The sequence below is a fragment of the Pleurodeles waltl genome, chromosome 4_2 (assembly GCF_031143425.1).
Source record: "Pleurodeles waltl isolate 20211129_DDA chromosome 4_2, aPleWal1.hap1.20221129, whole genome shotgun sequence".
Classification (NCBI taxonomy): domain Eukaryota; kingdom Metazoa; phylum Chordata; class Amphibia; order Caudata; family Salamandridae; genus Pleurodeles; species Pleurodeles waltl.
In genome coordinates this window covers 102,036,122-102,180,300 of record NC_090443.1, presented here as the reverse complement: position 1 = coordinate 102,180,300, position 144,179 = coordinate 102,036,122, and positions in this window count along the sequence as shown.

Here is a 144,179-nt window from a genome sequence, read left to right as displayed (position 1 = left end):
TGAATAAACAGACGTGAGTCAAGGACACACAGACAGTAGGCAGAAACACACAGACAAGAGGCAATGACAGACAGACAGTAGACATGAAAACACAGACATGGGGCAAGAACACATACATGAGGGCACAGACAAGATGACGGAACACACAGACTGGAGGCATCAGGACACAGTAAACAGGAACACAGACAGTAGGCAGGAACACACAGACAGTAGACACAGACAGGGGGCAAGAATACATAGACGTGGGCAAGAACACACACACGGCTTCACCCCAATTATTTTTAGAGAGAAAAATGGAAGTACTCCTGAGGCTGGGCTTACATCTTCCGCCTGCCAAACAAAAGCAACATAATGGGGAGCCGCGGCCAATGGCCAACATGTCAAGGGAGCCGTGGATAAAAAAAGTTTGGGAACCACTGCCTTAGTTGAACTATAGTCGGGTATATTAATGGATGGACCATTGGAAAAGTGGATCTTTGAGTGAGTGTATGACAGTCTGAGTGCATCTGTAAATTGCTGCATCACTGTGAGTGACTGTTACTGCATAACTAACTGTCTGACTAACTCTCTTAATGTGTGTATAACTATGTATCTGGCTGTCTGAATGTGTGTGTAAGTGTCTGAGTGGGTCTTTCAGTTGATATATTAGCGTCACTAGCTCTGTGTCTGATGCATAAGTGTGTCACTGAGTTTTTGTATGGGTACATGAGTGACTGTATAGGTTTCTCAGTTGATGTACAAGTGTATGTCTGGGTCTCTAAATGGATCTGTGAGTGTCTGAGAAGTTCTGTGAGTGGGTGTGAGAGTGTGAGTGGGTCTGTGAGTAGGTGTTTCAGTATCTGAATCAGTCTCTGAATTGGACTATAAGGGGCATATTTATACTGTGTTTGCGCCGGATTGGCATCTTTTTTTTTTTACACAAATCTGGCGCAAACTTAACTCCACATTCATATTTTGGCTCTAGACATGTCTAGCGCCAAAATATTGGAGTTAACGTCATTTTTTGCATGCGGAAAACTACCTTGCGTCAATGAGATGGAAGGTAGGCGTTCCCGAGCAAAAAATAACTTAAAGGCCCTAGCGCAGAAATCACGCACAGGAGGAGGAGGGCCTTAAATAATGGCGCTAAGCCTCCTGAGTACAATTATTTACCACCTGGGTCAGGGCCGGCATTAGGGGACCTGTGGGCCATTTTCCAGGGACTATTGAAACAGCCCACAGGTGCCCTTCCCTGCCCCCAGGGACAACCCCACCCACCCGCACTCACACCTGGAGGACACCTACGGATGGGGGAACCCATCCTAGGTAAGTCCTGCTAAGTATTTTTGATTTTTTTTTAAAGTGCCATGGGGGGCCTAACTTGGGACCCTCTACATGGCACTGTGCCCAATGACCATGTTATAAGTCCCCTGGGCATGGCCATTGGGCTGGGGGACATGACTCCTGTCTTTACTAAGGCAGGAGTCATGTCCATGGGGGTTGTGTGTCAAAAGAATGACGCTAGTCAGGTTAGAGTCATTTTTTTTACTCTAACCTGACTAGTGCCATTCCTTTCCGCACAACTTCCAGTTTTACCCACGCCTCCCATGCCCGGTTAGCGTCATGTATTTTGACTCTAACCAGCCTAAGCGCTGGCTTGCGCCATTCCTTAAGTACCTGTGCTAATGCAGGTTTGCGTCAAAAAGTATAAATATGGGCCTAAGTGTCTGAGTGTTTCTCTGAGCGACTGTACAAGTGTCTGTGTGGGTCTGTGAGTGGGTGTGTGAGTATCTGTCACTGGGTCTGTGAGTGGGTGTCTGAGGGTCTCAGTGGGTGTGTGAGTAGGTGCATGAGGGTCTGAGTAGGTCTGTGAGTGGGTGTATGAGAGTTTGAGTGGCTCTCTGAGTGGGTGTATAACTCTCTATGGGTCTGTGAGTGGGTGCATGAGTATCTGACTGGGTCTGTCAGTGGGTGCATGAATGTCACTGGGTCTGCATGTTGCTGCTTGAGGATCTGAGTGGGTCTGTGAGTGGGCGCATACAAATCTGAGTGGGTCTGTGAGTGGATGTATAAGTGTTAGTGGGTCTGTGAGTAAATGTATGAGTGTGTGGGTATCTGAGTGGGTCTGTGAATGGGTAGCTGAGTGTCTGAGTGCTTCTGCGAGTGTGTGTGTGAGTGTCTGACTGGGTCTGTCAGTGTGTATCTGAGTATGTGACTGGGTCTGTGAGTGAGTATCTAAGTGTCTGAGTAAGTGAGTGTCTGAGTAGGTGTCTAAGTATCTGAGTAGGTCTGTGAGTGGCTGAATCAGTGTCAATCGGGCCTGCGAGTAGGTATTTGAATGTGTGAGTGGGCCTGTGAGTAGGTGCATAAGAGTTGAAGTGCGGCTGTGAGTGGGTGTATAACTCTTAGTGGGTGAGTGAGTGGGTGCATGAGTGTCTGACTGGGTCTGTCATTAGATATCTAAGTGTGCGACTGGGTCTGTGAGTGGGTATCTGAGTGGGTCTGTGAGTGTGTGTGAGTGTCTGACTGGGTCTGTGAGTGGGTGTGTGAGTATTTGTGTGGTTTGTGAGTGGGGTTTTTGAGTGTCACTAGGTCTGCAAGTGGGTGTTTGAAGAACGGTGAGTAGGTGCATAAGAGTCTGACTGGGTATGAGAATGGGGGTATAAGTGTCAGTGGCTCAGTGAGTGAGTGCATGAGTCTGTGACTGGGCCTGTGAGTATGTATGTGAGTGTCTGAGTGTGTGTGTGTGAGTGTGTGTGTGTGAGTGTGTGTGAGTGTGTGTGTGTGAATGTGTCTGTGAGTGTTGAGTTGCATCTGCAGGCATGCTGGTGCCTCTGCCACAGTTTATAGTACCTGTAAAAATGTTCAGAGCAGCTAGATGAATAAAGATCCAGGGCACTCCTCGCAGGTTAAACAAGCATTTACAATGCATCGGGTCTCGCGTTTGCTCGTGTTAGAGCCGATCGCGTTGTAAACTCCTAACCCGACTTTTCACCTATCGGGCAAAAGTGCATTTATGCACATAACCCGAAAAAGTGAAATCAAGTAGGTAAAGCGCTCGACTTCTGCCAAGCGAGATCGGGCTCGTAAATTAGTTTAAAAAAAGTCCACGAGCCCGATGGAAAACAGCGAGCCTCGCATGTTTTCTGTACTTGGTCGCTGCGCTCGAGGAGGACTAGCCACCGGAAAAGGCATGACGTATGCGTGCCTTCGACTAATGAAAGCAAGCTGATTTAATTAGGGAAGCCCACAAACCAATAAAAAGCACTGACGTGAAGTTGACAGGGCTCGGAGCCCTTTTCTAAATACTAAAGAGTCTCCCTGCTATACGCATGCGCGAGCGCATGCAAAGCAGGCTCGACCCTAAAAATTATTTTAATGATCTATATTTCAGCTATATGTATATATATATTTTTTTTCACTGAAAAAAACAAAGGTTACAGGGACAGTATACTTAGGGAAACATTTTAAATGTATAAAACCATAGAAATTCACCGGTTATAGTTATAGTTAGCTCAACTAACTATAACTTGTGACCTAAGGTAATTATAACTTGCACCCTTGCCATGCACAGTTTTTTCATCAAAAATGTTGCTGCGAACATCAAAGATGTCATTAGTGCTGTAATTTGTGGGGTAATTAGAAGTGCATGGTAAGGGTGCGAGATATAGTTACCTTCAGGCACCAGTTACTTGAGCTAACTATAACTATAACTGGTGAATTTCTATGGTTTTGTATGTTTAAAATGTGTCCCTAACTATAACTTCCCTGTAACATTTGTTTTTTCAAGTGAATTTCTTTTTTTGTCTGTGCGCAGCGGGAGCTGGCTGCGGCCTCTCTGGGTGTCAGAATAGGTGTGAGCGGGGGTATCTGGGGGTTAAAGTGGCTGTGAAAGAGGGTACATCAGTGTTTTTGTTGGTGCGTCAGTGTGTGGGCGGGTCTGTGAATTGGTGCATGAGGGTATAAGTGGGTCTGTGAGTGTGTGTGTGTAAGTGTCTGAGTGGGTGTGTGAGTGGGAGAAAGATTGAAAGAGAGAGAGAGACAAAGAGAGTGCGAGGGAGAGTAATAGAGACTTTCATAGGCTTTGCTGTATGATATACTTAGAATGAGATATTTCTGCACAATTTGAAAACAAAAATGTATTTGTCATTTAAAATGCGTAAGATCACTTTTCATATAAGCCGCAAACATTTCTACTTAAAAAAAAAGGAGGGAAACCAATCCAGCTGGACTCAAATTCTCAATGCTCACTGTGAAGGTCTGTGACCTATTCTTAATAAGTATTTATAAAACATTTTTTTTAGCCCTTTATGGTCTATCTGGGACTTTGAGGAAGCCCACGGGGCTACAGGGGGTCAGAAACAGACCCCCTTCACTTTTTCATCTTTGCCCCGGGGAGGTGTAGTACCTGTGGCTGGGGGGGGGGGGGGTGCGGGCCCCCCACTTTAATTCGAGAAGCCACAGGGAGGTGGCGGGCCCCAGGGCCCCAGCATGTTAATTACAGGGTGGTGGTCCCTGAGGCTGGGGGGAAGCCGTCAGCCCTCTCCCACTTTAACAAAGAATTTTGACCTGGTAGGTGGTGGTCCCCGGGACGCGGGGCGCACGGGCCCCCCACCCATTTTACAAAATCACCCCAGGGGGGTGGTGATCCCTGCCCAAGGAGGAGTGCCCATGCGCCCCCCTTCTCTATTAGGCCCCAAATGCTCTTGGGACCTGGCCCACCAGGGGGCAAAAAAAAATAGAAAGCGCAGGGGACTACTTTTTTTGGTTAAAAAAACTTGGAAAAATCAGCAGATCCATTTGTATTTTTCTGATGTTTGAAAAAAAATGCTTTTTAGCCCTGGCGGGGTCTTAAAGTTATTGACAAAACAAAAATGCTCCGTCTAAGGAAACGAGGTCCTAACTTTAACTACCTAGTGGAAACCTCCATTAGGTAGCACATATACATATATATATATATATATATATATATATATATATATACACATATAGATGTATAAATATATACACACACACACATATATTATAAGTACACTGAAAACAACAAAAAACAAAGGGTATAGTTAGGAAATAAAATAAAAAACCCTTTGAAATTCACTGAAAAAGCCAAATATTACAGGGATATTATAGTTAAGCTGACGTTTTACCCATACAAAACCATAGAAATTCAGCAGTGATAGCTACCACAGCTAACTATAACTTACACCCCACCACGCACTGCTTATGACCTCACATGTTACTTCACTCATGACATGGTCAGTGACATCACTGATGACATCACTGATGACATCTCAAATTACATCACTGATAGTGTTTTTTCAGTGAATTTCTATGGGTTTTTGAATTATATTTCCTAACTATAACCTCTCTGTAATGTCTATTTTTTCAGAAAATTTATAGAGTTACTTTTAGTAGAAGGTGTACTACAATTTCATTTTCATATTTAATTTAGTTATGCTTTTTTAACTCTAGAATTGTTTTTTCTAATAAATATACTCTATATATTTTATTTATTTATTTGAGTTCATTCGGTCTAGAAATCTAGACCATTTAGAGTAACAAAGATAACAATCATACATGATAAATAATATTTGTTAAAAAACGTAATAGCAATATAAAAAACAATAATAATCAGGACAGTATAACAATAAAATCAACAGGACTAAGTTTTTGATCATAGATAAAAAGTACAATAAATAAGACATGGCTAAAAATGGTAAGAGAAAAAAGATAAAAGCTAGGATATAAAATTTTGTCTAACATACCAATGTGTGCAGCTATTTTCCCGTAAGACCTGGCCCTCGTCAATCCAAAAAACAAATAGAGTTCCCATTTAGAAATAGGATACTTTATCACGAAGCCTATCAGATTTCAGCTATAAAAATGGCTCTATGAGCTTATACAATCTCTATTGTTCATATAGAGGGCAACAAGTTCCTGCTAAAAATTCCTACTGATACTACTAGAAAATAACAGTTGAGACTCCTTCTGTGGACTAATGTCAGGATGGGTCACATGCCCTTTGATACAATACTCTATATATGTTTAAAAGTTAGAAATCACAAATGTACTTAATGTAAAATATCTAATGTTTTTGTAAATGTAATAAAACAATTTAAAAAATATATACATTTTATGGTTTTGTGGTTTCAAAAACAAAGAAGAACTTAGAAATTAGGTTTCTAATTCCGATCAAGTGATAGGAACAAATCTGTGAATTCAGATTTGTGGACTCATAAAATATTCAAAAAATTATTTCATTTATGGATGTCCCTCTATTTGCATGAATGACATCAGTGTGAACATATTTATATGTATATATATTGCACCCTATATCTGATTTTTGAGATACTTACTTATTTTACCAGTTTCGCGCATCTACGTTCTACATCTGTGGATTTGCTATATGACACACCGAAACCTCAGCGTCCTATTGGATACATTTTCAAAGAAAACCACACCCCAAATCAGTTATTTCTCTTTCACCTGTCCACAGAGAAGATATGCTTCTGTATGTTTTAGAATTTTTACATACAAAGGAAGACACAATGGCTGCAGGAATGTCTTCACCAGAACATTAAGATCATGCACTTGGTGTGGAAGAGGAGGAAGAGATGCCAGGAAAGTGATGAGTGGAAGCATTTCACCATAGCTTCTGTTGAAAGAAGATCACTGCTCGATACGTCCAGTGCAACATCTGTGGAAAGCAGCTGTCCAGAGGGAGTGCAAAAAAAATCAAATGGGACAAGTTCCATGTGGAACAATATCAAGACTACCCATGAGAGAACACATAACAGAATGATGCAGGAGAAGACAGCTGGAGCAAGACCGTCAACATCATCTGCAACCATGCCACAACCTTCTGCAGCCGATGTCATCACGGTACCAGCTGGTGTGAGAACCTCAACAACATGATCACATAGGGGGTGATTCTGACCCCGGCGGTCAAGGACCGCCGGGGCCGGCGGGAGCACCGCCAACAGGCTGGCGGTGCTCCGCAGGGCATTCTGACCGCAGCGGTTTTGCTGCGGTCAGAAAGGGAAACCCGGCGGTCTCCCGCCGGTTTTCCACTGCCCAAAGGGAACCTCCATGGCGGCGCAGCTTGCTGCGCCGCCATGGGGATTCCGACACCCCATACCGCCATCCTGTTCCTGGCGGTTCTCCCGCCAGGAACAGGATGGCGGTATGGGGTGTCGTGGGGCCCCTGGGGGCCCCTGCAGTGCCCATGCCAATGGCATGGGCACTGCAGGGGCCCCCGTAAGAGGGCCCCACAAAGAATTTCAGTGTCTGCTTAGCAGACACTGAAATTCGCGACGGGTGCAACTGCACCCGTCGCACCCTCCCCACTCCGCCGGCTCCATTCGGAGCCGGCATCCTCGTGGGGAGGGGTTTCCCGCTGGGCTGGCGGGCGGCCTTATGGCGGTCGCCCGCCAGCCCAGCGGGAAACACAGAATCACCGCGGCGGTCTTCTGACCGCGGAGCGGTGTTCTGGAGGGGGGAACTCTGGCGGGCGGCCTCCGCCGCCCGTCAGAGTTGGAATGACCCCCATAGTGTTTAAAATGCCACGTGCCTGTGGTTTAAATATGACATTGGTGGCTGCATAATTTGATGCTGTTAGGAATCACCATTGCTACATTTTTTTTATCCCAGTTACAGGTTCATCTTTTCCGGAATCTGAAGCCAGTTGCTTCTTCCTAATACTCTTCTGTTATCCCCTTTTATACGTTGTTTATTTTTCTATTTTAAAAAACAACAACAAATATAAAACTAATATAAAAACCTTCCAAAAAATGTTCATTTTAGAACCACTACATCCGGTCAAAGAAAGAGCTAACTATGGCCCTCATTCTGACCCTGGCGGTCGGTGATAATGCGGCGGCCAACCCGCCAACAGGCCGGCGGTCCAAAATATGCAATTCTGACCCTGGCGGGAACCGCCAACACAGCCCGCCGCATTAACACTCCGCCCGCCACGGCGGCACAAACAAACAGCGCAGCGGTCCCCGCCAACAGCCAGGCGGCAGACAATGTACCGCCCACCCTATCACGACCCACCAATCCGCCACCTTTTCCGGGGCGGGAGCACCGCCGATAAAAACACGGCGGAAACAGACTACGAACGGGAAAACGCTCACCTCTACGCACTCCACGCGAGATTCCGGCAGTATGGAACCCGAGTTGCAGGTCATCCCCGCACTCCTATACCTGCTCATGTACCAGGAGCACGCCCGGCGGCGCGGACGACATCGGTGAGTACTGCACCTACGACACAGGGGAGGGAAAAGATTACCGGCACACACCCACCCACCCATACCCACTACAACACACACATCAATGCATTCCCACAGATCACTGTCACAACCCACAAACCCCCCCCCCCCGAAATAATGCAAAGACCAAAAGAAGAGATCATAAACGGGCAGATATATTGAAATATGGACACCAGTAATCCCAATAAATAAATAAACTATGTACAAAATATATACAGCTACTAAATGTAGTCCAACCACTGTCCGTGGACCACAGGGGTCCTGTGCAAAGGGGCAAGGCCCAGTCCCACGACAAGAACTCCACGGAGAGAACACTGCAGGGGCATCAGAAAGAAAATAGGACAGGCACCTCAGGGGGAAGGGAAGGGGGGGCACCTCAGCCACTTGAGTACACGACGCCAGATCCACGAGGGGACTCCATGACCACTGGGCCATCCTGGGGAGTGCAAAGCCACAGTCCATACAGTCCATACAGTGGGTGGCCTGCCCACTGGGCCATCCTGGGGAGTGCAAAGCCACAGTCCAGACAGTCCATACAGTGGGTGGCCTGCCCACTGGGCCATCCTGGGGAGAGCAAAGCCACAGTCCATACAGTCCATACAGTGGGTGGCCTGCCCACTGGGCCATCCTGGGGAGAGCAAAGCCACAGTCCATACAGTCCATACAGTGGGTGGCCTGCCCACTGGGCCATCCTGGGGAGAGCAAAGCCACAGTCCATACAGTCCATACAGTGGGTGGCCTGCCCACTGGGCCATCCTGGGGAGTGCAAAGCCACAGTCCATACAGTGGGTGGCCTGCCCACTGGGCCATCCTGGGGAGAGCAAAGCCACAGTCCATACAGTCCATACAGTGGGTGGCCTGCCCACTGGGCCATCCCGGGGAGAGCAAAGCCACAGTCCATACAGTCCATACAGTGGGTGGCCTGCCCACTGGGCCATCCTGGGGAGTGCAAAGCCACAGTCCATACAGTGGGTGGCCTGCCCACTGGGCCATCCTGGGGAGTGCAAAGCCACAGTCCAAACAGTCCATAACAGACCCCACTGCCACTGGAGGAGGCATGTTGGCCAGAGGACATCCTGCAGCCCTGCCCAAGACAGATCCTGCCCTGCCACGTCTGCCAAAGGGCCAGCGGTTCTTGCCTTGAAGGGCCCAGTTCAGCAGGTCTTGCCTTGAAGGGCCCAGTTCAGCGTTTCTTGAGACGGCGGGGCCCAGCGGAGCGGTGCTGGAGACGGCGGGGCCCAGTTCAGCGGTTCTTGAGACGGCGGGGCCCAGTTCAGCGGTGCTTGAGACGGCGGGGCCCAGCGGAGCGGTGCTTGAGACGGCGGGGCCCAGTTCAGCGGTTCTTGAGACGGCGGGGCCCAGTGGAGCGGTGCTTGAGACGGCGGGGCCCAGTTCAGCGGTTCTTGAGACGGCGGGGCCCAGTTCAGCGGTGCTTGAGACGGCGGGGCCCAGTTCAGCGGTTCTTGAGACGGCGGGGCCCAGTTCAGCGGTGCTTGAGACGGCGGGGCCCAGTTCAGCGGTGCTTGAGACGGCGGGGCCCAGTTCAGCGGTTCTTGAGACGGCGGGGCCCAGCGGAGCGGTGCTGGAGACGGCGGGGCCCAGTTCAGCGGTTCTTGAGACGGCGGGGCCCAGTTCAGCGGTGCTTGAGACGGCGGGGCCCAGCGGAGCGGTGCTTGAGACGGCGGGGCCCAGTTCAGCGGTTCTTGAGACGGCGGGGCCCAGCGGAGCGGTGCTTGAGACGGCGGGGCCCATTTCAGCGGTTCTTGAGACAGCGGGGCCCAGTTCAGCGGTGCTTGAGACGGCGGGGCCCAGTTCAGCGGTTCTTGAGACGGCGGGGCCCAGTTCAGCGGTGCTTGAGACGGCGGGGCCCAGTTCAGCGGTGCTTGAGACGGCGGGGCCCAGTTCAGCGGTTCTTGAGACGGCGGGGCCCAGCGGAGCGGTGCTGGAGACGGCGGGGCCCAGTTCAGCGGTTCTTGAGACGGCGGGGCCCAGTTCAGCGGTTCTTGAGACGGCGGGGCCCAGCGGAGCGGTGCTGGAGACGGCGGGGCCCAGTTCAGCGGTGCTTGAGACGGCGGGGCCCAGCGGAGCGGTGCTTGAGACGGCGGGGCCCAGTTCAGCGGTTCTTGAGACGGCGGGGCCCAGCGGAGCGGTGCTGGAGACGGCGGGGCCCAGTTCAGCGGTGCTTGAGACGGCGGGGCCCAGCGGAGCGGTGTTTGAGACGGCGGGGCCCAGTTCAGCGGGGCTTGAGATGGTGGCCGGTCTATGGCCAACTGCTCATTGCCTGGTGGTGCCCTCCTGGGCAGCGGGGATGTTGCTCCTTCAATGCCCACCTGGGCTGTGGGTGGTGGGGCCCTCCTGGCCAGCTGGGCTGGGTCCTCCCTGGGCAGCGGCTATGGGGGTGGTGGGCTCCTCCTGGGCAGCAGGCCTGCAGCCTGACCTCTCCGACTTGCTGCCCTTGCCCTCCTTAGTCGGGAGTCTGTGGCCCTTTCCTCCCTTTGGAGCTGTGGCTGGTGACTGTCTCTGGGTGGTGTCCGGGGGGGATGTAGAAGCCGGGCTCCTGCGGCGCCCCTTCCGCCTTCTGCTCCTCTTCCCAGGGGGTGGGCTGGCTGTCCCCTTGCTGCTGGGCGAAGATCCAGACATGCGGGCTGGTGGGCTCCAATACCCCTGCACCCTTGTCAAGGGGGCTGCAGGGCTGGTGGTGGCTGAGGTGCTCTTCTTACCCCGACGAGAAGGAGGGGGGGGCTCAGGGTCAGGAAAGAAGTTAGCAGTGGCGAGGAAGAGTTTCTTGGGACAATGGAGAGTGGTAGGTACAGTGGGAATGGGAGTGGAGGGAGAGGATGTGGTTGTAGGTGAGTCACGTTTGCTGTCTTTGGGTGCAGGTGCAGGAGGGATAGGCTGTCGTGAGGTGGATGGCTGTTGGGTGGGTGGGTGGCTGCGTTTGTGTGGTGTGGAAGAGGGGGTGACAGACACAGTGGGAGAGGACACAGGGGACGTGTAAATGGCAGTGGGGGTGGTGACTGCACGTGTGCGGACTGGAGTGGAGGGTGTGCTGGTGATGGAAACACTGGCTGATGGTGAGGTGAATGGAGGTGTGAGTGTAGACGTCACAGGGAGGGAGGAGGGAGACGAGGAGGTGGGGGTCACAGAGGTGGTAGTGACTGTTGGCATGTCTGCATCGGAATGTTGCGTGTGTGAATGTCTGCGTGATCTGTGGTGCTTATGTTTGGATGAGCTTCTCTTGGGTGTTGAGGTGTGTGCAGGCTGGTCTGATGGTGTGGGTGGGACATGCAGAGGAACAGGAGACTGGGAGGAGGGAGTTAGTAGAGGGAGGCAGGAGACAGGGACAATGGCTGCCGTCAGTGCTGAGGCCAGAGCCTGGAACGATCGCTGATGGGCAGCCTGACCCGAATGAATGCCCTCCAGGTACGCATTGCTGCGATGAACCTCCCTCTCCACCCCCTGGATGGCATTCAAAAGGGTAGTCTGCCCAACAATGAGCGTTCGGAGGAGGTCAATGACCTCCTCACTGAGGGCAGCGGGGGTAACAGGGGCAGGGCCTGAGGTGCCTGGGGCGAAGGAGATGCCCGGCTTCCTGGCAGAGCGGGCACGGGGCGAACGCTGAGGGGCTGCTGGGAGGGCGGAGATGGTGCGCTGGGTGGCGGCTGTACCTGTAATGGCGGGGGGCACGGATGGTGCCACCCCCGCAAGGGAGCTCCCTTCCGAGGACGTGTCCGTGTCGCTGCAGGGTCCAGTCGTCCCCGTTGTGGAGCTCCCCTCGCCCTCCGTCTCACTGGTCCAGTCTGACTCTGTGGCATGGCCCTCCTGGGCCATGTGAGATGCAGCTCCCTCCTGCCCCGATGCCACTTCTCCTCCGCCTGATGATGCTGATGCACACAAGCACAGAAAGACAAACAAAAAGGGGGGGGGAGAGAGAAATAAAGGGATATTGAGTACATGGATCTCCGGTACAGTTAGCGGACATGACAGACACAGATGCCCCCTGCACTAAGTTGCGCACTTGGGGTCCGCTACGCATTCCGTGGAACATGCCCTACACGCCTAGAGTTGACAACTGCACCCATGGATGACACGGCCCAGGGATGGCTGTACTGACAAACTACTGAGGGTGGTGGCTGTGGACCCAGGGGCTTACGGGGGTGCCCAGCCTACAGATATCGCCCTGGCCTAGGGGGACCCACAGCCCTCCTCCCCCACCCAGACACCTCCACTGCGCGACAACAGAGTAGATAATGCTTGTACTCACCCCCTTGTGTCTGCTGTGCTGCCCTCACGCGCCCATCCAAATCAGGGTAGGCCACCGCCAGGATCCGGAACATCAGGGGGGTCAGTTGACGGCAGGCACCCCGCCTACGTTGGGAGGCCATCCCCAGCAGAGACTCGGCGGTCTTCTTGGTCCCGCGGCGGATGTCCTCCCACCTCTTGCGGCAGTGGGTGCCCCGTCGATGGTGGACCCCCAGGGTCCGGACTTCCTTGGCGATGGCACGCCAAATCCCGATCTTCTCATGGGCGCGGACCTATGTGACACGTACAGGGAGGGAGAAATACCACGTTCAAGTTTGTCTGCATTTTCTTGCCACTGGCCCAACATGCCCCCCATCCCCGCCAGGCCCCCTGCCAGCCCCAACATGCCCCCCCATCCCCGCCAGGCCCCCCGCCATGCCCCCCGCCAGGCCCAACATGCCCCCCATCCCCGCCAGGCCCCCCGCCATGCCCCCCACCAGGCCCAACATGCCCCCCCATCCCAGCCAGGCCCCCCGCCAGCCCCAACATGCCCCCCCATCCCCGCCAGGCCCCCCGCCAGGCCCCCAAGCCAGGCCCAATGCCCCCCATCCCCGCCAGGCCCCCCGCCATGCCCCCCACCAGGCCCAACATGCCCCCCATCCCCGCCAGGCCCCCCGCCAGGCCCCCAAGCCAGCCAGTGGCCCCAAATCCAGATTGAATTAAACTCACTTGTTGGTCTGGAGGACCGTAGAGTAGCGCATACTGGGGGAGGACCCCATCCACAAGTTTCTCCAACTCCTCTCCAGTGAAGGCAGGGGCCCTTTCCCCAGGCGCAGCAGCCATTGTCCCTTCCAGACCGAGGTCACAGCAACACTTGCAGTATAGGTCCTCTCCTGTGAAAGTTCAAGTCGCAAGTGGATAAGTAGATAGAAAATGGCGGTCACGTCCGCGGCGGTGCGTACCGCCACCGCCGGCGCCCTTCGCCATTGGCTCCTGAAACCCATAGGCTTCAATGTTAACCAATGCGGCTTCGCGCCGCGGTCTTCGCCCGCCGCCCGCCGCGGTGTGCCACGCCAGCGCATTGACCTCACATCCCATTGTCACACTTCACAGGTCAGGCAGCCGCCATTTCCAGGGCCCACATGGCTCAATTTCAACTGCGTCACACAGGCCTAGGCCTTGCATAGCCACTCAGACACGCCATTCACTGCATAGAGAATCGTTTACTGTGCTAGCTGTGAGTACGTACCTGTGGGTTGCTTGACTGTGTGCTCCATGTTGTCCTTCCTAGGCACCGTCCGCTGGGTTTGGCGAGGAGACGGATGAATCCTCCCGTGTACCGACCGCTGGTGGACCTGTCGACAATGGAAGAACGCCACATTATCCTGACCTACCGTCTTAACCGTGCCACTATACATGAACTGTGTGCCCAGCTGGAGCCCGACCTGATGTCCCCCATCCGCCAACCCACAGGGATTCCCCCTCTGGTGCAGGTCATGTCAGTACTCCATTTCTTGGCAAGTGGTTCATTTCAGACAACAGTGGGAATTGCTTCTAGGATGTCTCAGCCCATGTTTTCGAAGGTGTTATCCAGAGTGTTGTCTGCCCTGATGAAATACGTGAGGAGCTACATCATTTTCCCTGAGGTGGGCGAATTGGCTGCAGTGAAGGGTGATTTCTACACCCTTGGACATATTCCCAACGTCATTGGTGCCATTGATGGGACCCATGTGGCTTTGGTTCCCCCAAGAGACAGGGAGCAGGTGTACAGGAACAGAAAAAGTTACCATTCAATGAACATCCAGGTGGTGTGTTTGGCTGACCAGTACATCTCGCATGTAAATGCCAAATTCTCTGGGTCAGTGCATGACGCCTACATCCTGAGGAATAGCAGCATCCCTTACGTGATGGAACAGCTAGAGAGACACCGTGTATGGCTATTGGGGGACTCTGGGTACCCCAACCTGTCGTGGCTACTGACCCCAGTAAGGAATCCCCGGACCAGGGCAGAGGAACGGTACAATGAGGCCCATGGGCGTACTAGGAGGGTGATCGAACGCACCTTTGGCCTCCTAAAGGCCAGGTTTCGGTGCCTGCATATGACAGGTGGATCCCTAATGTACTCACCTAAGAAGGTGTGTCACATCATCGTGGCCTGCTGCATGCTTCACAACCTGGCTTTGCGCCGCCAGGTGCCTTTCCTGCAGGAGGATGGTCGAGACGGTGGTGTTGTGGCAGCGGTGGAACCTGAGGAGAGTGACGAGGAGGAAGACGACGGGGCTGAAACAGACAACAGGGACAGAATCATTGAACAGTACTTCCAATAGGACACAGGTAACAATTCAAAGATAATTTAGTAAATGTGAACTACTCTCCTGCATCTCTGCTGCCTGTCTATTTGCCCCAGTGTATGATGACTGAGTTGTGGCTTTTCCCTCCCTATTGCAGATCTGGGGTCCCCACTACGAGTCCTGTGCTTCGTTTCCCCATGGACTACAGCTTTGTGGCAGCTGTTTGTTGACTTCACTATGTACAAGGACATATTTGCACTGTCATGTCAATTACAATATATTGAAATCACAGCCAGACTCCAGATAGTTTTGTGCAAAATAGGTGTTTATTTAAGTGCTCAAAATGGGATGGGTGGTTTCAAGTGGGTGGGGGCTATGGTGAAGGAATGTCCATGGCAGAGTCCAGAGTAACAGTCACACAGGTGCATTGTCCAGAGGCCTGTGGAGAGATGGAGCATGGGCAGTTCAAGGATGGACAGGGTGACAATGTGGGACAGTGGGATGACATCAGGTGGTATCCATTGCTGGCGGGGGTCTTGACATCCTACTCTGTCTTCTTGCGAGATCTCAGGGCCCTCTTGCAGGGTGGTTCTTCTCCTGCAGGAGGTGGGGGTCTGGTGGGCTGCTGCTGTGCGGGGGCCTCCTGTCCACTAGCGCCGGCGGAGGTGGTTGGCTGTTCTTGGTCCAGGCTAGTGGCAGGGGCCCTTGGGTGTTGTTGAGTGTCCGTCCTGGTGTTGACGAGGTCCTGCAGCAGCCCTACCATGGTAACCAGGGTGGAGGTGAGGGCTCTGATGTCCTCCCTGTACCCCCGATAGTGTTCCTCCTGCAGTACCTGGATCTCCTGGAACCGGGCCAGTACCGTCGCCATCGTCTCCTGGGAGCGGTTGTATGCTCCCATGATGGTGGTGAGGGCCTCGTGGAGAGTGGGTTCCCTGGGCCCGTCCCCCCCCTGTCGCACAGCTGCCCTCCGAGTTGCCCTGTTTCCCTGGGCCTCTGCCCCCTGGCCGGTGTGCCCACTACCACTGCCCCCAGGTCCCTGTTGTTGTTGGGGTGGTGGGTTATCCTGGGTGCCCTGTAGTGGTAGACACACCGCAGATTGACGCGCCCTGGAGACAGAGGCATGGGCCCGCTGGGTGGGAGCTGTGCTGGTGTTCCCAGAGGGGTTTGGGTCTGTAGTGGCCTGGGCCTGTGTGAGGGGAACCGACTGTCCAGAGGTCCCCGATGGTCCGGGCTGGTCATCGGTGTCCAGGTCGACAGAGCTGCTGTCATCGCTGACGGCCTCTTGGGTGGGGGGTGTGGAGAATTCTGGGCCCTCCGCGGCGGTGTGTTGACGGTCGGGTCCTGCAGGGGTATAGAGGTATGGTTATAGTTTCAATGTGTGGCATATGGGTGTATCTGTGGGTTCCCGTGTCCCCAAGTGCTGGCATTCGTGTGTGGGGGCTTTGGTGAGGGTGGCTTGTGGGGGGGATGTGTATATGCATTGGGCATGCTTTGGTGATGGGTGTCCATGCTTAGTGGACGCATGCAGGCCTAGGTTTTGGGATGTGTGGGTTGTGATGGTGAGACATTGGCAGGGAATAGGTGTGCTGGGGGTGGGGGTGAGGATGGTGGTGGGGGTGAGGATGGTGGTGGGGGTGAGGGTGGGGGTGAGGATGGGGGTGGGGGTGAGGGTGGGGTTCGAGGATGGGGGTGAGGGTTGGGGTATGATTTGGCATGAAGGTGGGGGGGAAGCAGTAGTGAAGCTTCAACTTACCAGTATCCATTCCTCCGCCGACTCCTGCGAGGCCGTCAGGATGCAGGATGTTCAAGACTTCCTCCTCCCATGTTGTAAATTGTGGGGGTTGAGGTGGGGGTCCTCCGCCAGTCTTCTGCACGGCGATGTTGTGCCTGGATACCATGGAACGCACCTTCCCCCGTAGGTCGTTCCATCGCTTCCTGATGTCTTCCCGATTTCTGGGGTGCTGTCCCACAGCGTTGACCCTGTCGACAATCCTCTGCCATAGCTCCGTCCTCCGGGCAATGCTGGTGTATTGGATCTGTGTGCCGAACAGCTGGGGCTCTACCCGAACGATTTCCTCCACCATGACCCTGAGTTCTTCGTCTGAGAAGCGGGGGTGTCTTTGGGGTGCCATGGGGTGGTGTGTATGATGTGTGGGGTGGAGTATGTGTAGTTAAGTGTGTTGAGTGTGGAGGTGTGTGTTGTTTTGTGTGTGGATAGTGTGTGGGTGATGGTGTGGAGTGGCTGTGGCTGCTAGTTTGTGGATGGTGGTGTCTCGCTCTGGCCTTCTTTCAGAATTTTTTGGCGTAGGGGTTTGTGGGTGATGTGGGTGTGTGTTTTATATTGTATTGTGTGTGTGGGAGTGGTGTGTGTATGTGTATCAGGTGTGTGGTATTCAAATCGGCCAATGTGGCTGAGTTTTGTTCGTTTGTGTGTATTCTGACCGCGGCGGTGTGTCCCGCCAATGGAATACCGCGTTTGAAAGACCGCCGCGTGGATTCGTGGGTCGTAATGGCATGGGCGTATTTCTGTTGGCGTGACGGTGGAGGTTTTGTCACCTCCACTTTTCCGCCGACCGCTGGTCTGGCGGTCTGTTGTGGCTGTCGGATTTTCGGAGGTTTGCCTTCTGCGGGTCAGAATGACCGTGGCGGGTTTCCGCGACCGCGGCGGGATTATGGAGGATTTCTGACCGCGGTAGGCGCCTTTTACCGCCGAGGTCAGAATGACCACCTATGTGTTTTATGTTTTTGTTTATTCATCTGCTTAAGTATTTTGTGAGATTTTGTATGTGTATATATTATACACCCTGCATTACTGAAAAAGTTAAATTAAAATACTACATGTGACTACTTTAATGTTCACCAAGGGTAATGATCCTATAAAGTATTAAAGAAGGCAGTAGCAAATATTTTGCAATGGCATCTCTAATACTTAAATCTTAAATGAGAATGAATATGTCAATGCATGTATGTGTTAGTGAGTATGTCAGTGGCTACATGGTTGTAGGAGTGCGTCTGTAATTCTAAGTGACTCTCTGGATTTGTGGTAGTTCAGTTAGTAGATGTATCATTGTGCCGCCAGGTGTTTCAGTGGCAGTATAAGTGTGTAGCTTTCTGTGAGAGGCTAAATGGCTTTGTGAGTGGGTGTGTAACTTTCTATGTGTGTATGTGAATGAGTCTGTGAGTAGTATCAGTGTATAAGTGCCTGTTTTGCTGTAAAAAATGGTGTGTGGCTGAGTGTGTAAGTGGCTGTAAAGGTGTGTAACTGGGTGTGTTGGTGCCTGTGTTGCGGGTTCAGTTTAGAGCCTTGCTTGGGCATGCATATTTTAGCCCGGCCTGTGGCCTGTGCCCTTTTACCCAGATACATACTTTATTTTCACTTACTCATTATAATTCATTTTATCAGAACTGAATTTTAGCAGCAATGTTTTACTTTTCTAATTAGCTGCTATATTGTGAACACATTGTTATTGCTTTCAGTGCACAGCATTTCACAGTGTACCTCTGCTCAAGGTTGCCCAGTGCAGTACGTGATATTCTATTTAATGTTGCCGTCAAAAGAGTGCATAGCTAGCCTCGACACTTAGGCACATGCTCACGTCTGGCTTGTTTCTCAGAACATAAACACATTTTATTATAAAAACATCACCCTGACCTGAAGAAGGTTAGAGAGGTCACTCCAGTCAGGAGGCCAGCCAATGCTATATACCATTTCATTGCTGCGTTGCTGTCCTCAGCCGTTTCTACAGCCAACTGAGGAGACGGCGGGCAGACCCCTGCTTTTCAGATATGGGGCGGGTGCTCCTTCCATGGACTTTGGAGGGGCAGAGGAAAGGCCTATCACTGGGAAGCTCTCGAATAGATGCTAGAAAGTGTGGGGGGGGGTAGGGATTCTTAGACATATTATTTCAATATGCTAGGGTTTTTTATTTTATTTTCATTCATTTTAATAATCCTGACTGTGATATGTCCCGTCTTCCTATAATCACAGCTCATATATTTGATTAAAGATTGCAGTCATTTCAATAAACACATTGGAAACTGTCCTGCATCTTTTGTGTGCCTACATGTGTGTGAGACCTGTGATAATGAGAGAATGGGGTTGTTGGAAAGTGGATTATTGGTAAGGGCAGGTAAGTACCTACACTTAGCAATAGGCCACTAACCTCCAATTAGGTCCAGTTAGGTCTCAATAAATTAAACTCAGCTCTACCCTTGGTAGCTTGGCAACGAGCGACAAGGCTTAATTTAGGAGACAAGCATGTTAAGCATTCAAAAATCACAAAACAGTGAATAAGTAAGACACAAACACAATAAAAATCCAACACTCATTTATAAAAGTAGATTATACCTTTATCTTTACAATGACACCAAAATGAATAAAATCGGATAAGGGGGACCGGAGATATGAATTTTTTTTAAAATAGTGTTTTTTAGCACCTAGAAACAAAAAGCACCAATCTGGTCATCAGGTCGCACCTCGACCAGGGCAAAGTCAAAGTTTAAGGCCGACCGCGATGGAGCCCGTCTCGGCTACAGCACGCAGAAGTCAAAGTTTAAGGCCGACCGCGATGGAGCCCGTCTCGGCTACAGCACTCTGAAGGCTTCGGTCAAAAGTTTACCTTCGGACTTAGGCATTTTCTCGAAGATTTTCTTCAGAGGGATGAAGTCGCCAGTCTGACCTCCCTGGAGCCCTTCCTCAGATACGCGTAGCAGGAGACTCCACTAAGATTTCTATGTTCGGACTTAGATGATTTTTGGAGACGAAAATCATTCAACTGGGCCAAACCTGAATCTTGATCTGATGTCCCTAGAACCCTCTTAGGATACACTGTGCGGGAAGTCCCGGTCAACTTTCTACGTTTGAACGTAATCACTTTTTTGGAGATTTTCTTCAGCGGGACGAACCTGCAAGTTAGGCCGAGTCACATTTGAGGCAAGCCAGCTAGACTTACCATGGTGGGTCGGTCCCTCTATGGAGCTTTTTACAAAAAGTTCGCCAATCTTCTCCAAACATCTGGATCTTCTTCCAGAAGGTATTTGAAGGCCCTTTAGGAGTCCACAGCTCACCCCAAGTTTCCAGAAGCTTTGACTTGCCCCTTGAGGGTGCGGACTCCAACTCCCAGTATGCACCTGGGTCAAACTCCAAAATGGCCCCTGGACATTGGTCAGCTGGTTAGTTTCTTCAGGATTTCATGCAGGGGCTCTCTTTGGCTATTTTTCACCTGTAGCAAACAGGGAGTCCCTTCTTGAACCAGGTAAAGCCAGGCAAAGTCCTTCTTGTGGTGAAGCCCAAGTGTGCAGCTTGTACAGTCCTTCAGAGTGCAGTGTTCAGGTGCAGGTCAGGGGTCCAGCAAGGCAGTCCTTCTTTGATGTTCTTCCTTGTTGGGATCTGAGGTGTGGGGGCAGCTCTGCCATATTTATGCTTGCTCCTGGGTGGAAAGAAGAGGGGTCTATGGTAGCTAGTCACAAGCAGGCTCCCTCCTCCTTTGATGACCACTTCCTAAAAAGTGTGGCAAAAATCAATCCCAGGGAGCAACATTCCTCAAAAATCCAAAATGGCTGAAAGTGATTTTTGGAGGTTAGATCTGACTGAGCCCGTGCTGGGGGGCTCCAAATGTCCTTCCCTGCCTTTGATGACCAGTTTGATCGCCCTCCCCCCTTCCTGCTTCTCCATCTGCTCTCCGAGGCTCATCCTTGGTATTCAGCCCAGGCCACTTCACACCTCATTAAGGCAACCTGGCCAGGCTGCCAGAGGCTGGCCAATTAGAGAAGGGCACTACAGAGCTGAAGTTGGCAACTTTCAGGTGGAGTTTTAAAACTCTTTACCTGAACTAGTTATATTAAATCCAGCAATTGCTAGTGTAGGATTTATTATAACAATTAATTTGATACCAAACTCAATGTATCTGGCACTTAAGGGGACTTTGTTAATTAAAGTAAATTCTCCCCATGTTGGCCTACGGAGGCCATTCACTACAGTGAGGGAAAAACATATTTGGCTATTTGACCTCATGAGGGCTTATAATATTTTTTATAAGGTCTCTACTTATAGTTACATGGCACCCAACCCTAGGGGCACATAGGGCACGCCTTAGGGATGACTTATATGTAAAAATAAGGTAGTTTAGGACTTTGGAAGTACTTTTAATTCCAAAGTTGAATTTGCATATAACTTTAGTTTAAAAGCAGAAATCAAGGCCGACATGCCTTTCAAATGACACTGGGCACCTCAGCAGTGCACCTATGGGTGTACTTTCTATGCTGGGGTACCTAAACCTACATGCCCTACCATATACTAGGGACTTATAGTTAGGTTAACATAGCCAATTATAGTTAGCCTAATTTGCATATTCGTTTTACACAGAGCACAGGCCCGGGGACTGGTTAGCAGTACCCAGGGCACCATCATAGTCAGGAAAACACCAGCAAAAAGTGAAAAATGGGGGCAAAAAGTTAGTGGGCCTCTGCAATCAACCCTGTTTTCTCACAGGGGTAAGAGCTGTCAACTACAACGTCTGTGAGAAGTCACAGAGTGTCATGCATCAGGCTGCCACAAACTACCTTTACTTTCTAGGGTAGGGTGAGGTGATGCTAGCTAGCAGGAAGGGTTAGGGCAATAGTTACAAAATGGTGTGGGCTTGACTCAGACACCCAAATACAGTGGTGCTGCCTCCCGAAACCAGCAGTTTCGTCCCCATGACGAGAGTCCTACGACACCTGTATTGGTGTGTGCATGGGTGTTTGAGAGGTTTTTCCATTGTTTGTCTGGGTGTGTCAGTAACTGTATTGGGAAAAGCCTTGAGTCTCGATAAAATACCTGCGATCTTTACAAATCGAACCCCGATATCTGGGCCCCCTACTTGAACAAGGTTTGTAATGTAGGTGCTGCAGGAGCACGTATTCCTTCACATGGAGGGGAGCTGAAATAGTTCCCCTTTTTAAGAAAGGCAGTCCTTGCGACCTTTTTAATTATCGTCCAATAAGCCTACTCGACATCGTTCAAAAACTTTTTGCGAAGCAGATTTTGTTCCATTTAGAAGAGTGGATTACAGAGAGTGGGGCCATTTCTGATTTACAGGCAGGTTTTAGACCTGCGGTTAGTATAATAGACCAAGTCCTGAGGTTTTTGGCAACTAAATGGAGGACTGTGGACGTCAGAGTTGGAAACCTATATGTGGACTTCAGTGACCTTTGAGCGGCCTTTGACCTGGTACCCAGGAATAAATTATAGCTAACACTGACCAACATGGGCGTCCCTAAAGGTTTCCTGAAACGTATTGTCCGACTTCATGAAGGCACTTTTGCCCAAATCAGGTGTGGCAAAGATGGTGAATTAACAGACCCAGTTATTATTGAGAGAGGAGTAAGGCAAGGCTGTGTCCTTGCCCCTACCCTCTTTCTTTTATATATAAACAACTGTATTAAGTATTTAACTAATTGTAATAGTGATTCACCTAGGCTGGCAGGTAAGAAAATCCCAGGATTGCTTTACGCGGATGATACCATCATCTTGGCAAAATCACCCCTGGGATTGCAAAATCTGGTTGACCAATTTTGTTTAGTTTGTAGAGACTTTGGCCTGGAAGTCAATGTCGGGAAAACTATGTTTATGGTGTGCAGCTCGCGAAAGAAGAAAGTGAGAGCTAGGATAAATAATAAATTCTATTCCATTTGAAAGGGTCAATGAGTTTGATTATTTGGGAATTAGGCTGATGGACTCAGGTAGATGGGATGCACATATCAGAAAAGGAGCACATATTATATGCCAAAGAGGAGGGTCTCTGGGACGTAAAGCCAGAGCTGTAGTTAGCCCCGCATTGAATCCCATTGCAGAAATCTACAAAGTTCAGATCAGGGGCGCTGCCCTTTATGGTGCAGAGCTATGGGGCTTTCAAAGACAGCTGGATGCCCTACAAATTAAAGAGAATGAGTTTATCAGAAACATAGCCAGCACGGGGAAGGGTACCCCGATGATCCCCCTTAGACTTGATCTCTGGATGAATAGCATTAAAGATGTAGCAGGTTTGAGGCCTCTCTTATATTGGAAATGCCTTTGGAGAACAGAGGAACTGGAACCTTTTTGCGAGGCAATCAAAGACCTTATAAGGAATCAATGTAGCTGGAAAAAGGTCAATTGGCTGAGGGAGATGAAATCAGTCTGGGATGATTTGGGTTTCCCCCAATTTTGGGAGAGGCCCGAGTCGATCCCAGCTAACGCTATTTCACTAGTCAAAGTGAGATATTGGGAGAAGGCCAACGAGCAGATTCTCCATAGCAACGGGGTGGGCTATTTAACATCAGAATTTGTGCGTGCCAAACAGGAGCCATGGCCTGAGCACTTCCTTGATCTCCTAATACCTGCACGTCAATCAATAGTTTATTCGGTCCAGGTTTGGACCATTTGAGAAATTAAAAATGGTCATACATACAGAAGGATAGAAACCATAAACCATCGCATAAAAAAAAAGACATTAGCAATTAGTACAGTGCTTATATAAAAAAAGGTTCGTAAAACTACATAAAAAAGTTTCATAAATAATTAAGACAAGACTCTTAAAATAGTGTCTGAATCTTACCCTATACAAGACGCTAAATGCTAAAATAATACAAATCAATTGTTAAAAGCATATAAACTATTCTAAAACAGGTTTATACATAAAATAAGACATAAAAACTACATACAATAGCTCCTATTAGCAAAAGTTAGAAGTCAACCAGTGGAAAATGGAGCCCTAAGTTAGTCAGTTCTCTTAAATAAGTTGATCAAATAAATTGCATCTTGCCATTTATAAAATTATATATGCTGGGGAGCTATGAATCACTTCAATTGGGGAAACCCACTAGACAACATGCTCGGGGATACAGTCTTATATCCTCGATAGATCGCACTAATAGTTTTATTTAAAATCCCAGACTATTATGACAGGGTGCTAGTTCGCTAACTTCTAGACCGTTCTTCAACCGGTGGATTAAGATCTGTAATGATCCTACTGCGGATTTTCCATGCTGCTGCCAAATATTTAGAAACAGAACTCACTATCAGCATGGAAGTGTCATATTTACATATTCTATATACACTGTTTCGGTTTTGTGTTAACAGTGTTTTGCACAGAGGGATAATCCACTTCCCTCGAGGGCATTTGTACAGAGGACAGAAAAATAGGACATGCTCAGAAGTTTCCTTGCATAGATGGCAGTTTATGCATTTGTCAGATAAAGGACTATTGGTCGACCAGCAAGCTGTGAAGCTGTTGACTGCCAATGTTCCGTATCTGAACTGAAGTAGTAAAGAGCGAGTACGAGCTGGTATAGGGAGATCAAGGAAGCTTTCAGGCAGAGGTTCGTGCTTGACCAGCAGAAACTCTGCTGTCAGCCGACCTAACCCAATTGAGCCGAGGGATTCCTCATGGATTTTTTCCCAATAACGGTCTTTGATCAGGCGTTTAGCGTTACCAGGAATCATCTCGGGATTCTCCCAATAATGGGATAAATTCAGTTTGACCCAAGCCGCTTTCATCTCCCTTAGCCACCGTACTTTTTCCCATCCATAGCAAGGTGGCAATAGTTCTTTAACTGCTGACCTGAAGGGTTCGAGTTCTTCCGTTTTCCATAGTCTAACCCAGTACAGAAGTGGTCTTAAGTATGCTGTATCTTTAATACTATTTAGACCCAGGTCCAGTCTTAGGGGGAGCATCGGCGTGCCCTTACCTAGTCTGGATATGTGTCTAAGGAAATTATTTTCTTTGATTTGAAGAGTGTCCAGTTGTCTGTGAGATCCCCAAAGTTTCGCTCCATATAGGGCCGCGGCACGGATTTGGGCTTTGTAAATTTCAGAGATAAGGGTCAGAGGTGGGCTTATTGCAGTGCAAGCCTTACGTCCTATCACTCCACATCTTTGGCTGATTGTTAGTGCCCCTTTCCTTATAGCTGCATCCCAGCTGCCCTTATCAGATAGTCTGATGCCCAGGTAATCGTATTCCATTACCCTCTCCAGATGAATTGAATCCATCTTTATATTTGCTCTAAGCTTCTTGTTCGGGGCACTGTATATCATGAGTTTGGTTTTCTTAACATTTATATCTAACCCGTAATCTCTGCAGAATACACCGAACTGGTTAACCAGATTCTGGATTCCCATGGATGATTTAGACAGGAGGATAGTGTCATCTGCATAGAGTAGGCATGGAACTTTGGTCCCGGCCAGCTTTGGGGAATCATTAGTACAATTTACTAAATACTTAATACAATTATTTATGTATAGAAGAAAAAGGGTAGGGGCCAAAACACACCCGTCTGACTCCCCTCTCAATAGCCACTGCTTCTGTTAGATCACCATCCTTACCGCTCCTGATTTGTGCATAAGTATTCTCGTGTAGTCGGGCGATAAGTTTCAAGAGGCCGTGTGGGACACCCATATTGGCTAGTGTCAGCCATAGCTGGTTTCTGGGGACCAAATCAAACGCGGCTCTAAGATCAATAAAAACTACAAAAAGGTTGCCCCCTCCTTCTTCCACAGTCTTCCATTTTATTGTTAAAAATCTTAGCACCTGATCTATGGTACTAACTGCTGGCCTAAACCCTGCTTGCAGATCAGAAATGGCATTGGTTTCCAGAATCCATTCTTCTAGACGGGACAGAATTTGCTTTGCAAAAAGTTTTCGGAAGTTGTCAAGTAAGGAGATTGGGCGGTAGTTGACAGGGTTAGAGGGGTTACCTTTCTTAAAGATGGGAACTATCTCTGCTCCCATCCAGGAGCTCGGGACAGGTGATCCTGCAGTTACCGCATTGGAAATGAGGTTCAGATATGGGGCCCATATATCTGGGTTTGTCTTGTATAAATCGCCTGGTATTTTATCAAGGCCGGGGGCCTTTCCCCATTTCAGTGAAGCGATCGCAGCCTTGGTTTCTGCCAGGGTAAATTCAATTTTGGGGGTCTCAGTAATCATGGTATGGCTCAATTCCCTGGTAGTAATACCAGTGATCCCAGAATATAATCGGGAAAAGTGATCTGTCCACTCTACAGGGAGTATTGAGATACCAGGTGAACAATTAGGTTCTTCACTGGCATCAGCCACCAGTTTCCAAAATTTTGAGGTGTCATTTATTTTAGCAGACTCCAGGAGGGAAACCCATCTAGATTCATCCCATCTCCTACGGGCTCTACTTTGTTCCTGTTTATAATCTTTCCTGGCTTCCCTTATATGATCTGACTGGCCTCCTCTTAAAGCTCTCAGCAGTTTGTGCTGTGCTTCCCTGCATGCGGCGTTGAACCACCTTGCGTTGCACTTCTTTTTAACTTCTTTTGCAGACTCTTTAGTAAAAAGATTTTTTAGAGAATTAAAAAAATTGTGTGTGGGCTGCTATAAGCCCACCACTATCTTCTAAAGGCTGAGATATGCGATCCATATGATCAGCCAACTGCCTGTACACAGATGCCAAGGTGGCTGTGTCGGTGCTCAGGGATTCCCATCTAACATTTTGTCTATTGTTGGTCAGTGCGAGCTGTTGTTCGTGGGTCTTGAGACAGAAGACTTCAAGTAGGGGTAATAGGTTCCTAAGAAATAAAATCAATGGCTCATGGTCACTTTCCTCATGTTCTACAATGTTCATGTCAACCTTCTGTGTCCCGCGCCTAAATGTAGGGTGAAGATTAGGGTCCGAGCGGGAACGACCATTGCAGGCCCGCAGGCCATGTGCCAGTGTAATATCCACAACCTGATGTGTTAATCTATTTATTTTTGGTCTTTTGCTTGATACCAGTTGAGGGATACCCCAGTAGGCGTCTTCATCTTTGTATAGTTCCTGGGCCAGCAAGTAGGGTTCAAAAGTGACATTAAAATCTCCAGCAATAAGAATAAAGTGGGAATGTGATTTACAAGAGAGAAAGCTGTCCAAAATAGTCAATGTGTCGGACTCATATTTGCTACCCAGGCTCCTATTATAAATATTGATGATTAAAAGTGGTTTCTCACTAAGGGATGGTATTGATAAACCCATCAAATCGGGGCAGCCCAAGTCAATTGTTTCAATCCGACATTTAAGGGAACAGCTAAGCCATATAAGCAGCCCACCTGAGGGTCTCCCTGAATTAACCTTAGTTGCTGGGACCCAGTAACTTTTGTAACCAATTCTGTATTTGGGCTCCAGTGCCCATGTTTCTTGGAAAAGACATATTTTATGTTCGTCTATGAATTTTCCCCATTCAGGGTTGTTCATTTTATTCTCCAACCCTGCAATATTCCAACTAAGAATGGTATCTATGCCCTCTATTTTGTCTTGGGGAGCTTCAGCCGCAAGGTTCTCTCTTGCAAATGGAGTGCCGTGGGGAAGTTTTATACCCTTTTCAATCATATCTATACCAGCCACGTTTGGATTACCCACTACAGTATCGCCCAAGATATTTCTTGCCCCGTCTAGATCGGGGGGTGGCGTAAGCAGTTCGAGTATCTGAGATGGTGGTGAATATCCATGTTTACTGAGCTCTATTAAATCTGTGGCTAAATTGGTCTCAATCACCTTGCGCTCCTTATTTGCACCCCAAATACAAATTTCAGAACTCTGGACACAGGAGGAAAGCAAGATACTAATTTCCATCTTAGAAAGATCTGGTTGAGCAAGTGCGGAAATTGGCGTAGGGTCTCTGGTGTCTGCAGTAGGGGTTTGTTCGACCTCAGGATTACCTTGCCCTATTTCGTGTGTTTCAATATTTCTGACAGTAGGGTACTTCTTATCCCAATTTTTTGATCCTTGAGGCTGAAATGAACTGTACACAGTGCTGGCTTTTAGTCAATCAATTTCAGAAAGCGAGAGCGAAAAGGGGCTGCGTCTCAGCTGAGGGTCAGGCTGCATCTGCACACTAGTGGGACCTCTGGGTGGCATTGTTACCCCCTTAGTAGCTGGTACAGCTTTGTGAGGGTAGAAAGCCTGGAGCCTACATAGAGAGGTTACTCCCCCTAGAGGGTTAGAATAACACAATTCAAGGAAAGCTGTTGGACAAGGGAAGGCGCATCGAAGTTAATAACAATACAGTCCCCTGTACCAGGGTTTTTGAGTGGACCCACCCAACCCACCCTCCTCACCATTAGTATTGAGGGTATCATATAAAAAGCAAATCTAGCGTATCTATGTAGCCAGTGGATGACCTTATTTTTCAGTTCTGTAAATGATTCGGAAATGTTAGGCTTAAGCTTAGGAACATTCGTGATAACAAGCACATAAGGGCAAGCTTCCGGTGGTAGGTGTAAAGTTCTCATATTGTTTCCTAGATCCCTATGCATCTGGAGGGTGGGTCTGATCCTTGTGCAGTTTTGTGCCCGTATTCATGGAAGAAGCAATTTCATCAGTTCGCCTTGGGAAGAGGGGATCACTCTTTAAGTGCCAAGTTTTAGGGGGATTGGCCAGTCTAGCAGTAGAAGCCTTCACTGGTTGATGCGAAGAATCAGGGCAAAGTGATTGAAAATTGTGGACCGTGCTTGATGATAGAGGAAGGCTACTGGCACTGTTGACTGGAGGACATGGGGGAAAATGTTGTTGGGAATATTGTAAATCTGGTGAGGAAGAAATGGTCGGCTGATTAAGTTTAATGAGACCGTCAAGTTTCTCCTCAATAGCTGATAGGCGAGTTGTTATGGGGTATAGCTTTTTGGAGAGCTCGTCTTTTATAAAATCTATTATTAAGGCTATGTCTAGGCTGCCATTATTAGTAGCTTGGGCAGGTGTACAGTCCTTGGTCCGAGTAGGCACGGCATGATTGGGGGAGTTCAACACACGGGCCCGTTTATTCTTTAAGTTTACCTCCCCTCGTTTCCTTTTGCCCTTTGAGCTATGCCCTTGGGAGGGTGCAGGCCTATCTGGCATAGGCTGTGTAGTTTCTGGAGGATATATAACCTTATCCAGGTGCTCTGCAACAGACATTCGGGTGGTTTGGGTGGTTGGAGGTGGAGTTGCTGGGGCAGGCTGAAAAGCGGGTGGATGAAAAGGTTGTGGTGGAGTTTTCGGTGGAGCCTCCGTCGGTGGGGGGGCAGTCAGATGGCGCTCCACCAATTCAATTTCTTTTTCTAATGCCGCTACCGCTTTTTGGAGGAAACCATCTAGAGTCTTATTGTTGCCGGCTTTTTCCAAAGGCATCCCCCCTTCCGTCTACCCATCTTGCTTTAATAAGACACTTAAGTCCAGCCCCAAAGTTTGACAGTCTATTTACGTAGGTGCTCTTCCTCTCCTGTTCCCACCTTGTTTTTGCTCTACTGAGGCTTTATCAAAAAAAAGCTGAAACACCAGGAGGGCCTAAAGTACTGCTCACCTATATCCGGTGTCTGGGTGGCTAAAGTATGTTCGTCCGCTGGTCACCAACCTCGGAAGTCAGGATGAAAATGGTGTGGCCCAGGCACAGGACGGGCCCGCCCTGGCCCGGGCTTTGCCCGGGCGCCGCCCACGCGTCCCGCAGGGCGGGAGCGCTGATGCAAGTTTAAAGGGCTCCTGCCCAAAACGAGGGTTGCAGCCTCCTTCCCCCACCTTTCCGTGCGCGTCCCGCAGGGCGGGAGCGCTGATGCAAGTTTAAAGGGCTCCTGCCCAAAACGAGGGTTGCCGCCTCCTTCCCCTGCCTTTCCGTTCGCGTCCCGGAGGGCGGGAGCACTGATGCAAGTTTAAAGGGCTCCTGCCCAAAACGAGGGTTGCCGCCTCCTTCCCCCGCCTTTCCGTGCGCGTCCTGCACGTGCTCGAGCTCTACTCCTTCTGTTGAGATATGGTATTCTACTGGTTAACATTTTACTGCCCAATGATCGCAGAATAGTTCTGAGGCCAATAAATGCATAAATTGCAATTCATGCGTGGAGTCAACTGAACATGTGCTTTTCTTCTGTCCCCTATATAAGAGTCCAAGGGAAAAATGGATTATCCCGTTGTGCAAGGCTTTGTGTTTATACGACCGTGCCAATGCTCATAGAATTTGCAAATATGACCTGTCCACACTTGTAGTAAGTGCGGTTACTAAATATTTGTCAGCAGCTTGGTCCATTTGCCATAGGGCTATTACAGTACCAGGATTCAGTGTATAGCCCACATTATGGGTAAAGAACTATTTGACCATGTGGTTTGGACAGGGCTTTGGAACAGATTACCTTTAGACAATATATGGGTAATCATCCTGTGTTTATGCCATTTTATCACCAGTGTTAGTTGCAAAGAGTTATTATTATGCACTTGTTTGGTATGCGAGCCATTTTAACATGAATCCGATATCTGTTTTAAGTTATGATATAAGCTTTCTGCCACACTGTGCATGTGTCACTAATGATTTGATTGTCCTTATATTTTCTCATATGATTGTGCAGGTAGTAGGCTCCTTTTGTCAAAATATGTTATCTAAATTATTATGAAACTGTATCACTTAATAACATCAACCTAGTATTTAAAATCTTGGGTCTGACTGTTTGTTTTTATCTTGATGATGGTATTATCTGGGAAATTAGAATCTGTAACCACGTTTTACTGTTTTGTTAGCTTTTAACTACTTGTATTATTTTAACATTGAGATGCAGACGTTATAGAAACCTTGGCATCTAAATGTTAAGTTATGCACCTGGAATAATGGTGGACTATCGTAGGCTACGGCCTATGATTGACTTTTTTTTGCCAGTATTTGAAGGTTTTAGAGAAGCTATTTTTATTCTAAATTTTATTTTAAGCCAGTGTGAAAGCACAATGATAACGAATGCACTTTCTCTTTTTTACTATTTTATGTGTAACTTTGATGACCTATGGTCGAAAATAAAGTATGATTTGAGCTGTATCGGTTTGTGCCTGGGTGTATCAGTCTCTGTAACGATGTGTGCCTCGGTGTGTCACTGCCTCTATCGGTATGAGCCTGGGTGTATTCTGTGTCAGTTTATACCTAGGTGTGTCAGAGACTGTATCAGTGTGTGGCTAGATGTGTCAGTGGCTGTTTCAGTATGTATATGGCTGTTTGAGAGACTGTATCAGTGTTTGGGTGGGTGTGTAAGTGACAGTGTCAGTGTTTAGTTAGGTGTGCAAGTGGGTGTATTGGTGCGTGAGTGGCTGTGTGCTTAACTGTATCGGTGTGTGCCTGGGTGTTTCAGTGACTGAACTGGTGTGTGGTGTGATGCGTCAATGCCTGTACTGGTGTGTCCATGGGTGTTTGAGAGGCTGTATCGGTGTTTGGCTGGGTGTGTCAGTATCTGTGAGTAGCTGGGTGTGTTAGTGTCTGTTTTCGGTGTCTGCCTAGGTGTGTCAGTGTCTGTATCGGTGTGAAGGGGTGTGTAAGTGGCTATATCAAGATGTGCCTGGTTGTGTCAGAGGCTGTATCAGTGTATGGTCTCATGTGGCCGGGGGGGGGGGGGTATTCGTGTGTGCATGGGTGTTTGTGAGGTTGTGTCGGTGTTTGGGTTGCTGTGTAAATTAGTGTATAAGTGTTTGGCTGAGTACGTAAGTGGCTGTATTGGTGTGTGAGTGACTGTAAGATTGTCTGTATCAGTGTTTGGCTGGATGTGTCAGTGGCTCTATACAGTAGGTGTGTGCCTGGGTGTATCATTCTCTCTACCAGTGTGTGCCTAAGTGTGCCAGTGGCTGTATCTCTGTGTGCCAGTGTCTATATCGATGTGTGCCTGGGTATGTCAGAGGCTGTATTAGTATGTGGGTGGGTTAGTCAGTGGCTGTATCAGTGTGTGCATGGCTGTTTGTGAGGCTGTATCGGTGTTTGAGTGGGAATGTAATTGACTGTATAAGTATTTGGCTGGGTGTATAAGTGGCTGTATTTGTGTGTGAGTGGCTGTGTGATTCGCTATATAGGTGTGTGCTTGGGTGTGTCAGTGCCTGTATCGGTGTGTGCATGGGTGTTTGAGAGGCTGTATCAGTGTTTTTGGCTGGGTGTGTCAGTGGCTGTATCGATGAATAGCTGGATGTGTTAGTGCTGTATCCGTGTGTACCTGGATGTGTCAGTGGCTATATTGGTGTGTGCCTTGGCGTGTCAGTGTCTGTATCATTGTGTGTCTGGGTGTGTCAGTGGCTGTATCTGGGTGTGCCTGCGTGTGTCAGTGTCTGTATCGGTGTGTGTCAGTATGTGGCTGGCTGTGTCAGTGACTTTTATCAGTGTGTGCATGGCTGTCTGAGAGGCTGTATCGGTGTTTGGCTGGGTGTGTAAGTGAGTGTATCAATATTTGGCTGGGTGTGTACATTGCTGTATTGGTGTGCGATTAACTGTAATATTTTCTCTATTGGTGTTTGGCTGGGTGTGTCAGTGGCTATATTAGTGTGTGTCTGGGTGTGTCAGTCTCTGTACCAATGTGTGCTGGGTGTGTCAGTGGCTTTATTGGTGTGTGCCTGGGTGTGTCAATGTCTGTATCGGTCTGTGCCTGAGTATGTCAGAGGCTGTATCAGTGTGTGGCTGAGCATGTCAATTGCTGTATCAGTGTGTGCATTGCTGTTTTCTAGGCTGTATCAGTGTTTGGGTGGATTTGTAAATGACTGTATCAGTGTTTGGCTGGGTGTATATGTGGCTGTATTGGTTTGTGAGTGGCTGTGTGATTGGCTCTGTCTGTGTGTAATTGCATGTGTCAGTGCCTATATGGGCATGGCCATGGGTGTTTGAGAGGCTGTATCAGTGTTTTTGGCCGGGGTGTGTCAGTGGCTGTTTCGGTGTGTAGCTGGGTGTGTTAGTGGCTGTATTGGTGTGTGCCTGGGTATATCCGTGGCTGTATTGGTGTAGGCCTTGGTGTGGCAGTGTCTGTATCAATGTGTGCTTGGGTGTGTCGTTGGCTGTATTGGTGTGTGCCTCGGTGTGTCATCATCTGTACTGGTGTGCCTGGGTGTGTCAGCGGCTGTATCAGTATGTGGCTAGGTGTGTGAACAACTGTATCAGTGTGTGCATGGCTGTTTGAGAGGCTGTAGCAGTGTTTGGCTGGTTGCACAATGTGCTGTATTGGTGTGTGAGTGGCTGTCAGATATTCTGTATCTGTTTGGCTGGGTGTGTCAGTGGCTGTATCGGTGTGTATGTGGGTGTGTCAGTCTTTGTATCAGTGTGTGCCAGGTTGTGTCAGCGACTGTATTGCGGTGTGTGCCTGGGTATAGTGGCTGTATCGGTATGTGCCTGAGTGTGTCAGTCTTTGTATCAGTGTGTGCCAGAGTGTGACAGTGACTGTATTGGTGTGTGCCTGGGTGTGTCAGTATCTGTATCGGTATGTACCTGGGTGTATCACAGGCTGTATCAGTGTGTGACAGGTTGCATAAGTGGCTGTATTGGTGTGTGAGTGGCTGTGTGATTGGCTGCATCTGTATATGGATGGGTGTGTCAGTCCCTGTAACAGTGTGTGCATGGGTGTTTGAGAAGCTATATGTGTTTTTGGCTGTGTGTGTCAGTGGGTGTATTGGTATGTAGCTGTGTGTGTTATTGGCTGTATCAGTGCTTGCCTTGGTGCATCAGTGTCTGTATCAATATGCGCCTTGGTGTTTCAGTGGCTGAATCAGTGTGTGCCTAGCTGTGTCAGAGGCTGTATCAGTATGTGGCTGTCTGTGTCAGTGGCTGTATCAGTGTTTGGGTGGGTGTGTAAGTGACTATATTAGTGTTTGACTGTGTGTATAAGTGGCTGTATTGGTGTGTGATTGGCTGCATCGGTGTGTGATTGTGTGTGTCAGTGCTTGTATGGGCATGAGCATGGGTGTTTGAGAGGCTGTATCAGTGTTTTTGGCTTGGTGTGTCATTGGCTGTTTCAGTGTGTAGCTGGGTGTGTTAGTGGCTGTATCGGTGTGTGCCTGGGTATATTAGTGGCTGTATTGGTGTGTGCCTCTGTGTGTCAGTGTCTGTACCGGTGTGCCTGGGTGTGTCAGAGGCTGTATCAGTATGTGGCTAGGTGTGTCAACAACTGTATCAGTGTGTGCATGGCTGTTTGAGAGGCTGTATCAGTGTTTGCCTGGGTGCGAACGTTGCTGTATAGGTGTGTGTCTGGGTGTGTCAGTCTTTGTATCAGTGTGTGCCAGGGTGTGTCAGCGACTGTATTGGTGTGTGCCTGGGTGTGTCAATGTCTGTATCGGTTTGTGCCTGGGTGTATCACAGGCTGTATCAGTGTGTGACTGCTTGCATAAGTGACTGTATTGGTCTGTGAGTGGCTGTGTGATTGGCTGTATCTGTGTATGGTTGGGTATGTCAGTCCCCGTAACAGTGTGTGCATGGCTGTTTGAGAGGCTATATCAGTGTTTTTGGCTGTGTGTGTCAGTGGGTGTATTGGTATGTAGCTGTGTGTGTTAGTGGCTGTATCAGTGTGTGCCTGGGTGTGTCAGTGGCTATATTGGTGTGTGTCTTGGTGCGTCAGTGTCTGTATCAATGTCTGCCTGGGTGTGTCAGTGTCTGTACCTGTGTGTGCCTGTGTGTGTCAGAGGCTGTATCAGTATGTGGCTGTCTGTGGCAGTGGCTGTATCAGTGTTTGTGTGGGTGTGTTAGTGACTGTATTAGTGTTTGACTGGGTGTATAAGTGGCTATTTTAGTGTGTGAGATGCTGTGTGATTGGCTGCATCGGTGAGTGCCAGGTTGTCTCATTATCTGTATCTGTGTGTTCTTGGGTGGGTCTGTGTGAGCATATGTGTTTTGAGAGACTGTATCGGTGTTTGGGTGGGTGTGTGAGTCACTGTATCAGTGTTTGACTGCAAATGTAAGAGTCTGTATTGGTGCATGAGTGGCTGTTTCATGTGTAACTGGGTTTATCAGTGACTGTATCAGTGTGTGGCTGAGTGTGTCAGTGCCTGTATCGGTTTGTGCATGGGTGTTTGAGAGGCTGTATCAGAGTTTGGCAGGGTGTGTTAGTGGCTGTATTGATATGTGAGTGGTTGTGTGATTCACTGTATCGGTTTGTGCCTGTGTGGGTGTGTCAGTACCTGTTTCAGTGTGTGATTGGGTGTTTGAGAGGTTGTATCAGTGTTTGGCTGGGTTTGTCAGTGACTGTGTTGGTGTGTAATTGGGTGTATCAGTGGCTTTATGGGTGTGTGCCTGGGTATGTCAGTAGCTGTATCATGTGAAATGAATTGAAACAATCAAAATGTATAAAGTGCACAGTTACCACAAGTTGTCAAGTCCCTAGAGGGAGGGAACTGCATAGGAAAAAAAACAAAATATAACTCCTATCACAAGGAAGAAATACTAACCAATCACAAAGTGAAAAGCTAGGTCTTGAGTGCTTTCCTAAAGTATTCCTGTAAATCACTAATAGCTCATGGGGTTGAATTTCACAGTTTTGTTGCAGCCACAGAATAAACCCTGTCCCCCACCTGGTCTTCCTAAATTTGGGAATGGCTACAATATTGTAGCTAGCAGACCGAAGATGTGTAGTGGGGATATATCTTTGAAACATCCTGCTCTGGGTCCGATATTTTGCACTGCTGTATGAACAATGCATAAGGCCTTAAAGCTAATGTGTTTGTTCACCGGTAGCCAATGCAAGTTGGAGATCGCTGCTGAAACTGATTGGTGTTTAGGAATTTGAGGTATCAGTCTAGTGGCCACATTCCGTGCTGAGGGTAGTTTAGCCTGGGTGTGTCACTGTCTTTATCGGTGTGTGTCTGGGTGTGTCAGAAGCGGTATCATTCTGTATGTGTTGGTGGCTGTATCAATGTGTGCATGGCTGATTAAGAGGCTGTATTAGTGTTTGGGTGGGTGTATAAATGACTGTATCAGTGTTTGACTGGGTGTGTAAGTGGCTGTATTGACGTGTGTGTAGCTGTGTGATTGGCTGTATCGGTGTGTGCCTGAGTATGTGTCACTTACTGTATCGATCTGTGCCTGGGTGTGTCAGTGGGTGTATCAATGTGTGCATGTGTGTTTGATAGGCTGTATCAGTGTTTGGTGGGTGTGTGTGTGACTCTGTTGGTGTGTGTATGGCTGTGTGATTACCTGTATCAATGTTCAGCTGAGTGTGTTATTGGCTGTATTGGTGTGTGCCAGGGTATGTCAGTCTCTATTCTAGAGCATGCTTGGGTGTGTCAGTGACTGTATATGTGTGGGGCTGTATGTGTCAGAGGGTGTGTCAGTGTGTGCATGAGTGTTGAGAAGCTATATCGATGTTTGGGTGGATGTGTAAGTGAATGAATCAGTGTTTGGATGGGTGTGTCAGTGGCTGTATTGCTGTGAGCCTGAGTGTGTCAGTGTCTGTATCGGTGTGTACCTGGGTGTGTCAGAGGCTGTATTAGTGTGCGGCTGGGCGTGTCAATGGCTGTATTAGTGTGTGCATGGCTGTTTGCAAGGCTGTTTTGTTGTTTGAGGGGGTGTGTTTGTGACTGCATCAGAGTTTTGCTGAGTGTGTAAGTGGCTGTATTGGTGTGTGAGTGTCTCTGTGATTAATTGCATCAGTGTGATAGGGTACACCAGTATATGGAAGGCCTTATAGAGACATCACCCGTGGTAGGCCATATGATGTCATAAATACTCATAATGTATCTAGAATAAATATACTATATCACTTTTACAACTGTAGTCCTAATTAGAACTTCAATTGCAGAAAGAAAAGATTGGAATTTGGTAAGTTAAAAAGGCATTTTTTGCTTGAATTTGAGATTACAATCATTACATTCTGTTCATCTACATTTACTTTTTAGATAAACAGTGAAGTGACCAGATGTAACACTAACTCCTTCATGAAATATGATAGCAAAGGTACTATATGTTTTTCCAGAAAAATATATTTGTCCTGCTTTAAAGTTTGTAATCAATTTAATTGCCCCTTACTCATTGTAGCATTAAAATAATGCACTTGCCAATTCTTCGTACACGTATTGTTGACACAAGATCTTTTCGACAATTTGGGAGTGTTTTGTTTTGTGCAGCTTGTTTCAATAATCTATCAAAAGTCACAGTTTTGCAATCTGGTAATGTTAAATAAATGAATTGCTGCACATCTATGTCTGTAGTTGATATGAATGAGCAATCTTCACATTCATGGCTCAAAGAGTAAGTAAGTCCAAATAACTCATCCATATGTACTTCCTCTTCTAAAAGAGCAAACATCACCATTAAAAGCTCATTTGCATCTTCTTGAATGTTTTGTGTAAACTATACAGGTCCATTACATATTTGCAAGGTCTCGAATGTGTGATGCACAATGTGTTTTAGTCCTATCACTACATAAACGTTGAAACAAAACACACAGTGCAGAACACAATATCTTCTGTGGTTGCTGTGCATTTCCATATACCACATGAGGTCACATTTAATCACTAGGAACTCTACCTCATTCCTACTACGAAGGCTAATAAAACCAATAACTTTGCCTATTACACCACTAACTAATATTTCCAGAACATTTAAATTTTGGTGCAAAATGAGTCTTCAGTTCTTGTAAACATTTAAACATTTCTTCAATCCGGCAGTTCGTGAAACAGATGTTTCTAAAAACTCCAGTTTTGCTTGTAATTTTTCATTTTGGAATACTGTCAACCCTCGTGTTCCATTTTCTCTATTGCTGTAAGTTACAAAAGTTCCTCTTTCTCCAATTCTAGTAATTCTTTGTTGAAAGATGTGCACTCCTCAAGTATAGGCCTTAGACACGCAATTTGTTTCCATCTTGTATGAAAGTAAACATTACCTCTGCTGCTGTAATCTTTGGTGGAAACATTACAAACTCTAGTATCCTTCAGAATATTCTCATATTCAACGTCCAATGCTTGTTGCATATTCTGTATTCCTTGTATTGGAAGTTTAACCAAATATATACATTTTCAGTGCTTCCCAAAGAATTCAGAGGTTCATCCTGAAGAAGCGCTTTAAACACAGGCTGACCTTTGACAGTTGTAAGTTGCAGGAGATCTCCGAAAACAATCAGTTTTTTTTCCTCCATCTAGGGCATTGTAGTCTGTTCTTGGAATCTGTTACATTCTGAAATTGACAAAGGTAAGCATTAAATTTGGGACCATGTTCATCTCATCGAAGATTAAAAGCTTTCTCTTTTTTAACACTCTTGACACTTCACGGCAAGCTTCACCGGATAACGTTTGGTATTCCAGTTTGTTCTCATGTTGTACAGGCAGCACCAAAAATCAATGTAAATTAATTCCTATAATATTGTTTGCAGCTCATCCAGTGGGTGCTGTAACTATACATGCCAAATTTCTCTCTGTAGTGTTCTGTAGCAAAGCAGTGAGAACTTGTGTCATAAAGCTTTTACCTGAACAAGCTTGACTGCTGACATACAACAGTATAGGCTCTAATGATGTGCTTGCACGCTGCTTTTTCGTATGGAGCAATCCATGCTCAACTCTGGCTTTCGGCTCCATGAGTATTTCTTTTTGCTTGTCATTTAGTTGTCCAACTAAGGGCCTGATTTAGATATTGGTGGATGCATTTCTTTGTCACAATGGTGACGGATATCCTATCCACTAAAATCTAAATCCCATAGGATATAATGGGTTTTTAATTTCAGAGGGCGGTACATCCATCCCTGTGTGATGGAGTAACTCATCCGTCAATATGTAAATTAGGCCCCAAGACTCCAAATCAATTGTTTCCTTTCTTGTTCCATTGCAGTCTCTACCTCATTCATTGTGATAGTAGCCTAATTTTCAAATATTGGCTGTTGTTGGACCTGGCCTTTTTTGCAGGATCATCCCCAAACTTTTTGCCTCCTTCCTTCTATTTTTTCTGACCTGTTTTGGCTTTAGGACAATTTACCACAGTTAACCAGTGCTAAAGTGCATATGCTTTCTGTATAAATTGTATCGGTGACTAGTTTATCCATGATTGGCATATTTGATTTACTAGTAAGTCCCTAGTAAAGTGCACTAGAGGTGCCCAGGGCCTGTAAATCAAATGTTACTCATAGGCTTGCAGAACTGATTGTGCCACCCACATGAGTAGCCCTGTAAACATGGCTCAGACCTGCCACTGCAGTGTCTGTGTGTGCAGTTATGAACTGCAAATTTGACCTGGCAAGTGTACCCACTTGCCTGGCCCAAACCTTCTGTTTTCTGTACATGTAAGGCACCCCTGAGGTAGGCCCTAGGTAGCGCCATGGGCAGGGTGCAGTGTATGTTAAAGATGGGACTTGTACTGATCTGTTTTACATGCCCTAACAGTGAAATACTGCTTAATTTGTTTTTCACTGTTGTAAGGCCTATCTCTCTCATAGGGTAACATGGGGGCTGCTTTAAAATAACTTCTAACTTCTAAGTGTAGTTTCCCTTTGGGAGCAGATATGGAGTTTGGGATCTCTGAACTCACAATTTAAAAATACATATTTTGATAAAAGTGCTTTTTAAATTGTCAGTTTGAAAATGCCACTTCTAGAAAGTAGGCATTTTATTGCTTAAACCATTCTGTGACTCTACCTGCTTGTGTATTCCCTGCCTGGGTCAGACTGACAGTTGAGCTGTTTGTGAATGTCCACTAGACAGTGACACAAAGGGAGCTGGAGTGTAGCCTGCATATCCTGATGGGCCATCTTGGCTATAGTGGAGGGAGAAGTGCCCACTTACACATGAATAGGCTGCGCCTGATCTCACACAATGCACTCTCCAACCCCCTGGTGTGTGTCTGGGGCCAGGGCTGGGCAAAGCAGGATCTTGTAAACAACAGAGACTTTCCTACGTCAAAGGCAGAAAGGGGTGTAAGTAGTGGACCCAAAACCCCAGATTTTCAGATTACTTCTGGAATCAAAATGAACCTCTGCCAAGGAGAAGAGCTGAAGAGAAGAGAAGAAATACTGCCCATGCATGTGACTGTGCTTTGTTGGGCTATCCTGCAGATGCTGCTTCTGCCTGACAGGGGACAAATACTGGAATGTGTGGCATATTCCTGCTTGATACGTTTCTCCAAGGGCTTGGACTAAGCTTGACTCCTGTTTTAAAGTCTCTGGGCCATTAAAGACTTCCTCTGTCAGCACATGGACTCTCTGCTGAGACTCCTGCCCTGCCAAGTGGTGCCCTATCCAATCCCTGGGCCCTTGAAAGGTGAAGCTGGCAGAACAAGGACTGAAATCCACGCACAGGAAACCTTGCGGGGAAAATGTTGACACAACACCTGCAACACTGCTGTAAAAACAGCGCACCAACCGCCTCGTGGCTGAAATCGATGCACCACCTGCATCGCTGCTGGGAAATGGATGCATCACATGCATCGCAGCTAGAGAAACGATTCGACACCCACTTGCAGCTGCTGAAAACAACACAACCTCCCCCCAATGTGGTTTTCCATCACCGTGTGACTAGATTTCACACGCATCATCGCTGGGCATCAAAACCATTGTGCACCTGCGTGGATTCGAGATGCCCCATCCGGAAATCTACGCATCGCTCTCTTGCAGGAGAGAAAAACGATGCATCGCCTACCTGACCCGAGAAGAAACATCACACAGCTACACTTGTGAGTGAGGCATTGATGCATCGCTGAATTTTCCGACACACGCTTGCCTGTGCAGGTTTATTTTTGACACAAACCAGGTACTTTGTGTAACAACAAGGTTTCTATTGTTTTCTATGGAGTAAGTCTCTTTTTACTGTGAAAATTCATACCTTGATTTGTGTATGTTTGATTTTTGTCATTTTTGGTCTTGTTTGATTTAGATAAATATTGGCTATTTTTTTTAAACTGGTGTGGTGTCCATTTCATTTTGTAGCATTTCTTTTTTTTTTTTTTTTTTTTTATTGTAACCCAAGGGAATAAGAGAATAAATACAAAAGGTGAGTAGCAATATATACTATACATATTTGCCCAGAATCATACACTTTTAGTCTCTGTCGCTATTTTCTTCCATATTTCCGGCTGTTTAGATCTGATCCATTCACACAGTGCTCCCCAAATGATTTGCCCCTTCCGTCTTGCTTCCTTCCCTTTCTGTTTGTACAATGAGTGTTCAAACTGATATACAGAAAGGAGCCTTTCTAGCCAATATTGAAATACTGGAGGTTGCTGATTCAACCATGCAGAGGTGATACAAAGCCAATACACAGCCATTGAAACAAAGACAAACTTAGAGATCTGAGGCCCAACTACATCAGATACACCTAAAATTACAATCTCAGGAGTTAATTCCCCATCTTGTTTGACTACTTCTCTTAAAATTTTCCTGATATCCCTTCTCAGAGCTTCTAATTTTGTGCATGTAGCAAACATATGGGTTAAATCTGTACCAAGTAACTGACATTTTGGACAATGTATCCCCTCTGTCCTACCCCACTTAGCTATTTTCTCTGGGGTAAAATATAGATCGAAAATTGTTTTATAGTGTTGTGCCTGGAGTGCTGCTGAGATCAAAATGCTGCGCCCCAGTCCGAGAGATTCGTAAAATTCTGCATCTCTAATATTTAGTTGGGCTTCCCACTTCGTACAATACTTCTCCAGATCCTCTGGCTGCTCTTCATTCAATCTAGCATATACTAACCTTACAGTAATCCTTGCCCCTGTTGCCATCATCTCCATCAAAGGGCATTTTGTAAACCCTGCTTCTACCCCCAGTTTTCCTATGCATAAAATCCGTCACTTGTAAATATTTAAAGAATTCCCTTTGCTCCAGACCAAATTTCTCCCGCAAGTTCTCAAATGTGCTGATTGTAGATCCTGCAAAAAAATCACCCTGTCGATTCCCTTTTGCCATATAGTTATCTCTAAATATCTCGGGGAGGGAAGGGGTATTTACAATGAAGGTGTAGCGATTAAACCAACTGAGTTCCATTCTCTTCCGCCAGGGGCCCCAGCATTTAAATGCAGCATTTAAAACCTTAAATCACACTTTTTTATAATAGCTGGGTTCTGTTAAAGTCAGCAGCACACCACTAGCCGAGTGTTCGATTAGCAATTCATAAAAATACGGGACATACTCTTCCCCCTCGGGGATCCTCTACTGTTAAGCAGAGGGTGCATAAACTGAAATAATGCTGCCAACTGACATAATTTAAAACTCGGCAGAGACCATCCCCCCTTCTCCCTTGGTAATGTCATATATCTTATAGCTCTCCTGATCTTGCCGTACGACCAGATAAACCTCATCACCAGTTGATCCAGCATATTAAACCAGGATTTCTCAAACACCAACGGGATTGACCAGAATAATTATAGGACCTTGGGGAAAACGTCATCTTGGCCATATTACATCGCCCCATGATTGACATGTGTAGATTCTTCCATCTGCTAAAATTGTATTCAGCTTTTTGTACTATTGGTATTAAATTAATCTGCACTATCTGCTCCACATTAGGTCTAATATCAATCCCTAAATAAACTGCATGATCTACCCTTCGGATATCGGTTGTCTTAACATACTCATTTACCACTATCTGAGTTTTAACTTTGTTTAGTGAGTAACGAGATACCATACCGAAACAATATGCAGCTTTTTTGATTTGTTTAAGAGCCAAATCTGGATTAGCAGTAACAACTGCAACATCATCGGCATATGCTAAAATTTTGGTATCCCAACCATTGCGGGTAACTGGCTGAATTGCTGTATTCCTTTCTAATTGTCATAAAAATGGATCTATATGTAGTGCAAATAACAGAGGTGAACACAGACATCCATGTCTTGTACCCCGTTCAATCTGTATATCTTTTGACTGGCCGCCTAGCATTTGAATTTGAGCGCTTGGGTGTTTATATAAAGCTTTAACTGCAGTTATAAAGCTGTTTCCCAATTCATAGGCCCCCGATGTTTGCCACATATATTTCCAATTAACCCTATCGAATGCTTTTTCGGCATCTAACAGAACCATTGGCATGGGTTCCTCCGCTGCGTCAAACAAAGTAATGACTCTTCTGATATGGTCAGTTGTATCCCTCCCTGGGACAAACCCATGTTGGTTCTGCATAACTAATTTACGGATACAAGCAGACAAACGTGTTGCAAAAATATTGGAATAGCTCTTCACAGCGCTGTTAATAAGTGTAATAGGTCTATACGCACCCAAGCTGAGCGGATCTTTACCCTTCTTCAGGAACACCATTATATTGGCGGTAGCCCAGGATGGAGGGGGATTAACCCCCTGCTGCACTTGAATGAACAGTTCTAGCATCACCGGCATCAGCAATGTCTTGAGATATTTATATAGTTCTAGCAGGATTCCATCCGTCCCTATAGCCTTCCCATTAGGTAGCCCTAGCACCGCCTCTTCTAATTCCTCCATTATAACTCCTTTCTTAATTCCTCCTGTAATCCTGCTGTACTCTACCTCGCTTAACAAGCCACAACCAGTCTGTTCCTCACCTGCAGCGGTGGCTTTGTATAACTCCGCATAATACTCCCAAAAAGCTTCCCTAATTTGGTCAGGGTCTGTTACTAGGTTCCCCTGACTGTCTTTGATCTCCGAGATTGAACCAAAAACAGCCTTCTGGCGAGCACATACCGCCAATAAATGACCCACTTTGTCACTGTATTCGTAACACTCATTCCGTCTTGCCAAATATTTTTCTGGCGCGCTTTCCGCCAATCTATTGTCTATTAACATTTTAGCTATCGCTGTCTGCTGTAGAGCATCTTTAACATCCATGCCGTCTTCGACCACCGTGATGAGTTGTTTTTCTGCCTCCCAACGCTTTGTAAATAATGCTTGGATCTGAGCTGCTGCTTGTTTCTGTCGTCTTATACTAAAACTAAGCGTTTATCCCTTATCCCCGCATTCATGGTGTCCCACACAGTTTCAACCGGGGCAGATCCTCTATTAAATTCTAGGAACTCCCTCAGCCATATTTTCACATGCTGCAAATATGCCGGATTGTTCAGCAACCCTCTCTCAAATGTCCAGCACTTCCTGTAACTCTTACTACCCACTCTCTTAATCTCCAAAAGTAGAGGATTGTGATCTGGCATGAACCGTGGGTATAGTTGCATTTCTTGTCCCTTCTTTTGATTTAGAGTATAAACTAACTAAACTCAACCGATCAAATCACGTTTTTCTATGTGAAAGCATCTTTACTCAGCACCTGGTATTTGCATGGGGCACTCATCATACCGTCCGCCTAACACCATTTGAAAACAGGTGTGGAAAACATCCAACCTCTAAACCTTTCCTCCACCCACTCATTGGAGCTCCTTTTCCTTGGTTCATCTGATATAGTTCAGTAGCATCTCCCATGATTTCTTTAGAGTGAAGTGGATGCATACTGTAGTGTTCATATATTTCTTCATATGTACTTTTATCTACTTTTTCAAGCTGTCCACTTGAAGCTGATTTATTCTTCCATGCAACTTCCATGTGCAAGGACATCTACATCTTTAAAATACACATTATTCTGTTTGAGATAGAGTGTAGCTTTCTTCACCGTATTCACATCCACTAGTTCCTGATAGATTTTTTAAATTATTTGTGGACACACCATTCACTAGAATAATAAGTGGTTCCTCCAAATCTCTCTCTATATCCACAGTTTTAATATTGCATTTAAAAAGATAAGTGCACAACTTGCTGTAGCTCCATGGGTGACAGTTGCCTAGTCTTTGGTTCCATACGCACTATAGCTTGAAAAGGATGTATAGATTATACCAATATTGATTCATAAACATTTAGATGTCAATGTTCCTCTGGAATTTGAGCCAACTCTAACCTATTATACTGCTCTGGCAGGCATTTTAATGTCTTCTAATTTATCATAGCAGTACTTGCAGATGATCTGGGGTGATGACAAATCAAAACATTCTTCCACAAATAAGGGCACTGCAAATGCCAGCCAATGTATTTGTTCTCCTGCTCAGTTTTGAAGAACATATCAACATTTTGAGTTTGGCCTTTGTAGTGAGTGCACCGGCAAAAAATACAAATATTGTTTGGTTGCTCTCTAGAAACTGTATTAAACTTTGCAATTTTTTGCACAAGGTTATCGTACTAATATCTGTTTTCTGTTCCTCTAACATACCACTAATACCTGTGTTCTGTTCTTTTACAGCTGAACATACCAACTCCACAATTTGCCCAGATCCACCCTAGGACCAAGCAAACCTAACTAAATATCTACACAAACACTTTCAACATCTGATACTGTGCCATACAAAAGTGCTTTGTTTATGTATCCTAAACACAATGCAAACGTTTTTACATAGTACAGTCTTCTAACTAAATTCCTTATTTTTGAATAACAGACAGCCAACATTTAAAAATGGTGAAAGGTGCTTGTGCATACTTTCTTGGATAAACACACCAATGAGTGTCCTTGTAAATGACTGTGGCCCTCATTATGACATTGGTGGTAAGTGCCGCTTACCGCCATGCTGACTGCCGCCAACATACTGTGACCGCGGCAGTATACCGCTACGGGTAATATGACCCACACATAGAAATCCGCCACTATACAGACACCCACACAAGTCCGCCAGCCCAAAGGTCAGTGATAAACTGGCAGTACCAAAACCCACGCCGTTACGCTAACAGAAATACACCCACAGCATCATGACCCACGAATCACCGCGGCGGTCATTCAACCACCATATCCCTCCCATTGGTGGTATAGACCGCCACACTCAAAATACACACACTCAAACAAAACAACACCACATTGTACAATTCAAACTACACACACCTGACACATATACACACACCACACCCACACCACTATAAAACACACGCACACACACTACCCACAACCCTTTACGACCCAAAGAATTTGACAACTGAGAGAGAGACAAGCCTGGAGCACCCGCTGAATCTGAACCACAAAACACCATCACCCATACACCATCCACGCATCTCACAGCACACACCCCAACACATCACCCCACGCACCCTCACACACACCACTCACACTACACCCATGGCACCACAAAGATACCCTAGGTTCTCTGAGGAGGAGCTAAGGGCCATGCTGGAGGAAATCATCCGGGTAGAGCCACAGCTATTCGGATCACAGGTGCAGCAGATGTCCATTGCTAGGAAGATGGAGCTTTGGCAGAGAGTCATGGACAGGGTCAACGCCGTGGGACAGCACCCAAGAACCAGTGATTTATATAGCACGGCTTATCACCCGTAAGGGTCTCAAGGCGATGTCCATGGGCACATGACATCAGGAAGAGGTGGAACGACCTACGGGAGAAGGTACGTTCCGTGGTTGCAAGACACCAGATATCTGTACAGAGGACTGGCGGTGGACCCCCACCTCCTTTCCCACAACTAACAACATGGGAGGAGCAAGTCTTGGCAATCATGCATCCTGAGGGCCTGGCAGGAGTAGCAGGAGGACTCTGATAAGTCGAATCTTTACTACTTAATCCCCCCTACCTGTATGCCATCACAAACTCCTACCCCTACCCTCACCCCCATCACTACACCACCTCACATATACCCCACCATCACAACCCACCTATCCCAATACCAAGCTCTGCATGCAACACCAATGCATGGACCCCCATCACAGACCTGCATTGCCGCCCATCACCACAGCATGCACACTAGTGACAATCACTTAGCCAACCAAATCACAACACACACAAGCCAAAGCTGCCTTGGTAATAACAACCATAGAGGGAAACATACCCATGCACAAAATGTCACACACAGAAACAATAACATTCCATTTACATCCCCACAGGACCCCCACACAATGTCACCGGCCCCCCACAGAAGAGACCCACAGTGATGACAGCAGCTCTGCACGCATGGATCAGGATGACCTACCTGGCCCATCAGGGACCTCTGGACAGTCAGTGTCCCAGCCACATTACCAAACCACCACAGAGCCCCCCTCAGGAAACACCAGCACAGCACCCACCCAGAGGGCCCATACCCCTTTCCCCAGGACTCATCAATCAGCAGTGTGTCCACCACTACAGGGATCCCAGGCAACCCCACAAACACAGAACGATCAGGGACCTGGGGTCAGTGGCAGTGGGCACACGGTTCAGGGGACAGAGGCACAGGACAACTGGGAAGCTGGGAGGACTGCTGTGTGACAGGGGAGGACAGGCCCAGGGAACCGAATCTCCACAAGGCACTTGCAGGGATCCTGGGAGCATACCACCATTCTCAGGAGACCATCGGCCAGATACTGGCCAAGCTGCAGGAGTCCCAGCGGCTGCAGGAGGGACAATACCTGGGGATCAGGGAGGACCTGAGGGACATCCACACCACCCTGGTCACCATTGCAGGGGTGCTGACAGACATGGCCAACACCATGAGGGAGGCAGTGGCACACCAACGGGCCCCTGACACTAGCCACACCGAAGAACAGCCCTCCACCTCCGCCGATGCAAGTGGACAGGAGGCCCTGCCACAGGAACAACAGGCCACCAGCACCCCACCCCCTGCAGAAGGAGAACCACCACGCAAAAGGTCCCTGCGATCCAGGCAGAAGCCAGAGAACATTGCCAAGACCCCACCCCAGCCAGGAAATATAACTCTCCTTATTATTACCCTTGTGTCCCACTCTGTGACCCTGTCCACTTTTAACTGATATTGCTCCACTTCCTATGCCCCCTTTGACAATGCATCTGTGATACCAATAGATTGGACTCTATCCTGGACATTTCTCCACCATCAACCCAGCCCATTGCAATACACAGTTTATCACAGAAATAAACACCCTTGGAATTAATACAAGTATTGAGTCTGTCAATTGATTGAAATATGTATTAGTTTTACAAGATGTAAGTGGGCAGCAGTAAACACACCAGGAGCCAGAGTGGGGCACAGATATCTGAAAATAGAGATGCCAAAGGGTACAGTAAGTGACCATAGAAATAGGGAAATCAGGCTGCCATGTACAATGTCTAACACAAAACTGCAATGGAAGGTGAAGTTATAGGGGGTCATTCTGACCTTGGCGGACGGCGGAGGCCGTCCGCCAAGGTACCGCCATCAGAACACCGCACCGCGGTCGAAAGACCGCGGCGGTGATTCTGACATTTGCCCTGGGCTGGCGGGCGGCCGCCAAAAGACCGCCCGCCAGCCCAGGGCAAATCAACCTTCCCACTAGGATGCCGGCTCAGAATTGAGCCGGCGGAGTGGGAAGGTGCGACGGGTGCAGTTGCACCCGTCGCGTATTTCAGTGTCTGCCCAGCAGACACTGAAATACTTTTTGGGGCCCTCTTACGGGGGCCCCTGCCGTGCCCATGCCATTGGCATGGGCACGGCAGGGGCCCCCAGGGGCCCCGCGGCACCCCCTACCGCCATCCTGTTCATGGCGGGAGAGCCGCCATGAACAGGATGGCGGTAGGGGGTGTCAGAATCCCCAAGGCGGCGGAGCGCGCTCCGCCGCCATGGAGGATTCAGACGGGCAGCGGAAAGTCGGCGGTACACCGCCGACTTTCCGTTTCTGGCCGCGGCTGAACCGCCGCGGTCAGAATGCCCAGCAGTGCACCGCCAGCCTGTTGGCGGTGCTACCGCCGACCTCCGCCATGGCGGTAATTACTGCCATGGTCAGAATGACCCCCATAGTGTCTTACCTGTGTGTCACTGGAAGTACTGTTGAATTATTGTAGTTCTGTTGTCCACATCCTCTTCCTCTGCCTCCTCTTCATCACTGTCCACAGGCTCCACTGCTGCCACATGACCATCCCCAGGCTCATCCTCCTGCAGACAAGGGACCTGGCGTCTCAAGGCCAGGTTGTGCAACATGCAACGATGATCTGGCACACCTTCTTGAGTGAGTAGTACAGCGATCCACCTGTCAGATGGAGGCGCCTGAATCTGGCCTTCAGGAGGCCAAAGGTGCGCGCAATGACCCTCCTTGTTCGCCCATGTGCCTCATTGTAACTTTCCTCTGCCCTTGTCCTGGCATTCCTCACTAGAGTCAGTAGCCATGAGAGGTTGGTGTAACCAGAGTCACCTGCCAATATAGAGGGATACCTCTTAGCCACACACTCACCCTTAGGGCCAACCCCACACCCATATACCTACATCAACTGGGTGGGGACCATTGGCTCACCTATTAGTCACACCCGGTGCCTCTGGAGTTGAGACATCACATATGGGATGCTGCTATTCCTCAGGATATAGGCATCATGCACAGAGCCAGGATACTTTGCATTGACAGGGGACATGTACTGGTCCGCCAAACACACCATCTGCACATTCAGAGAGTGAAGGATCTTTCGATTTCTGAACACTTGTTCATTTCTCCAGGGGGTGGGGGGACAAAGGCAATATGTGTAACATCAAGGGCAACAATGATGTTGGGGATATGTCCCATTGCATAGAAGTCAGCCGTCACTGTGGCCAAATCCTTCACCTGGGGTAATACGATGTAGCTGCGCATGTGTTTCATCAGGGCAGACAACACTCTGGTCAGCACGTTTGAGAACATAGGCTGTGACATCCCTGATGCCATGGCCACTGTTGCTTGGAAGGAACCACTTGCCAAGAAATGGAGCACTGACAGAACCTGCACTAGAGGAGGGATCCCAGTGGGGTGGCGGATAGCTGAAATCAGGTCTGGCTCCAATTGGGCACACAGCTCTTGGATTGTGGCCCTATCAAGTCCGTAGGTTAGGATAATGTGCCTGTCCTCCATTGTCACCAGGTCCACCAGGGGTCTGTACACGGAGGAATGTCTCCATCCCCTATTCATCCTCAGTGGTTGAACTCTAAGGTGAAAAACGGTGAGCCAAAGGTCGTATTCAAACATATACTCAGATTAATATGCAATTTTTGTTTTACAGAAACAGTATGTGAACTTGTAAGTCAGTTAATGTGCCTGTGTTTGCTGTGATGCAGTTAGGTGCCATGGCCTATGCCTCCCTGAAATGGCGGCTGCCTGACCTGTGAGGAGGGACAAGTGGAAATGAGGTAATTCCGCTGGTGTTGTGCGCTGTTGCGAAAGGCGATGACCACCATGCAACACCGCATTGGTTATCATTGAGACCTACGGGTTCCAGTAGCCAATGGCGATGTACGACGGCGGTGACGGTACGCACCGCAGCGGGCGTGACTGCCATTTTCTAACTTTTCACTCACTTGCTACCTGACCTTCAACAGGAGAGGACCTACACTGCAAGTGCTACTGTGACCTGTGTCTGGAAGCGACAATGGCTCGAGTGTCTGGGGAACGGGCCCCTACCTTCACTTCAGAGGAGTTGGAGAGACTGGTGGATGGGGTCCTACCCCAGTACCGTTTACTTTATGGTCCTCCAGACCAACAGGTGAGTACACTGTGAGCATGATGCGTGGGGCATGAATGTATGGAGTGCTGAGTGTGTGTAAGCCTTGTGTAGGTGGGGGGCTGAGGGGTCCTGGGCAGAGTGCTGCATGTATGGTGCTCAATGTATGTGCGTAAGGGGATGGGAGGGATATGGTGGGCCATGAGTATGACAGTCCGGACGGTATGACTAATACCTTTTCTCCTGTATTTTTTCTGCAGGTCAGCACCCATCAGAAAAAAAGGTATTTGGCATGCCATCGCCAAGGAGGTGCGGACCCTGGGGGTCTTTGACAGGCGGAGCACCCACTGCCGAAAACGGTGGGAGGACCTGTGCTGCTGGGCAAGGAAGACGGCGGAGGCCCAGCTGGGGCTGGCCTCCCAACGAGGAAGGGGACCCATCATTGTGTGTTTCCTGTTCCCGCTCACCCAGGAGGGTGGGCATCTCCTTCGCCCCAGGCACCTCAGGCCCGTCAGACCTGCTGCCCTCAGTGAGGAGGCTATTGACCTCCTGAGATTTCTCTCTTTTGAGCAGTCAACCATACTGAATGCCATCCAGTGTCTAGCAGGGCATTTGCAACAAACAAATGCATACCTGGAGGGCATTCACTCTGGCATGGCGGCCCAACAGAGAGCATTCAGGCTCTGGCCTCCTCCCTGATGGCAGCCATTGTCCCTGTCTCCAGCCTCCCCCCTCCAACTTCTTCTACCAAGTCCCAATCCCCTCAACCCTAGCCTAACCTAAGCACACCTTCAGACCTGCATGCACCCAAATCAACACACAGAAGTGGTTCAGGCAAACACAGGCACCAAACTTCATCCAACAGGCACTCACACAAGCACCATCCAGATGCAGACACACCAACTTCCACTGCCTCCACTATGTCCCCCTCCTCCTCCACCTCTCTCCCAGTTCCGTCTACACTCACACCTGCATGCACTACATCCTCATCCACTACCTCCAACACCAGCATGCCTATCACTATACGCCCCTCACTGGCAGTCACCACCCCCACATCCATGCACACGTCCCCTGTGTCCTCTCCCACTGTGTCTGTGACCCCTCCTCGCAAAGTACACAAACGCAAGCACATAGCCACCCAACAGCCATCCACCTGACAACAGCATCCAGCCCATGCACCTGCATCCAAACACAGCAGACAGACACTTCCTACAACCACTCCCTCTTCCTCCACTCCCAAACCTTCACCCTCTTCCCACCCCAGTGTCCCTCAGAAGCTTTTCTTCCCAAACATTGACCTATTCCCTACTCCTCACCCCCATCCTTCACTTCAGGCCAGGGTGGCCAGAACCAAGCCCAGCACCTCAGCCACCCAGTCCACGGCCACTGTGGTTTCTGCAGCTAATGCAGGTGTGAGAGGCTCCAAGGAGGCACCCGTCAGCACAGCCAGTGTGCCAGTACCACCTGCCAAGGCAAAGAAGGGGCCGCCACTTAGCAAGGGCAAGAAGGGGACACCAGCCAGCAAGGGGAAGGAGGTACCACCAGCCAGCAACAGGAAGGAGGCACCACCAGCCTGCAAGGGCAGGAAAGGAACACCAGCTGGCAGAAACAAGGAGGCACCCCCATCTGCCAAGGGCAGGAAGGGGCACACAACACCAGCCATGGCACTTCAGTCGTCTGAGGCAGCAGGGGAAGGGCTGGAGCCTCCCCCCACCACTGACAGCACCGCCACCTGTACCGCGGCCAAAACCGCCACCTGCCCAGCCGCCAGCACCGCCACCTGCACTGCCACCAGCACCAATGCTAGCAGCAGCAGCCCCAGTGGGCAGCCGGCCGAGGCTGCAGGGGAAGGGCTGGAGCCTCCCCCCACCACTGACAGCACCACCACCTGCACCGCGGCCAGCACCACCACCTGCACCGCGGGCAGCACCTCCACCTGCCCAGCCACCTGCACCGCCACCAGCACCACTGTTAGCAGCAGCAGACTCATTGGGCAGCCGCCTGAGGCTGCTGGGGAAGGGCAGGAGCCTCCCACCACTACTGACAGCACCGCCACCTGCACCGCGGGCAGCACTGCCACCTGCCAAACCGCTAACACCGCCACCTGCACTGCCACCACACCACTGCTAGCAGCAGCAGCCCCAGTGGTCAGCCATCCGAGGCTGCAGGGGAAGGGCTCGAGCCTCCCACCACCACTGACAGCACAGCCACCTGCACCGTGGCCAGCACCGCCACCTGCCCCACCACCAACACTGCCACCTGCACCAGCACCACTGCTAGCAGCGGCAGCCCCAGTGGGCAGCCGTCCGAGGCTGCAGGAGAAGGGCTGGAGCCTCCCACCACCACTGACAGCACAGCCACCTGCACCGCGGCCAGCACTGCCACCTGCCCCACCGCCAGCACTGCCACCTGCACCAGCACCACATCTAGCAGCAGCAGCCCCAGTGGGCAGCCGTCCGAGGCTGCAGGGGAAGGGCTAGTGCCTCCCACCACCACTGACAGCACCGCCACCTGCAGCGCAGCTGCCATCCACTGAGCAGCCATATCCATCGGAGAGCAATGTGTAGTCGTGACCTGGCCCCTGCAACACCCGGTGATGTGACACCCAGGTGAGAGACTGTGACCTTGCACCCATCCAGGATGAAGCACACTGGGCACAAAGCCCCCTCCAGAACCAGAGGAAGAAGGCATCTATTAACCCCCTCCTTGCCAGGATGAAGCACACTGGGCACAAAGGCCCCTCCAGAACCAGTGGAGAGGCCACCCACTTGAGAGACTGTGGCCTTGCACTCCCCAGGACCAAGCAGTGGGCACACCACCCACTTGAGAGACTGTGGCCTTGCACTCCCCAGGACCAAGCAGTGGGAAAACCACCCCCACTTGATAGACTGTGGCTTTGTACTCCCCAGGACCAAGTAGAGGGCAAACCACCCACTTGAGAGATTGTGGCTTTGCACTCCTCAGGACATCGCTGAGGGCATGTAGCCCCCTCCAGGAGCAGTGGCGTTGTACCATCTTCCGGCTGTGGTGCCCCCCTATTCCCCGTCCCCCTGAGGTGCCTGTGTTTTTTCAACCTGATACCCCTGCAGTGTTCTCTCCGTATTGAGGCAGGAGTTAAGTGTGGCCTTGGCCTATGTAATATGGCCCCATGGGCCACGGACATTTTGGAGTGGCTATTGTCCCTCCTCTTGTATATATTGTACATACTGTTTATTGATTTCAGGACGTATTTATCTTAAATTGTACTATTACACTCACTTTCCTCAATTCCTTTTGTCCTTGCGTTATTTTTTAGGGTTACGAGGTGTATATGTAATGTTGTTGCATCTGTTTGTGTGTATGGTGTTGGGGGTGATGGTGGGGTTTTGCGTGTTGCGTGTGTGTGTCACTCTCTTTTTCCTCCCCCCTCCCTTGTGTGCTAGGTGCATTACTCACCATGATCATCTTCACCAGCGTTCGTGTTCCTGGTGTATGAGGAGGTACACCAACATTGGAAAAATGTGCAGCTCGGGCTCCATGGCGTCATGGTTCTTCCTTGAGTGTCGAGAAGTGAGTTGTTTCCCTTCAGTGTACTGTTTCAGCCGTGCTTTTGATGGCGTTGGTACCGCCCCAGAAAAGCTGGTGGATAGGCCTGTTGTAATGCTGTGGGCGGTACATTGTCTTCCGCCTGGCTGTTGGCAGTTACCGCTGCGGTGTTTGTTGCTACCGCCGTGGCAGTCGGAGTGTTAAAGTGGCTGTCTATGTTGGCGGTTTCCGCCGTATTCATAATTCCATTTTTTTTACTGCCGGCCTGTTGGTGGTATTACCGCCGCTTTATCACCGACCGCCAAGGTTGTAAGAAGGGCCTATATTTCCTCACTTTGCATGGATCTAAACCTTGCAAGATTGCAATATTCTGCTTCATGCCTTTACTTGGGAATTTTCTTAGAAAATGTGTTAATATATTAATTGATTCCTGGTGAACACTACAAATACTACGACTGTCCCATTTATACACAAGAGCATGTCTATGCCTTTTTTTGTACCTCTTGAGCTACCTTCTCTTCTCCATTTCTACAAGCCATCTCCTCTTTTGCAATGGGGGCATGACTATTTACCTCATAGCATCAGCCAGTTGTTTCAACTGCATGCAGTAATGTGTTCCATTGCAAGTAGGTTTCCTCATGAAAGAAAGCCTCACTACTAGATGTCTGCTTCCCTTCCCCTTTGAAAATGTTGCAAAAGTTACTTTTATTAATAAGCCTTTTTAAAACTTTTTTTCTTCATACACAACACTGTTTTCTCCAGTGTTTTCATTCTTTTTAGTATCAAGATAAATACTTTATGCTTCAAGGCAAATGATTTATCAACCACACTCTCTATGTTTTCTTTTTGCTTCAATGCTGCCCTTCTTCACCCTACTTCTAAACTTTCTCATTCATATTTCTTTGAATTGTTTCTTCCTTGTGATCAGGTAGCTGTTTTTTAAAAAACATTTTCCACTTTGCATATGTCTTATTCCTTTTCTCTTCTAAATTGATGATAAAGATCCCTTTTGATTGACCCTATTTTCCATTGTTCATTTTTCCTCATACTGTTTAATTTAAGAAACTCCTTAGTTCTCTTACCAGCAGTTCTTTTTTCCCATTACATTTTGTCCATCATGTCCTTTTTTATCTCAGTTTTATGCAGATAGTACTGTTCTTCTGTTGTTTTTGTTCTCTTCCTTTCTTGCCATCGTAAATTGTCCTCTTTCAACACAAGTAGATATTTGAACATCAAATAAAGAATATATTTAACTTTACATTACATACTATTACATTACATATCACAAGCAAATGAATCCATACATAATTGATTATATATGTGTTTCATTCCATTCCAGAAGTATTAAATATAATAGCTCTACTCCCTCTCTGCTATGAATAGTAATTTATTGATTGTATAAGATATCCACTAATGCTGTCCTATAAGAGTAGTAGGCCTCCCACTAGCACAAAATAATCTTGAAATTGTTTAACTACCAGGACATTTGCAACTTAAAAGTATATTTCTTACCTTTTATGTACATAGAACCATGCCCCATAGATTAGCTAGGACTTAGCTTAGTGGTGAGATATGTTTCAAAAGTGGAGCGTAAAGCTTAGCAAAGGTTTTGAATACCAATCCGAAGTGGCAGTCTAAAACTTCACACAAACACTCTACAACTGCAGGCCTCAGACAGGTTTAACAGACTATGGTGGTCATTCCAACCCTGGCGGTCCATGACCGCCGGGTTGGAGGACCGCGGGAGCACCGCCGACAGGCCGGCGGTGCTCCAATGGGCATTCTGACAGCGGCGGTAAAGCCGCGGTCGGACCGGCAACACTGGCGGTCTCCCGCCAGTGTACCGCCGCCCATTGGAATCCTCCAAGGCGGCGCAGCTAGCTGCGCCGCCGAGGGGATTCCGACCCCCCCTACTGCCATCCAGTTCCCGGCGGTCCGCCCGCCGGGAACCGGATGGCGGTAGGGGGGGTCGCAGGGCCCCTGGGGGCCCCTGCAGTGCCCATGCCACTGGCATGGGCACTGCAGGGGCCCCCGTAAGAGGGCCCCTAAATGTATTTCACTGTCTGCTGCGCAGACAGTGAAATACGCGACGGGTGCAACTGCACCCGTCGCACAGCTTCCACTCCGCTGGCTCGATTCCGAGCCGGCTTCATCGTGGAAGCCTCTTTCCCGCTGGGCTGGCGGGCGGCCTGAAGGCGGCCGCCCGCCAGCCCAGCGGGAATGTCAGAATTACCGCCGTGGTCTTTCGACCGCGGAACGGTAACCTGACGGCCGGACTTTGGCGGGCGGCCTCCGCCGCCCGCCAAGGTCAGAATGAGGGCCTATTTGTGTGGGTGCAACAAGCAGTGCTGCAGGCCCACTAGTACCATTTGAATTATAATCCCTGGGACCAGGTAGTAATTTCTGCTAGGTACTTACAAATAATGTAAGTATCCAAATTCTAGATCAATAAATGTAACCTTCATTAGGGAAACGGTGGTCAAGTGGTTAGACTCCTTAGACTAACTTGGTGTCTCGGTATTTGTTTGAGTGTGTTAGTGACTGCATGGATGTACTTTATACATGTATAAAGTACTACATGTGTGGCTGCAACAATCTGTGCTGTAGGCCACCTAGTAGCATGTCATTCAAAAGCCCTTGGCACAGGTAGTACATTCTACTAAGCACTTTCAGATAAATCAATCCCAATTGTAGATCAACTAATGTAACCTTCTTTAGTGGAAGAGCTCATTCACCTTCCAATCTTTTATTCAGTGCCAACATACCCTTCTGGGTAATCACACACTTTAAAAATACAAATATTTTGTTGAGTTATGTGAGTGCTTGAATGGTGAATGAATCGTACTATGAGTATTTGAGCACATAAATCCTGTCTGGGTGTGAGAATGCACGTCTAAGCCCCTTTGTCACTCTCTATCTGAGTGTGAATTGTTCTATGGTTTTAAAAATAGGTGAAAAGTGGCTGTGTTGGTGGATGACTGCACATATAACTGGGTATATATATGTATACATCACTCTGTAACTGACTGAGTACTGGGTACATGAAATACATTATATGCATCTCAGAGAAGTTGACAGTGCCTGTATGTCTGTGTAAATGAGTGTATAAGTGGATATATAGCTGAGTAAATTGTGTATGAATTATTTCATTGATGTCCCTCTCAGTGTGTCACTCTCTTTCTAGCTATGTCAGTGGTCGATACATAAGTGCATTCTTGGTACTGTAACTGAGTGTATGAGTGCCTGCCACACTGTGTGAGTGGGTGCAAGTTATATACTATTTAATTATATTTAATTATATATTCTAATCAATCACCCATATCTACTTCCAAACAGATGCATTCATTACAGCTTAATAAAATAATTATATTTTGTTTTCAGAAAAGTTTAGTCCACTTTTGATGCTCACTATGGTTTTTTTTAACATCATCATATACCCTCCCTTTTATTTACCCTTTTACTGTTGTATACAACCTACTCTCTTTCTCTCAATTTATATACACTCAGACATTTTTATATAAATACTAGTTTTGAAAAGTCAACTCTAATTGACATATCTGTGAAATATTCTTGCTGTTCTCCAATTTGTATCTCAGTATCACTTATAATCTCTTGTCAGTAAAAATCGCAAGGCAAAAGTACAGGAAAGGTATACCACTCTCAGTACCATTAATCACAACCCTTCCCACTCTCCTTTTAGTGATTCCGATGTATGAAGTAGCTCACAGTACCGATTCTGAATGGTCACTCTTTTTTAACCCTTTGTCAGACTTCTGATAAGAAGCCAAGTTTGGTAGTGGGTTTTAGTGGATCTGTGGATCTGCTGCTGTGCTAAGCGCGGCCCCATGTGTAACTTCACAGAAGATCAGCGGATCCTTACGGAAGCCAGTACATGCATTTAACATTGTACTGTTAATGCTTTACATTCAGATTTTACTTTGAAAAAAGTAGTGAATTTGAAGCCAAACGCTCCCTAATAAGCAATATTTCCACATCACTCTGCTTTCAGATTAAAAGCCTAGTCTTTTTTGTTCCCTAACCCACAGTTCTTTTAGCTCTGTTACCATAATAATCATGTTTGAAACATTCTTAGCTAGCAGTAGGTCAAAAGTTCACAACACTCTTTGTGAGCAGCACACTAGCTTTAAATTGAATTGAAGCAGGTGTGGTTGACTGTTTGGAATTATAGGCATATCCCAAACTGTATAACACTTTTATTTAATTATACCAAAGTCAAACACATATGTAGTTACTTTTTTCAGAATAACTACCTAATATTAGCTACCTGCATATTTCCACCATTGAATCAAGTATTTTCTTCTATATTTCGAGTGCTGTCATCCATTTTAACTGCCTTTGATTTTAAAAAATGTCTCATTCAGCTGCAGCCTTCTCTTGTGGGCTACTCCTGCCTCCAAAATGGTCAGAGTGTAGATTGTGGGTCACAGTTTTATGTTTCGGGCCAGAGAGAGTGCTAGAAAGAGTAGCATTGACAGGGACTTGGGTTTATCTAATGTAGACATTAGGGTTGGCCAGAGAAAGCTAAAGTGGCATCAGTTGCTGCTTTTAGTTGAAAGCATTGTGGATTGTAAACATCCAGACCTCATGATTGTGCATTGTAGTTGTAATGACCCAAGCACAAGGTACTGGGGTGGGACTGGAAATCCTAATGAAGGATACCTTTGGTAAATTAATGGCACTTTTCCCACACACTGCCCTGGTGTTCTCCAATGGGGTCTTTGATTGACAGTCAGGTTACTCCCTGTTCAAGCAAGGACCCTCACTCTAGTCAGGGTGAAAGGGAATCACCCTCAGCTAACTCCTGCTTACCCCTTTGGTAGCTTGGCAGAGCAGTAGGCTTAACTTCAGAGCTCTAGGTGTAAAGTATTTGTACCAACACACACAGTAACCTAATGAAAACACTGCAAAATGACAAAACACCAGTTTAGAAAAATAGGAAATATTTATCTAAACAAAGCAAGACCAAAAAGACAAAAATCCACAATATACAAGTCAAGTTATCAATTAATAATCAAAGAGTCTTTAAGTAGTTTCAAACACACACTAACGCTGTCAGCATGAAAAAGTATCTTGGGTGTGTCAAAAATAACCCTGCATGGGCGAGTGCGCGTCAAAAAGGGCTTGCAGTGCGTTGATTCTACTCACGAGTGGGACCTTGCGTTGTTTCTCCTTTCGCCAGGTCGGGGCGCGTTGTTTCTTCTCTCAGCAGGAGAGCAATGCGTCGATCCCGTCAGCACTCTCGGGTCCGGGCAGGCCTTGGGTTGTTTTTCCATGCCCAGCACTACTTGAGTCGGAAATCCAGCCGCCCGATGATCCGAAAACCCCACAGCGCGGGTGGTGATCTCCCAGCCTCCATCAGCGATGCTGCGTGTCGTTTCTCCTGCTCTGTGCGTTGATTCTCCAGTTGCGTTTCCTGCGAGCGCAGATTCTCAGCTCCGGAGCCGTCAGCGCGTCATTTCTTCAGCTGCAGATCGGAGTTGCGGCGATCTTTTCCCCGCACGGCGCTCTGTGCGTGGATTTCCTTGTCTATAGGCTGCCAGCTTCTCCTTTCAGGGTCCCAGGAACTGGATGGGTACCACAAGGCAGAGTAGGAGTCTCTCCAGAGACCCCTGGTTCTGGCAGAGGGAAGTCTTTGCTGTCCTTGAGACTTCAAACAGCAGGAGGCAAGCTCTAAATCAAGCCCTTGGAGATTTCTTCTCAAGATGGAAGGCACACAAAGTCCAGTCTTTGCCCTCTTACTCTGGCAGGAGCAGCTACTGCAGGATAGCTCCACAAAGCACAGTCACAGGCAGGGCAGCTCTTCTTTCTCAGCTCTTCAGCTCTTCTCCAAGCAGAGGTTCCTTTTGTTTCCAGAAGTGTTTCTAACGCCTGTGGTTTTGGGTGCCCTTCTTATACCCAATTTCTCCTTTGAAGTAGGCCTTCTTCAAAGTAAAGTCTCTTTTGAATGTGAAATCCTGCCTTGCCCAGGCCAGGCTCCAGACACTCACCAGGGGGTTGGAGATTGCATTGTGTGAGGGCAGGCACAGCCCTTTCAGGTGTGAGTGACCACTCCTCCCCTCCCTCCTAGCACAGATGGCTCATCAGGAAATGCAGACTACACCCCAGCTCCCTTTGTGTGAGGTGCAATCAGCCCAACTGTCAAACTGACCCAGACAGGGAATCCACAAACAGGCAGCGTCACAGAAATGGTATAAGCAAGAAAATGCTCACTTTCTAATAGTCGCATTTTCAAACACACAATCTCAAAATCAAGTTTACTAAAAGATGTATTTTTAAATTGTGAGCTCAGAGACCCCAAACTCCACATGTGCATCCGCTCCCAAAGAGAATCTACACTTTAATCAGATTTAAAGGTAGCCCCCATGTAAACCTATGAGAGGGACAGGCCTTGCAACAGTGAAAAATGAATTGAGCAATATTTCACTGTCAGGACATATAAAACACATTACTATATGTCCTACCTTAACCATACACTGCATCCCGGCCTTGGGGCTACCTAGGGCCTACCTTAGGGGTGTCTGACATGTAAGAAAAGGGAAGGTTTAGGCCTGGCAAGTGGGTACACTTGCCAAGTCGAATTTACACTTAAAACTGCACACACAGACACTGCAGTGGCAGGTCTGAGACATGATTACAGAGCTACTTATGTGGGTGGCACAACCAGTGCAGCAGGCCCACTAGTAGCATTTGATTTACAGGCCCTGGGCACCTCTAGTGCACTGTACTAGGGACTTACTAATAAATCAAATATGCCAATCATGGATAAGCCAATTACATACACATTTTGTAAAGGAGCACTTGCACTTTAGCACTGGTTAGCAGTGGTAAAGTGCCCAGAGTAACAAAAACAGTAAAATCAGAGTCCAGCGCACATCAACAACCTGGGGAACAGAGGCAAAAAGTTAAGGGAGACCACGCCAAGGATGAAAAGTCTAACATCCAACATTTGCCAAAGGGCAGAAGTGGAAATGCTCAAACAAATGTTGTCCACAGATAGAGAAATCCAGGAAATGTCTTAATAAACCTTGCTGCAGCACTCAGAGACCACAACATGGGATCTATATGTCACCACAATTTGCACTTTGATATGGACAGAATATACAGAAACAATGGAGTTCATTTGACAGAGAAAGGCAACAGGATGTTCCCTTACAACATGAAAGATTGCATTCTATTTTATGTGCAGTTATTATCCACACATCATAAACACAAAGGCACCTTTTAGATCCAATCCTTTTTCCAAACGAAACACTGCTTTCTTTAATTTTTTATTCCTTTTTTGAAAAAATCTCATTAGGATCCGCTGATCTGTTGTGGATTCATGAACTAAAGGCACACATCCAATACACAAGAGCAACACTTATTGATATCTGGCTGATTGAATGAGTGTGTTACTGGGTATGTGAGAGGGTATGTGGGACTGTCAGAGGGTTGATGAATTTAAAAACATCAAGGTGATAGGAGGAATGCTTGAATTCATCTTAGCCATTGGCGATCTTTCAGGCCGCATCCCAATCCTTTGATGAGTGTGTGCGTGGGTCTGTGAGTGAGTGTATGTGTGTCTGAGTATTTCTGTGAGTGATTATATAACTGTCTGTGGGGTATGTGGGTGTATTTGTGTGTCTGTAAGTGTATGTGTGGGTCTGTGAGTGGGTTTGTGAGTGTATGTGTGTGTCTGTAAGTGGATCTATAGGCGTCTGGGTTTCTGAGTGGGTCTGTTAGTGCCTGTGTGGGTCTGTGAGTGGTTGGTGAGTGTCTGCATTGGTCTGTGAGTTGGTTTGTGAGTGTCTAAGAGGGTCTATGAGTGGATGTGTGAGTGTCTATGTGGGTCTGTGAATGGGTGTGTGTTGGTCTGTGAGTGGATGTGTGTCTGTCTCAGTGTGTGAGTGTCTGATTGGGTCTGTGAGTGAGTCTTTGAGTGTCTGCATGAATCTGTCAGTGGGTGTGTAAGTGTCTGAGTGGGTCTGTCAGTGGGTGTGTGAGTAAGTGTCTTTGGGTGTGTGAGTGTGTGTGTGTGTGTCTGTGGGTGTCTGCATTTGTTTTTGAGTATCTGTGTGGGTCTGTAAGTGGGTATGTGAATGTCTGAGTGGGACTGTGAGTGTCTGCCTGGTCTGTGAGTGGGTGTGTGAGTGTCTGTGTGGGTTTGTTAATGGGTGTGTGAGTCTGAGTGCGGGTGTTAGTGGGTCTTTGAATGTCTTCCTGGGTCTGTGAGTGGATGTGTGAGTGTCTGTGTGGGTCTGTGAGTGGGTGTGAGGGAGTGTGAGTTGGTGTGTGAGTGGGTATGTGGGAGTGGGTCTGTGAGTGTCTGCATGGGTCTGTAAGTGGGTGTTTAAGTGTGTGTGGTTGTGTGAGTGTCAGAGTGGGTCAGTAGTATCTGTGTTGGTGTGTGAGTGTCTGTGTGTGTCTGTGAGTGGGACTGTGAGTATCTGCATGGGTCTCTGGGTGGGTGTGTGAGTATCTGTGTGGGTCTGTCAGTGGGTGTGTGTGTCTGACTGGGATTCTGAGTAGGTGCATGAGTTTCTGTCAGTGGGTGTGCCAGAGTTAGAGTGGGTCTGTCAGTGGATATGTGAGTATCTGTGTAGGTCTGTTACTGGATGTGAGAGTGTCTGTGGGTGTGTCAGTGTCTTTGCGGGTCTGTGTGTGGGTCTGTGAGTATCTGCATGGGTCTATGAGTACGTGTGTGTGAGTCTTTGTTGTCTGTCAGTGGATGTGTGAGTGTCTGAGTGGGTCTGTGTGTGAGTGTCTGGGTGTGTGAGTGTTTGTGTGTATCCGTGAGTGGGTCTGAGAGTGTCTAAGGAGGTCTGTGAGTGGGTCTATGAGTGCCTCTGAGTGGGTGTGTATGTGTCTGAATAAGTCTGAGTGGGACTGTGAGTGTCTACATGGGTCTGTCAGTGGGTGTGTGAGTCTCTGAGTGGGTCTGTGTGTGAGTGTCTGGGTGTGTGAGTGTTTGTGTGTATCCGTGAGTGGGTCTGAGAGTGTCTAAGGAGGTCTGTGAGTGGGTCTATGAGTGCCTCTGAGTGGGTGTGTAAGTGTCTGAATAAGTCTGAGTGGGACTGTGAGTGTCTACATGGGTCTGTCAGTGGGTGTGTGAGTGTCTGAGTGGGTCTGTGAGTGGGTGTGTGAGTGTCTGAGTGAGTGTGTGTCTGTATGGGTCTGTAAGTGTCTGTCTAGGTCTGTGAGTGGTTGTGTGAGTGTCTGTCAGTGGGTGTGTGAGTGTCTGAGTGGGTCTGGGAGTGATTGTGTGTCATCATCAATGATGTCATAGAACATGTCATGAGTGACGTTATATGTAAGGTCATAAACAGTGCATGGCAGGGGCACAAGTTATAGTTAGTTCAATATAACTGCTGAATTTCTGTGCTTTTTTTCGTTAAAAAAGTTGAGGTTGTCACTGAGAAATTCACCTAACTATAACGTTCCGTTTACCTTTTTTTTGTTCAGTGAATTTTTAAGTTTTTGTAACTAAAACTCATATTTTATAAGACCTAACTATAATGTTACTTTAACTTTTGTTTTTTTCAGTCAATTTCTAGGATTTTGTATGAATAAAATATATAAAAATACATAGACACTAAGGGGGTCATTCCTACATTGGCAGGCGGCACGGCGGTCAAAAGACCGCGGCGGCCATTCTGGCTTTCCCGCTAGGCCGGCGGGCGACCGCCAGAAGGCCGCCCGCCAGCCCAGCGGGAAACCCCCTTCTTCGAGGATGCCGGCTCCGAATGGACAGTGCAGACACTGAAAATCTTAGTGGGGCCCTGGTAGGGGGCCCCTGCAGTGCCCATGCCAGTGCCAGTGGCCCATGCCAGGGGCCCCACGACACCCATTACCACCACCGCCAGGAACAGGATGGCGGTCGGAATCCCAGCGCCGCCGCCATGGAGGATTCCCTGGGCCAAGGGTAAACCGGCAGGAAACCGCCGGTTGCCCTTTTCTGACCGCGGCTTTACTGCCGCGGTCAGAATGGCCACGGAAGCACCGCCAGCCTGTTGGCGGTGCTTCCGTCATTTTAGCGGGTTAGAATGACCCCCTAAGTACTCCAACAATGTTTGTGCCTGGAATGTTCTACTTCTTATTTTTTTTAACTCACATATACAGGAATATTTCAAAGCATTTTTCCATAGTCTTTGTATGTATCTTTTCATAAATGTCATATTTATATTTCAAAAATACACTAATCAGTTTTTCTATACTGTAAGTTGCGTTTTCATTATGTACATCTATTTTTACGATATGTGATCGCACATGTGAGAGGCTTGCAAGATTGCAGAGTTATACATTTTGTTCAAATCGGTTGCACAAAGTTCTTTTTCACCTTGTCAGTTACTACTGAATGCTAATGTTTAATCATAAAGTCAGTACAGTATGTATATTGTACTAATTATTTTGTTTACAAACATATGGCTCTAATGAGGCAATTGCGGAAGCCGAACACACAATCACCTACTGGCACTAAGAGGGGGCTGTACTTCCTCTCTAGCTCTCGTGATCCGCTTGCGAGATTATACATTAGGAACTAAGGGGCAGATGTATACGTATTTTGCTCCGAATGTGCGTCACTTTTTTGTTGCACATTCGGTGCAAAAGTAACTCCATATTTATACTTTAGCGCTACACCCATCTAGCGCCAAATTTATGAAGTTAAAGTCATTTTTCTAATGTGGAAACCTACTATGCGTCAAAGAGAGAAGCAAAGTAGACGTTCCCATGGAAAAAATGACTCTATGGCCTTAGTGCCTGTCTTATCCAGGTGGCTGGTTGACACCTGTTCGGTATAAGTCAATAAGGACGCTCAATGAAGGACCACACACCAATTATAAATACAATTTAGCTTTACTAGAATTGCAGGTAAAATGTAGGCATTTAGCACATTAACAATAGTAGAATAAGAATAGCAATGAAAAGCATCTATTTATTTATAAATAAGTACACTACAAGGAGCATCTATGTATATATATGTATATATATAAGCAAAGAGTTCATTGACAGATATAAGTTTTGATTAACTGTATACTAAAATGCATCACACTCCAATATTCAGGAAGCAGAATATAAATGAGTTGAATACTTCAGATAAGCTTTGATTTACTGCACACCAAAATGCATCTTTCAGTTATTGTAGCAGTTCACACTAATAGGTTTAGAAAGCAAAATATAAACGAGCTGAATACTTCAGGTTATAAGCACAGTGCAGGCATAAATAATCAGTCATAATAATAGAGCAGAGAAACAAAGGTATTTTATCCCTGTGTGGAAACTTAACTTAGTCCACGACATGCTGAGAAGCCCTCTACCGCCTGCTTGGACCTCTCTCCCCCTCAAGCACCACAAGCAAACAGGGAGGCAGCGCTGGGCCATGGCAGCTTCCACAATTCCATCTGAGAACTTCCAAATCCCTCACCCACACTTCAGTGCTTAAATAACTCGAAGCTTGGATTCTATCTCATTCTGGCATTTTCTAGCTATGTTATCAGTACTTGGCTGCTCTGCCCTTCTCCAGCCTTTGTTTTCATTCCATCTTCTCCCTGTACTCTCGCTCTCAAGGTTGAGACAGGGTAACTTTAGAAACACAAAAGGATGATGGACGGAGTGCTGACAATGCAAACACTCACCCCCAGTCACAGATCTGGGTTTAATCCATCGTTCTTTTGCACACCATGCCACCCCAGTTTGGACCCAGCCACACGCAAATCAGTCTTGACCCTGTTCCTCATGGGGACAGTCCAGCCCGAACTGCCAGGCCAGGTCCTTCCTGGACAGGAAACAAGCCTCCTGGGACCGGTTTCAGGCTATCACCCTTCTTCAGCCAGGCTAGCTTGATTCCAGTGACACAGTGAGCAAGGGACCCACGTATGGGCATACCCTTCCCACTTAGGGCAACTTTAGAAACACAAAAGCATGATGGACGGAGTGCTGACAATGCAAACACTCACCCCCAGTCACAGATCTGGGTTTAATCCATCGTTCTTTTGCACACCATGCCACCCCAGTTTGGACCCAGCCACACGCAAATCAGTCTTGACCCTGTTCCTCATGGGAACAGTCCAGCCCGAACTGCCAGGCCAGGTCCTTCCTGGACGGGAAACAAGCATCCTGGGACCGGTTTCAGGGTATCACCCTTCTTCAGCCAGGCTAGCTTGATTCCAGTGGCACACTGAGCAAGGGACCCACGTCTGGGCATACCCTTCCCACTTAGGGAAACTTTAGCAACATAAAAAGGATGATGGACGGAGTGCTGACAATGCAAACACTCCCCCCCCAGTCACAGATCTGGGTTTAATCCATCGTTCTTTTGCTCACCATGCCACCCGAGTTTGAACCCAGCCATACGCAAATCAGTCTTGACCCTGTTCTTCATGGGAAAAGTCCAGCCCGAACTGCCAGGCCAGGTCCTTCCTGGACCGGAAACAAGCATCCTGGGACCGGTTTCAGGGTATCACCCTTCTTCAGTCAGGCTAGCTTGATTCCAGTGGCACAGTGAGCAAGGGACCCACGTCTGGGCATACCCTTCCCACTTAGGGCAACTTTAGCAACACAAAAGGATCCATCACTTGTTGTTTTTGCAGTCCTCAGAGCATGCACATCTTGGAACCTGTTGCAATTGCTGGCTGGAGCTGGAGCTGGAGCTGAAGTTCCAGGTCACAGGAGTCTTCCTGGAAACTTTGTTGCAGTTACAGCAGTTCCTGGAGCAGTCTGCGGTTGACCCGAGAGTCGGAAGGTGAAGCAGAGGATGCAGATGAGTCATGGAGGAATCTTGCAAACCGAATTTGAGGAAACACCCAGAGAAAAGACCCTAAATAGCCCTGAGAGGGGGATTGGCTACCTACTCAGGTATGCACCTATCAAGAGGGGTCACTGATGTCACCTGCTGGCACTGGCCACTCAGAGGATCCCCACACCTTGGAATCCAAGATAGCTAACACCACGGACACTCTGGAGGAGCTCTGGGCACCACCCCAGGGGTGGTGATGACAGGGGAGTGGTCACTCCCCTTTCCTTTGTTCAGTTTTGCGGCAGAGCAGGGACTGGGGGTCCCTGAACCAGTGTAGACTGGATTATGCAAGGAGGGCACCGTTTGTGCCTTTGAAAGCATTTCCAGTGGCTCTGGGAGGGATACCCGCCATGCCTGTAACACCTATTTCCAATGGGAGAGGGCGGAACAGCCCTCTCCTAAAGTAAATGCATTGTGCTGGCTTTGTGGGATTGAGCTGCTCAATCCCCAGGAGGGAGACACCTAACTGTGAGGTGGCAGCAGCTGGGGCTGCAGTGGAAACATCAGAGAGCAGGTTTTGCAGTCCTGGGGGTCCATGGCGGAGCACCCAGGGTGCATGGGATTGGCCCCCCAATACCAGATTTGGATTGGGGAGTCAATTCCATGATCTTAGACACCTCACATGGCCATAATCGGAGTTCCGATTGAGAAGCTACATGTCTTGACATATATGTAGTGCCAATTTATAATGGTGTCCCTGCACTCACGAAGTCTGGGGAATTGGTCCTGGACAATGTGCAAGGATGCCCTCACATACAGTAACTTTGCACCTAGCCTTCAGTAAATGAAGGTTAGACATATAGCTGACTTATAAGTTACCTGGTGCAGTGAACAATGGATGTGAAATAGTGTGTGCACTATTTCACTCAAGCTGCAGTGGCAGTCCTGAAGAAAGGTTTGTATGAGCTCCTTATGGGTGGCAAAAGAAATGCTGCAGCCCATAAGGATCTCCTGGAACCCCAATGGGTACCTGAGTACCATATACTAGGGACTTAGAAGGGGGATACAGTGTGCCAATCAGAATTGGAATATGGAGTTACTAATCTATAGTGACACATTTGGTACACATAGAGAGTATAAGCACTGTAGTTCTGGTTAGCAGAAGTCCAGTGACACAGTCAAGCATACTGATAACGCATATAGGCCACAAACTATGAGCACTGGGGTCCTGGCTAGCAGGATCCCAGTGAGACAGGCAAAACACACTGACAAACAGGTAGAAATTGGGGGTAACATGCCAAGAAAGATGGTACTTTCTTACAGAAGGGCCTTGTCAGACATTGTCCTATAGAATAGGCAAACAGGAATGGGGATGGTGCCACAAGTTTCAGTCTTATCACATACCACACTGAGTAATCTACCATCACATAAACCAAGTTACAGACAGAAGGCAGTACAACAGTCCATGATAACAGGCCCATCATAATTCAATGACCATGCATCTGATAGTATGGCACAAACATGTCAGTTTTGTGGCACAGGTACTGTGGCCCGCATCTACAGCTACATACAGGTCATACAAGAAGAGTGTTTAGCCTATGTGAATGATGAATGACGTGCTTGCAATTGATGACAACATATTTCATGGCCACATTATCTAACACTTGATGAAATCTGCTCAACACACCATACTAAACAAGTCCAATGTGCGCTTTTGACCTTTCGCACAAACACTGTTCAAGCTCCTTGGCACAGGTCTTATACACCCCAAATCTGTGACCTACATTACGTGTAACAATCCATGTCCACTTTGTATGTCAGGACAGCATCAGATACCTGCCAATGTCACAACTCTGAAATGCCCACAGGAGGATGTCATGGTGAAGGTAGCTGTACAAAGACAAAACAAGGAGTATAGGCTTCAAAATATACCTATTCCACAAATCACATAGCAAGCACCTGGAAAGGAAGATACATTGCAATGATACTGACACAAACAAAGCAGCTTCATCAAGGTGGTGATATGTTAAAGGCTAACTCTTTAACCACACTTTCACTGAATATTGCAGGGTATCAGCTCCCTAGTTGTTGCCAAAACACAACTCCAGACATGCTCACAACTATAGTTCTTTGTACAGTCACAGTCATTACATCACATGACATACACTCATGAAAAGTACCTGTTGATAAGATCTTCCCACAAATCAAGTACTTACGATTCACCACTGTCATCCTCACTTGACATTTCAGGAGTCCCACCCAGTGGCACTGCAGGCTCCCCCTCCTCTAGGATGTATGGGATATTCCTCCGTAGGGCAATGTTGTGGAGCATGCAGCATGCCACAGTGATCTGACATACTTTACCAGGTGAGTAGGGAGGGCCCCGCCAGTCCAGTCCTGGCACCGAAATCTGGCCTTCAGGAGCACAAGAGCCAGCTCCACAACCCACCTTTTTCTTCATGGGGCCTTATTGAAACAGACTTCCCCAGGCGTCCTTGGATTCCTAATTGGTGTCAACAACCAAGGATGGTTTGGATATGCAGAGTCTTCTGTTAAGTAATGGGACATATGTGTATCAATGAGTCACTCAGTTCATGACTGTAGCACCAGACATTGCACACACACAAACAGGATAGATGTGACTTACCAACCAGCCAGGCCCTCTCTATGTACAGTTGTGACATCAACTGGGGTATTGTGCTGTTCCGCATTATAAAAGAATAATGGGTTGATCCTGGATAAAGGACACCAAACTGAAATTTATAGATCCGCCAAACAGACAAACTTGCATGTTTATGGAATGGAATTTCTTTCTGTTGCAACTTACTTGTTCATTGGCTTGCGGTGGGCCCAAGCCAACATGTGTGCCATCAATGGCCCCCAGCACATGTGCGATGCATGCAAAACCATAAAAGTCAGCCTTCACATGGGCTAAATCCTGTTGTCTGAAAAACTGGATGTAGCTGTCCAGGTGTTTCAACATTGCTGAGAGTATAGCCTTCAACACCAGACTGAACATAGATTGGGACATGCCAGCTGATAGGGCCACTGTATGTTGGAAGGACCCTGTGGCTACGAAGTGCATGTAGGAAGCTGGCCTGGTGTGTAGTGAGCACATATGGTGTTAACATCTTATACCAGGTCTCCTATTAGTGAGGTGTAGTCAGTGTCAAGGAAGCCAGGCTCTCTAGAGGTAGCTGTGGATGAGGAGCCAAGACTTATCTAGAAGACATGCAAAGCTTATGCAATACCACTACAGCCACACAGCACTTAAACACATGAAAGAACCACACAGTGTTACAAAAATAAAGGTACTTTATTTTAGTGACACAAATACTAAAATACTGTATAGGCAATACTCTACTAGCAGGTGAGTAAACACACTATTATATGCACCTTAATAATCGAGAATGGCCATAGAAAGCAAAAGAAAACAGTGAACTAACAGTAAACAATAGAGACCCTAGGGGGAGACCAAACCATATACTAAAAAAATGGAATATGAAAGGCAGACACCCACCCAGGTAAGTGGAATCTGTAGAGGGGAGCTAGAGGAACTAGTAACCCAAAAAGGTAAGTACCAGAGTGGCCCCAGCGACCAGGAGAGAAGAGGTAAGTGCTTGTTTTTCCCAAACTCACAGATAAACGTAAAAGGACTGAGCAAGACCCAAGCAAGACTGCAAGAAACAGAAAATGGATCCTGACAGAAGGGGACCTGCAAATGAAGGGGGCCAAGTCCAGTTCAAGTTTGAGTTTCCGGTTGGGGCAGCAGGCACTACCCACCCTTCTGGAGATGCAGGGCCAGGTCAACGGTGGGGACCAGGAGTCAACTGTGCAGCACAGGAGCAGAAGAGGAGTTCAAGAAGTGATACAGTTGATGCCCCATGTCAGAAAAAGAGTTGCAGTCTGTCAGTGGTGTGGAAAACCACCAACAAGCCTTGGCAAAGGCCAGAGTTGCAGAAAAAGAGATGCAGAGCTACTGGGGGCCAGGAAGGTCAGAGGGGACCCAAACCATGGAGGGGAGTACCAGGCGACCCTCAGCAGTGAGGCGAGACAGAAGTCAATGATGCAGCCCCTACCGGCAACGCACAGGCAGCAGGCATAGGAGTCGCAGTGAGGCCCTCTCAGCACACCAGGAAAGGAGTCCAACATCCCTGAGCAGCAGGCAGCAGGCTACACATTACAGAGAAGAGTGCTGAAGGCTGGTGCTACATGGAGCCTGAAGATCCCTTGGAAGAAGAGCCAACAAGCCTTGGTAGCTGCAAGAGTCGGGTGCACTGGGGTACGGTCCTGAAAGGAGAGGCTAAGACTCACCACCTCCCAAGTTGGTTAGCTGGTAGAGGGGACCCAAGGAACCACTTCAGACCACCACCTGTGTTGCAGGATCCACGCAGAGTTGTAGGAGAGGGGATCCATGCAGCCGGTCATCGATGCCTGCGGATGCAGGGGAGTGACTCCTTCCCTCCAAGGGAGATTCTTTGTGGCTTCTTGGTGCAGACTGAAGACTGCCACCCTCAGAAGATGCACAGCTGGGAGGATGTTGCAGTTAATGGGAGGAGCCGGAGAAACAATGTTGCAGAGCGGAGTCGTCGCTGGAGCTGCAGATTGTAGGTTTCTGTGAAGTCCACTTGTAGTTCCCGTGGCCAGAAGTCAAAGTAAACATTGCCGAGGAGTCCTGCTGGAATCTTGCATGTTGAATCTGAGGACCTACCCAAGAGGGAGACCCTATACAGCCCTAAAAATGGGATTGGTCACTAGCAGGGTGCCAACCTATCAGGAGTGGGCTGTGACATCACCTGCCTGACCTGGTTACTCAGATGTTCCCAGGGGCCTCTGCTCACTTTGGATCCAAGATGGGAGAATCAAGTGGCCACCAGGAGGAGCTCTGGGCACCACCCCTGGGGTGGTGATGGACAGGGGAGTGGTAACTCCCCTTTCAATTGTCCATTTTCACACCAGAGAAAGGACCTGGGGTCCCTGGACAGGTGCAAACCAGTTTATGCAAGGAGGGCACCAAATGTGCCCTTCAAAGCATACCAGTGGCTTGGGGAGACTACCCCTCCGAAGCTATGTAACACCTATTTCCAAAGAGAACGGGTGATGCCTCCCTCTCCCAAAGGAAAGCCTTTGTTCTGCCTTCTTTGGCTTGAGCTGGTTAAGCAGCAAGAGGGCAGAAACCTGTCTGTAGGATGGCAGCAGCGCATGGTGCCCGGGGAAACCCTGCAAACTGATAGGAGCAAAGCTTGGGGTCCTCTAAGGAGCCCCCAGAGTGCATGGAGTCATACAACCAATACCGGCAACAGTATTGGGGTATGATTCCGACATGTTTGATACCAAACACGCCCAGGTTCAAAGTTATGTAGCTGGACATAGGTAGTGACCTATGTCCAATACACGGGTAACATGGCTTCCCCGCGCTCACGGAATCCAGGAAAATGGAGCTGAAGTTTGTGGGGGCACCTCTGCTCATGCAGGAGTGCCCTCACACACAGGTATTTGCCCCCTGCCCTATGGGACAGGAGGGCCTGCAATAAGGGTGACTTACAGTGACCTGGTGCAGTGACCTGAAGTGAAAGGGTACATGTACCTTTTCACACAGGCTGCAATGGCAGGCCTGTATACACATTTTGCATGGGCTCCCATGGGTGGCATAATACATGCTGCAACCCATGGGGAACCACAGGTGCTCCAATGCCCAGGGTACCTGGATACCATATACTGGGGGCTTACATGGGGGCACCAGTATGCCAAATGTGGGGTCTAATAAGTCAGGGATAACCAAATTTAGGGGGAGAGAGCACACTGACAGCACACAAAAAGTGGGGGTAACCATGCCACAAAGAGGGTACTTTCCTACATAACCCCCTCCCAAAACGAAGGACAATAAGGCTAACTTTGTCCAGATGAGTCTTCATTGTCTAAGTGGAATTATCTGGAGAGTCCATCTGCATTGGAATGGTTACTCACAGGTGTAGGTTCCACTGCATAGTCCATTCCCTGTAGGGATATAGACCACCTCAACAGTTTGGGATTATCACCCTTCATTTCTTTAACCATTGAAGGGGCTTGAGGTCTGTTTAAATAAGGAAGTGAGTGCCAAATAAATATGGCCTCAGCTTCTTCAAAGCCCAAACCACAGCAAAGGCCTCCCTTTCTATGGCTTCTTGGGGGTCAGGTCAACCTTCTGCTTATAAAAGCTACATGTTGATCCTGGCCCTCTGTATTTAGGTGTGACAGTACTGCCCCAGCCCCTACCTCAGAAGCATCAGTCTGAACTATGAATTGCTTGGATTAGTGAGGGCTTCTTAAAATAGGAGCAGAGCACCTCGCTTGTTTGAGGTCCTCAAATGTTTTGTGGCAACTAGTGGTCCACAAAACGTTTTTTGGGCATCTTTTTGGAGGTGAGGTCATTAAGAGGGGTTACAATGGAGCCATAGCTTTTAATGAACCCCATGTAGTACCCAGTGAGGCCTAAAAAGGCTCTAACCTGGATCTGGGTAGTAGGGCTACTCCAATCCAAAATAGTTTGGATTTTCCTCTGTAGTGGCTGAATCTGGCCTCCACCTACCAGGTGGCCCAGATATACCCCTTTCCCCTGCACTATCTGGCACTTAAATGCCTTGATAGTGAGGCTTGCTTTTTGGAGAGTGTCTAAAACATTCCACATGTGGACCAGGTGATCCTCCCTGGTAGAGCTAAAGACAGCTATATCATCAAGATAAGCTGCATTGTAGTCTTCTAGTTCTAGGCGAACTGTATTCACCAGCCTTTACAATGTGGCAGGTACATTTTTCAGCCTAAAGGGCATCACAGTGAAGTGATAGTGCCCACCAATGGTAGCAAATGCTGTTTTAGGTTTAGCATTCTTTGATAACTTGATCTGCCAATGGCCAGCGGTCAGATCAAAGGTGCTTAGATACTTGGCAGCTTCCAGTGTATCTATAAGCTAATCTGCCCTGGGGTTAGGATGAGCATCTGTTTTGGTAACAGTGTTGAGACCTCTGTAGTATACACAAAACCTCATGTCCTTTTTTCCATTTTGGGAGTGGGGTTTTGGGTCAAGCAATACATAGCTAGCCCAAGGACTATCTGAGGGCTATATGACTCTTAGGTCCAGCATCTTCTGAACTTCAGACTTGATACAGTCCCTGGCATAATCAGGGTGCCTATAAATTTTGCTTTTAATAGGCAAGCTGTCTCCTATGTCAATAGTGTGTTCAGACCGTGTGGTCTGACCAGGTGTTAGGGAGACAGTTCTGAGAACTGCCCTAGGAGGTTCTGCAGTTCTCCTTTTGGGACTCAGAGAGGCAATCAGCAAGCACTACCCCATAAACTGAGCCGTCAGCTGCACTGTGGGAGAAGAGGCCAGAGAGTGGGCCACTCTCTCCCATCAGTTGCCATGAGCAGAGTCATATCACAGCTGTCATAGTAGGGTTTAAGGGGGTTCACATGAAGCACCCTGCGGGGGCTTCTAGGAGTGCCAAGGTCTACCATGTAGATAACCTCACCCTTTTGGTGTGGGGACCACTCCACCTGTCCTGAAGTGTCCTGGGAGCCACAGGCTCCAGGCCCCACACTTTCTGTCCTGGTTGGTACACAGTCAGCACAACCTTCTGGTCATGCATAGTTTCTACAACTTCTGGATGTACTTCTTTATGTACTCAGCCGTCCTTGATCTGAGGCCAAGTACATAATCCACAATGTCTCATTTAGGAGGCTTGAGAGGTTGCTCCCAGCCTTCCCTAACAAGAGCAAAGGGACCCTTAACAAGGTGCCCAAACAGACCTTCAAATGGGCTGTAGCCCTCGCCCTTCTGATGGACCTCCCTATAGGCGAAGATCAGGCATGGTAAAAGGACATCCCATCTCCTCCTGAGTTTTTCAGAGAGTCCTATTATCATACCCTTGAGAGTTTTGTTAAACCTCCCATTCTAAGCCACTTGTTTGGGGGTTGTAAGGAGTGGAAAACTTGTCCGTCACCCCATGTTCCTTCCAAATGGCTTTCAGGTAAGAAGACATGAAGTTTGCATCTCTGTCTGATACCACCTCTTTAGGAAGACCCACCCTTGAGAAGATACCAAGGAGGGCTTTGGCCACTGCAGGAGCTGTAGTGGTCCTAAGAGGAATGGCCTCTGGGTACCTGGTGGCATGGTCTACTACTACCAGTATGGTACTGCTCCTAGAAGCTGTTGGCAGGCCCACGGGCGCAACAATATCCTCCCCAACCCTCTCAAAGGGTACCCCAACCACTGAAAGTGGTATTAAGGGGGCCTTTGGAGTGCCACCTGTCTTGCCACTGGCTTGAGAGGTGACACAGGAGTGACAAAACTCCTTTGTCTCTTCAGACATGTGGGGCCAGTGAAAGTGTGGGACTAGCCTGTCGCAAGTCTTGCTTTGCCCCAAGTGACCTGCCAGGAGAATGTCATGTGCCAATTCCCTAAACTTCAGAGGGATCACCAATCTCCTGGTGACACCAGGTTTGGAATCTCTTGACTTTGAACATAGGAGACTATTTTCCCTGTACACCTTATGGTTGGCCCACTGACATCCCCTGCCTCTTGTGCTGTAGCTTGCTGCCTTAAGCTCTTCAGTGTGGGACAAACCTGTTGTTCCCTACTGAGCTCCTCCCTGATGGGTCCCCCTGCACGCAAGGGCTCAGCTGTGTCAGCTTGCAGCTCTTCTGGTGTAGGTTCCACCTAAGGAGTGGATTCCTCTCTCTCTGGAGTTGAATCCTCACTGGAGGCTGAAGCAGGGGTACATTATTGCCCTTCCTGCTTTTGGGTTTAGGAAGCTCTTGGGCCATTGTTCCAGGCTCCAAGGATCATTGTTCTTTTTCCTTTTAGCCTGTGCTCTTGTGAGGGTGAAGATATGCCCTGGGATGCCCAGCGTTGCTGCATAGGCCTCCAATTCCCCCTCAGCTCAAGCTACAGCCTTTGTTTCTGCAAACACAGCACCAAGGCTTTTTGAAGTTGGAAGAGGAGGAAGAGGATTTGTTCCCACCCCTAGAGGCATTTTGTGGGCCTCATGAAGACCCTGTGTTTTTCTTTGTCCCCACCTTTGTCTTGAGACTTACTTGCTTCCTTCTTTTTGTGGTTATGCCCTGTGTGAGTCTCCCTACTCACCCTGGTGCGGACCCATTTGTCTGCCTTCTTTCCCAATTCTTGGGGAGAGGTCAGATCAGAGTCCACCAGGTACTGATGCAGCTGGTCAGATACACAATTATTCAAACAGTCCTCCCTTGGAATTAGGTTATACAAGTCCTAGTAGTCACTAACTTTGCTCCCATGCAACCAGCCTTCCAGAGATTTCACAGAGCAGTCCACAAAAGCAACCCAACCTTGGGAGGACTCTTTCCTGGTTTCTCTGAACTTGATCCTATACTGTTCAGTAGTCAGACCAAACCCATCTAACAGTGCTGATTTCAAAACTGTGTAGTTGTCTACATCCTCTTCTCTGACAGTGAGGAGTCAGTCTCTTCCTTTGACAGAGAAGGAGAGCCACAATATAGCTATCCACTGCCTCTGAGGGACCCTCTGTACCTTACAGGCCCTCTTCAGAGCAGTGAACCACTTATAGATGTCATCACCCACCTTGTAAGGTGGGACTACCCTGTTCGGGTTCCTAGAGTCAAAAAGAGTGTCCTCCCTCACCCTGGTGTCCCTGAAACTAAAACTGCTGCCACCATGGGGCATTAACACCAAACCCTACTTCTTTCTCTCCACTGCCAGAGCCTCCCTATCCAGGGCTAGATGTTGCTGCTGCAGCCTCAGCTTAGCCTCCTCCAATCTCAGTTGTCTGAGTTCCCTATCTAGGGAATCCTCTCCTGAGTTGGAACAGTGGGTCACCTCAGATGCGAAAGTTAAGTGAGAGTCAGCAGAGGAAGATCTATTCCTCCTACTGAGGACCCTCTGAACATGGCCTCTAGGAGTAAAGGTGGCCCTACTAGTGTGACCCCCTTCTCACTACCTACAAGGCTCCTGGCAGGGCTGTAGTGATCCCCAGTGTGTGCCTGATCTATCCTATCTAGGATAGGTGGATCAGAATCTGCTTCCCATTCCTCCTCCTGGCTATCAGCAGTGTCCTGATCAGCCTGGAGGAGTAAGCCCAAAAGTAGACTCTTGTTGGGCTTTCTCCCTGTCTTCAGTTCCCTCTTAGCACACATCTCCCTTAACTCTTGGAAAGTTAAACCCTCGTATTGAGAGTTCAGGGCCTGAGAGGTGAGCTCTACTGAAGACATGATATTTATCTAGAGTGGTGTAGGAGTCCCTAACTACTCTAACACTAGGCTCCCAACAAAGTTTGGAGCAAGGCTATGCCAGACCCTATTTTACCCAAATGTAGGAGACTAGGGGCCTGATTACAACTTTGGAGGAGGTGTTAATCCGTCCCAAAAGTGACGGTAAAGTGACGGATATACCACCAGCCGTATTACGAGTCCATTATGGGGGTCATTACAACATTGGCTGTAAAAGCCGCTTACCGCCGTGCAGAAGACCGCCAACACACCGCCGCGGCTGCGGAATTCCGCCACAGCAATTATGACCCACATCTCGGAATCCGCCGAAATTCAGACACCCACACAAGTCCGCCACACCAAAGGTGTGTGATAAACTGGCGAAAACAAAACCTCCACCGTCACACCAACAGAAATACGCCCTTGCTATCAAGACCCACGAATCCATGCGGCGGTCTTTCAACCACAGTATTCCGTTGGCGGTACACACCGCTGCGCTCAAAATACACACACATCTCCAAAACACCGCCACATTGGATAATTCGAATTACACATACCTGATACACTTACAAACACCACTCTCACACACTCAATACAATATAAAACACACACCCACATCACCCACAAACCCTTACGACAACAAATCACAAACAAAGGCCAGATAGAGACACCACCATCAACAACACTAGCATCCACAGGCACACAGCACCATCGCCCACATAACTTCCACGCACAAAACACCACACACCACTACACATCACCACACTCATCACCACATACACCACCCCACACATCACCTACACCACCCCATGGCATGGCAAAGACACCCCCGGTTCTCCGAGGAGGAGCTCAGGGTCATGGTGGAGGAAATCATACGGGTAGAGCCACAGCTATTTGGATCACAGGTGCAGCACACCTCCATAGCTAGGAAGATGGAGCTATGGCGAAGAATAGTCGACAGGGTCAACGCAGTGGGACAGCACCCAAGAAATCGGGATGACATCAGTAAGAAGTGGAACGACCTACGGGGGAAGGTACGTTCCGTGGTCTCCAGGCACAACATCGCGGTACAGCGGACTGGCGGCGGACCCCCACCTCCTCCCCCACAACTAACAACATGGGAGGAGCAGATCTTGACCATTATGCATCCTGAGGGCATCGGAGGAGTCGGTGGAGGAATGGACACTGGTAAGTCAAATCTTAACTATCATATCCCCCACCCTACCTGCATGCTATCACAACTCCTCTCTAATGTACTAATAACACAAACCACTCATCCCAACACCAAGCCCTGCCCTGCATGCAAAAACAAAGCATGGACACCCCTCACTATAGCATGCCCACTGCACATACCCATAACACCCCCCCAAACCATCATCACACAAGCCCCCACACAGGAATGCTAGCACTGGGGGACACACTCACCCACCCATTGCACACCATGACACACACACATGCAATAATCATGCTTTTACACCCCTGCAGGACCACTACCTAATGTCACCAGACAGGAGGGTCCAGACATCTCTACTCCACCCACAGAAGAGGCCCACAGTGATGACAGCAGCTCTGGCCAACTGGATCTGGATGACCAGCCCGGACCATCGTGGGCCTCGGGACAGTCGGTTCCCCTCGCACAGGCACAGCCCAACACAGACCTTCCACCCTCTGGAAACACCAGCACAGCACCCACCCAGCGGGCCCATACCTCCGTACCCAGGACACGTCAATCAGCTGTGTGTCCACCACTACAGGGAACCCAGGATAACCCACCACCCCAACAACAACAGGGACCTGGGGACAGTGGTAGTGGGCACACGGTCCAGGGGACGGAGGCACAGGAACACAGGGGAACTGGGAGGGCTGCCGTGCGACAGGGGGTGGACAGGCCAAGGGAACCCACTCTCCACGAGGCCCTCTCCTCCATCATGGGAGCATACCACCACTCCCAGGAGACGATGGCTACGGTCCTGGCCAAGTTTCAGGAGACCCAGCGCCTGCAGGAAGAACAGTATTTGGGGTTCAGGGAGGAACTCAGAACCATCAGCTCCGCCCTGGGCACCATCGTAGGGGTGCTGAAGGACATACAGAACACCATGAGGGACACCGTGGCACTCCAAGGGGCCCCTGACACTAGCATGGATGATGAACTGCCCACCACCTCCGCCGGCGCTAGTGGACAGGACGCCCTGCCACAAGACAACCACACCAGCACCCCACCCCCTGCAGACGGAGAACCACCCCGCAAGCGGTCCCTGAGATCCAGGAACAGGACAGAGCGTGATAGCAAGACCCCCACCAAGAAATGAGACCACCCTGATTGTCATCCCACTATCCCACTTTGTAACCCTGTCCTTATTGGAACTGCCCCAGCTCCACTTCCTATGCCCACATGGGCAGTGCACCTGTGACACTAATAGACTGGACTCTGCCATGGACTTTCCTCCACCATCACCCCTCACCATTTTACCACCCCCTCCAATATTTAGCACTTCAATTAACACCCTTGAAGCACAAAACAATCTGGAGTCAGTCTGTGATTTAGAAAAATGTGTATTAGCAATGACAGTGAAAAAATCCGTTCTCAATAGTAATGTCAACATACCTATGTCACACATCACAAGATCATGAAGGATGCAAGCAGATGACACACGTTGGTAACCACACCTGTGAAACCATAATGGAAATGTACAACTCAGTTACCAAATACTGGGTGAAATTGACAGACAGGATGGAGGTAGAAGTGTGAAAGTACTTGTAGTAGTCAAGAAAGTGTTCTCACCTGTGTGTCACTGGAAATATTGCTGTATGACTGAGTCCCTTGTTGTCAATGAATTCTTCCTCTGCTTCCTCCTCATCACTGTCCACAGGCTCCACAGCTGCCACAACACCGTCATCTGGACCATCCTCCTGCAGAAAAGGCACCTGGCGTCGCAAAGCAAGATTGTGAAGCATACAGCAGGCGATGATGATCTGGCACACCTTCCTTGGTGAGTAGAATAGGGAACCACCTGTTATATGGAGGCACCTGGACCTGGCCTTCAGGAGGCGGAAGATGTGTTCGATCACCCTCCTAGTCCGCCCATGGGCCTCATTGTAGCGTTCCTCTGCCCTGGTTCTGGGATTCCTCGCTGGGGTCAGTAGCCATGACAGGTTGGGGTAACCAGAGTCCCCTAATAGCCACACACGGTGCCTCTGGAGTTGACCCATCACATAAGGGATGCTGCTATTCCGCAGGATGTAGGCGTCATGCACAGAGCCAGGGAACATAGCATTTACCTGGGAGATGTACTGGTCTGCCAAACATACCATCTGTACATTCATCGAATGATAACTCTTCCGGTTCCTGTACACCTGTTCACTCCTTCATCTTCATCAATGGCACCTATGATGTTAGGGATATGTCCAAGGGCATAGAAGTCACTTTTCACTGTAGGCAAATCCTCCACCTGAGGGAAAACGATGTAGGTCCTCATGTGTTTCAGCAGGGCAGACAACACTCTGGACAACACGTTGGAAAACATAGGCTGGGACATCCCTGATGCCATGGCCACTGTTGTTTGAAATGACCCACTTGCAAGGAAATGGAGCACTGATAGCACTTGCACTTGAGGGGGGATTCCTGTGGGATGGCGGATTGCTGACATCAGGTCTGGCTCCAACTGGGTACACAGTTCCTGGATTGTGGCACGGTCAAACCTGTAGGTGATGATTAAATGTCGCTCCTCTATTGTCCACCAGCGGTCGGTACACTGGAGGATTCCGCCATCTCCTCACATGTCCCAGCTGACGGTGCCTAGGAAGGACAAAAGCGACCACAGAGTCAAGCAACTCAGAGGTATATAACCACAGCTACACAGAACACGAAACATAATCCAAAAAGTTGTCTGTATGTGTGTTGAGTCCAGGCCTAGGTATGTGTGACGCAGTTGAAAATGAAGCCATGTGGGCCCCTGAAATGGCGGCTGCCTGACCTCTAAACTGGGACAATGGGATGTGAGGTAACTGCGCTGGCATTGTCCACCGTCGCGGTAGGCGGTCGAAGACCGCGGCGCAATGCTGCATTGGTTAACATTGGACCCTATGGGTCCCAGGAGCCAATGATGAAGTGCACCGGTGGTGATGATACGCACTGCCGCGGACGTCACCGCCGTGGACGTGACCGCCATTTTCTAACTGTTCAATCACTCGATACCTGATCTTCGACAGGAGAGGACCTATACGGCAAGTGCTGCTGTGACCTCGGTCTGGAAGAGACAATGGCACGTGCGTCTGGGGAAAGGGCCCCTGCCTTCACTGCACAGGAGTTGGAGAAGTTCGTGGACGGGGTCCTCCCCCAGTACACGCTACTCTACGGTCCTCCAGACCAACAGGTGAGTACATAGGGTGCAAGTTGAATGGGCTATGCCTGGGTAGAGAGGGCTGGTTGTAAGAAGGAAGGGGGCAGAGTTCAGCGAGCATGAAGGACTGTGAATGCATGTGCCAAATGGCAAGAGTAGGGATGTGGGCCACTCACTTCGACGGTGCAGTTGGTAATGACTTCTCTTCTTCCCCTGTACATGTCATGTAGGTCAGCGCCCACCAGAAGAAGAATATTTTAGCGTGCCATCGGCAAGGACGTCCGGACCCTGGGGGTCCACCAGAGACGGAGCACCCACTGCCGTAGAAGATGGGAGGACATTCGCCGCTGGAGTAAGAAGACGGCGGAGGCTCAGCTGAGGATGGCCTCCCAACGTGGGAGGGGTGCCCGTCGCACCATGACCCCCCTGATGTTCCGGATCCTGGCCGTGGCCTACCCTGAGTTGGATGGGTGCTTGAGGGCATCACAGCAGACACAAGGGGGTGAGTACACTCTCATTCAGCTGACTTTGCGCACAGTGGAGGGGTCTGGGTGGGGGAGGAGGGCTGTGGGTCTCCCTAGGCCAGGGCGAGTTCCGTAGGCTAGGCCCCTCCGTAATGCAAGCCATGTGCCCCTCCACCCCCCCTCTGTAGAGTGCCAAGTACAGGTATACATGCCCCTGTGTCATCTATGTGTGCAGATGTCCACCATAGCCATGTAGGCCATATCCCAGGAACTGCATTCTGTAGAGCCCAACAGCGGGGCGTAGTGCAGGGGGCTGCTGTGTCTGTATTGTCGGCCAACGGTAGCGGTAAGCCATGCACCCAACCTGTCTTTCTTCTGTGGCCCCCCCCTTTTTGTGCTCTCCCTGTTCTTTTGTGCATCAGAATCATCAGGCGGAGGTACAGTGGCACCGGAGCACGAGGGGGCTGCATCCCACATGGCCATGGAGGGCCACACCATGGACTCTGAATACACCAGTGGGACGGAGGGCGAGGGGAGCTTCACGGCGGTCACCAGATCAGCAACCAGCGACACAGACTCGTCCTCCGATGGGAGCTCCCTTGTGGTGCCGGCAACATCTGTGCCCCCCACTTCTACAGGTACAGCCGCCACCCCTTTACCAGCACCGCCCTCCCAGCAGCCCCTAAGCCTTCGCCCCGTGCCCGCTCACCCAGGAGGGTGGGCATCACCTTTGCCCCAGGCACCTCAGGCCCTGCCCCTGTCACCTCTGCTGCCCTCAGTGGGGAGGCCATTGAGGTCTCCTCAGGTCATTCACTGTTGGGCAGTCTACCATTGTGAATGCCATCAAGGGTGTAGAAAGGGAGTTGCAACACACTAATGCATTTCTGGAGGGCATTCATTCTGGTCAGGCTGCCCATCATCCAACCCTGCAATCTGTGGCCTCAGCACTGATGGCAGGCATTGTCCCTCTGTCTAGCCGCCTCCCTCCAACTTCCTCCACCCAGCCCCAATCCCCTGTACCTCTGCCTATCCCAAGCACACCATCAGACCAGCCTGCACACACGTCAACACACAAGGGAAGCTCAGGCAAACATAGGCACCACGCATCCCACAGGCACTCACACAAGCTTCACCCACATACAGACACAGCAACATCCACTGCCTCCACTGTGTCCCCCTCCTCATCGTCTCCCTCCTCCCTCCCAGTGTCGTCTACACTCTCACCTGCATGCACTACCACTACAGCCACTAGGACTCATACCAGCACACCCACCAGCACACCCCGCTCACCTACACTCACCACCCCCACTACCATTTACACGTCCCCTGTGTCCTCTCCCAGTGTGTCTGTGACGCCCCCTCCCAAGGTACACAAACGCGGGCACACACCCACCCAACATCCATCCACCTCACGACAGCCTGCAGAACATTCACCTGCACCCAAATCATCAAAAGTTACACCTCCTACAACCACCTCCTCTTCCATCACTCCCAGACCCACTCCAGCTACCCGTCCCAGTGTTCGTCAGAAACTTTTCCTGAGCAACGTTGACCTCTTTCCCACCAACCCACCTCCAATTCATAGGTCCCCTATTAGCACCTCAGCCAAAAAATCTCCGGTACCAGTGGTGCCTGTTAGAGGTATGTGGAGTGCACCGGGCACCAGGGCAGCCAGTGTGACACGGAGCCAAAGCACAGCCAGTCCCCCCCCCTGTGAAGCACCAGAAGTTGGACAGTGCCCAACGGGATAGGGGGAAGACTCCAGGCAGCAAAGCAGCTCACAAGGGTCCCGGGGGGAGTGTCGACTCAGCTGTGACACCTCCCAAGGTGGGGAAGGGGCAGAAGAAAGCGCCAAAGTCTGGGAAGAGCAGCACGGCGGAGAAGGCCGCCATCATCCCCGCTGCCCAGGAGGCCACCGCCAGCCAGATCGTCACTGGTTAGGAGACCACTGCCAGAGTCAGTGCCCAGGAGGGCACTCCCATCGTCACTGGTCAGGAGACCACCGCCAGAGTCAGTGCCCAGGAGGGCAGTCCCATAATCACTGGTCAGGAGACCACTGCCAGAGTCAGTGCCCAGGAGGGCCCCGGCAGCCACAGCCCCGCTGGGCAATGAGGGACTGCCATGGCAAACACCGCTGAACTGGGCAAAGACTGCTGAACAGGGCAAAGACCGCCATGGCAAGCACCGCTGAACAGGTCAGACACTGCAAAGTCAAGCACCGCTGAACAGGGCAAAGACCGCTGAACAGGGCAAAGACCGCCATGGCAAGCACCGCTGAACATGTCAGACACTGCAAAGTCAAACACCGCTGAACAGGGCAAAGACCACTGAACAGGGCAAAGACCGCCATGGCAAGCACCTCTGAACAGGTCAGACACTGCAAAGTCAAGCACCGCTGAACAGGGCAAAGACCGCTGAACAGGGCAAAAACTGTCATGGCAAGCACCGCTGAACAGGGCAAGCACCGCCAAATCAAGCACCGGTAGCCCATGTGCGGCAGGGGCAGTGTCGGTACTGGGACTGTCACGGGGAGAGTGATGCACTGTGGGCACCAGTCCCCCTCCAGAACCAGTGCAGAACAGCATCCACTACCTCAGTCCTTAACAGGATGAAGCACTCTGGGCACCAGTCCCCCTCCAGAACCAGTGGAGACATGCATCCACTACCTCAGTCCTTAACAGGATGAAGCACTCTGGGCACCAGTTCCCCTCCAGAACCAGTGGAGACATGCATCCACTACCTCAGTCCTTAACAGGATGAAGCACTCTGGGCACCAGTCCCCCTCCGGAACCAGTGGAGACTGTCATCCACTTGAGAGACTGTGGCTTTGCACTCCCCCAGGATGGTACAGTGGGCAAACCACCCACTGAAAAGACTTGTGAGACTGTGGCTTTGCACTCCCCAGGATGAAGCAGTGGGCAAACCACCCACTTGAGAGACTTGTGAGACTGTGGTTTTGCACTCCCCAGGATGAAGCAGTGGGCAAACCACCTACTGAAAAGACTTGTGAGACTGTGGCTTTGCACTCCCCAGGATGAAGCAGTGGGCAAACCACCCACTGAAAAGACTTGTGAAACTGTGGCTTTGCACTCCCCAGGATAAGGCAGTGGGCAAACCACCCACTTGAGAGACTTGTGAGACTGTGGCTTTGCACTCCCCAGGATGAAGCAGTGGGCAAACCACCCACTGAAAAGACTTGTGAGACTCTGGCTTTGCACTCCCCAGGATAAAGCAGTGGGCAAACCACCCGCTGAAAAGACTTGTGAGACTGTGGCTTTGCACTTCCCAGGATACATCAATGGGCATGGAGCCCTGTCGTGGATCTGGCGTGGTGCTGTTGTCCGGCTGAGGTGCCCTCCCTTCCCTTCCCTGCCCCCACTTCCCTTCTCCCTGAGGTGCCTCTTGTATTTCTATCTGATGGCCCAGCAGGGTTCTGTCCGTCTCTGGTCAGGTATATGATGTGGGCCTCGACCATGCATTTTGGGCCCAGTGGTCCACGGACATTGAATGGTGCATACCTGCACTAGTAATCGTGATGTATATTTTGTTGAATGTGTATAAATATCTGTATATATTGGCTTACTGTATTTTGATACATTACAATGGTTGCACTCATTTTCTTTTGTCTTTGCCTTCTTCCGGGGGGGGTTGTTACTGTGATGTTTGGATATGCATTGGTGTGTGTGTTGTAGTGGGTGAGGTTCGGGGTGGGGGTGTTGCATGTGTGTGTACATGACTTTTGCATCCCCCCTCCCCTATGTCGTAGGTGCAGTACTCACCATTGTCTTCGGCGCCGGCGTTGCTGATGATCGTAGAGGAGCAGGAAGACTATTGCGTGGAGTATTTAGAGTTCCGGCTCCATGGTGCCCTCCTTCCTCGTGGAGTGTGTAGAGGTGAGCCTTTTCCCTTTGAAATGGCTGTTTCCGCCGTGTTTTTATCCACGGTGAATCCACCCCGGAAAAGGTGCCGGATTGGTCGGTTGTGATACTGTAGGCGGTACTTTGTCCCCCGCCTGTCTGTTGGCGGTGACCGCCGCGCTGTTTGTCTGTACCGCCGTGGCGGTCGGAGTGTTAAAGTGGCTGTCTTTGTTGACGGTTTCCGCCACGGTCATAATTCCCTTTTTTTTCCCGCCGGCCTGTTTGCGGTCTTACCGCCGCTTTAACACCGTCCGCCAGGGTTGTAATTACCCCCTATATCCTATGGAACTCGTAATACGGCTGGTGGTATATCCGTCACATTTGGGACGGATTAACACCTCCTCCAAAGTTGTAATCAGGCCCCTAAGATCCCTAACACTAAGGCCCTCATTACGAGTTTGGCGGTCTTTCCTTAAGACCGCTGAAGCCATTGGGCGGCAGGAGACAGCCAGTTCTGGCAGTCTTCTGCCCACCATAATATGGGTACTGCCGGATTTCTGCCACACTGTGGGCAGAATTCTGGCAGTAGCCATGCTGGCGGACGGAAGTGCCTGGGCGGTGCTACTGCCTACACTGCCCTGCCAGAAGGATGCCACCAGCTGTATTATGACCATTAATACAGCCTGGCAGTGTCCTGCTGGCTGGGCACTTCCGGCGGTAGAAGCGCCCTTCCCATTCCCTGTTATGACTCGGTCGTCCCATCTCTAGGGGGGGCGCTGTACTGGGACTGTCAGAAGCCTGGGAATCACCTTGAACAGTTATCTAAAGTCCCTTGCTGACTCCGGTTTGTTTCTCTTTTGGTCATGGTATATGTGTGTAGTACTACATTTGCTTCCTGGGACTGCAAATCCCATAATGCACAGCCTAGTAGTCAGGAAAGCCCAGATTCTGTTTCCCATTGTTTTCTATGGGAGAAGTCCAGTTGCTCCTTTTTACCGGATTCTCTGCTCCAGGACTTGCGAGTGTCTGAAACTACACACACCTGAGACCTCTCCTGTGCAGCCCAGCTTGGAACTGCTTATAAGCAGCCATTTCCTAAAGATCCCCGTCCTGCATTGGACTTCGATTCCTTTGTGTTACAGACCCTTTGTCGGATGGTGTTCCAGTTTTGTTCCTGTTCTGTTCCAGCTTGATCCTGTTTCCTGTTTCTCTGCCCTGCTCCTGATTGTTCCAGCCAGAGTCTGCTCCCTATCTCTTAGTCTTGTACATGTTTGTTTCTTCCAGAGCCTGCTTCCTGTTTCTCTGCCCTGCTGCTGCCTTGTTTCAGCCTGAACCTTCTCTCTGTTTCCCAGTCCTGTTTACTGCTCATTTCCTACTACCTGTATTCCAGCCCTGTCCTTGCCTGTTCCAGCCAGAGCCTGCTCTCAGTTTCCCAGTCCTATCTCTGTTTGCCCAAGCCAGAAGTTTGCGCCCTGTTTTCAAGTCCTAGTCCTGCCTTTACTTCAGCCTGACCCTGTTCCCAGTTCTTGCCTCTGCCTCTTTGTTTGTTCCCTTCTGTTTCTGTTTCTTCTTGGTTCTTTGTGTCTGGTAAGTGTTCTATCAGTCTTCACCAGTGTATAAGTGTCCTCCTTTGTACTGGGGTTGGCTCCTGGTTTCCAGGAGGCAATTGCAATTCCAGCCCCCATCCTTGTCTAGTGTTATACGTTGTCTTTCGTGCCCAACAGTGACAGTGTGCTATTGCTGTTTTCTCAGGAATCGCCACTGTGTTTCCAGCTGGACCCACAAGAGCGTGTCCTGTGTATGTAAGTACTATCCTTGTTTGTGCTCTAGGGTCCAGAGACAGAATCACTTCTGCTGCCTCCTTTCTATGGGGCTGGCAGGGTGACTATCTGTAAGAGCAAACTGCACAGAGGCATTGAGATTCCCTGTCACTGTGGGAGGTTCTGCGCCTTACTCTGTGTACAACCCCAGCGTGTTTGTCCACTAGTAATCCGTTTCCTATTTGTTCACACAAGGGTTGCTCTGCTTTTACTTTCCTGTTTCCTGTGTCTGTTCATAGCTGTTCTTTCCGTGTATGCCTTTAGCTGCTCTTCTGCCCCAGTACACTACCTCTTTAGGATATTCAGTGACCTCAAGGGGTGTCCCAACCAGAGTCCTGATCAGACCCTCCCAAAACCGTGACATTCCCTGCCAGACAACCTCCTCGCCGGTCAAGGAAAATCGGGCGTCTGACAGGGGAGAGGGTGGAAGGGTGGGGGTGTTGTGTGTGAGTGTTGTGCTGTATGCGTGATTGTATGCATGTGAGTGAATGTGTGTATGAATGTTGCAGTGAGTGCGTGTCTGCATGTCAGTGTGTATGCATTTGAGCATGTTGGTGTGGATGTGTGCCTGAATGCATTTGAGTATGTGAGAGTGAATGTGTGTATGGATGTGTTTGAGTGAATGCGTGTCTGGAAGTGGAGGTCAATGGGTGTATGCGTGGTGCATGTGGGTTTGTGTGTGCATGTATATGGGGAGGGAGTGGGGGCGCTGTGACTGTAGAGGGGTGGGGGTAGGTTATTGTGGGGGTGCGGGCGCTGTGACAGTAGGGGGTTAGGTGATTGTTGGGGGGTGGGGCGCCGTGACTGTAAGGGTCAGGAGGTTTAGGTGATTGTTGGGGGTGAGGGTTGGGGCACTGTGACTGTAGGGGGGTGGCGGGTAAGGTGGTTGCTGGGGGGTTTGGGGAGCCGTCTACCGGTGACAGGGAAGGAGTTCCATGTCACCAGTAGCCCTATTGACATGGTTTTTATGGCGGTGCTACCACCGCAGAAACCATGGTGGCAGGCCAGCTCATCATGCCCCCCGCAATCTTGTGTGGACCACCGGGTTGGAGATGAGCATCTCCGGCCCAGCTGTACATACCGCCATGGTGGTATGAGTGGTGATGTGGCAGGTTGGCAGTATACAACACCAGCCTGTTGGTGGTGATACAGCCACATTAACCGTGGTGGCCAAAAGACCGACAAGGTCAAAATGAGGGCCTAGGTGTATAGTGTACCTACAATTAGTAAATGGCCTTTCCTGTGGAAAGTACCTAGTGACAGAGTGGTAAGGCAATTGCAAGTGCTTATCCCACTGCTGCACTACCAATGAAGAAAGCTCCCCTGGTGTGTGGTGAGCACCTATGGTGTTATCACCTTATACCAGGCCTAGGGATCCTTTATTAGTGAGGTGTGGTCAGTGTCTGGGAAGCCAGGCTCTCTAGAAGTAGCTGTGGATGAGCAGCCAAGACTTATCAAGGAGACATGCAAAGCTTGTGCAATACCACTATAGCCACACAGCACTTACACACATGAATGTCGCGCCGCGTGGTGCGGCGCGAGCCGAATGTTCGGCACAAGCCAGGCGTTCGGCTGGGGCCGCACAGCGCGTTTCTAAAACGCGGCGCGCCCCCAGCCTTTCATGCACTTTTCGAGGCCCCAGGCATTGCATGGGGCATCGCTCTGTCGTTTTCCACCGCCTTGCTGGGGTCTCCTGACCCCTCTTACCTGTTCTTCTTTCTTGTCCTCTTTCTTTTCTTCTTTCTGGGGTCTTTTTGTTGTACCTTTTTTATGTCTTCTTCCCTTCCCAGGTTACCTTTCTCTTCCCAGCATTCATTGTTCCCTATTCTCTATGGTTTCTATTCTGTTTTGTTCTATGTACCTCTCCCTGTCTAATATGGTGTCCTTTTACTTCCTGTGGGTCACTTCCTGTCTTTTGGTATATAAGGGCTGTGTTTTCTTCATTTCCTTGCGCTGCAACACTTTCTGCTCAGATAGTGTCTTCGCTCCTGATTTCCTCGCCTTTTTGGTTCTGGATTTCATCGCTCTGTGTTTCCTGAATTTTGTTCTTTTTGATTCCTGCTTTTTGTTCTTGTTTTTCAGGAGTCCTCCTGTTTAGAGGTTTTTTCCCCTTTTGTTCTAAGGGGTTTTTTCCCTCTGGCGCTATTTTCTGAAGGCCACGGTCTGTTCTTGGCGTCTCCATCACCTACAGCACCGTGGCTACCAGAAAGAGTCGCCCCTTTTTGGGCCAAAGCCGAACATCGAAGATCCACGCCACTAGATCTGCAAATTCCAGGCGCAAGCAGCACGTGAGTCGTGACAATGAAAGAACCACACAGTGTTACATAAATAGAGGTACTTTATTTTAGTGACACAAATACTAAAATACTGTAAACACAATACTCCACTAGGAGGTGAGTAAACACACCATTATATACACCTTAGTAATCAGGAATGGGCATAGAAAGCAATAGAAAACAGTGAACTAACAGTAAACAATAGAGACCCTGGGGAAACCAAGCCATATACTAATAAAATGGAATGTGAAAGGCAGACCCCCACCCAGGTAAGTGGAATCCGTCGATGGGAGCAAGAGGAACTAGAAACCCCAAAAGGTAAGTACCAGAGTGCCTCCCAGCGACCAGCAGAGAAGAGGTAAGTACCTGTTTTTTCCCAAACCCACAGATAAATTTTGTAGAAGGACTGAGCAAGACCAAAGCAAGACTGGAAGAAACATAAGATGGATGCTGACAGAAGAGGACCTGCAAATAAAGGGGACTAGGTCCAGTTCCAGTTTGAGTGTCCGATTGGGGCAGGAGCCACTACCCACTTTTCTGGAGATGCAGAACCAGATTGACGGAAGAGACCAGGAGTCGGCTATGCAGCACAGGAGCAGAAGAGGAGTTCCAGAAGTGATGAAGTTGATGTCCCACGTTGGAAGAAGGGTTGCAGTCCGACAGTGGTGTGGAAAAACTAACAACAAGCATTGGCAAAGGCAAGAGTTTCAGAAGAAGAGTTGCAGAGCTGCTGGGGACCAGCAAGGCCTAAGGGGTCCCTACCCATGGAGAGGCGTCCCAGGCGACCCTCAGCAATAAGGAGAGCCATAAGTAAAGAATGTAGCCTCCACAGGCAGCTCACAGGCAGCAGTCACAGGAGTCGCAATGATGCCCACTCAGCACACCTGGAAAGGAGTTCCACGTCGCTTGAGTAGTAGGTAGGAGACTACGCGTTCTAGAGAAGAGAGCTGGAGGCCGGAGCTACACAGAGCAAGAAGATCCCTTGGAAGAAGAGTGAACAAGCCTTGGTAGCTGCAAGAGTCGCTGTGCACAGGGGTACCGTACTTCCCAAGTTAGACAGCTGATAGACGGACCAAGGGGACCACTCAAGACCACCACCTATGTAGCAGGATCCACGCAGAGTTGCAGGAGAGAGGATCCACACGGACGGTCATCGATGCAGTTGGTGCCTGCGGATGCAGGGGAGTGACTCCTTCACTCTAAGGGAGATTCCTTCTTGCTTCTTGGTGCAGACTGAAGACTTGCTGCCCTCAGAGGGGAATGTTGCAGTTGCTGGAAGGAGCCAGAGAAACAATGTTTCCTGCCGGAGTCAGCACTGGAACTGCAGATTGTAGGTTCTTGCGAAGTCCAGTTGTGGTTCCGGTGGCCAGAAGTTGAAGTAAACATTGCAGAGGAGTCCTTCTGGAATCTTGCACCTTGAATCTGAGGACCCGCCCAAGAGGGAGACCCTATTTTAGCTCTTAAAGAGAGATTGGTCACTGAGCAGGGTGAGCACCTATCAGGAGTAGGCTGTGACGTCACCTGCGTGACCTGGCCACTCAGATGCTCCCAGGGGTCTCTGCCCACCTTGGATCCAAGATGGCAGAATCAAGTGGCCACCTGGAGGAGCTCTGGGCACCACCCCTAGGGTAGTGATGGACAGGGGAGTGGTAACTCCCCTTTACATTGTCCAGTTTCACGCTGAAGCAGGGACTGGGGGTCCCTGGACTGGTGCATACTGGTTTATGCAAGGTGGGCACCAAATGTGCCCTTCAAAGCATACCAGTGGCTTGGGGAGGCTACCCCTCCCAAGCCATGTAATGCCTATTTACAAAGGCAGAGGATGCTGCCTCCCTCTCCCCAAGGAAATCCTTTGTTCTGCCTTCCTGTGCTTGAGCTGGTCAAGCAGCAGGAGGGCAGAAACCTGTCTCTAGGATGGCAGCAATGCGGGCTGCCTTGGAAAACCCTGCAAACTTGTAGGAGCAAAGCTGGGGGTCCTCTAAGGAGCCCCCAGAGTGCATGGAATTATACAACCAATACTGTCAACAGTATTGGGGTATGAATCTGACATGTTTGACACAAAACATGCCCAGGTTTGGATTTACCATTATGTAGCTGGACACAAGTAGTAACCTATATCCAGCATACTCGTAAAATGGCTTCCCTGCACTCATGAAGTCCAGGAAAATGGAGCTGTAGTTTGTGAAGGCACCTCTTCTCATGCAGGGGTGCCCTCACACACAGGTACTTGCACCCTACCCTCTGGGCTAGGAGGGCCTGCCATAGGGGTGACTTACAGTGACCTGGTACAGTGACCTGTAGTGAAAGGCTGCATGCACCTTTTCACACAGACTGCAATGAGAGGCCTGCAGAAACATTTTGCATGGGCTCCCCTCAGTGGCATAATACAACTGCAGCCCATGGGGAACCCCTGGTGCCCCAATGCCCTAGGTACCTGGCTACCATATACTATGGGCTTACATGGGGGCACCAGTATGCCAATTGTGGAGTGTACTAAGTCAGGGATAATCAAATTTAGAGGGAGAGAGCACAGTCACTGGGGTGTTGGTTAGCAGGATCCCAGTAAACACAGTCAAAACACGCTGACAGCAAGCAAAAAGTGGGGGTAACAATGCCAAGAAGAGAGTACTTTCCTACAATGCAATTCGGACATGACTTGTACATTGGGTGGTATGCTGGCTGAATAACTAATAGCTGGTATCAGGTCTGGCTCCAAGCTGCGACAAAAGTCCACTATTTTCTGCCTATTCAGACCATAAATAAGGATAACGTGGGGTTTTCCATGCTCGGACAGTCTGGCAGTGGACGGTAGATAGGATGTTGTCACATCCTCCCTCTCCCTGGCTACCTATGTATGACAAGACATGATTACTAACATTAGTCACTATATTCACAGCAACATACGTAATGCATGTCAACGATATCATAGATCAAGGCATTTCTGAAAGGGTAGACATGGCAACCAGTACACATCACAGCTGCAAATAACACAAGTATCGCAAGTGACTCCCATGGTTTTCAACACATGTAAAAAACATGTATATGGACGAAACTTAAAGATGTGCAACACAATTGCCACTCGAAATGTGACTGGATATCTCTACCACCAAAATGATCATCGATGTGGGTGTACTGTGCCCCGCTGTTAAATGCCATTGGTGCCCTGCAAGATACTACAACATTGTTTGAGTAGTAGGACCCACATGACAAGACCGTATAAGCATGTCTGTGAGATCAAAAATATATTTTCAGATATGTGACGCAGATTATATAGCTCAATATAGCATTTCAGGCAACCAAAATAGAAGCTGCCTGACCTACTCCACTGGACATTAGGAACTGCCCTCGATCAGTGGCGTAAGTCATCATGGAGGTTGCAACTGCGGCAGACACACCCATAGACTAACATTGTTGCCAGTGTTGGTTGCGGACAAATTACTGTGTCCACCGGCGGTGATGACTGCATATGCGTGGGAGGTGAGCACAATGTTCTGCATATTCATTCACTTGACTACTGACACAGCTACCAGCATGACATCCATGACCTGACCTGGTATGTACCGCCTCTGGTAGCTATTATGCCAATTCAACAGGTGATAGGGCCCCTGACGTCTCTCCAGAGGAGCTGGAAAGGCTAGTTGATGAGGTCATACCCCTGAATGGACAGCTCTATGGTTCACCAGAGGAGCAGGAAAGTACCTCATTTACACAATTTTCTCTGCACTTCACCATCCTTTCCATCCTCACAGGCTGGAATTTGGCCATTTGTGGCAGTTTGACTACTCGTATGTCTGTTGTTGCAGTCTGTGTGGCATCAATGGGAGGGACAATGTACAGATATTGGTGGCCAGTGTCATATGTTAAGTTCAGTCACATTGTGTTGCGTGAGGTTTTTGGGTCCTACATCCCCTTTGTGTTGGATGTACATAACTAGGTGAGGAGACATTAGTTCCATCCACTGACATTTCTTTCCTCATGATTGTTGTAAATGTCAAATAACATGTATATCCATGACAGCATGAGCTGTGTATGCATGTTGTATGAGTCAGTTGAGAGTAATGTGAGCAATGTGGATGGTGCCAAAGAGATTTCTTAACACATCTGCCCTTGCTAAACAGTTGTTTGGAAGGCATACCCTGACTCACTCGGCAGTTCAGGTTGCCACACACACCACATGGCAAATTGCTGTTGGCTAAATGATGTACTGTTATGCATGGAAGTGATGGAAATGGAGTGTCATGTAGATTCTGTCAGCTCAGCCTGCAGAGACTATGGCCTTTCACATGTATTTCCCAGTATTGGACCTCGTCTAGGCTGGGCTAGAGTCACTGTGGCGATGCAACTGTGGCACTGTGCCCACTCCCTGTACTCCAGCAGACCCTGGCATGTGGCAAATATGAGGTTCTGGTGGCAAATCATGTCTCTTTCCTTTGACTAGATTAGGAATGGGTACAGAGGTAACTCATCAATCTAAGCCATATGTGCACTTAGCGTAATTTCCAATGTGTGTGTCTGACTCATGAAAGGTCGCTTACTCCCACAGCTCAGTTGTCACCTTCCCACAGGTAATATTTATCCTGTACAGGCTTATAGCACAAATGACAGTGCCACAGTGAAGACAGTGTGTTGATTTCTGGGAGGCCATGATATGTGACTCAGTAGCTTGTTCACAAAGCAGAAACTGTACAAAGCATGTCTTTGTTTGTTGGATGCCACCTCTGTAGGATGGACACATATGTCAAAATGAGTGTTCTGTGGTACAGGTACATAGCACAGAACCCAATCCCCTGAAGTGGCATGAGCTTGCATTTGTTATTGCACATGTCTACACATGGACAGGGAAGACACATTTTGTACCCACCATGACAGTCCCTTCATTGTTACTCATGTGTAATGTTTGGGTTTGTAATCTGGCAGTTGCCTGTAAAGACTGTATGCAGTGAGTCATTCTCACAGAGTGTGAATGTGTTGGTCCATTCATGCCTAAGGAGTTTACCCTTTAGAAGCCACATATGTGTGATATGTTTCATAGTGGCTCACATCATGGTACAGGTTGCTAGTGCATGGGCTACATGATGTGAGTAAGCTTGCTTAGTCATTTTAGGGCCTGAGCAGGGTAGTGGTTAATTTGCAGATGGAAACATATTTGTCTGTAGTCATGTCCCTGTACTTATTGGCCTGTATGTGCCACTTGGGGGGTATTGACAAACAGGAAAGTCCTAGCTTGATGTTACGCATATATATATGACTCATCCGTTCATGATGAAACTTCATGATATCTTGATTTGTCTTTTGCATCCATGCAGGTCAACACTCATCAAAAGAAGGGATTATGAAGGGCCATTGTCCAGAAAGTGTGGACCCTGGGGGTCCACAGCTGGGGGAGTGCCCACTGCAGGAAAAGGTTAGAGGACCCGAGATTCTGGGCCCGGAAGATTGCTGAGGTCAAGTTGAGGATGTCCTCACAGCGTGGGCCTGGTGCCAGTCGGACTATGACCCCTCTAATGGCCTACATTCCGGCAGTGGCCTATCCGAAGCTTTGATGGTCGTTTGAGGGCAGTACAGCAGCCACAATGGAGTGAGTACAGGGCATATGCCTACCTGCCACATTGTCAAGTAAATGAGTTAGGTTCTGATAGCTCCCCCTGACAATTACAATTGAGTTTTATGTCACACAGTAGATGAGTGATTGTCTGTGTAGACATGTCATGTGGTGCATACCTATGTGCCTTAACTATTGACCCAGGTACTTAGGACACAACTGGGTGGAATCAACAAACAACTTGCTTTCCAGGGACAACATATGCCTGGCTGCATTAATCAATCAACTACTGTTTGTTCTTTTAGTGTGTGTAATTTCTATGCAACAGACCAATACTCCTCAATGTTACAGGTCAAAGGTAAGAGAGTAATTGATCACTGTCATTAGCCATGAGTCTGGGTAAATAAATATATAGGTGTCTGCCACTCAGAGGCCACTTGTCTTCAGCGTATGACATGTGCTGGTGCCTCACTGCAGTTTGTAATGTGAAGATGGCCAGCGCACATGTGACACAGCTTACATTGTTCTTTGGGTCAGCTATAGATCAATACTTTCCTGTGGTAAGTGGGGAATGACAATTGACATAATTTATGTGCCACTACTGTTTCCAACATTCTTTGTCCCTATAAGTCAGCATGTGTCCCTTTGGCCCTCATTACAACCCTGGCGGTCGGTGATACAGCGGCAGTAATACGGCCAACAGGCGGCGGTAAAAAAATTGAATTATGACCATGGCGGAAACCGCCAACACAGACAGACACTTTAACACTCCGACTGCCACGGTGGTAGCAACAAACACCGCGGTGGTAACCGCCATCAGCCAGGCGGAAGACAATGTACCGCCCACAGTAATATGACACACCTATCCACCAGCTTTTCCGGGGCCGTACCAACGCCATCAAAAGCACGCCAGAAACAGTACCTTGAAGGGAAACAATTCACCTCTCGACACTCAAAGAAGAACCACAACGCCATGGAGCCTGAGCTGCACATTTTTCCAATGCTGGTGTACCTCCTCATACACCAGGAACACCAAAGCCAGCGAAGACGACCATGGTGAGTACTGCACCTAGAACACAAGGGAGGGGGGGAGGAAAAAGAGAGTGACACACACACGCAACACCCCCACCCCACCCTCACCCCAACACCATACTGACAAACAGATGCAACAACATTACATATACACCCCCTAACCCTCAGGAATAACTCAAGGACAAAAGGAATTGATTGAGATGAGTATAATAGTACAATTTTAGATAAATACGTACTTAAATCAATAAACAGTATGTACAATATATACAAAAGAAGGGAAATGCCCACTCCAAAATGTCCGTGGACCACGGGGCCATAACACATAGGCCAAGGCCACACTTGACTCCTGCCTCAATACGGAGAGAACACTGCAGGGGCATCAGGTCATAAAAACACAGGCACCTCAGGGGGACGAGGAATGGGGGGGCACCTCAGCCGGAAGATGGTACAACACCACCGGCCTGGAGGTGGCTCCATGCCCACTGCTTGGTCCTGGTCAGTGCAAAGCCACAGTCTCTCTAGTGGGTGGTTTGCCCACTGCTTGGTCCTGGGGAGTGCATGGCCACAGTCTCTCAAGTGGGTGTTTTGCCCACTTCTTGGTCCTGGGGAGTGCAAAGCCACAGTCTCTCAAGTGGGTGGTTTGCCCACTGCTTGGTCCTGGGGGGTGCAAAGCCACAGTCTCTCTAATGGATGGCTTCTCCACTGGTTCTGGAGGGGGCCTTGTGCCCAGTGTGCTTCATCCTGGCAAGGAAGGGGTGAGTGGATGCCTTCTTCCTCTGGTTCTGGAGGGGGCCTTGTGCCCAGTGTGCTCCATCCTGCCAAGGAGGGGGTGAGTGGATGCCTTCTTCCACTGGTTCTGGAGGGGGCTTTGTGCCCCGTGTGCTTCATCCTGCTAAGGAGGGGTGTGAGTGGATACCTTCTTCCACTGGTTCTGGAGGGGGCTTTGTGCCCAGTGTGCTTCATCCTGGATGTTGCAAGGTCACAGCCTCTCACCTGGGTGTCACACCTACAGGTGTTGCAGAGGCCAGGATGCACTGCAGCCCATGTAGTCATGACTACACACTGCTCGCTGGTGGTGACAGCTGCTCAGTGGATGGCAGTTGCGCTGCAGGTGACAGTGCTGGCAGTGGTGGGGGGAGGTTCCAGCTCTTCCCCTGCAGCTTGGGATGGCTGCCCACTGGGGCTGCTGCTGCTGCTGCTGGCAGTGGTGCTGCTGGTGGTGGGACAGGTGGCGGTGCTGGCCGCGGTGCAGGTGGCAGTGCTGACAGTGGTGGGGGGAGGCTCCAGCCCTTCCCCTGCAGCCTCGGACGCCTACCCACTGGGGCTGCTGCTGCTGGCAATGGTGCTGCTGGCGGCGGGGCAGGTGACGGTGCTAGCCGCGGTGCAGGTGGCGATGCTGGCAGTGGTGGGGGGAGGCTCCACCCCTTCCCCTGCAGCCTTGAATAGCTGCCCACTGGGGCTGATGTTGCTGGCGGTAGGGCAGGTGGCGGTGCTGGCCGTGGTGCAGGTGGCGGTGCTGGCAGTGGTGGGGGGAGACTCTAGCCCTTCCACTGCAGCCTCGGACGGCTGTCCATTGGGGCTGCTGCTGCTGGCAGGGGTGCTGCTGGTGGTGGGCCAGGTGGCGGTGCTGGCCGTGGTGCAGGTGGCGGTGCTAGCAGTGGTGGGGGGAGGCTCCAGCCCTTCCCCTGCAGCCTCAGACGGCTGCAATGCCATGGCTGGTGTTGTGTGCCCCTTCCTGACCTTGGCAGATGGTGGTGCCTCCTTGCTTATGCCAGCTGGTGTTCCTTTCCTGCCCTTGTTGGCTGGTGGTGCCTCCTTCTTTTCCTTGCTGGCTGATGATGCCTCCCACCCCTTGCTGGCTGGTGATGCCTCCTACCCCTTGCTGGCTGGTGTCCCCTTCTTGCCCTTGCTAGGTGGCGGCCCCTTCTTGGCCTTGGCAGGTGGTGCTGGCACACTGGCTGTCCTGACAGGTGCCTCCTTGGAGCCTCTCACACCTGCAGTAGCTGCAGAAACCACAGTGGCCATGGACTTGGTGGCTGAGGTGCTGGGCTGGGTTCTGGCCACCTTGGCCCGAAGTGAAGGACTGGGGTGGTCAGGGGGGGATAATAGGTCAATGGTGGCGAGGAAAAGCTTCTTAGGGACACTGGGGCGGGAAGAGGGTGAAGGTTTGGGAGTGGAGGAAGAGGGACTAGTTGTAGGAGGTGTCTGCTGTGTTTGGGTGCAGGTGCATGGGCTGGATGCTGTTGTGAGGTGGATGACTGTGGGGTGTCTGAGGGCTTGCGTTTGTGTACTTTGGGAGGAGGGGGCACAGACACAGTGGGAGAGAACACAGGCGACGTGTGCATTGAAGTGGGGGTGGTGACTGCCAGTGAGGGGCGTGTTGTGATAGGTATGCTGGTGATGAAGGTAGTGGATGAGGATGTAATGCATGCAAGTGTGAGTGGAGACACAACTGGGAGGGAGGTGGATGACGAGGAGGATGGGGACACAGTGGAGGCAGTGGATGTTGGTGTCTGCATCTGGATGGTGCTTGTGTGAGTGCCTGTGGGATGAAGTGTGGTGCTTGTGTTTGCCTGAGCCACTTCTGTGTGTTGATTTGGGTGCATGCAGGTCTGAAGGTGTGCTTGGGATAGGCTGGGGTTGAGGGGATTGGGACTGGGTAGAGGAAGTTGGTGGGGGTGGCTGGAGACAGGGACAATAGCTGCCATCAGTGAGTTGGCCAGAGCCTAGAATGCCCTCTATTGGGCCGGCACGCCAGAGTGTATGCCCTCCAGGTATGCAATTGTTTGTTGCAAATGCCCTGCTAGACTCTGGATGGCATTGAGTATCGTTGACTGCCCAACAGAGAGGGATCTCAGGAGGTCAATCGTCTCCTCACTGAGGGCAGCAGGGCTAACTGGGGCAGGGCTTGAGGTGCCTGGGGCAAAGGAGATGCCTACCCTCCTGGGTGAGCAGACATGGGAAACACGCTGAGGGGCTGCTGGGAGGACGGTGCTGGTACGGGGGTGGCGGCTGGACCTGTAGTTGGGGTGGGCACAGAGGTGGCCGCCACTGCCAGGGAACTTCCATCGGAGGAGGAGTCGTTGTCGGTACTGTCCCCTCCTCTCTCTGTCGTGGTGCTCCCCTCGCCTTCCGTCCCACTGGTGCCCTCACCGTCGGTGGATTCGGCCTCCAGGCCCCTGTGGGATGCAGCTCCCTCCGTCGCCGGTGCCTCTGCTCCTCCTCCAGATGAGGCTGATGCACACAAGGAGAGGGTGACAAAACAAAAAAGGGGGGGGAGAGACAGGGGGTACACTTGGCCAATGCCAGCAACAACACTACTGTTGGCGTACACAACTCACAGGGAACAGCCCTACGCACTAGGCAATGCACCACCAGTTACAATGCTAGTCACCAGGCCATGGGGTACAATGCCTAACTGTAGGAAAGTACCATCTTGTCTGGCATGTTACCCCCATATTTCACTGTATGTATGTTGTTTTAGCCCTTGTGTCACTGGAATCCTTCCAGGGGAAAATCTTGACTATCATGGATTGGGTTCCCCCTACAACTCAGACCCAGGTGAGAGCCTTTTTAGACCTCACAGGGTACTACAGGAGATTCATCAAGAATTATGGCTCCATAGCAGCCCCTCTTAATGATCTCACAAACCAAAACATGCCTAAGAAGGTGTTATGGACAGCTAGCTGTCAGAAAGCTTTTGAGGAGCTCTAGCAGGCTATGTGCTCTGCACCTGTCCTAAAAAGCCCATGCTACTCCAAGAAATTCATTGTTCAAACTGATGCATCTGAATTAGGGGTAGGGGCAGTCTTGTCACAACTGAATTCTGAGGGCCAGGATCAACCAGTTGCTTTTATCAGCAGAAGGTTAACCCTTAGAGAAAAGCGTTGGTCTGCCATAGAGAGGGAGGCCACTGCTGTGGTCTGGGCACTGTAAAAGTTGAGGCCATACCTGTTTGGCACTCACTTTATTGTTCAGACAGACCACAAACCTCTACTTTGGCTAAAACAAATGAAAGGTGAAAACCCTAAATTGTTGAGGTGGCCCATATCTCTACAGGGAATGGACTATACAGTGGAACATGGACCTGGGAGTACCCACTCCAATGCAGATGGACTCTCCAGATATTTCCACTTAGACAATGAAGACTCATCAGGACATGGCTAGTCTAATTGTCCTTCGTTTGGGGGGGGGTTGTGTAGGAAAGTACCATCTTGCCTGGCATGTTACCCCCATATTTCACTGTATGTATGTTGTTTTAGCCCTTGTGTCACTGGGAACCTGCCAGGCAGGACCCCAGTGCTCATATTATGTGTGCTGTATGTGTTCCCTGTGTGGTGCCTAACTGTATCACTGAGGCTCTGCTAACCAGAACCTCAGTGTTTATGCTCTCTTTGCTTTCTAAATTTGTCACTGCAGGCTAGTGACTAAATTTACCAATTCTCATTGGCACACTGGTACACCCATATTATTCCCTTGTATGTGGTACTGAGTTATCCAGGGTATTGGGGTTCCAGGAGATCCCTATGGGCTGCAGCATTTATTTTGCCACCCATAGGGAGCTCAGACAATTTGTACACACGCCTGCCACTGCAGCCTGAGTGAAATAACGTCCACGTTATTTCACAGCCATTTTTCACTGCACATAAGTAACTTATAAGTCCCCTATATGTCTAACCTTCACTTAGTGAAGGTTGGGTGGCAAGTTACTTAGTGTGTGGGCACCCTGGCACTAGCCAAGGTGCCCCCACATCGTTCAATGCAAATTCCCCGGACTTTGTGAGTGCGGGGACACCATTACACAAGTGCACTATACATAGGTCACTACCTATGTATAGCGTCACAATGGTAACTCCGAACATGGCCATGTAACATGTCTGAGATCATGGAATTGTCACCACAATACCATTCTGGTATTGGGAGGACAATTTCATGATCCCCGGGTCTCTAGCACAGCACCTGGGTGCTGCCAAACTGCCTTTCCGGGGTTTCCACTGCAGCTGCTGCCAACCCCTTAGACAGGATTCTGCCCTCCTGGGGTCCAGGCAGCCCTGGCCCAGGAAGGCAGAACAAAGGATTTCCTCTGAGAGAGGGGGTTACACCCTCTCCCTTTGGAAATAGGTGTGAAGGGCTGGGGAGGAGTAGCCTCCCCCAGCCTCTGGAAATGCTTTGATGGGCACAGATGGTGCCCATCTCTGCATAAGCCAGTCTGCACTGGTTCAGGGATCCCCCAGCCCTGCTCTGGCCTGAAACTGGACAAAGGAAAGGGGAGTGACCACTCCCCTGACCAGTACCTCCAAGGGTAGGTGCCCAGAGCTCCTCCAGTGTGTCCTAGACCTCTGCCATCTTGGAAACAGAGGTGTTCGGGGCCCACTGGACTGCTCTGAGTGGCCAGTGCCAGCAGGTGACGTCAGAGACCCCCTCTGATAGGCTCTTACCTTTCTTGGTAGCCAATCCTCCTTTCTTGGTAGCCAAACCTCCTTTTCTGGCTATTTAGGGTCTCTCCTCTGGGGAATTCTTCAGATAACGAATGCAAGAACTCACCAGAGTTCCTCTGCATCTCCCTCTTCGACTTCTGCCAAGGATCGACCGCTGACTGCTCCAGGACGCCTGCAAAACCGCAACAAAGTAGCAAGACGAGTACCAGCAACATTGTGGCACCTCATCCTGTCGGCTTTCTCAACTGTTTTCTGGTGGTGCATGCTCTGGGGGTCATCTGCCTTCACCCTGCACTGGAAGCCAAGCAGAAATCTCCCGTAGGTCGACGGAATCTTCCCCCTGCTAACGCAGGCACCAAAAGACTGCATCACCGGTCCTCTGGGTCCCCTCTCATCCTGACGAGCGTGGTCCCTGGAACACAGGAACTCTATCCAAGTGACTCCCACAGTCCAGTGATCCTTCAGTCCAAGTTTGGTGGAGGAAAGTCCTTGCCTCCCCACGCTAGACTGCAAACCTGTGTACTGCGTGATTTGCAACTGCTCCGGCTCCTGTGCACTCTTCCAGGATTTCCTTCATGCACAGCCTAGCCTGCATCCCCAGCACTCCATCCTGCAGTGCTCAACCATCTGAGTTGGCCTCCGGCGTCGTGGGACCCTCCTTTGTGACTCTGAGCCAGGTCCAGTTCACAAATCTTCCAAGTGTATGTTCGGGTATTTCTGTGGGTGTTGCCTGCTTCTGTGGGGGCTCTCTGAGTTGCAGAGTGACCCCTCTGTTTCCCCTCCAAGGGGCGACATCCTGGTCCTTCCTGGTCCCCAGCAGCACCGAAAAACCTCTACTGCAACCCTTGCAGCTAGCAAGGCTTGTTTGCGGTATTTCTGCGTGGGAATACTTCTGCAACTTTCATCGCGGCGTGGGACATCTTCCATCCAAAGGAGAAGTTCCTAGTCCTCTTCGTTGTTGCAGAATTCTAAGCTTCTTCCTTCCGGAGACAGCTTCCTTGCACCTTCATCCGGGGTTTCCTGGGCTCCTGCCCCCCCTGACACTATCGCAACTCTTGGACTTGGTCCCCTTGCCTTGCAGGTCCTCAGGTCCAGGAATCTGTCTTCAGTGCTTTGCTGGTGTTTGTTGTTCTTGCAGAATCCCCCTATCACGACTATTGTGTCCTTTTGGGGTAGTAGGTGTACTTTACTCCTACTTTTCAGGGTCTTGAGGTGGGATATCTTGGACACCCTGACTGTTTTCTTACAGTCCCAGCGACCCTCTACAAGCTCCCATAGGTCTGGGGTCCATTCGTGATTCGCATTCCACTTTTGGAGTATATGGTTTGGTTTGCCCCTAGTCCTATGTTCACCTATTGCAACCTATTGTAATTCTACACTGTTTGCATTACTTTTCTGACTCTTAACTGTTTCTGACTTACTTACCTGTTTTGGGTTTGTGTACATATAACTTGTGTATATTACTTACCTTCTTACTGAGGGTACTCACTGAGATACTTTTGGCACATTGTCATAAAAATAAAGTACCTTTTATTTTTAGTAACTCTGAGTATTGTGTTTTCTTATGATATTGTGCATATGATATAAGTGGTATGGTGGGAGCTTTGCATGTCTCCTAGTTCAGCCTAAGCTGCTTTGCCATAGCTACCTTGTATCAGCCTACGCTGCTAGAAACACCTCTATTCTACTAATAAGGGATAACTGGACCTGGCACAGGGTGTAAGTACCACAGGGTACCCCCTATAAGCCAGGCCAGCCTCCTACACTAACACCATTAGCTGCACACGTGAAACCCACAGGACCCTGCCCAGTAGTAGATCCCCACTAACATAATTGGGGTTGGAGTGCATCTGAGCTTGCCCATCATTGAACCTACCCTTCCATGTTCGCCCTGGCCTCGGGGCACCCGCAGCCCACATACCCCACCCAGGTAATACCTGAACACGCGCAAAGTCAAGATTCTGAATCTATACTCACCCCCTTGTGGCTACTCTGATGCCTTTAAGCGCCGATCCAACTCCGGATAGGCCACCGCCATGGAACATCAGGGGGGTCAGGGTACGATGGGCACCCCTTCCTCGTTGGGAGGCCAGCCGCAGATGGGCTTCCGCCATCTTCCTTGCCCAGCGGCGCAGGTCCTCCCACCGTTTGCGGCAGTGGGTGCTCCGCCTGTCAAAGACCCCCAGGGTTCGCACCTCCTTGGCGATGTCATGCCAAATACCCTTTTTCTGATGGGCGCTGACCTGCAGAAAAACATACATAACAAAAGGTATTAGTCATACCGTCCAGACTGTTACACCCATGGCCCACAATATCCCTCCCATCCCCTTACGCACATACATTGACCACCATACATGCAGCACTCTGCCCAGGACCTCTCAGCCCCCCCCACACGAGGCTTATACACACAGCACTCCATACATTCATGCCCCACGCATCATGCTCACAGTGTACTCACCTATTGGTCTGGAGGACCATAAAGTAAATGGTACTGGGGTAGGACCCAATCTACCAGTCTCTCCAACTCTGAAGTGAAGGCAGGGGCCCTTTCCCCAGACACTCGAGCAATGGTCGCTTCCAGACGCAGGTCACAGCAGCACTTGCAGTGTAGGTCCTCTCCTGTTGAAGGTCAGGTAGCAAGTGAGTGAACAGATAGAAAATGGCAGTCATGTCCGCGGCGGTGCGTACCGTCACCGCCGGCGTACATCGCCATTGGTTCCTGGAACTAGTGGGCCCCAATGATAACCAATGCAGTGTTGCATGGCGGTCGTAGAGCGCCGACCCCAATGGCACACAACGCCAGAAGAATTACCTCATTTCCACTTGTCCCTCCTCACAGGTCAGGCAGTCGCCAATTCAGGGGGGCAAAGGCCATGGCACCTAACTGCATCACAGCAGACATAGGCACATCAACTGACTTAAAAAGTTCACTGTTTCTGTAAACCAAAAATTGCATATTAACCTGAGAATATGTTTGACTATGGCTTTCTGCTCACCGTTTTTAACCCTAGAGTTCAACCACTGAGGATGAATAGGAGATGGAGACATCCCCGTGTACAGACCCCTGGTGGACCTGGCAACAATGGAGGACAGGCATATTATCCTAACCTACAGACTTGATAGGGCCACAATCCAAGAACTGTGTGCCCAATTGGAGGCAGACCTGATTTTAGCCATCCGCCACCCCACAGGTATCCCCCCTCTAGTGCAGGTCCTGTCAGTGCTCCATTTCCTGGCAAGTGGTTCCTTCCAAGCGACAGTGGCCATGGCATCAGGGTTGTCACAACCTATGTTCTCAAACGTCTTGACCAGAGTGTTGTCTGCCCTTATGAAAGACATGCACAGCTACATCGTTTTCCCCCAGGTGGAGGATTTAGCCACAGTGAAGGCTGACTTCTATGCACTGGGACATATCCCCAACATCATTGGTGCCATTGATGGTACACATATTGCCTTTGCCCCTCCCCCCCGGAAAAATGAACAGTTGTTCAGAAATCGAAAAAGCTTTCACTCTCTGAATGTGCAGATGGTGTTTTTAGCAGACCAGTACATCTCCCATGTCAATGCAAAGTATCCTGGCTCTGTGCATGATGCCTTTATCTTGAGAAATAGCAGCATCCCATATGTGATGGCTCAACTCGAGAGGGACCACGTGTGGCTAATAGGTGAGCCCATGGTCCCCACCCAGTTGATATAGGTATATGGGTGTGGTGTTGGCCCTAAGGGTGAGTGTGTGGCTAACAGGTTTTCCTCGATATTTACAGGTGAATCTGGTTACCCCAACCTCTCAAGGCTACTGACCCTAGTGAGGAATGCCAGGACAAGGGCAGAGGAACGTTACAATGAGGCACATGGGCGAACAAGGAGGATCATTGAGCGCACCTTTGGCCTCCTGAAGGCCAGATTCCGGTGCCTCCTTCTGACAGGTAGATCCCTGTACTACTCACCCAAGAAGGTGTGCCAGATCATCGATGCATATTGCATGTTGCAAAACCTAGCCTTGAGACGCCAGCTGCCTTTCCTGCAGGAGGATGAGCCTGGGGATGGTCGTGTGGCAGCGGTGGAGCCTGTGGACAGTGACGAAGAGGAGGCAGAGGAAGAGGATGTGGACAACAGAACTACAATAATTCAACAGCACATCCAGTGACACACAGGTAAGACACAGTAGCTTCACCTTCCATTGCAGTTTTGTGTTGGACATTGAACATGGCAGCCTGATTTCCCTATTTCTATGGCCACTTTCTGTACCCTTTGGCATCTCTATTTTCGGATATCTGTGCCCCACTCTGGCTCCTGGTGTGTTTACTGCTGCCCACTACAGGTCATACCTATGTATATATTACAGTACATTTGAATTGGTATGTTTACAGCTTGTTAAACTAATACATATTTCAATCAATTGACAGACTCTATACTTGTATTAGTTCCAAGGGTGTTTATTTCAGTGCTGAGAAGTAAATGGGGATGTGCAATGGGCTAAGTTGATGGTGGAAGACTGTCCAGGATAGAGTCTAGGCTATTAGTATCATAGATGCATTGTCCAAGGGGGCATAGGAAGTGGAGCAATGTCAGTTAAAGGTGGACAGGGTGACGGGGTGGGACACAAGGGTGACAATCAAGGGAGTCCTATTTCCTGGTGAGGGTCTTGGCAATGTTCTCAGGCTTCTGCCTGGATCGCAGGGGCCTTTTGCATGGTGGTTCTCCTTCGGCAGGGGGTGGTGGCCTGTTGTTCCTGTGGTGGAGCCTCCTGCCACTAGCGTCGGTGGAGGTGGAGGGCTGTTCTTCGGTATGGCTAGTGTCAGGGGCCCGTTGGTGTGCCACTGCCTCCCTCATGGTGTTGGCCATGTCAGCCAGCACCCCTGCAATGGTGACCAGGGTGGTGTGGATGTCCCTCAGGTCCTCCCTGATCCCCAAGTACTCTCCCTCCTGCAACCGCTGGGTCTCCTGCAGCTTGGCCAGTACCTGGCCCATGGTCTCCTGGGAATGGTGGTATGCTCCCAGGATGTTGATGAGTGCCTCGTGGAGAGTCGGTTCCCTGGGCCTGTCCTCCCCCTGTCGCACAGCAGTCCTCCCAGCTTCCGTGTTGTCCTGTGCCTCTGTCCCCTGAACCGTGTGCCCACTGACCCCAGGTCCCTGATCGTCCTGTGTCTGTGGGGTTGCCGGAGGTCCCTGTAGTGGTGGACACACTGCTGATTGACTTGTCCTAGGGAAAGAGGGATGGACCCACTGGGTGGGTGCTGTGGTGGTGTTTCCTGAGGGGGGAGGCTCTGTGGTGGTTTGGGAATGTGGCTGGGTCACCCACTGTCCAGAGATCCCTGATGGGCCAGGTTGGTCATCCTGATCCAGGCGTGTAGACCTTCTGTCATCACTGTGGGCCTCTTCTGGGGGTGGGGACTGGATGTTGCTGGCACCTCCTCTCCGGTGACGTTGTGTGGGGGTACTGTGGGGATGTAAATGCTGTGTTATTGTTTCTGCGTGTGTCATCTTGTGCACGGGTATGTTTTCCTCTATGGTTGTTATTGGCAAGACAGCTTTGGCTTGTGTGAGTTGTGATTTAGTTGGCTAAGTGATTGTCACTAGTGTGCATGCTGTGGTGATGGGTGTCCATGCAGGTCTGTGATGGGTGTCCATACATTTGGTGTTGCATGCAGGGTTTGGTATTGGGATGGGTGGGTTGTGATGGTGGGGTATATGTGAGGTGGTGGACTGATGGGGGTGAGGGCAGGGGTGGGGGTATGTGATGGCATTCGGGTAGGGGGGTGGTGAAAGTAGTAAAGATTTGACTTACCAGAGTCCAGTCCTCCTGCTACTCCTGCCAGGCCCTCAGGATGCATGATTGCCAAGACCTGCTCCTCCCATGTTGTTAGTTGTGGGGGAGGAGGTGGGGGTCCACTGCCAGTCCTCTGTACAGTTATCTGGTGTCTTGCTACCACGGAACGCACCTTCCCCCGTAGGTCTTTACACCTCTCCCTGATGTCATCCCTTGTTCTTGGGTGCTGTCCCACGGCGTTGACCCTGTCCACGTCTCTCCGCCATAGCTCCATCTTCCTTGCAATGAATGTCTGCTGCACCTGTGATCCGAATAGCTGTGGCTCTACCCGGATGATTTCCTTCACCATGACCCTTAGCTCCTCCTCTGAGAACCTGGGGTGTCTTTGTGGTCCCATGGGTGTAGTGTGAGTGGTATGTGTGAGGGTGTGTGGGGTGATGTGTTGGGGTGTGTGCTGTGAGGTGCGTGTATGGTGTATGGGTGATGGTGTTCTGTGGCTCTGGTTCTGTGGGTGCGCTTGGTGTCTCTCTCTCTCTCTCTCTGTTGTAGATTTTGTTGTATCCATAAAGGGTTGTGGGTAGTGTTGGTGTGTGTTTTATAGTGGTGTGGGTGTGTGGGTGTGGTGTGTGTATGTGTGTCAGGTGTGTGTAGTTTGAATTGTCCATTGTGATGTTGTTTTGTTAGTGTGTGTGTATTTTGAGCGCAGCAGTATGTACCGCCAATGGTTTTCCGCGGTTGAATGTCCGCCATGGTGATTCGTGGGTCATGATGCTGTGGGCGTATTTCTGTTGGCGTAATAGTATGGGTTTTGGTACTGCCATTTTGTCACTGACCTTAGGTTTGGCAGACTTGTGTGTGTGTCTATATAGTGGCGGATTTCTATGTGTGTGTCATAATACCCATAGCGGTATACTGCTGCGGTCATGGTATCTTGGCGGCAGTCAGCATGGTGGTCAGTGGCACTTACCGCCAATGTCATAATGAGGGCCTTTCTCTTTTGAAAAACATTTGTAGCTGGGGTTTCATGCATAGTCTATCTATGTTGATGGGATGATGTCTGTATTCCCTAACATATAGGTGCATGGCAAACTGTGTGTGGAGAGGGGGTACATTTCATGTTGTGCCATGGACAGCAGTGTGCCATCATTGTTTATTGGCTGATACATTCCCTCGTGCTTCATAGCACGTCATTTGCCATGTACAACTGCAGTACCAATGAATGTCATGACAGATAGGCCATGAGTTTTTGAGCCATAATGTTAAAATCTATGCCCTTGGTGTGCCATCATGTGGAAAAGTGCACTGCACATGTGTAATGGGTACGGTTTGCGACCTGAATATTGGGCAGCATCATGGAGTGACCTGCAGTTATGTTGGAATCACATGTGTTTGGGCACAACCATTCATCCCCAGACAGACATCTGGGTCTGCATGACCATAATGGAGACAATGATGTAGCTTCCAGTTGAGCAACATGTTGAGGGCCTTCAGCAAGTACTTGCAAATCTCTGGGCCTCACCAAACTTCCAAGGGACTAATGGTGTCTACAGATGCACTCAGAGTATGTCATTGTAAGGAGTGCCTGACATTAGTGGTGATTACCCTGGGGCTTGCTGATTCATTCTGTTGCATATTTTGGGGACATCTCTCCCGGACATATTACACGTGATGTCTACAGTGTTCATTTCCATGCCACATGTGCAGATTATCTGAGCAACAATAATACTACCTAAGTTTCTCTTTTGGGAGAAATATCACTTGGTGAAGTGTGCATAGTGCAACTGCTTCCAGTGTGACATAAGTATTTCTATATCACCTTCTCCAGGCTATTGTACTTTTGCCATGAACATGGCAGGATTTTGGCGCATCATTTCTTATTGTTGGATTATTATGTATGTGACAAATAGATGTGTGCATAACCTTGTGTGGGATCTGTCGGAATGTGTTTGGCATTGGCCTACTGTTGTATGACAACAGGTGCCTGAGGTCTGCTCCATGGGACAAAGCTTTGAGAGTGATAGGGTCTCCTACTTATTGAATGGCTATTGTGATTGCACAATTTCAGCTACGCAATTGTAGTTGTGTCAGATCCTGATTTTCCTGCCTGTGGGCAACTGTTTACAGTTCAGATGGCTTGCATGTATATGGTATGGCACATCTATGGGCCACTTAAGTGGAGTTTGTTGCTGGGGTCTATTTGATATCATGGTAATGTTTGCTAATCAGACCTGTTGTTCAAGTGTGATCGTGGACATGTGATGACCCTATTTCTCTGTGTACTTGCAACTGAAGGAGACAGGACACAGCCAAGTGGTGAAGCATCTGGCCACTGGACCTCAGGTCAAGACACGACCGACCCAGAGGCGCCCAATGGCCTGGGGGTGAGGGGAGTGCCACGTGGAAGAACTAAACATCTCCATCATCAGATTCTTCCTCTAGTGGACACTTCCTAGTGGTGGCAAACCCATGGGGCATACCCCTGTGCCATCTTTGTCCACCACCCACCGTTCTAACACTGCCCACCCAGTTGCTCTCCACCCAGTTGGCCATGCCTGCTCACCCAAGAGGGTGGGTGTCTCCTTTGCCACTGGCCCCAGCCCCTGTTTCCCCAACTGCCCTCAGTGAGGAGGCTATTGACCTCCTGACAAATATCTCTGTGGGTCAGTCAGCCATTGTGAATGCCATCCAGGGACTGGCAACCCAACTCTAACAAACAAATGCATTCCTGGAAGGCATTCATGGTGCAACGGCTGGCCTACAGAGATCTTTTCATGCTCTGGCCTTCTCACTGATGGCAGCCAGTCAACCCTCACCTTCCGCCCCCCTCTACCTCCCTCTTCCCAATCAAAATTTCCTCTTCCCTTACCTACCCAGACAACATAGGCCTATCCTCATGCATCCCCCTTAACACACAAGAGCAGCACACACAGACACAAGCACCACAAAACACACTGACACGCAGGCAAACAACAGACATCCACTTCCCCAGACATCCCCCCCACCTTCAGCAGTACACAGACACAACATCAAACATTCCCCCAGACACCATCACAACAGTCAGTGACACACCCACCACACCCAGCATACCCGCAGACACCACACCAACAGACACCCAGACATCCACCACAAGCAACACACCCACAGAAACCACTCAAACAGACATCCAGCATACCCGGAGTCACCAGCTCAACAGAGAAACACACACATCCATCACTCCATCCCCCAGCACCTCCACCTCCCAGACCCCAAAAACACACAACCTCACTCACTCCCCACCCAAAAGACACTAACCAAACACAAGCATACCTCCCAGAAGCCAAGAGTCCCCCTCCCTTCCACCTCCAAGGCCTCCCCTGCCCCCTGCAAGCATCCATACCTCTCCCCCCAAAGAGGAAGCCCACCCCCCCCAAATAGCAGACCACCCCTCCCAAACATAAGACTAGGCCCCCTCCCCAATCTGGCACCCCCCCAAAGATGATCTCTGAGGTGCCTGCCTGCTCGCTTGATGCCCCTTCCAGTGGAGGTCCCCTGGTAGTTAGGAGTCAAGTGACGGCACCATGATGCGCCTGTCCCAACACAAATAGACTGGCCAACAGTTGTGTATGTTTCAGCCTGCTTGCTGATTCATTTGCTGTTGTTTGCGGGATCTGACTATTTCATCTTGTGTTGTCCAATGTGACCATATATAATGTTAGACTGGACCCTGCCCCAGTGGATACGTTGTGCCTGAAAACTGTCCATGACACTTCTGCTCCAGTTTCATGAGCTTGGAAAGATTCAAATGTGTTTCCTGTATTAGGTCTATCTTAACCAGGATACTTTTAAAGTGTGAGAGAATCTGGTGTCTCTTACAGAGTGAGCACAGCCATTTAACATTCCCAGTGATGTACTTGAGGGAAGCCATCAGTGTGTTGTGTAGTGTGTGCTGTTTCCCTCCCACCCCAGGTGAAGTTGGCCAGTTACCAGTCCAATTCAAGTAATTCTGTCATCTCAGAGCCCCCCCACCCACCGCCTGCATGCCTCAGCTGCAAAACCTCAACAGTGGTACGAATTAAACAGGTGGGTTTGAATGACCCCCCTCTCAGGCAACGATATAACAGCAGTCTCAGCCACCCAAAAAAGCAACAAAGCATCAGAAAACTGACCAAGTGGATTTGGTTGATGTTGATGTCGCACAACACGCATGGGGTGAAGATGAGTCGCATATGGGCCTGCGGGGTGTGCCCCGCTTCAAGTATATAGCTGCAACTCAGACCAAGATTTCTTTTGTGTGGCCTATTTCTGTCCACCAAGAGCTAATGCCCGTTAATGTGGGAGTCTTGTGCTAGTCAGGAAGTGCAGACTGCCTATCCATACAGGCGCAAGTATGTCGAGCAGTTCATTGCCGTACCACAACCTTTAAGGCCACCCTCCAGCATATCCACAGCAGATGCAGCATTTACATTCATACTTCACCCATCAAATGAATTTGTCGGCAGTCCCTAGAGTTGCCATGGGGCCAAAGATGAGTGCCCTACGTTCATACTCTCTGCTTTCTCTTCCGGCACTGTCCAGGGCCATTTCGTCTGAGTCTATGAAGGCCCTGGAGGAGTGTTGATGGATCAGGTTATCTAGGATCAAGGCTCATTCCATGGCAGCTTGTTGTTTTGTGGGCTTAATCACCGTCTGTTGGCGGCCCATGCGTGGCCCTTAACATCCGTCTCTTATGCGTAGTCTGGGCTGGGTCCCGTCCGATAGGCCCACTTCTATCATTTCCAGCCGGTGCCAAACCTCCTGAGGGGTTTGAAAAAATGGGTCTTGTTGCAGATTACTTATAGCTTGGCAGAGAAAAGGACGGGATGTGGTAGCTCCAAATGAGGCAGCTTCCCCTTAACTGACAGGAATGATCTGCGCTGTCTCTGAATTTCCCTCATATATTCCAGGAATATTTGCACCGTGCTCTCAGGTATGTCCTATGGGCCCGGTTTTGGAGCTTACTGAAGGATCCGTTCCCTGTTTTATAGCAGTCTCACAACCATCTCAAGTGGTGGCGCCATTCCAGGAACTGTGGCCTGCTGCATGGATAACAATGTTGTGGGACAATCTCTATACAGCTCACCAGCCAGGCAACTAAATATAATTTCGGGCCATTGCCGAATGTTCCCTCTGCAGTCACACTATTCTTATGTTGTGTTTACCCACTTTCAGCAACCTCAGATCAGGCCTGCAGTTTCTGAATGTTTAGGTGCTGTTCCTCAACAGTGCATTTCAAAGATTTGAGGGTTGGGGTGTTTTATGATATTGCTAACTCCTGGCCTTGAACCACCTGCTCTTTTAGATTCTTGTGGTCTTCCCACAGCAAGGCAACGTCCATTGTTACTGTGTTGATCTTTGTTCCAAGTGCATCTTTCGTGCTCAGTGTTGCTTACAGAATCTCTGTGAACTTAGAGGAGTGTTTGTCATTTGGCTTCAAGCAACTGGAGGGACGGTCTATCTGGGGCTGGCAGCTGGTTGGCTGGAGTATCTGGCATCTTGTCTAGGCCTATCTTCTCCTGTTTGGGCCTCACCATATTGGCTGCAGATTATAGTCTGTCGCAGCACTCATGAGGACTTCCAGAAAGGGGAAGTGGGCCTGTGTCCCAAGGTGACCCCAGTAGCTGTCCAGATCACTCGGGGTGGGGGCAGTTGCTCAGTTCACTATTGAGGTGTTTCAGTGCCCCTATGTCACCCGCCACCTCCTGGGAATCCACTGGGGGCAGAGCCATTGGTCATCCAGGCCCAATCACAGTGGTATCTTCAGGCTGGCAAACTTCCTGTTCCCATGTCCACCTCCCTTGTGTATGGGCAGTTACTTCTGCACTCAAATATTATTGGCACTTGCTGCGGTGCTGGAGCCTTTTGTAGGTGAGTAGGGCAGTTCCCACTGTCTGCTGGGCCTGGTAATGGTAAATACTGCAGGCGAGCGTGCCAAGCCTCAATGCAAGGCCTGCTCCCGATACCAGGCACTTGAACAACCCACAGTCACTCCCTTGTTGCTGCCTGCTCTTCAAAGGGAGTAGAGGCACCTTGCGACAGGGCAGTGGGTTGCAGAAGCAGGGCCGTGCTCACAGACGCCTTGTACAGCTCTCTGTCTGGGGTCTGGGATGGTCCTACTGCAGCGCGGCCTCCATCTTGGGTAGGCAGCCATGGCTCACCTGACAGTCTTGGCTACGGTCCGAAGCAAGCATTCTGCATTGTTTTGGGCATTTAACGTCTGCTGCCCACTTTGCCTTGGATTGCCCCCAGTGCACAAAAGATTACAGTTAGTTCTTGGGAGGATATCTGGTGGAGAGGGGTTGTGTGCCCAGCTCTTCAGCAGTGCAACCTATGCGACTGAGCTCTTGCACACTACACCCCTTCAAAATGTAAAGACTTAAACAAAACACATACATAAATGCTTATGAGGTACCGATTTAGGAAGTAGGGTAGTCTAAAATATGAACTATCAAACACACAAAAGGTGATTGGAGGAATGCTTGCAAATCAGTTAACCACTGGCAATTGCTTGGGGTAGCATTCCAAACCATTGTTCTTTTGCCTACTATGCCATCTCAGCCTGGGCTTATGCATATGCCAATCAGTCTTTACCCTACTCTAATAGGAACAGCCCAGCCTGAACCACCAGGCCAGGTCCTCCCTGAAACAGAACACAAGCAACCTAAAACTGATTTCTCCCGGATTGTTGCTCCTCAGTTCAGGTGAGACTGCTCCTATTGGAGCTGGTTGAGACTAATTTGTAATTTCCATTTGGAATGCTACCTTGATCGATTCCACTGGTTAGACAAATAGAAAGCATTCCTCCCATCACTCTTTATGTGTTTAAAATATGAACGAACCTGGCCTTTTCAGACCACTCACCCTCCACTAATTTCTGTGGCTAGGACTGTGTGTGGAACTCATGCTGCCTTTCAATATTTTGCACTCCAACAAAACACAAAGGCAACCCTACTTAATAGGAACCAGGGTGTTTACCTTATTATGAAAAACAGTGGTTGTTACTGGAATTACATATGCATACTTGATCAAATCAATGCACAATCGCAGAAAATAGGATTGTAAAAGGATGCAGATAAAGTCACACTAAGAAGTCCACCACAAATAATACAGCACTAAAAATATTTGGATATATAATTCAACATATATTGTCATATATACATGTGCGAAGGTGTATAGTGCCCCATGCGAGGCAGAACCCAAACAACAGAAACAAAAATTCAATTATGAAAAGGAAAAGGAAACAAACAAACCAAAGCAGGCTTCCACTCTTATAGAAACAACCTAGAAATTAATACATATATACAAGTCAGGCCCTTTTGACACTCAAAGAGTTGAATTACATGGTTTGTTTGACAGTGTCTATGGCGTTTTGAATCCTCTTATGAAATATGGGGTCTCATCAGGGCCAAGAAATGTGTGGGACACCTGTGGGAGGCAAAAGAAACTTAACAAAAGGGTGCACCACACCACAGATGCTGAACAATTGGTAGGTACTTATGGAGGGCACCCTGTCTGGGAACCCCATGCAAAGAATTCCTGTATGTAATAACAAGGATCCGTGTATTAATAAGGATATGGATCATCACCGATCGATTGCCGCATAGTAGTTAATTGCATGAATTATTGGAATCAAAATGTTTGGCTGAGGGATTGACCTCGCCATGTAAGACAGGATCCGATGATGATCCAGATCCTAATGAATACACAGATCCTTGTTAATACACAGGAAGTTTTTGTATGGGATTCCCAGCCATTGCCCTGCCTCCAGTAAAGACGTGACCTGAGGTCTGGGTGCCAACAGTGCCACTTTTATGCCCACACCGTGCCTCGAAGGATGTGTTGACTACTAAATATTAAATTCCAGGTCCACTCCCACCTGATGATGACTTCCTGCAATGTGTGGCATCTGGCTGTCCCAGCAGGCAATATTCTTTCCACTCACAAGATGACAGAACCCCCCTTTTGGTGTGTGGAGCTTGGTAGATCACCCTAGAGGTGTGGCTACTTGGGGTGTATATGCCCAAGGGAAAACCGGCTTGGCAACTGTTTTCCCCTCTCTGTTCCTGGGGCCAACCTGTCCGCCACAACAAAAGACCATCATCATCATCATCAAAATACTTTATTCGGCTAATTTGAGCCATAAAAATCACATAAATACAAACAAACACCATACAATTCATTATTAAAAGAACATTAAAATGATAAAATAGAAACAACCTAAAATTAAAAATAAACCTCAGTATTTAGAGCGTATCTTCAGGGCACTTATGATAAATTTTCAAATAGAATATATGACAGTTTCGTTACCCAACTGATGAACATAAGAAAAATAACTGCATGTGATTTTATTCCTAATGCTCTTCTTTGGGCAGTGTAAAACATGCAAAATAGTGGAAAGTGCAATGTGCTCTATTCTGCTGGCATTTCACAATGGCAGGGGGGAAGAGATGGAAACCAAGTACCTTTTTGGGGAAAGGACACCAAAAAATGAATTGTTTTAAGGTGGAAGCTTGTCAGCAAAAAGTATATCTCTTGTTAGCAAAAATCTGTAAGACCAGTAACGGATGCGCAGATAGTTCACAGGGGATCCTCCACTATCCCACCCTCTGTAGACTCGAGCGGCACCCTTCTGATGTACTGTTTAAAAGAATATTTGATTTGCCTGGAAGAGATAAAAGCTGCACTATCAGAGTTATAAAAAAAAGGAGTACCAAGCCTTTCAAATCTCGTTTTAATATAGCTTAGCCAGGGGATATCCACATGCTTATCCAAATTCATACAATCCATTACAATAGTTCTACACAGATGTACCTCTGGATTTCTCCAAATTCTGTGCCATAATAATAAAGGCTGCAGCTCAACATGATCTTCTAAATTAAGAAGCCCAACCTCTTCGTGACAGAAAAACGCTGGGGTAGATTGCCAACAACCTTCTTAAAAACGTATTTTCAACAGTTTGCAAGGCTTTACAATTTGCATACCCCATACACCAGCACCAATTGAAGCCACTGGCACACATTTGCATTTGAAAATGCACAGAATTTATCTCACAGGCTGTGGGCCAACCACTTAGAAAATCTAAAAACAGCATCTATTGTGCACTGAAATTGCATAACTCTCACAAGTAGAAACATCCAAATAAAATCTACATCAAGTGGGATCCCCAAATAGGTAACATGAGGAGTTTTCAAGGTTTCCTCACCACTAAGTAAAACATTTTAGTTTTTAATAGTTTGGGTCCACATTTCATAATGAAGAACTTTGAACAATTGGTCCTGAGGCCTAGGCTAGTCATGAATTTATTAAAGACATCTAGAAGGAGCTGAAGCGCATTATCTGTGCAAAAAGGACGGCATCATCTGCGTAAAGCAGAATGGGGATTTATCTGGAATTTACCTTGGGAATATCTTTACCAACCTTCGTCAGATACTCTCCTAAAGAGTTAATATACATCAAGAATAAACAGGGGGCCAAGACACAGCCTTGTTTGACCCATGTTAGTGATGGAAATTCTTCGGTGAGGTCCCTAACCCTGCTGTATCGGACTCTAGCTGTAGTATGATTGTGAAGCCTACAAAGCAAGGAAACAATAGCACTGTCAGTCCTTAGCTTTAACATTATAGACCACAGTTCTGGGTGGTCTGCGTGTCAAAGGAGCAGGTTAGGTCCATAAAGGCAAGACGGACACAGCCTTTTTTAGCCTTGGTGTACTTCTGGACAATCAGAGAAAGATTCAATGATTGTTCGACTGTCTTCAAACCTGTGTGGAAGACAAACTGTACATCAGAGAGGACCTGCGTCTCTATTGCCTAGCTTTGCAATTTAGAAAGAATTACTCTGCCTAAGATCTTCACTGAACTGTCTAGAAGGGATATTGGTGTAAGCAATGGGGTATGCCCTTATCGCTTTTTTGAATATAGGAACAATAATGGCTTCCTGCCAGGTTTTAACTAGAGGGTCTATTATTGCGCTTCTTATGATATTGGTTAATTGGGGAGCCCAGAAATGTGGAAGAGATTTAAAAACATCTGAAGATACTCTGTCAGGTCCCGGAGCTTTACCTGAGGGACTGCTCTCAATAGCTAAGATAACATCAGATACTGTAATTGCACTCTAAAGTTATTGACTGGAGCTAACATTTCAAAGTGTTTCCATTTCAGAACTCGTCATGGGGGTCTGCTCCTTAGAACCAAAATGTTAGAAAGTGTGGCACCCAATTTTTACTTGAGATAACCCATTCAACTTTTAGCAAGGCATCACCTATAGGGTTCAGGGTGTTTACAACCTGACAGAAGCTTCAGGAATCTTTCAGTTCATTTACTGATCCTAAGTCCTCCCTGGCCTTTTCCCTGATTTCAACCTTCCGTGTATGCATTTCCTTTTTATAAAGTTTACTGGGCTGAGCTATTTCTGACTGATCCCCTAGGCACTTATTTAAATAAAGTTTTAAGAGCTTGTGGGCTTAAGAGCAGGAGCTGTTAAACCACCTTGGGTTATCCTTACATTTTTGGGCAACTTTGGTTAATGTATCAGCCATATAACTACTTAACCTAATGTATGCAGTTATGACTTCTAACAGATTAGCATCCTCCTGCAGGACTATGTCAATGTTTGATTGATTATGCAATACCAGGCCCCTGTGGTAGGCTTCTTTGTCTATCTTCTCCCACTTAATACTTAAACTCTTATTACTACTATAAGCTATCTGAGGTTGAGCAGGTGTCTGTATGTCCCTGGTTGGGTCTAACTTAAGCTCCACCTTAAGTGGACTGTGATCGCTTAAACACAAAGCCATAACTTTACATGTCACTAATGCCAGTGGTAAGGGCCTGGAAATAAGTATATGATCAATAAAGGAGTTTGATTTGGGTCCCATAAATGTAGGTAGTTTTGTTGTACTGGGCTGCGTGTTATCAAGGGCTAAAATCAGATTATGTACGAAAGTCACCCTGTTTAATGAATCACCATAGGGTGTATGGTTAGAGGGTGTAAAAGAATGATTAAATTCACCCTTAAGTCAACATAATAAGGCTGCACCAAAGAAACTTATTTCAGTATTAAAGTCTCCAACCCAGACAATTACCACCTCCCTTGTATGGTCATTCAAGATTTTATGCAAAGCGTCCTCCAAAGCGCCCACAATGATCCAAGGATCAAATATATTATAATAATAATTAACCAATACCAAATCAAATGAATCCTGTAACATGACCAGTAACACATGGTAAAAAGGAGAACTAGCCATTCAGATACTATACAATCCACTGAGGAAACAGAGAACCCACCCTGAGGTGGAGGGAGAGGCTGGGACATGATAGGTGACAAACCCGTTTATATGCAGCAGGGAGGACCTGGCCTGGCAGTTCGGGCTGGACTGTTCCCATGAGGAACAGGGTCAAGACTGATTTGCATATGGCTGGGTCCAAACTGAGGTGGCATGGTGAGCAAAAGAACGATGGATTAAACCCAGATCTGTGACTGGGGGTGAGTGTTTGCATTGTCAGCACTCCGTCCATCATCCTTTTGTGTTGTTAAAGTTGCCCTAAGTGGGAAGGGTATGCCCAGACGTGGGTCCCTTGCTCACTGTGCCACTGGAATCAAGCTAGCCTGGCTGATGAGGGGTGAAACCCCGAAACCGGTCCCAGGATGCTTGTTTCCGGTCCAGGGAGGACCTGGCCTGGCAGTTCGGGCTGGACTGTTCCCATGAGGAACAGGGTCAAGACTGATTTGCATATGGCTGGGTCCAAACTGAGGTGGCATGGTGAGCAAAAGAACGATGGATTAAACCCAGATCTGTGACTGGGGGTGAGTGTTTGCATTGTCAGCACTCCGTCCATCATCCTTTTGTGTTGTTAAAGTTGCCCTAAGTGGGAAGGGTATGCCCAGACGTGGGTCCCTTGCTCACTGTGCCACTGGAATCAAGCTAGCCTGGCTGATGAGGGGTGAAACCCCGAAACCGGTCCCAGGATGCTTGTTTCCGGTCCAGGGAGGACCTGGCCTGGCAGTTCGGGCTGGACTGTTCCCATGAGGAACAGGGTCAAGACTGATTTGCATATGGCTGGGTCCAAACTGGGGTGGCATGGTGAGCAAAAGAACGATGGATTAAACCCAGATCTGTGACTGGGGGTGAGTGTTTGCATTGTCAGCACTCCGTCCATCATCCTTTTGTGTTGTTAAAGTTGCCCTAAGTGGGAAGGGTATGCCCAGACGTGGGTCCCTTGCTCACTGTGCCACTGGAATCAAGCTAGCCTGGCTGATGAGGGGTGAAACCCCGAAACCGGTCCCAGGATGCTTGTTTCCGGTCCAGGGAGGACCTGGCCTGGCAGTTCGGGCTGGACTGTTCCCATGAGGAACAGGGTCAAGACTGATTTGCATATGGCTGGGTCCAAACTGGGGTGGCATGGTGAGCAAAAGAACGATGGATAAAACCCAGATCTGTGACTGGGGGTGAGTGTTTGCATTGTCAGCTCTCCGTCCATCATCCTTTTGTGTTGTTAAAGTTGCCCTAAGTGGGAAGGGTATGCCCAGACGTGGGTCCCTTGCTCACTGTGCCACTGGAATCAAGCTAGCCTGGCTGATGAGGGGTGAAACCCCAAAACCGGTCCCAGGATGCTTGTTTCCGGTCCAGGGAGGACCTGGCCTGGCAGTTTGGGCTGGACTGTTCCCATGAGGAACAGGGTCAAGACTGATTTGCATATGGCTGGGTCCAAACTGGGGTGGCATGGTGAGCAAAAGAACGATGGATTCAACCCAGATCTGTGACTGGGGGTGAGTGTTTGCATTGTCAGCACTCCGTCCATCATCCTTTTGTGTTGTTAAAGTTGCCCTAAGTGGGAAGGGTATGCCCAGACGTGGGTCCCTTGCTCACTGTGCCACTGGAATCAAGCTAGCCTGGCTGATGAGGGGTGAAACCCCGAAACCAGTCCCAGGATGCTTGTTTCCGGTCCAGGGAGGACCTGGCCTGGCAGTTCGGGCTGGACTGTTCCCATGAGGAACAGGGTCAAGACTGATTTGCATATGGTTGGGTCCAAACTGGGGTGGCATGGTGAGCAAAAGAACGATGGATTAAACCCAGATCTGTGACTGGGGGTGAGTGTTTGCATTGTCAGCACTCCGTCCATCATCCTTTTGTGTTGTTAAAGTTGCCCTAAGTGGGAAGGGTATGCCCAGACGTGGGTCCCTTGCTCACTGTGCCACTGGAATCAAGCTAGCCTGGCTGATGAGGGGTGAAACCCCGAAACCGGTCCCAGGATGCTTGTTTCCGGTCCAGGGAGGACCTGGCCTGGCAGTTCGGGCTGGACTGTTCCCATGAGGAACAGGGTCAAGACTGATTTGCATATGGCTGGGTCCAAACTGGGGTGGCATGGTGAGCAAAAGAACGATGGATTAAACCCAGATCTGTGACTGGGGGTGAGTGTTTGCATTGTCAGCACTCCGTCCATCATCCTTTTGTGTTGTTAAAGTTGCCCTAAGTGGGAAGGGTATGCCCAGACGTGGGTCCCTTGCTCACTGTGCCACTGGAATCAAGCTAGCCTGGCTGATGAGGGGTGAAACCCCGAAACCGGTCCCAGGATGCTTGTTTCCGGTCCAGGGAGGACCTGGCCTGGCAGTTCGGGCTGGACTGTTCCCATGAGGAACAGGGTCAAGACTGATTTGCATATGGCTGGGTCCAAACTGGGGTGGCATGGTGAGCAAAAGAACGATGGATTAAACCCAGATCTGTGACTGGGGGTGAGTGTTTGCATTGTCAGCACTCCGTCCATCATCCTTTTGTGTTGTTAAAGTTGCCCTAAGTGGGAAGGGTATGCCCAGACGTGGGTCCCTTGCTCACTGTGCCACTGGAATCAAGCTAGCCTGGCTGATGAGGGGTGAAACCCCGAAACCGGTCCCAGGATGCTTGTTTCCGGTCCAGGGAGGACCTGGCCTGGCAGTTCGGGCTGGACTGTTACCACGAGGAACAGGGTCAAGACTGATTTGCATATGGCTGGGTCCAAACTGGGGTGGCATGGTGAGCAAAAGAACGATGGATTAAACCCAGATCTGTGACTGGGGGTGAGTGTTTGCATTGTCAGCACTCCGTTCATCATCCTTTTGTGTTGTTAAAGTTGCCCTAAGTGGGAAGGGTATGCCCAGACGTGGGTCCCTTGCTCACTGTGCCACTGGAATCAAGCTAGCCTGGCTGATGAGGGGTGAAACCCCGAAACCGGTCCCAGGATGCTTGTTTCCGGTCCAGGGAGGACCTGGCCTGGCAGTTCGGGCTGGACTGTTACCACGAGGAACAGGGTCAAGACTGATTTGCATATGGCTGGGTCCAAACTGGGGTGGCATGGTGAGCAAAAGAACGATGGATTAAACCCAGATCTGTGACTGGGGATGAGTGTTTGCATTGTCAGCACTCCGTCCATCATCCTTTTGTGTTGTTAAAGTTGCCCTAAGTGGGAAGGGTATGCCCAGACGTGGGTCCCTTGCTCACTGTGCCACTGGAATCAAGCTAGCCTGGCTGATGAGGGGTGAAACCCCGAAACCGGTCCCAGGATGCTTATTTCCAGTCCAGGGAGGACCTGGCCTGGCAGTTCGGGCTGGACTGTTCCCATGAGGAGCAGGGTCAAGACTGATTTGCATATGGCTGGGTCCAAACTGGGGTGGCATGGTGAGCAAAAGAACGATGGATTAAACCCAGATCTGTGACTGGGGGTGAGTGTTTGCATTGTCAGCACTCCGTTCATCATCCTTTTGTGTTGTTAAAGTTGCCCTAAGTGGGAAGGGTATGCCCAGACGTGGGTCCCTTGCTCACTGTGCCACTGGAATCAAGCTAGCCTGGCTGATGAGGGGTGAAACCCCGAAACCGGTCCCAGGATGCTTGTTTCCGGTCCAGGGAGGACCTGGCCTGGCGGCATGGTGAGCAAAAGAACGATGGATTAAACCCAGATCTGTGACTGGGGGTGAGTGTTTGCATTGTCAGCACTCCGTCCATCATCCTTTTGTGTTGTTAGGGTTTACTGTTAGGACAAATGAAATATGTGACCTACTTTTTAGATACAATGCCCTGCCCTAGGAATTAGAGGCCTAAGGGGTAACTTATATATTTTAGAAAGGGAGGTCTGGACTGTTTCATTAGTTTAAATGGGAAAGTCTTGTTAGCAGCTTTAAACTGCTCTATCAGTCTGCACTGGGTGGCAGACTTTACTTTGTCACACTCATGGTGGCACAATAAGTGCTGCAGTCCCTGAGGTGACACTCTAATTTCCAGGCCTGGGTACCCCTGGTACCATATATTATGGGCCTATAAGTAAGTTAACATAGGCCAATTGAGTATACATCAATTAAGTATACACTTTGTCTGGTCAGAACACTGGCACTGAGGTCTTTTTAGCAGGCCTCAGTGCACTGTCAGTCAAAAAACAGCAGCTTCAGTCCAAAACTTTGTGGGTTATCATGAGAAAAGGGGCATTTCCGTACACTTGGTGAGAGAATTCTATTCCCCTAATGACCAGCCCATTAAGGATGTGGAACTCTGGTGACCCACTCCTTCCTACAGCATAGCAGACCTTTTCTCCTCCATAGACCATACCCAAGCCTATGATCCAACGGATGATTCCCCCGACAGCTATCAAGATACTGACAAGCCGTGGCAGAGCAGGTGGAATTCTGGAGTGGGACAGTCTACTGAAAACAAGACAGGTAACAATCCTTCCCCTCCCTCAAACATGTTGGACATCTACGACCCGTAGTTCACAGAATGGGTCCCGGCAGATAAAATTGCTTCCTTCATTTGGGGGTGCGGGAGGGGGTTGCCTCTGTAAGACACCAGACAAGGAGGCCCATAACCTGCTAACAGTTGTATGCCACCCAACCACTCTTGAAGGGACTAGAGATAGAGGCCAAAATGGCTATTTTTTTTTTAGATTAGTAGGTCAAAGACCTTAAGAAGGGTATCAGTTAATTCTGGCAGTCATGCCAGGATTCTTTACTGTATATGGCAGATCCCCTAACCACAGTCTTAGAAATGGTAGATGTTAGAAATTGGGTCTCTAGTTGGCAAAGGTATGCACCCTGTACAAGTATGGACCACAACTCTAGTCAGTGTAAGTCCGGTACATAACCTAAATTAACCTATGTTCACCCTCTAGTAGCTTGGCACAGAGCAGACAGGCTTAACTTAAAGATAATGTGTAAAGTATTTGTGCAACCCTGTAACACAGTGAAAGACACCACAAAAAGACCACGCCAATTTAATACAAGCGTTTGCAATGTAATAGGTCTTGTATTTCAGAGAGTTAGAGCTATTGGCGTTGTAAATGCCTAATTGGACTTTTCTTGCCACATAAATTGGTCAATGCTGCCTCATAATTTGGTCCTTTCCTGCCACATAATTCCAGTTGCCATGCATATAACTAAAACACTTCCATTTACCTTCTTCCTCTATCTGCAGCAAAAGTGATAAAGCGCATAAAGCTCCAAACTATCGCAGCACTTTCTTGCGTGTACAAAGGCAATCACAAAAGAAAGCGCAGCTACCTTATAGCACTTTATTGCGGTTGCTACAATATAGTGTTATATTTTGTTTGGTGTCACGTTCCGCGTAAATGCATTTTTAAAATCACCAATCACACCTGCTGCACCATCATTACCCATGCCCCTGTAATTATGTTATTGGCACATGTTTACTTTGACCTCAAATATCTAACGAACCTTTTAAACTGTGAGAAGTTCCCTGATATAACTCAGTGAGGGCAAAGCCAGCTATACTCACAGAAATGTCAAGAGCAGTGTGACTTATGTCACTTTAAAAAAGCCATTTATTCTTAGCTCATAAATGTGCCTTTGCAAGCAGAGGTAAGAAAGGAAATACAACCTAGCAACAGCATTGTTTTCCACTATGGTCTCGCTAAGCAGCAGAGGGCCCCCTCAAGTTTTGTTGTGCCACTGGTCCGGATTGCTGGAGGCGTTGGTTATTAGAAGGGGAGGAGGGCAAGGATGTAATTAAGATTCCTAGTCACAAAACGTCTCTCCTTCCAGTGAATTATACGTTCTTCTGAGCCCCGTCATTTAAACCAGCAGAGTGCCATTTGGGATCCTGGAGAGTTTCTAATGAATGGGCCTTTTGTAAGAAGCCTACCATCCCTCAACTTCTATGGTTTTAATTCTGCACAGCAAAGATGTTGCATCTATTTTCGGAAAGACCTGGACTGTGAGTTATAACTAGAGTCTACGTTTCATTTTGTAGAACTACATTCCGGTAAAAGAATCAGAAAAGCGGGCCAGAGTCATGTACAGTACACTGAACTTACTGTAAGGGCTGCAGTAAGTCAACAATTTTCGTAGACTGGCAGTGCAGCCAGCTCAGTTCCGCAGTGCGCTTATGAAACTGACACCTCAATTCAGCAAATCATTTATTTGCACACTGTTGTATGATCAGTAGATTACTTTGTTAGCCGGTTGGTGGGCAAGGCTTTGAAGGAAAATACCCTATATACACTTCTTTGTGCTTTATAGGGAGACATTTTAACTTGCCAGGCTTGGTGTAATGTTCATTGGTGGAACCTGACCCTCCCCTTTCACTGATAACACCACACAAGGACATGTTGAAAAGGAATGCATAGTCCAATTATTATGCCATAGAAAAAAAAAGGAAAGATCAATGTTCGCAACATTATTGTTTGCAACTATAATATAAAGGAATCCTTTAAAATATTATCTCTAAAGAAAAGGCATGCATATTTCGCATGTAAGGAAGTGTGGAGCGAGCAAAAGCTTCAAGCGGAGCTATTTTTCCTCTCAACTCCGAGAGACTGGTAGGGGTAGGAGAAGAACCGGCTACGGTGTACAGTCACCTCCGAGTTTTCCACAAACCTGGTGACTGAAATGCATAAAGTAAAGCCAGTCATGTGACGGTTTCACTTCTGGGAAGCCATTGTGCGAGATCATGCTCTATAGGAAATAAAAAGAACAAGCATTTTTGCCTCGCATTTCAACAAAGCTCTAATGAAGTGAGCAGAGCAGCCTGAGAAGATTTATGGCCTCCATAAAGGAGATATGCAGTGCCCTGTGTGCGATGTCATGAGTGGTGGCAGGGAGGGGCACTGGAGGGAGAGAGACTCTCTGTGATGCAATGCAGGGGATATGATGTTTGTTTAATAAAACAAGCTTATTTTAGGAGCCGTTTGTTTATTAAAAGAAGCTCATTTTAGGAGTTGGGTAGGAGGACAGCATGGAATAAAGCCAAACAACAAATGTCAGCGGACATGGGAGGAGGTGGGAGGAACAGAATGCTGCAAAAAAACACAGACAGCTACCAGCCTAAAACACACACAGGCACAGTGGAAGGGGAGCACCAACAAAATATATAAAAATAGTCTGTCACAGCAACAGATTAAGAAATCAATGTGGAACAAAACAGTAGTTAGTCACTGCTCTGAAACAGAAAAAGGAGGGAGAAACAGGCCGACCTGACCACAAGCGAGCAAGACTTTTTAAAGGACACTGCAACCAACAAATGAAATCGCTTCCTTACACAGTATGAGTATACTTAAGTGTACACCAGGTCAAACGCTTACGCTCAACTTAAAAATGGATAACATTTATCTAAGTAAAACAAGACCAAAACGACAAAAACCCAGTAAGTAGATCCTGAGATATGAAATGTTAAAGATTTAGGTGAAAATAGCACATAGAAGAGCAAAGTGCCAACTGAGGTTATCTGGTCACGCTGGACCAGGACAAATGCACAAGTTCTGGCTGACCGCGATGGAGCACGGACCAGCTACAGGGACCCACTTGGGCCCACTGTGCACAGTACTGTAAATCCTGGTGCCTGGTCTGCATGGCGTTCCTTGGCAAGGCTTCATGGTGCTTCAAAGCAGTTCCAATGAAAACCACAGAAAGCAGAGTACATTAGGCCTAATTCCAAGGGTCCAGGTTTGGGGTGGCACCACTTGCCAGGGTAGCCTCACAGATGGCGGACTCCATGTGTTGTAGCAGGTAAGTTGGAAACGGTCTTTGATGTTCCTGAAACTGCAGAAGCACAAGGGCCAAGCCAACAAGCCCTTGGAGACTATTGGGTTCAAGATGTAAAGAACAGGTCCCGACCCTCTTACTGCAGGACAGAAGTAGCAGAAGTAGCAGACAGCAGGTCAACACAGCAAAGCAAGTAGCAAACTACAACACAACGAGCAGTAGGCCAACACAGCAATGCCATTACAGAGAGACAGTTCTTCCTTGCAATACAGCAGTCCTTCTTCCTGGCAAAGTGTCCTTGGTTCCAGTAGATATCTGATTTGGTGGGGTTTGGAGTCTAGTATTTATACTTTGGTACCCTGGTTCTGGAAGGTGGGAGAAACATCCAGGCCTTCCTTTGGCATCCACAAGGTCCCTGTCCTGCCCCTCAGGGCTCCAGACACTCAACAGGGGGTTATGCCACCCTTTATGTGGTGAGATAACAGCCCTATTCAGGTGGACGTGAGGCTGTGCTAAGCCAAGCCCCCCATCAAGCCAGTTAAGGGTCCATTGAGGCCCATTAAGTCATACCTAAGCTCCCATCTTGTGACTATCTAAGGGGAATGCACAAAGCCCAGCTGTCATCTAACCTAGACTTGTATTCAGAGACAGGCAGAGGCACAGAATGATTAAAGTAAGAAAATGCCAACTTTTTAAAAGTGGCATTTTCAGACTTACAATTTAAAATCCAATTTTACTATAAGTTGTCATTTTACATTTCCCATTTGGATATTACACTTAAAAGATATTTAGGTTAATCCCAATGTTATCCTATGCAAGAACTAGGGCTCGCAATAGTGAACAACTAATTTAAGAGTTTTTCACTATCCGGACAAGTTAAACTTAAAAGTACATGTCTAACTTTTTAATTCATCGTACCTGGCCCTTGGGACTAACTTAGGCCTGGCACGTGGTACACTTGCCAGGTTGAAATGGCTGCTTAGAATTGCACACATAGGCCCTGCAGTGGGTGGCACAATCAGTGCTGCAGGCCTACTAGTAGCATTTAATTTATAGGCCCTGGGCACATATAGTGCACTCTACTAAGGACTTACAAGTAAATTAAATATGCCAAACAGGTGTAACCCAATTATCCCATGTGTGGAGCAGAGAGCATACACACTTCATCACTGTTTACCAGTGGTAAAGTGCCTAGAGTCCTGAAAACAACAAAAACAGGGTCAGAAAAAGAGAAGGAGAAAGGCAAAAAGTTTGGGGATGACCCTGCAGAAAGGGCCATTTCTAACACAACCCCCTCTACAACCTAAAGCCAGGAAAGATTAATCAATACCTTGATGGGTTTCCCTGCTTAGGGCAACAGAACATGGACAATGGCCCACCACTGCAGGGGCACTTGTCAGTTCTACGCTTCTATGGACCCAGTTGGATTCCTCTATCTACACTCTTGGGGCCCACTAAGCTAAAACATGGGGATTCCAGCTCTTGGGTCTGACTCAAGGAAACCTCTGTCCACAGGGACAGCAATCAACAGTGACCAGTGACAACTGTCAGCATCCAGACCAAGGCCCCAGGCCATCTAGGGGTCTCTGTCCTCTATGGCTTCTCAGAGTGGGGGGGTGTTAGCCCCAGGCGCCTTGCATCCATTCTCCACTCCCCCTCCCATCAGTTCAGGGGTGGTATCCTGACACTGGTCCTTCAGCCGCTGGTATGTACCTTTAGGCTATGCATGTGCATGGCAAGCCAGGACTTCTGGGGAAGTACAACTACCCTACCCCCACCCCCCACCAGCAAAACACACTCCACATGTGTTGCGCAAGAGTCTGCCTGGAGCAGGTCCCCAGCCCTCTGTCCGTGCAAAAGTGCATCGTGCCCCCTTGGCCAGAAGTGGTCTCACCAGGGTCAGTCTTGGGGTGCTCTGACCTCAGAATTGGCGACCCCTTACACACTGGTCCTCTCAGTGTGGACTGTTTCCAACTCTTACCCCTCATCTGGGCCTCTGTATCCTCCACTGTGGAATGGTTCCCCCAGAAAACAGAACTGGCATGATGCTTGTGGCAGCCGCCCCTGTCCACCGGTTCTACTGACAATGTGGGATTCCCATCGGCGGAAGGACTCCTGCCACTGACCAGGCCCTCCTGCGTGCCCTATCCGAGAGCAATCCAAGCACTGTGGCTTGAAAAAGGGCACCCTGGGCATTGCCCCACTCCCACCCCTTTTCCAACTCATCAAAAGGACATGGGACCCTTTTTCCCCTTACTACACTGGGACCTGTCTGGGTCACTGTGACCCTTTCCCTCACTCTGATGGGGAAAACCCGAGCCACCCTCTTTAGGGTCACTACCCAATGCCATCCCAGACCCCCTGGAACTCACTCAGAGGTCCTCCTCCTTTGCAAGCTTTTTGTAGTGAGAGAGCATACAATCCACCAGGTGTTGGTGTAGCTCTGGAAAACAGTGACTGAACAAGTGCTCTCTAGCAGTCTAACTGTACAGCCCCTCAAATGTGCTCACCATGCTACCCTTCACCCAACCATCCAGTGCTCTGCAAAAGTGACCGACGAAATTTCCCCAGGACTGGTGAGACAGTTTCCAACTGCCCCTGGACCTCAACCTGCACTCTTTACGGGTGAAGCCATATCTCTTGACGTGGTCTCCTTCATGGTGGGATAGCTCAGCCTGTATCCCATTTTCCCATCAGTCAGAGTCAGATTGGCAAAATTCATTCACAATTGGCAGAAGCCAACATTAGCTGTGGCATTGGATCTGATCTTTCCAAAGCAGAATTGCATCTGAGAGATCAAGCAGTGGTGGAGATGGAGGCAAAGGAAGCTATTTCCAGATCACACCTATGCCAGTGTGACAAAGTCTTCCACCCAGTAATAAACTCCAGAGAGTTCTATGAGTGCCTAGGATACCACCACTTTAAGATGGAGGGTATTCACTTCCACAGTGACATTTTATCTGTGGGGGACTGGATTGTGCACCTGGACCTCAAGCGTATGTACTTGACAATCCGCGAACCACACTGCAGATTTCTGCAATTCATCTGGAAACATGAGGTAATTAAATTTAAGGCTCTCCCCTTCGGGCTTTCGACTGCATCATTATGTTTCATGACGAATATAAAACTGGTGATGGAATCACTCGGAGCACAGGACTTCCCCCTCATTGCATACTTTGATGACATTCACATAGTGCGCATTTTGTCTTTTCTCAGGGTGGGACATTTGGGAATACAGCGTGAAGGACTTCAAGTCCAAACCTGCATTGGGGGTCCCAGGAGGCGGCCCCTTCCCATCTGCTGTAACACCTGAGCGCCACAAAATTCATTTTTCCAGTGGCAACGGAACATCTGTGAGCACACTGTGAGGGACTTCAAGTCCAAGCCTGCATTGGTGGTTCCAGGAGGCGACCCATTCCCACCTGCAGCAACACCTGAGTGCTACAAAGTGCATTTCGCCTTCCTGCGGTGCAGGACATATGTGAGCACAACGTGAGGGACTTCGAGTCGCAGCCTTCAATGGAGGTGTTAGAAGGTGGCCCCTGCCTATCTGCAGCAGCACCTGAGTGCTACAAAGCAAATTTGGGGGGTCATTACGACCCTGGCGGTCGGCGGAGAAGCGGCGGTCTTACCGCCAACAGGCTGGCGGTAAAACTTTTGAAATTATGACCATGGCGGTTACCGCCATGGTCATCTGCCACTTCTCAGTTCCACCCGCCAGGGCGGAGACGACCGCTGGGCTGGAGACCTGGGTCTCTAGCCCGGCGGTCGTCACAATACCGCCGGCGGTATTATGACCCGGCTGACCGCCATGGATTTCATGGAGTTTGGAACCGCCATGAAATCCATGGCAGTAAGCACTATCAGTGCCAGGGAATTCCTTCTCTGGCACTGATAGGGGTCTCCCCTACCCCCCACCCCCACCCAGAGTCCTTCCCCTACACCCCCCACCACCCCTGCCACTCCCAAAGGTGGAAGGACCCCCCTCCCCACCCCTACCCCAACATCACTTTACACATAAACACCCGACACGCACGCATGCACCACCAACACACATACCAACATACATGCCAACTGCCACACACACAGTCATACACGCACACCCTCATTCAGACATACACGCACACATCCATACAGACATACATACAGACAGACACGCACTCATTGCCAAACACACAACACCCGGCATGCATACACGCACTTGCACACCCCCTCTACATACACACACGCACACCCCCATGCACGCACACAACACACAATACCCCCCCACCCCCTCCCCTAACAGACGATCAACTTACCTGGTCCGTTGATCCTCTGGGAGGGGACGGGATCCATGGGTGCTGCTCCGCCACCACCACACCGTCAACAGAACACCGCCACACCGAATCACAGGACGTTATTCGGTGGGCGTTGTTCTGTTGACGTGGCAGTGGAGCAACCTCCACTTCCCCGCCGCCCGCCAGTATGGCTGCTGGCGGCTCTCTGTCCAAAAAAGGACGGAGGGCTGCCAGCAGTCATAATACGCCGAGCGGAAAACCGCCACCACTGGCGGTCTTCAGCACGGCGGTCCCTCAGCGGTCTTGTCACAAGACCGCCGATGTCAAAATGACCCCCTAAATCTTTTCACAGTGTCGGACGGGCATGGGCCATCCCCAAGCAAAGCCTGGGCCAAGGGCCGGCCCATCCTGTTCCAGTGAGCAACAGGAAGAGACAGGGCAGGGCTGCCACCTTTGGTTCGGATCTTTGGTACCCTACGATCTTGCAGTAATGCTGGTCTATTACTATTGCCCTGTGAGGAGGAGGCTGGAAGCTGTTGGACCATTTCCCATTGAGGACGTTTTATCAATGAAAACCACTGAATGAGTAAGGGCAAAGCAGTGGATCAGCTTCATGGTAAACAAAAGAAGAGCTTAAAGACTGTCCCTTCTGGGGTGTGTTTTAAAGCCGTCATCTATCATAATGCTAGAAGACATTGACACTCTCATTGAAGAAGTGGAGGCCTTCACAGTGGGGCATACGCCTTGGGAAGGTGGGAACCACCGCAAGGTGGATGGGAAGTTAGCTCTCCTCCCCAAATCAATCCAGAGCTGATACAGTCAAACTAAACCAGCTGGAGTCATCCCAGAGAGACTCCACAAATGGCACTTTCAATCAGGGGCATGTTCCTTCAGAGCTGGTTATTGTCTGCTCTAATAGATATGCGGTATTGTCTGACAAGCTACAGAGCTCCTTAGATGAAGGGAGTGCCAAGGGGGAATGACAGGGAAGGGTGTATACCAGAGAAAGATTGTGGCATTTGTAGAGTAGGAGATGCAGAGGTAGGCCCCAATGAGGGAGTGGTCCTGTTTTGGGTTATATCTCTGGTTAAAGGGCTACAGGATGAGGTAATGGAGCTAAGGGCTCAACTGGTGTCCGTCCGTGTTGGGTGAAGTTGAGAATTTTAAATTACCAAAGGTGGCCATGAGTAAATGGCAGGGCCCCCGCCCCTTGATGAATAGCGCTTATTCCAGATTGATAGCTGACCAAAATATAAGGAGAGACTACCCTGTAGTAACACGTTTTCCACTCACCCAAGTCCCCCATGTAGTACAACCTAATACTAACCCAAGCTCCCAGTTTCTCTACACTAGAAGATTCCATCATGGCCCTTGCAGGACTCATGACCAAATTGAGGGTAGTAAGAGTGATGGTAGGAATGAAAGGGAGTGGGACAAGGATGGGTGTGCATCTGCACAAGGAGACCTAAGGAAGTTGTATGTGAATGGTACGGATCAGGGTGGAAGAGATTGAATAGCGTCCTTACAGTAAATGTTCCAAAGCTTGCTCAGGGGGCTAAGGAGGATGAGTTGTCACTAACAAAAAAATGTATACAAATTATAAGGCACGTTAGGAGCTGCTATTCTATCACTAGGGCTGGTATTGTGTTTGTTAAAAGACTACATGACTCATTCCGCTCTAGGGGCGATACTGATTGTGTCGAGATTGGTTTGAAAAGTGCTTAGATGGTAGGTTGCTGGTGTGGTTGGAGCAGCAGAAAAGGTCCCCAAAAGTCTAAACCCTTGCAGTTTAAGTTTAAAAGCACATCTCATTAAGTTTTCCCACCATGCGATTCTGGCATAGTTCCTGCTATAACGCGGCCCAATAACGATTGTGGGCTGTTGCAGGTTGACTGACTCAGGGCTAGTAATCACTCCTCACCCACCAATTATAAGGTTTTTCCTAATGGGCATGGTGTGTGTACTAGTGGTCATGACCTTTGTTAGTTCGTTAGGTTGGTTAAGGTTGGTTGGTTAGGGTGGCAAACGATCCTCAGGTAAGGACTGCAGGTAACATCAGCATTCTATCTTGGAGTGTAGCTGGGCTGAGCTCCAAAGTGGGTGATGAAGAGTAGGAAGCTTTTATTGCCCAATTTGATGTCTGTTTGCTGCTGCGGAGACCTGACAAATGGACCCTATCTAGAGACCTTACTATATTAGCTTCTTCATGCCTGCAACTACTGCGGGAAAGGGGCACTCCTCTGGAGGTTTGATGGTATGGATTTGCACTTCTCTTAATGTAATAACGAGTTCCGTATATGTTCCATTTTCAGATATTCAGTGTAATAAATTAACCGGGCCAAATGACACTGAATTCTTAATGTATAATGTTTACAACAGGGGGTTCAGAGGTGGTAGAGAAACCACTACCCTCAAGCAATTGAGGGCTCATAGAGAACAACATGCAGTATTTGACAATGTTATTATTTCAGAGGATTTCAATACCACCTATGAACCCATTGATGGTCAAGAGTTTACAGAGAAAGAAGACTAGGAGTGAGGGTTCCCACTCTTAATATCCCATCCGTGAAAAAATTGAAATAGTTTGCCTATCAATTGCTCTCCTTTTCACCCGTGCATGGGTTGAGGGCTTGCAATGGCCGTACTTGGTCAGATTTGCAGGCAGCCCACACTTCTAACAGATTGAAACACACTAGTAGAATCAATTATATTTTGCTCACCTTGCCCTTATGGGAATTTGTGGGCGACGGTAGGATTGTAAGTAGGATCGATAGTGATCTTAATTGCATTTTATGCAAACTGACTAACCTGCTGGAGCACCGACATCAAATCTTCGTATCTGGATCTGTAATATGATTCCCTCCAATGATAAATTTAGGCTCATACGAGATTGTATCTCATCCAGGCTGGATGTTAGGGCGTGGATTGAAAATGTTGTTATAATGGCTATTGGAACTTTGAAAGCATATTTATCCAGGCAACCTCGATCACATGATGTCATGGCGATACACAATAACCTATTTTCCTTTGAGGGGAGTGTTTTGTACAGAGATTCTATCATCATAAGCCCCGGGGGAATGCCACAGTTACCCCAAAGTGGTTTACTAGGGATTGTCTGATTGCCAAGCAGGATTGTGGAGACTGGAGATCCTGTATGTTTCAGGCGGAAAAGGAAAGAATACAACTTGATCCGGGCAAAGCCTGCACTAATTGGGAAAGCCAGGTGTCGGATGAGCTCTATGAAAGCGGATTTCGAGGGACTGCAAACGGTTCTGGAACCTCATAGCTAATAGGGGCACATGTCCCAGACGTTCTGTTTCTAGCTCCATCCAGGCGGAAACTTGCACAAAGCACTTTTCAGATTTGTTCCAGCTTTCACTGAGACGGACTGCACACCGGAAGATCTGGGGCTACAGGTTTCCTCACCATCACTTAGATTTGAGAGAGAGGAAACATTATCTGCCGGTAGTTGTGTTGCCCTGGGGAAAGTGGCAGGGCCAGATGGGATCCTAGGTGACCTTTTGCAACAGGATCCAGAGACATGGGCAACATATATGAATTTGTGATCTAACACAATTCTAGAGGGGTCTAAGATCCTGGAGAGCTGGAAGGCAGCCAAGATAGTTCTTAGCTATAAAAAGGGCTGTAGAGACTCTCCTTTAAAATGCAGACCTATTAGTCTGATTGATGTTATTCAGAAAGTCTTTCGATGGCAGGTCCTAGATAGGCTGCAGGGCATGAAAGATGAAGCTGGTGCTCTTTCTAACTGCTTTCAGACAGACATTAGCACCATCGACCAGGTCTTAAGTCTGCATTTGTCCTGGACCCACATTCCCACTTGTGGGCAGTCCTAAAGGGCATTGGGTTTCCAGAGGATCTATTAAGTATCCTGATGAGATTATATCTTGATACCTATGCGCAGTTTCAGTGGGGTCTCTCAGGGGAGTTAACGGGTCCTCTAGCAATCCTCAAGGGGTTTCGGCAGGGTTGTGTCCTTGCCCCTACTCTGTTTTCCTCTTTATCTAAACGATGTGGTGAATTCCCTTTCTAACTGTAACTTTGATGTTCCTAAAAATGGAGCGATTCCCCTGCTTTTATTCGCAAATTACACTTTATTGGTGTCAAAAACCACAGTGGGTCTCCAGGAACTGGTTGATCATTTTGAGGCCTTTTGCAGGGAGAGAGGACTGATAATAAACCACTCTAAAACCAAGTTTATGGCCTTCAACCCGCACAAGTCCCTTAAAGCAACCATAAGACTTCAGGGGAAGGATCTTGAAAGAGTGTCCGAATTTGACTATTTGGGTGTTAGGCTCGCCAGTAGTATGCAGTGGTCATCTCAGATAAACAATAGCAGTATGAATCTATCCCATCACGCAGCAGCAATACAAAGGATGCTTCAAGTCTCAAAATCTAAGCAGATATCCCCTGCACTTAAAGTTTATAGCGCTAAGGCTGAAGGTGGTGCTTGTATGGAGCAGAGCTATGGGGCAGACCAGATTCAGAAAAACAAGTTTTTCAATATAGTATTAGCAGTTTACTGGAACATAGTTAATTTTTCCAAGTTTTTTGTGAATAATATTTTGTGTATATATTATCTAGTGACGGTCGCCCCTACGTATTTCTAGTTAGGACCTAGAATCTATATGAAAAACATTTTTTACTTGCCTATATCTTTGGCGCCACTTGATGAATCTTCATGAAACTTCCAAAAATATTTGCCAGTCAGGTCAGCTGCTGTCTGGAAAGTTTTGGGGTGATCCGTTTGGGTGGGGGGGGGCGAGAAAAAGAGGGGTCCCAAAACATGTTTTCTCCGTTAATTTTTCCATAGGGATTTTGAACAGTGAAACTGAATAGTGAAACTACAAGAGGGAATTACATCACATTTGGCAGAAAGTTGGATCCTGGTCCAGAAAGTGTGCTTTTTTGTTTTGGTGTAATTCTGTTCAGTAGTTTTTGAGAAATTAAGGAGAAACAAATTTGTACACCTGGGGACGCAAAAGATTTGCGACCCCTCCCGATCTTGTGCTGAGATCTGATTGGCTGACAGCACTTCAACAAGAAAGCCGTTGAAGTGTTGGCTGCCATCTTGGCAGAACCCGAATCACAGAAAAGAGGTAAAAAATAAAGAAAAGGGGCCAGGGGATGAACACCCTGACCCCTTAGATCTGGTGTAACTATAACTCATGCCCTAAGGTAACTATAAGTCAAGTGCTCACCAGGCACTGCCAATTACCCCACAAATTATGGCACTCATGGCATCTTTGATAACATCATTGATCATATCAATGTAATATTTACAGTAACGTTTTTGATGAAAAAATGTGCATGGCAGGGGCGCGAGTTATAGTTACCTTAGAGCACGAGTTATAGATACTTGAGGTAATTTTAACTACAACTGGTGAATTCCTATAGTTTTGTACGTTTAAAATGGGAGCCTAACTACAATGTCACTATTGACTTTGTTTTTTTAGGTGAATTTCTATGGTTTTTATTCATTCTATTTCCTAACTATAATGTCCCTGTAATCTTTGTTTTTTTCAGTGAATATATCTATCTATCTATCTATCTATCTATCTATCTATCTATCTATCTATCTATCTATCTATCTATATATATATATATATATATATATATATATGAATGATGAAGTATTTACATTACTCCTGTGTAACACCACTGTACTGCAATGCCTATGCCCATCTTCACACGTTGGAGCCCGGAGGAGCTTGGAGGAAGGTAGGCTGGGCTACCTTATTGGACCTCTGGGCCACCCCCACCACTGTCCCCCTCATTTAAAAGTATTGGTGAACACCTTCAAGTCTCCTAGATTCATCCTACTTGCAACGCTATTGCCAAGCTATCATCTAAGTGCTCCCCCACATGCTTCTGAAGCCCTGGCTGTCATCTGTTTTAAATACATGCATCATACTCACTGCCTTCATTAGCTTTATATGCTTTTGACATAGGAGTTGCCTGATCATGGGAAAATGAAAGGCTGCGAAGGGGGGCTCGGTGGCAGCGAGACCCAAGAAGTCAAAGAAATCACAGAAAGCTGCTGGAGCTGCCAGCACCACCATCAACATCCTAACCATCATCACTCTAACCACCACCACCCTCACCACCACTACACCACCATAATCACCATCGTACTACCACAATATTTCCACAACACCCTAAGCACCTCCTCCCAACTAACCACCAACACTGATCCTAACCATACCAACCCTAACCATCACACCCATTATCCTAATTTCCCTCACAAATACCGCCCCTACTAACCTACAACGACTCTGATCACAACTCTAAACACCACCAACACACTAACCATGACCTTCACCCTAACCAACACGATCCTAGCCACCACCACCCTAAGCATCACCAACAAAGCTACCATCACCCAAACCACCATCACCCTACCACCATCCTCACTACAACAACCTTATACCACTACCACCTTAACTGCCACCCCACGTTAACCACAGGCCTAGCTACCAACACTCCACCAAAACCACCACCAACACCGTAACCACTATCACTTTAAACACCATCACCACCCAAACCACCAACCTAACCACTGCCACACTAACCACCACTCTAAGCATCACCACCCAAACTGCAACCCTAACCACAGCCACCTTAGCCACCTCCCTATCAACACCCTCAACACTACAACCCTAACCACCAACACCACCCTTACCACCTCAACCCTACCCTAACCACAATTCCCACCCTACCATAACCACCACCCTAACTACCAATACTCTAGTGTATCCACTAACACCATAACCACCACCACCATGCTAACTACTACCACCACTCTAACTAGCAACCCCACCCTTACTGCCATCACCCTAACCACCATCATTCTAACTCCCATCACCCTACTCACCACAGTAACCACCACTACCCTAGCCACCATTATTCCACTGCCTTACCAATGCCACAATAACCATATCATCACCCTAATAACCACCCTACCCACCACCCTCACCACACCACCCCACAGCCACCATTTTAATCACAACCCTAACCACCAGTACCATCTAACCACTACCACCACCCCACCCTACCGTAACACCACTTTGCTAACCAACATTCCACCCAAACCACCACCACCCGAACTACCACCTGCACCATAGCCATACTCACTACTACCACCCTACCACCATAACTACTGTCACTCTAACCACTACCACCACAACCACCACCTGCATATCTACTAGCACCACTGTAACCATCCCCCTAACCACAGCTACCACCTACCGTAACCGTCACAGCCACCCTAACCACCATCATAACCACCTCTACCAACATTACTATGACCACGATTACCCTAACCACCCTCATGTCTCCACTCTAACCACAACCTCATCCTAACAATCTTGTCTTACCTTGTGTACTTCTCTTCGCCCCATCACTACACCCTATGTTGCTTTCGCCTATGTGTTTCACCTTAATGGACCTCCATGTTGTGCTTGCCTGTGTACTTTTTAATCCATGCCTTGCTTCCTCGTCTGTGTGCTTCTCCCCTATTCCACGCTGTGCTCTCTCTCGCCCATGTGCTTCTGTTTTCCCATGCTTCATGTTGCTCTCTCTGGCCATGCTGGGTGCATGCACCTACAAAATGACACAGCATCTCCGTTAAAGAGACTTGTTAGGACCGGCCTAGAGACAGCTTTAGCTATTTTGCTCGACTTACGTTTTCAGAAACAAAATCATAACTAAAAATAACATAGGTATATAAATTCATAGGGAAGTTGTCAGTCAGTGGTCCTCTCTCTTGGTCTGTTCAGCTGTCATTCATATTTTGTTTCTGCCCAATACCATCATACACCATAAGGCAATAGCTCAGCCTACTTTAGCCATTGGCTCTTCTCATTGTGAGTGAGGGCAAATCGCCTCTGCACGTGTGTGTATACACAACAGCAAATTCATCACTTCAGTGCCAGAACTACGAAGCCATTATCTCTTTTCATGTATTTTTTGTTTTTGTTTCACATTTTTGACCTCGTCTATGCTTTTTGGTGGTGTAACTGTATTTTTTGTGTTAGCCTCAGCAGCTCCCAACACGCTACTACTGCCTACTTGCTTTAGAGATTATTTTCCTTTGTAACCAAAGCAGCTCTCTTCACATATGTAGCATTACTGTGACCGCATTGGAGCAAGTACAAGCTATAGTGCAGAGGTAGTTTCTTCTCCTTGAAAATAATAGCTTGTTCCTATTAAGTGCTAGGAGATGTTTCGTGAAGTTGCTGGGTACATTTTTATTATATAAAAAAAACTTTCATTTTTATATCATTGCTTCCTGGGAAGATTGTGTTGTTTGTGGAAGCGTCTCCTAAACAAAAACAAAAATGCATTTTTCTTTGATGAAAGGCTGGCAGCTGTTGATTGCTTGCTTCAGCTCTCTAGCATTTTTTCCTTTGGTTTCTCGCTAGCATCCGGAAGCTGTCCCTTGACACCGATGATATTGTTGTGAAGAGATCCTAATTTGCAGAAATTATGCGGCAGTGACTGTGCCTGGGAAACAACAGCTTGTTGTTGCGTGTTCTCTGGAGAGGCGTTTCCTGTAATTAATTTATTTTTTTTATTACGCAAAGTGACTTCTCATTTTCAAATCAATTCCCTTGTAAATAGTCCTCTGCTTTTGGATGCCCCTCATTAAAAAAAAACAAATTGCAGAACGCCAAAGAGGTCGTCACGCCCTGCTCCGCCCTATGCGTTTTGTTGGTGAACACAGATTTGCATTTATAACGAAGGGCTGGTACTTGCCGCATGAGAAGCTGACAAATGACATTGATATATGGATGAAGGAGCAGATCTATCACAAAGCGTGGGACCGTCTCATTAACAGGTACGCTCAAACAGGGCTCAGCAGTGGCTCTATTTTTACGATCAGTAAGGTTTGCAGGCACATCCTGTTGCCTGATGACTATAATACATGGAGAGCTTTCCTAACATTCCAACAGATACAGTGGCCTAACAAAACATTAGTGGGCACTGTGAGGGCCACTCCATATACAATCACCAGACCACCTGCCGTTTTAAAACACCTTATCCCTGCAATTTACTCCTAAGAAGTCTCAGGAGTTTCATTAATCTACATAGCTTCAATGACACCCACATGCCCTGAAGTCAGTCAGCAGTCTCCAGTTGTGCTACTGGTGTGCAAAATGAAGGTTTGGGGCTGACCGATATAAAAGCTTATACCAAGGCATCCACTATGAAAAATGTCTTCAGGGGCTTGATTTTTGGTTGAATCGATCTTTATTGATTTGGTGACAGCATTTAACAATGAGAAACAGCAGCAACAGTCGTCCCAGACTCAGAGCTACAATGTATGTGCTCATAAATATACATATATCAACATCATGAAACATTTAGGCCCATATTTATACTTTTTAGCGCCGCTTTTGCGTCACAAAAATGACGCAAATGTTGCGCTAAAAAAGTATAAATATGGGCCTTAGACTTCCATATAACTCCCACACACCCTCCCCCAAATTCAGGGGCTTACTTTGTGTGCAGAAATGAATGGAAACTGGGTTTCCTTCCTTCTGCAATTTGTATTTTACTTTTTATAGACCCATAGTGCACTCTGTGTGATACCACCCATGTCCCACTGGTAAAGAAAAACTTTCTGGCTGGGATGAGATATTAGCTCATAGCTAAGGTGCCTAGGACACACGCTTGCCTAGCAATTTACCGAATTAAACGATCTTCGGCTGGTCAAAGTAGCTTCTAATATCTTGGATGACTCGTGCTCTAACTGGGATTGCTTAGAGGACATTCAGTTTGACGTTAAGCTATAAATACATATCCATATCCTAATGTTTAAGTCGGTATCCATTCAAAGGTTTGGGGAAGAGATGGCTCGATTTTTTTAAAAATGGTGCCAAACTGTGACCTTTAACAGACTATTTTTAAAACGAAATAGCTAATAATGCTTAGGTTTTATATATTGTTCTAAAGGGATGCTCATGGCACGTCATTACATCAGGGTGTGCCACAGCACCCATGAGCAGTATTTGTCGGTGTCCATTAACCTATATGCATCCTTCAGAAAATGTTATATTCAATGAAAACACTGACTCCATAAAAGACTAATGTTTACACCCCATAAGATGCGGTATCTGCTTCTCTGTGCCCATTACTTTTCTCTTGCAGCATGTTAAGCCTCAAAATGTGTGTGGCAGAAAATAGGATTACATTAGATTTTGATATTCTAGTATAGAAGCACATCTGGTTGTATTCTATTTGCATGCAGACACATTTATTTATGCAATACAATATTCCAGAGTGCTACCGATATGTATGTGTGCTTCTCCGATGTTTCATTATGCTGTTCAAATTCTTCATATGTGCTAGTCATGACACAATGGCCAGTGTGTCAAACAAACTTCATATGTGCTACTCATAACATAATGGCCAGTGAGTCAAACAATCTGTTAAGAGTTCTACGCAGTTAACAAAGTGATGCTCAGTGTACCAGTGGTGCTGCTAGAATATGTTTTGGCTGCGGTTCGTATCTGAGCCTGCTCAAGATTGCATGGTCACTGCCTGTAGCATTGTACCCTTGTGGTACAGTTCTTACAGGTATGCAGCAGTTTGATCCATGGGTTTCAGCTACTGCCATGGTGCCATTCTGCACATTACCCTACAGCAGCATACAGTTATATATAAGCTACCTTTCACCATGAAGTCACTGCGAATTTTAATTACACTAGAATAGTTGTATCATTTTTGGAAGCCTGTATTAGGTTTGTTATTTGAAACTCCTGAAATGTTGCCATGTTGCATGATTACGCTGCCTTCCATGGCAAAATTGGTTAAGCAAAATATATGGTATATTGTGGTCAAAGATTTTACATCAGTTAGTTCCACAGTGAGTACATACATTGGTCAACATGATTTATTTTGCTTTTGAATAGTGTAATAATCTCCACTGTCATGACTGGACATAGATTGTGCATAAATGTTAGCCATAAACATGAAAGAAAACATACAAAACAAAAAAGAAAAGTAATAGCCAATTCCTGCATACAACAAGATAAATGTGCCAACTAGAATCTTCCTTGGGTTTTCCAGCTGATTTGAGAAATCTGACTGCACTCCTTATTTATAATACGATCCACATGGGAGGTGGTCCTTTCAGTGGTCTCACATAGAGGACAATCCTGTACTCTGTTTTTTAGATGTGTGTCCACAGCAATACCAGATGTGTTAAAGATTTGGATGACTCCTTCAAAAGAAATTGTTGACGCGTTTCGGCTCTCTTATTGTCGCCCTCCTCAGGAAAATGAAAGAACGAAGAACCTATCAATTAGATAATGAATACATTGTAACAAAGTTAAAAAAAAGGTGCTTGTAATGTTTATGCACTGCAGATTTAAAAACCAGGTACAGGTACCTTAAAATATACAACTTGTACGGCCAATCAGAAAAAAGCCTTTCATTAAAAATGTGTGTTGTCAATTGTTATCACGACATTTATTGAGTGGTGGTGGGGTGGAGGGGAAGGGGGAAGCTATCATGCAGCCCCAGCTTAGAATGTACAAAACCGATTGAAGGAGGGGTGTTATTAATGGAGGCTGGGGTGGATGTTTCATTCTCATCATTTGTCTGGGCAACAGCGGGGCCAACCTATGGGCCAGCAGTCTTGGTCTGTTCCATCGTCACCGTTGTGTAGATGAGGGTGTGCTGGGTCTGCATGTGAGTCCACCAGGTGATGTGTGGATACTTAAAGGTAGTGCTTAACTTGCTTTAAAAGTATGCATGTGGAAGGCGCAAATACGTCAATGCTGCATCACCATCCTCATACTTTCTTAATGCTTGTCCCCATCTCTCACTCTCTTTTCTGTCTCCATTGTATATACTCTCTCATTTTCTCCATGCAGACACTTTATATTTTCTCATTTGTTTTCTCTTATCTTTTCTCGTTCTCTAACCCGCTCCTTCCCCTACCTCACTCTCTCTCACTCCCTTTCCAATTTTCCTCATCTTTCCCAGCTGCTCCTCACTTTCCATATCAGACATTCTCTCCTCCCTTCATATCTCTTCAACTCACTTTCTCCCTCTATTTTTGCTTCTATTTCCCTTACTCTCTTACTCTTTCTTCCCATATCTTTTGATTTTCAGACTCTCTCTTTGCTCGGTATCGTCTCCCCCCCCCTTCCATACTCTCAGTTCATACACATGCACTCTCCCCCTTCTTCTGACTTCCCTACTCTTTTTTTCTTTCTTATGCTATCACATGGCAGTTTTTAAAAACAGTGACTATGTATCTTGAAAACAAACAAAGAGAAAAAAACACTGAAAATAAAGTAGCCCTAGAAAATAGCCATCAATGAGAACTGTCAGGCTTGTTTTAAACAGCTTGCCAGTTGCTTCTGTGTCTCTAGAATCTTCTTTTAGTTCATGCCTTTTATACCCCGTACCCCTTAATTCGGGAACAAGTTAGTCTGCATTAGCCTTTTTTCTAAAGGTGATAAATTTAGTGCCATAAATTTGGGAATATCACACCTACAGCACTTCGAAATGCCGGACATAAGGGATGAAGCACGAGGTTATCACTCACTCCTCGTGCCAGTTGTCATGTCCTGATATGCCATAGTGGTCTGCTCGGTCTGTATTAAAAAGCTGCCCAGATGTTAGATCAGTGGAACCCTTAGGTGCACGCCTTTCCTCTGAAACTCTGCTCTGGCACAGTAGATACCAAGAGTGAGCAGTCGTAGAGGAATATGATGGGAAGTGGTCTGTCAATGTTAGCGTTCCGCAAATACAGTAACAAACGGAAATCAAACAAGTAACAATAAACAGTATCCTTCTGCTGTTGTCCCTTTTCTGGTATTTGTCAGAAGATTTGTGCGCTCTCCTATCCAACCCCATCATCCACCCAGCATCCCCGCCAACCCCACTTCCCCCATTATCGGCCAAATAAATCCCGGCATGGTAGAGCTGGAGCCATTGTCGTCCCCACCGACCCCCAGCGAGGACGTCAAATAGGTGCGCCCAGTCCTCAGCTAGTGCATATTTACGGAGCCCTAGCTTTTCTCGTGCCACAACGCTGCCTCCTCAGCTAGGGCCCATTCCCTAAGCTTTGCCCCCCCCCCCCACTATGCAGGGGTCCTTTAGGGGTCTTTCTGCGCATTGCTGTTGCCTTCTTGGCAACTACCAGTCCCAGGTCTATGAATCTAACCTCTACATTATGGGTTCTAAGGCATAGGTACTCGCAAAATCCTAGGGCCAAAAAGTATGGTCTGTGATGGGATCGAGGCCGCATTGATGCCAATTGGGTGACAGTCCGGCGGGGTGGGGATTGGCGGTAAGAAGGGTGTGGGAGAAATGAAGCCTATACATCTAGCGTCTGAATTGCGCAATGTGAATCTAGAAAACCTGGTATTAATCCCGGTTCCCACTTTACCAAATTGTGTGATACTAGGCAAATGTTTCATTTCACTTTTCCACCTTTTTCTTCATTATCACATATGAGGACCTAGAAAGACTTGCGCTGTACAAAACTTTCCCCTGTGTTTGAATTAGCAAACTTACAAAGTTGTTTGTGCATAAAAGGAACCCAGGCCACCCAAAGAGTGGACATAACAACTAATTACCTCTTTAGTTACTATTGGCATTGTTATCAGGGTGGGGGGAGAATTAATGTTTACAAATTCATGTGCAAAAACTGTCACTTATAAAATAATACTTCTCAATGCACTGATTCAATCTGATCTACTAAGGGGAAAAGGCTCTGCATAGTAATTAAATACATTTTTTGAATTTAGAAGAGACTCTATCATATTTTTACACTTTTGCTGGAAGATGCCCTTAAAAATGAATGTGTTCCTAAAGTTAAACCACGCAGAATTCCCTAGTTACTTCCCTTTTTAACACAAATTAACCTTTAAATAAATGCTTGCCTGTTTATTTAACATGTTTTTATTAGTGCTGAGCCCAGTAAATAGCAGTCTAGTGCTGCTGTTGACCTCCGGGTGGGGCAGTGGGATGGGGGGAAGGAGGGCACATGCAAAGGTCAGGAGGGCCGTATGTAGCTCCTGGGCCGTACTTTGAGTATCAATGTTCTAGGGGGATAGGGCTCAGGCCCAACATACATCTGGA